At 43.8% G+C, this 137052-nt stretch overlaps 1 protein-coding gene across 1 annotated transcript; it reads left to right on the plus strand.

Moving 5' to 3' along the window:
• The first annotated feature begins 10609 nt into the window (after positions 1-10609).
• Positions 10610-117103, plus strand: FXYD6 (FXYD domain containing ion transport regulator 6). Its single transcript, XM_033918692.1, has 12 exons — positions 10610-10843; positions 53032-53085; positions 54677-54724; positions 57510-57584; positions 61663-61702; positions 66411-66460; positions 72203-72229; positions 82650-82801; positions 103136-103166; positions 112452-112490; positions 112762-112836; positions 117063-117103. Exons 2-12 carry the CDS (start codon positions 53037-53039, stop codon positions 117101-117103), a joined length of 627 nt encoding a protein of 208 aa, XP_033774583.1. The 5' UTR covers positions 10610-10843; positions 53032-53036.
• Positions 117104-137052: the final 19949 nt, after the last annotated feature.

A 137052-nucleotide genomic window follows, 5' to 3' on the forward strand; every position in this document is an offset into this window, starting at 1 on the left:
AAGGCATGTCATGCATGCTTGTTGAAAGCCAACATTGCATCTCCACTCCCTTCCCTTCATCCAGTAGCTCTGGCATGTCTATGATTGACACACCATTTACGGCGTTGCTTTTCCCGGCACAAGCACACATTTATGCCTCTTTCATGGTGCATTCTGCGCATGTGCCCATCACTATCACTAGCGACTCGTCTCATGTCAATTTAAAAAACCTTCGCTATTCTCCACAACATTTGCATGCATGTTTTTTTTGAGAATGACTCAACTTTTTGAAATCGCTACAATAATGGTTGTGACAGCGGCCCATCGGTTTTTACTGCAAAGTTTTGAGAATCTAGCCCGAAGTGAAAATAAAAGCAGACAAAGCTGGTTTTTTTTTTTTTTTAAAACAGCAGGCCCACGAATACATGAACACAGTGGCGTGAATGGGGAATATTGGTCACAATAGATGCAGCCAGAGATATGTGAAATCATACATTGGGAACTTGGGAATAATGAGAACGGACTGTACATCATTTTAGGCTGTACCTCTGATTCTATAATTTTAGCACTTAAATGTAGACACCATTTGCAGTTTAAGATTGTAGAATTCCAGCACTTATATTCCTATACATAACATTCAAATGTGTGCATGTTAATATTCTGTAATTGGGGGGGGGGGGAGGGAGAGAAGGAATTTATAGGCCTACATAAGTAAACCACAAAGTACAGTGGAGCTGGAATAAGTTAAGAGATATTAAAATACATCAAAGTTACAAATAACACATGGCATTTTTCAGTGTAAAGAAATTTGTAGAACAGAGATCAAAATGCATCTCAATGGGTCAATGGGTCAAGATTTGGGAGTTACATAATACAGTAATATTGTTACAAGAAAAAAAAATGCAGTGAATGAATGGAACATAGTAACAATCCATCCTGTGTGCTCAATAAGGCAGCCAGAGCCACACCACAATGTTACAATCTGACAACATTTTACTTGCTATCATGCTTAAGGGGTCTTAAGAACATAAGAATTGTCGCTGCTGGGTCAGACCAGTGGTCCATCGTGCCCAGCAGTCCGCTCACGCGGCGGCCCTCTGGTCAAAGACCAGCGCCCTAACTGAGACTAGCCCTATCAGTGTACGTCCTTGTTCAGCAGGAACTTGTCTAGCTTTGTCTTGAATCCCTGGAGGGTGTTTTCCCCTATGACAGACTCCGGAAGAGCATTCCAGTTTTCCACCACTCTCTGGGTGAAGAAGAACTTCCTTACGTTTGTACGGAATCTATCCCCTTTCAACTTTAGAGAGTGCCCTCTCGTTCTCCCTACTTTGGAGAGGGTGAACAACCTGTCTTTATCTACTTTGTCTTGAATCCCTGGAGGGTGTTTTCCCCTATAACAGCCTCCAGAAAAGCGTTCCAGATTACTACCACTCTCTGGCTGAAGAGGAACTTCCTTATGTTCGTACTGAATCTATCCCCTTTCAACTTTAGAGAGTGCCCTCTCATTCTCCCTACCTTGGAGAGGGTTAACAACCTGTCCTTATCTACTAAGTCTATCCCCTTCAGTACCTTGAATGTTTCGATCATGTAATATAAAATGCGCATACTTGTTCTTCATCTGTCTTTGCTGCTTTTGGGTCAAAGATAACTTTACAGGAAAGGTGGTGGAGTCAAAAACGAATTCCAGAATGCAGAAAAGTCTGGAGTAAGCATAGAGGTGAGCTCAAGCTGTGGGGAAGAGAAGATCAAACAGTATGTATGATAATACAAAAAAAGAAAGAAAATGGACAGAGAAGATGGACTTTGTGGCCTTTATCTGTTATTGCAGTTTACATTTCTACAAAGTGCAAATTAAAATGTGAATAATGTATTAAATTACCAACACACAATGGAAGCCCTGAGACGATGATTTGCCACTCAAAGGCAAAATTCCATTACGGTCATCCATAACCATATGATTTATTCTTATTGGCGCCAACAGCCAATAAGAATAAATCATAAAGAAAAACAGACTGAAAACTGAAACTAAAAACCTACTTGGCAATCAAAGTACAGTAATATCCTTCTCTGTCATAGGCTAATGCTTACATCTGTTCAGAGCTCTCCCCAAAGACAATCAGAGACAGCCATATTTTATAACAGAAACATTTTGTTGTGGGGAATGCGCTGCAATTTCCTCTGGACAATAACCTCCAGATACCTGGAGAGCATTTTGCTACAGAACATCAAGCAAATTGAACAATAAGTGATGAGGAGAGAGACCATCCTTAGGAAAATAACTTTCCAAATGTGAACTGTAATCTAGTCTACAACACCTCAAAAGTAAGTCTAATGAGGGTTCCAAGTTTTCCAGACAGGTTGAACCAATCCTCCACTGCATCTCTAGATCAATGTTTCCGAATCGGTGTACCACAACACACCGATATGCTTCAGACCTAATTGGGCCACTACCTCCTGGTGCTCAAGTCCAAACCAGCACATAAGCTCAGTTCTCAGTAGCTTGGAGCAACTAATAGTGACTTAAATATGCAGGAGCTCCTTTCTGATTCTATAAATGGTGCCTAACTCCTAGGCGGAAACAAAAAAACTTGTGGAGAGTCGATGTCCAAGATGAAGGCTTTATTTAAACAAATAAATAAGCCACATAAAAATGTCTAGAGCCTGAACCACTGGAAACATATGGACCTAACACGGTCCGTGTTTCGACACTATTGTCTTCCTCAGGGGTCCCTGTAGGACCTATGAGCAGGCTTGTGCATTAAGTACTAAAAGCAAAATGATCAACTTCTGTGCTGAGATGTACTCGAAGGCGGGAATGACTACAAAGAACATAAGAAATGCCTCTGCTGGGTCAGACCTGAGGTCCATCATGCCCAGCAGTCCGCTCACGCGGCGGCCCAACAGGTCTAGGACCTGTGCAGTAATCCTCTATCTATACCCCTCTATCCCCTTTTCCAGCAGGAAATTGTCCAATCCTTTCTTGAACCCCAGTACCGTACTTTGCCCTATTACGCCCTCTGGAAGCGCATTCCAGGTGTCCACCACACGTTGGGTAAAGAAGAACTTCCTAGCATTCGTTTTGAATCTGTCCCCTTTCAACTTTTCCAGATGCCCTCTTGTTCTTTTATTTTTTGAAAGTTTGAAGAATCTGTCCCTCTCCACTCTCTCTATGCCCTTCATGATCTTGTAGGTCTCTATCATATCTCCTCTGAGTCTCCTCTTCTCCAGGGAAAGGAGTCCCAGTTTCTCCAATCTCTCAGCGTATGAAAGGTTTTCCATCCCTTTTATTAGACGTGCCGCTCTCCTCTGAACCCTCTCAAGTAACGCCATATCCTTCTTAAGGTACGGCGACCAATATTGGACGCAATGTGGACGCACCATCGCCCGATACAACGGCAGAATAACTTCTTTCGTTCTGGTAGTAATACCCTTCTTGATTATACCTAGCAGAAGTTGGTCTAGGTATTAATAGGTAGCATGTAGAAGTGATCAGGTAGCCATGCCCAGCTTGGAGCAGTACATACATAACACAGCATCCTCCATAACACTAGGCACCTAGCGGATGATTAACAATTGTACTCAATGGTACCTAGGAATGAGGTGTATCAACAAAGCAAGAGAGTTGACGCTGATTTCTCCACAAAAGGAAAACCAACAGAAACAACAAACTTGTGGAGAGTTGATGTCCAAGATGAAGGTTTTATTTAAACAAATAAATAATCCACATAAAAACGTCTAGGGCCAGGTACTCAAGCATTTTTCTCTATCTGTCCCGGCAGGCTCACAATCTATCTAACGTACCTGGGGCAATGGAGGATTATGTGACTTGCCCAGGAGCAGCACGGACTTGAACACACAACCTCAGAGTGGTGAGGCTATAGCTCTAACCACTAAGCCGCTCCTTCCTTCCTGTGTATTATCCTCGGCCTAATTGGTACGATGAGTCCTCAAACCAGTGCTTCTTCTGTCAGTTTTCTTCTGCAGTCAGAATCATGTATGACCCTGTTTCTGGAAGTGTTAAAAGGCATCTATGATTGGCAACTGGGTTTGATGGACCTTTGGTCTGTCTCAGTTTGGCAAATCCCTGCGGAGTTCCACAAGGATCACCTCTCTCACCTACACTCTTCAACCTCTTTATCTCCTCCCTAGGAGCCACCTTAGATAACCTAAATGTCACATCCTTTAGCTACGCAGACGACATCACCATACTCCTCCCCTTCGACCCTTCAGAGCCCACCACCACCGCAAAGCTGGAAACAACCCTAGATACAGTAGAAAAATGGATGATGGATCATAAACTAAAACTAAACTCAGAAAAAACAAAATTCCTCCTGCTCGAAAAAGCCAAATCTCCTACCATCACAGAACTGATAATCAAAAATACCAAATACCCAATACAACCCGAACTAAAACTACTAGGAGTCACCATAGACAGATGTTGCACAATGCAGTCCCAAATCAACAAGACGACCCAGAAAGCTTTCCTAACCATGAGAAACCTACGCAAAATCAGAAAATTCTTCAACCAAACACAATTCAGACTAGTCGTACAATCCCTAGTCTTAGGTCTGCTGGACTATTGCAACTCCCTTTATCTTCCTTGTCCAGCCATTATGATAAAGCAACTCCAGACCATACAAAACACCGCCCTCAGACTGATCTACTCACTTAGAAAATATGATCACATAACAACCGCCTTCTTAGACTCCCACTGGCTACCCATACAAGCACGAATTCAATTCAAATTCCTCTGCCTATTATTCAAAGCAATACAAGGCTCTTCCCCATCCTACCTAAACAACCGCTTAAACCAGATCACCACCACAAGACAAAGAAGAACCCCAAATCCTTTTGCCTTCCCTCCACTCAAAGGCACACAACGCAAGAAAATGTTTGACAACCTTCTGGCAACACAAGCAGCAAAACTCAACCACTCCATCTCCAACCTGCTGACAACATCGGACGACTTCAAAACATTCCGTAAAGAAATCAAAACCCTGCTTTTTAAAAAATTCATCCAAAAACCTTAAACCACTTCACCTACCTCCAGCTAAGTTCACCTACCTCCAGATAATTCACCTACCTCGACAGAACTCATCTACCATCAGTCATTCCTCCCCCAAGCATCACACCTAATCACCCTTCAAGTAAACAGACCATAAAAAGATTGTAATCTTGCCTACTCTAACTGTGTTCCATTTGCTAATATCACACTGCTAAGCACTGTTAGTTCTCTATCCAACCCATAAGTTCCCCAAGAAAAAAAAAAAAAGAAATTTGTATCCTCACTGGAAAATGTCCAGTAAAATCCTCTGTAATGTGATCATCACTGGAAATGTCCAGTCAAATCTTTTGTAATCCGCCTTGAACTGCAAGGTATAGGCGGAATAGAAATCCGTAATGTAATGTAATGTAATGTAATGCACCTATTATGATGTGGGGCCCAATGGCCTTATTTGCCTAAGGTTAATTCAGCCATGCTTGAAAAGATTGAGAAATGCTGCTCTAGAAAAGCAGGCCTGTTTTAGATCATCTTATCTCTTGATCCTCTCTTGATAAAATCAAGCCATGAATAAAGATGTACAATTACTAACTCTTCAAAAGAAAGAACTAATTACAAATGATGTATACCAAAGTTCACACATTAAATTGGTTATTATGTGTACTGTGTAAGCCTCAAGGGAAAAGCAGTGCATAGGGATAATTAAATATTTAAAAGAACAAAATTCAGAGAAGGGAAAAACTCAGAACAGTAGAACTACATTTCCATTCATGCTGGAGCTGAGAGCAGCTTATGGAGAATTATGGAGCTGATCAGCAACCCAGCAGCCTGCAAAATGCATCATCCATCAGCACAGGGTTTCTGGTGGGCTCTGTTTTTCAGCACAGGCTAGTCCAGACCTGGTTTTTAGAAACCTGCAATTACAGCTCTTATGCAACTGCTTGACCTCCTAGTGGTAGTACCATGAGATTATAACTAGGGGTTCCTGGCAACATTTTGAACTCCATGGCAGAGCTAGCACCCCCCCACTGACAGCATTGTAGGTGGAGGACCCCTTCTCATCTTAGAGCGTCGAAACATGGTCAAATTTCTTTGCATTCATAATGAGTTTGATAGAGGCATTTTGGATGATTTGTAAACGTCTTAATTCTTTTTTGGGCAATTCCCTTAAATAGGACATTACAGTAGTCGATTTTTGAAATTACCAGAGAGTGTATCGGAATGTTAATTGTGATTTAGGCTCCAAAACTTTTAAAACAGAATGGATTTGGCGTAATCTGAAAAAGACGTCAGAGCGAGCACCGATGCCGACGCGGACAGTAAGTTGGTGGCTGCTCATGCCAAAGTTAAAAAGGTATGGGGAAGGGGCGTGCAGATGGCAGGAGGACGGGGAAGAGGGTGGGGGAGAGGCGCCACTGCCCTGGCCGCCGCTAACCATCGCTACGCCATTGGTCTCATGCATATTCATTAGGGATATTTTAAAATCCTTACTGGCTGGGGAGTCCCAAGAACCACTGGTGTAGAGTGTGTGGGAGTAAAGCAGGGGTGTCATAATCCCTCCTCGAGGGCCTCAATCCAGTTGGGTTTTCAGGATTTTCCCCTATGAATATGATGAGATTTATTTGCATGCACTGCTTTCATTGTATGCTAATAGATCTCATGCATATTCATTGGGGAAATCCTGAAAAGCCGACTGAATTGCGGCCCTCAAGAAAGGACTTTGACACCCCTGGAGTGAAGGGATTAGAGGTGGTGAAGTAGGAGTGAGAGGATCAGAAGGGTGTGTTTGAGAGAAGAGATCAGTATCAAATGCAGGGTTCTGAGAATGGATCTTTCCATCTCTTCTCCTCATTCTGGATCCCCTTCTATCTGCTTACAGTCCTCCCTTCTTCTGTTTGTTGATTCCCCTTCTTCTCCCCTTTCTCTCGGTCTTGATTCCCTCTCCTTTATTCCAGATTTCCCCTTTCCATCTCCTATCTCTCCACGCTCCACCTCCAAATCCCTATCTTCTCCCATCCCCCGATTCACTAAACTACCTGTATTTTCTCTGTCACTCCACTCTTCCAATCACTGATCATTATAATCCCTTCCCCCACAAAATGAATTCAATTAACTGGATACACAAGAAATATCAGAAAATGAGTTTATTTTTAAAAAGCAAAATACGCATCCATGTTATTTAACATGCGAATGTATGCATCGTGACACATAATTGCCACACAATTTCAGAAACACTGCTACAGAAACTTTTAACTCTTTCTACAGTCTACCTGTCTCACCATTAATGATTATGGGGAACAGTGCAAAACAAAGGATTCTAGGAGTGTTCTGCAATCACAAGACCCTTTATTATTACAATTTCCAAGTCAGCTGCAAAGAAATACTTCTAAACAGAAGCATGAATGAAGCTAATTATCAAATCCAGTTGCAACATCATTTTGGAAAACGAAGGAGGAATGATTTTTATTCTATTTGCTGCCATAAATTCTGTTTGAAGAAAGTGCTTGTGGTGAGAGTGGACTAGTGGACATTTTAATTTAGAAATAGCCCTACCTAAGGTATGAGATTTCCACCTCCTTTCTGCCAATGTCTCCAAATATAACTCTGCTCAGATCATTTGTGCTCACAGTACTTTGAAGCCCCAACTGAAAATAATACATACACTGCAATCTGGCTTTTTCCAGCTAGCACTTATTGCGTGTGTGTGTTTTTGCCATTAAAGTCCTTTGCGAAAGATGTTTATGCAAATCTGGGATCTGGGATATTTGCAAGCCTTACATCCTAAAGGCCGTAGTGCCGTCTTAATATGGGTGTCCTAATTGGACTCTCATTTAGTAGGACTAAGTTTGTAATGGTATGTCCTGATGAGGTGGGGTAGAGAGTACCACTGGGAGGGGAGGGAAAGGAGGGGGGCTTGGGAAGTGGAGGTAGAGGGTATTGAAAAGTTTGAACACATAGTCATGTATAGATTAAGTGGGGTTGGGTGGGGAGGGGGGTTGAAACTCATTCTCTAGGTTCATAAGAGTCAAGGGCCTGGGGGGGGGAGGCTTCTCTCCCTTGCTCACCAAATGTAGTGTAGAAGGGGAGAGAGTTAGTTTGCTGTTATGTTTTATTTGCAAATGTCTATTATATTATTGTATTCGATGCTTCATTATTGTAGTATGCACCTTGGGGTGCCCTTGTGTTGTATGTGATGTTGTTTGCATCAATAAAAATTGTTTGAACCTAAAGTCCTTTTAGTTTGGAGACCTGGCCCTATCTGCTCTTCTTGGTTGTTTTGGTATTTGTGCAGAAACTGAGTACCGTGTTTCCCTGAAAATAACACAGTCATATTAATTTGGGGTCCAAAAAATGAATTAGGGCTTATTTTTTGTGGATGTATTATTTTTTTTTCATGTACAACAATCATCTCTCCTTTCTACTCCTCTACCCCAATTCTTCCTCTTTCCTTCCCCCCCTCTCACTCATCCCCCTGTGCAGCAGAATCCCACCGACCCTCCCACCGTGAGACTGACATACTGTACCTCCAAGGCCTCCAAAAACAGTAGTGGCGGCAGAGCTCTGAACGGGCTGTTTCGCGGCCTTCCCTCTGCCGCATCACTGATGATGTCATCAGTGATGCAGCAGAGGGAAGGCCCCGGTGGGGAAGGCCACGAAGCAGCCCGTTCAGAGCGCTGTCGCCGCCGCTGCTGCTTTAAGAGGCCTCGGAACAGAGATATGTCAGGCCTCACCGGGGGTGAGGGTTGCTAAATCGACGAGTCCAATTTTTGGGGTGAATTAGGCAGCACTAGTGTCTGGGATGGAGTCATGGAGTGTCGGGGACATAGGGGGGGGCTTCAGGGGTCACTCTTAACTAGGGCTTATTTTGGGGGTAGGGCTTATTTTCAGGGAAACACAGTAGTAGTAGACTACTCTTCTCTATGTGATAATGTGTGTGTGTGTTCATCCGTTTTCTAATGTTGGTGTCTGATGTCCTATCCATACAAAATTTTCAGGACACAACGCTTGGGAGTGTGACTCTTATTTACGCATCTGTGCAGACTATAAACATGTGCATATGCACCTCGCAGAAAAGAAGCTTCTTCAGTTCAAGCTTCTAGAGTGGAGGAATAGCCTTAACCTAATGATTAGAGCAGCAGGCTAAGACACAGGGAAGTCTGGTTTAAATTCTACTGTGGCTCCTGGGACACTCCACTGTACAAATGTATACCGTAAGCCCTGAATCTAACTTGCCTTGTGTTAAAGCTGGAAAAGGCATGATCTAAATCAGGGGTGTCCAACCTTTTGGCTTCCCTGGGCCGCATTGGCCGAAAAAAAATGTTTCTGGGGCCGCGCAAACGCTGCAGCAAGACAGAGGAAGGAGCCGGCAAGACGGCAAACACCCGGCGGCAGCAGAGGAAAACACTGCATCACCCTCGACCAGGGCCACACAAAATACTTCACAGGGCCACAGGTTGGACACCCCTGATCTAAATCCACCCCTTTCTTTTTTTTTTTTTTTTAAAATCATTGCACTTGAGTGGATCCTGAATGCAAAAGTTTTGGGATGTGTTGGCTGGCAACTCTCCCACTAAAAGTTCTGTCTAAAATATCCTGACCATTTGCTGGGACGTATGCCAGGAATTCTCTGAATAACCCGCCTTGAAACGCTGTCACCAAGGTCAGTTTTATTTAGCTACCGTTTTCAGTTTCTTCTTGGGAACTTTTCATCACAACTAGTAAAATGTTATTAAAGACTAGTTAGTTAAATGGGACTGTGTTTTATTTTTTTTCCAAAAAGTTACTAAAATACTCCTTCTTCACTGTAACTCATCACCACAGCAATCATATCCAAAACTGCAAGTTGAAAAAAAAGCCAGACCATAAGTGTAGATCTGCAATTATCAGCTTCATTATGTCTTTCTGAGAAAACAGATTTATTTTGATGCTATTTTCAAGTACTATACAAGGCCTTTGTATTTTTTTTTTTTTTCAAAACATTTATATTGGCAGGTGTAAAGAAAAAAAAGCAATGTAGGCCATTTTGTACATATGGCCCCCCAAGGGAAATAATCTTACTGCCAATTTGTATTTTCTGGAAAAGAAAAACAAACAGTAAATCTATAAATTTATTTTTTTTTAATGATTTTTAAAAATTAGCTAGAGACGAACCTCCAAAAGAAGAAGGCTGGAATAACATTGCTATGCCAGGATTGTGATAACCTATGCCAATTTTATCTGTTATTATATGGCAATGTTATAACCAAGCCCATTTCTTGTAGCATAGGTAAATAGATTGTCCCCTTAAGACCCTGTTGCCTACACAGAAGAAACCTGGGCGAGCAGTGACCTGCCATCCTTTCCAATGATCACCATTCCACCCAGCCCCCATACGGGGCTGGGTGGAATGAATGGGCTACATTGTGTGACATGGAGATTAATTCTTTATTTTCCATTCTGGAAAATTCCCGATATTTTGCTGGCTGGTCTTCTTTGCATCTTTCCTCCCCTTCAGCCCATGCAGTAACCCCCCCCCCCCAAAACCCGCGCTGTTATTTGGCTCTCTCTAGCTAGCCCCCCTTTCCCCTCCTCCTTTGCTTAAAATCACTCCCCTTTGCAATATTCCTGTTGATACACAGAGTCTCCCTCTTATCTCACATACACACAAGACAGGGCAGACGACACACTCAGGGACCGTGTGTCTGAGAGCTGACACCACCACACAGCATCTTGGCTCCAAGAGCTAACGAGATCGTTAAGTATTTGTGGTTCGGCACGGCAAGTTAGGCAAAAAAAGAAAAAAAATTAGAAGAAGGATAAAATCGAGGTGGTCTTCCAGGATCTTCAGGGAATTACCGGATTTTCTGTTTACCAGGCTGAGAGGTAAGACTGAAGCGATCTTCCTAAAATTTTAGAAGGAAAAGTTTTCCTGTTTGGGTATCCATGTTTTAAAGATTTACAAGTGAGTCGTCGGATTTGATGAAAGATGAAAACAATGTAAACGGGGGGAGGGGGGAGGAGGAGGCAGCAAAGCCAAGCCCGAAATTCACAACTGTTGCTTGGAAAATGTGTGTGTGTGTGTGGGGGGGGGGGAGGCGGTCGGCCAGCAGCTGCTATTTGTGTCTCTAGCGGGCAGACCTCTAGAGTATCCTGAGCCGGGTTTGTGACCCGTCGGGGCGCAGAAGTGCCACCACACCCCAGGCCGCCTGACATGAGACGATCCAGTCCCGGTTCTGATTGAATGTTTGCAGTTTTGAGCTTCCCGCCGAGTTTCCTGAGACGATCAGAACTACTGATCCATGCATTCACTAGGGCCACGCCGAGACCGGGTCAGTCGCTCGGCCGGCCTGGGGGGTAACAAATTGAGAGGTGGGAGGGGAGGGGAACGCTTCCCTTCCAGTTGATTCGTGGGCCTGCGCTCAAGTGGTTTCCTGGCTGCAACTATTACAACTCAGCTCGTCCCCACTGTCCAACATTAGTTAGCGGGGAACGGCGCCCTGGGCAGGGCGCCTTCATCTTTGTACAGCCCGACCACGCCCGCGCTGCCGGCGGCGACGCCCGCTCAGCGCGGGAAGGGCGCGCTGCTCCTCGTGCACGGGCGCTCGGAGGGCAGACGGCGCACGCTGCACGCCTGGCTGAGCCGGCCGTACGCGCGCGCGCCCCACCCCTCTTCTCGTATCTGTCTCGGCGGTCGGGGGAGGGAGGGGGGGGGTTTGCTCCCGGGTCACGTGCCCTTTGGTTGCTATGGGAACTTCCTCTGGACGTTGCCATAGATACAGGCTCTCCTAAAGGGTTGGCAAGGAGTGTGTAGCCTCAAACCTAGAGAGCCCTGGTCTAGGGCCTGAAGCCCATTCGAGATGCTATTGGAAAATAGGGCTGGGCTAGAAAAATCAGATGCACCGAAGAAGGGCATCAGAACCTGGCTTTTTAGGGGAAGGGCTTGAGCATCAGAGCTGAGCCCCTGACAGAAGGGTCTTCTGTGGGTAAGACCCTGAGTCAGGCTGCAGAAACCCAGCTGAAAAGTGTAGTTTGTGAATTCCACCCCTACAGCCATAGCAAGTTGACTGTTATTAAGCTAGTTTTCCAGTAAAATCTTAGAAATCAGGTTTCCTGTGCACTTAAAGGATGCAAGTAGTAATCAGAAAAAACAGATGAAATGAAGAGCTTCTGGCCTTTTCACTAACACTGTATTAGAGCCAGTGAGCAAAAGATAGGATATCCTTTTGGAGATGGCAGATTTTCATCTCGAAGCTCCCTTTTTTCCACCTTCAAAGGGATAAAACCATCAGATGAAAGGACAGAACCGAGTGGAATAACTCTCCTAAATAAACTTATGGTGAGCTGCTTCAGTTTAGGATTGAAAGCAGGAAAATGCCATGTGCTGGGTGAATGTCGATTTGAATGAGTGGCAGACCATGGTTCTCCAGCACTCAAGGGCCAATGTTTACATATCCACTTACCAAACAGTTACTACATTACAAGGCCCATGCTTTTTTTTTTAACCTTCCAACTCATGCTGGCACTCGGGGAACCCCCCCCCCCCCCATTACACTACTGGAGTGACATTAGTCTAACAATGAAATGACTGTAGGGATACTGAAAGAGGAGCAGATTTATCATAGTTTAGCTGAAAGCTTAAGACATTCTTTAGATAGAAATTTGATATATCGTTATAGTTTGCTTGGGGATGGGCCAGTGAATGTAATATTTATAATACTTTTTGTTTGTTTGTTTTATGGCTTGAATTTCAGTGTGAATGAAAGGCTATTTTAAATCACTATGGACTTTCTACAGTTATGCAGTGTAAAAATGTAAATAGCTTGGGGAGATGAACATTGTAAGGCCATTGAGAGGATAAGAAACATAGACTCACAGAATAAATTTTGTTACCTTCATTGTGTTAATTCTATACTGATTGGAATTCACATTGGGTTTTAGTTGACTCAAATGGTCACGCTTACATTTTAGTCACGGGGCTGGCCACTACGTGTATTCTATAAACTGCACATAATTTTAGGCATGGCTTATAGAATAACACTAAGCACTTTTTTTTTTCCTATACCACTTTTCCCACCACCATATATACTGTATATAGAATCTGCCCCCGTGTGTGATATTGTGTGCACAGCATTATAGAATTGATTTAAGGAGACATCACTACTTGACTTTAAGACAATGTAACATCCTTATCAATGGGCATGCACTATTCTGTCTTGCTCCCATCACCAAATTTGCTTCTGTATTCTGAATCATCTGAAGCCTCCAACATTGCTGGCATCATCTAAGCCAGTGGTTTTCAATCCAGTCCTCAGAAACCACCTGGCAATCAGGTTTTCAGGATATCTGCAATGAATATGCATGAGATGTATTAGCATTCACTTGTCCTCCACTGCATGCAAATTTCTCTCATACATATTCATTGTGGGTATCCTGATAACCTGACTGGCCAAGTGAGGATGAAAACCACAGGTCTAAACTACTCAGTATTGGACTCTGTACTACAGTCTGCAAATTCCCTTTCTTCCACAAATGAACAAATCTGCCTTATCATTTTTAGTTTAAAAATGGCATTCTTCATCATGTTCAAGACCTAGGCCAGACCAATTTCCCATTTTTGAATAATGATTCTTAGGGATCTAATTGATCCCATTCATGGGATATCTAAAGCCCCAGCCCTCAGTGATATTGGGAAAATTGTACTTTTTTATGTTATCCATATCCAAGCATAAGTCTTCTCCAAAATGAATACTAAACCACTGCTATCTGACCAACATTTTTCACCTTCAAAAAGTAAATTCTACGGCTGATTGAAATGTAATGAGGCTGCCTCTGCTTTTCGTCCCAGGAAGTAGACATGGCAGCGCTGTGCTGGTTCTTGTGAAGCTCATACATCAACGTTTTTGAAGCTGCAGTTGGACTACCGTAGTCTTCATTACTGGGTCATAGTGAGAGGAAGAACTTTGTACAAGTCATAATGGCAGATGAGAAAGACGTGTCTGTGAGAGTATGCCGGAGGTTTGAGATTGAATTTTGTGTTAAACCTGGAACGAGTGCTGATGAAAATTTAGGGCAAGCATACAGTGGTGAAACACACACTTCTGGCGTACTCTTACAGACACGTCTTCCTCATCTGCCATGACGAAATGTACGAAGCTCTTCCTCTCGCTATGACCCAACAATGAAGACTACGGCAGTTCAACTGCACGTTCAGAAACGTCGATGTATGAGCAAAAACATAAAACCAGAGGACATAATTTGAGGTTGAGGGGTGGTAGATTCAAAGGCAATGTTAGGAAATTCTACTTTACGGAAAGGGTGGTGGATGCCTGGAATGCGCTCCCGAGAGAGGTGGTGGAGAGTAAAACTGTGACTGAGTTCAAAGAAGCGTGGGATGAACACAGAGGATCTAGAATCAGAAAATAATATTAAAAATTTAACTAAGGCCAGTACTGGGCAGACTTGCACAGTCTGTGTCTGCATATGGCCGTTTGGTGGAGGATGGGCTGGGGAGGGCTTCAATGGCTGGGAGAGTGTAGATGGGCTGGAGTAGGTTTTAACTGAGATTTTGGCAGTAGGAACCCAAGCACAGTACTGGGTAGAACTTTGGATTCTTGCCCGGAAATAGCTTAGAAGAAAATTTAAAAAATTTAAATTGAATCAGGATTGGGCAGACTGGATGGACCATTCGGGTCTTTATCTGCCGTCATCTACTATTACTTCCTGGAAAGAAAAACAGAGGCAGTCTCAATACTTTTCAATCAGCCCTCGTATATATGGTATCAGAAAAACTGACCTAGTTTAGGCTCTGCTATGCCCCCTAGCACTGAGAAATGTTTGATTGTAAGTTGAAATTTGATGTAGTAATACTAACGTCAGATCATGAAATGTAACTATTATGGGCTCCTTTTACTAAGCTGCGCTAGCGGTTTTAGCGTGCGCTAGACGCTAACGCCTCCCTTGAGCTGGCATTAATTTCCCCACGTAGCGCGGGGGTTAGCACACGCTAAAAACGCTACCGCAGCTTAGTAAAAGGAGCCTTATGTGTTGTTTTATATTTGAGATACTAAACTAAACTAAACCTTAGGTTTGTATACCGCGCCATCTCCACAAGCGTAGAGCTCGGCACAGTTTACAGGATTAGATTGAAAAGGAGCTACAATGAAGGGTTATAGGAAAGGAGCTAGGAAGATAAAGAGGGACAGGGAACCAAAAAGCGGGAAGTGTTAGATTTTCAGGTGTTTGCGGAAGGATTGGAGGGAACTTAAAACTCTGAGCAGGGATGTGAGGTTGTTCCAGAGGTCTGTGGTTCTAAAGGGGAGGGATGTTCCTAGTTTTCCTACGCGGGATATACCTTTTGTAGAGGGGAATGATAGTTTCAGTTTTTGGGAGGATCTAGTGGAATTAGGGTTAGAGGAATTCCAGAAGAGTGGGATAACGGGAGAGAGGATGCCATGTAGGATCTTGAAGGCTAAACAGGTACATTTAAAGAGGACTCTGGAGTGAACTGGGAGCCAGTGAAGTTTGGACAGGAGTGGGGAGACGTGGTCGAACTTGCCTTTTGCGAAAATAAGCTTGGCCGCGGCGTTCTGGATTAGCTGAAGTCTATGGAATTTTTTTTAAGTTAGGCTTAAATAGATGGAGTTGCAATAATCCAGTCTAGATACCTTGTCTGTGTTGATATTATAAGAACATAAGAAGTTGCCTCCACTGGGTCAGACCGAGGTCCATCTCGCCCAGCGGTCCACTCCCGCGGCGGCCCATCAGGTCTGCGACCTGTGAAGTGGTTTCTGACCACTTCTATAACCTACCTCAAGTTCTATCTGTATCCTTCTATCCCTTTATCCTCCAGGAACCTATCCAAACCCTTCTTGAACCCCTGTACAGAGTTCTGGCCTATCACTTCCTCCGGAAGCGCGTTCCATGTGTCCACCACCCTCTGCGTAAAAAAGAATTTTCTAGCATTTGTTCTAAACCTGTCCCCTTTCAATTTCTCCGAGTGCTTGTGGCTCCCCACAGTTTGAAGAATCTGTCCTTATTCACTCTCTCTATGCCCTTAAGGATTTTGAAGGTTTCTATCATGTCCCCTCTAAGTCTCCTCTTCTCCAGGGAGAACAGCCCCAGCATTTTTAACCTGTCAGCGTATGGAAAATTTTCCATACCTTTTATCAGCTTAGTCGCCCTCCTCTGCACTCCCTCGAGTACCGCCATGTCCTTCTTGAGGTACGGCGACCAGTATTGAACACAGTACTCCAGGTGCGGGCGCACCATTGCGCGATACAGCGGCATGATGACTTCCTTCGTCCGGGTTGTGATACCCTTTTTGATGATGCCCAGCATTCTGTTTGCTTTCTTTGAGGCTGTTGCACATTGCGCCGATGGTTTCAGTGATGAGTCTACCATCACCCCCAGGTCCCTTTCCAGGTTACTCACCCCTAGCAGTGTTCCCCCCATTTTGTAGTTGAACATCGGGTTCTTTTTCCCTACATGCATGACCTTGCATTTCTCTACGTTAAAACTCATTTGCCACTTTTTTGCCCAGTCTTCCAGTCTCGTTAGGTCCCTTTGTAGGTCTTCACAGTCTTCCGTGTTTCTAACCCTGCTGCAGAGTTTGGTGTCATCAGCAAATTTGATAACCTCACATTTTGTTCCCGTCTCCAGATCGTTAATAAATATATTGAACAGTAGAGGTCCCAGTACCGACCCCTGCGGAACTCCGCTCGTGACCCATTGCCAATCTGAGTATTGGCCCTTGACTCCAACCCTCTGTTTCCTGCCTGCTAGCCAGTGTTTGATCCATCGGTAGATATCCCCTTGCACCCCGTGGTTCCACAGTTTTTAGCCGTTCGTGAGGTACCTTGTCGAAGGCTTTTTGGAAGTCGAGGTAAATGATGTCTATGGATTCACCCTTATCCATCTGACTGTTTATTCCCTCAAAGAAGTACAGCAAGTTCGTGAGGCATGACCTTCCCTTGCAGAAGCCATGCTGGCTTGCCTTCAGTTGTCCATTGTTTTCTTTGTGTTCGCAGATTGTGTCCTTTACCATTGCTTCCATCATCTTTCCAGGAACCGAGGTCAAGCTCACAGGCCTGTAGTTTCCCAGGTCACCCCTTGATCCCTTCTTAAAGATGGGCGTGACATTTGCTATTTTCCAGTCCTCTGGGATCTCCCCAGTTTTTAGGGAGAGGTTACATATTTGGCGAAGTGTCTCTGCTATTTCGTTTCTCAGTTCTTTTAGTACCCTTGGGTGGATGCCGTCCGGGCCTGGTGATTTGTCGCTCTTTAGTCTGTCTATCTGTCTGAGGACATCCTCTTTGCTTACCTCTAGTTGTACCAGCCTTTCGTCGTGTTCTCCGTTTATAATCACCTCGGGTTCTGGGATATTGGATGTGTCCTCTCTGGTGAAGACCGACGAGAAGAATTTGTTTAACCTTTCAGCTATCTCTTTTTCCTCCTTTATCGCTCCTTTCCTGTCTCCGTCGTCCAGTGGCCCCACTTCCTCTCTGGCTGGTTGTTTCCCTTTCACATACCTGAAGAAGGGTTTGAAGTTTCTTGCTTCTCCTGCCAGTCTTTCCTCATATTCTCTCTTTGCCTTCCTGACCTCTCTATGACATTCTTTCTGGTGTCTTTTGTGCTCTTCCTGGTTTTCCTTTGTTGGATCCTTTTTCCATTTCTTGAAGGATGATTTCTTGTCGCTTATCGCCTTTTTAACCGCAGCTGTTATCCATGCTGGGTTTCTAGTTCGATTTTTCTTGCACCCTTTCCTAAACCTTGGGACGCACAGGTCTTGTGCCTCGAGCACTATGCCTTTAAGCAGTGTCCAGGCTTCCTTTACGGTCTTCACCTTCCCTGAGTTGCTGCTGAGCTTTTTTCCTACCATTTTCCTCAAGTCCTTGTAGTTTCCCTTTCTGAAGTTGAGTGCTGTCGTTGTGGTTCTTTTCACCTTTGATGTTCCCATGTTTAATTTGTACTGGATCATGCTGTGATCACTGTTCCCTAATGGTGCTAGTACCACCACTTCCTTTGCGGGTCCCTCTAGCCCGTTGAGGATTATGTCTAGAGTGGCATCCCCTCGCGTTGGTTCTGTGACCAGCTGCTCTATGAAACAGTCCCTTATCGCCTCTAGGAATTTAGTTTCTCTCTTGCAATTTGAGTGCCCAATGTCCCAGTCTATTCCCGGATAGTTGAAATCCCCCATAACCACCACCCTTCCACTTTTGCACACCTGCCTCAGTTCGGCCTCTAGTTCCAGGTCGTTTGCTTCTGACTGTCCTGGTGGGCGATAGTACAATCCCAATTTGATGTCAGCTCCTTCCCCTCCTGTCAGCTTAACCCATAGTGACTCCAGACTGTCTGCCCTTATTGTTGTTTCTGTTCTGGATGAAGGAATGGAGTCCTTTATATACAGTGCTATTCCTCCCCCCTTCTTGTGTGCCCTGTCCTTCCTGTAGAGTTTGTACCCTGGAAGGGCCACATCCCATTTGTTGTCCTCTGTCCACCATGTCTCTGTGATTCCTATTATGTCTATGTCCTTATTTCCGGCTATAACTTCTAGCTCCCCCATTTTAGTCCTTAGGCTCCTAGCATTTGTATATAGGGAATTTAAGTCCCAGTTCGTTACCTTTTCTTTTGGATCTACTCTTGATTTGTTGCTCCTGCTGGTCTCCTCACATGTTGCCTCCTGTGGTGTGTCTATCCCGTCCTCTGCCCGCTTTTTTGTTCTTTGATAGCCCTCTGGATCCTGCTGTTTCCTCCTTGTCTTGCTCTTTAGTTCTAGTTGCCTCTCGGGTCCCTGTGCTGCATCTTTGGGTTTATGTCCATAAAGTGTCCATTTTGTCTCTAGTCCACTATCGCCATTTCCTGTTTCAGTATCCTTGCTTGATACTGTGGTCCGATGTGTCGAGGTCAGATCGACTATCGGCTTTCCCCTTGTTATCAGTTTAAAGTCATGTCTATGCAGGTCTGGATGTTACGTGCCAGCATCCTCGTCCCAGCCGTGCTCAAATGCAGTCCGTCTCTCCTGTAGAGCTTGTTTTTCCCCAGGAAGGTTGACCAGTTCCATACAAAGAGGAAACCCTCCTCGTCACACCATCGCCTCAGCCATCCATTTGTTGCTTGCACTCGGTCTGCCTCTTCGCATCTGCTCTTGGTACTGGCAGGATCTCTGAAAAGGCTATCTTCCCTGTCCTCAGCTTCAGCTTCCTTCCCAGGATCTTAAACTGCTCAGTCAGTGTAGTCATGTTGAAATTCCTTCTGCTGACGTCATTTGTTCAGACACTGCTGTGTCCTCTGTCTCAGCTCCCTCCATGATACTCTCGATTCTGTCGGAGATGTCCTTTGTCCTCGCCCCTGGGAGACATGTCACTAGGCGATCGGCTCTGCCTCCTGCTATGTGACTGTCCACCTCTCTCAGGATTGAATCTCCCACCACGATAGCAGATTTTCCTCTCCTCAGCTTCCTCCTGGGTCTCAGGTCTGTGTCGATGATTGGGTCCTCCAATCCTTCCCTCTCATGGTTGGTTCCTCCGCAAGGTTCCTCTCCCTCGGCTCCTGGTGGGTCCTGGTGGCTCCTGGCGGGTACCTGTCCTCCATCCGTTTGTTCCCTTCTGAAGAGCGGGTGATCCTGTGTTTCTACCATCTTGCAGGCCTCCTCGATGAATCTTTCGAGCTCTCTGACCTGTTCGTGGATGTGGTTTTCTCTGATGGTGTCCTCAGCTGGTTCAAATTCCCTTGGTTCCTCTATGGAGTGGAGTCCCTCTAGCTCCTGTACTTTGATCTGCAGTCTCCCGACCTCCTTTTTTAGGCTAGCCAGTTCCTGACATCGACTGCATATGTAGGCCTGCCTCCCGGAAGGGAGGTAGTCATACATGTGACAATCAATACAGTATACTGGAAAGCTTCGCTGTCCTTCTGCTGCCTCCATTTTTCCTTCCCTGTGATTTGAAGTTGATGCGCAGGAGTGTGCCCGATGTGTCTCTAGGTGGAGAAGTAAAGAGAGAAAAAATAATGAGTATAGAAGAAAGGGTATATATATATATCTATATCTATATATATCTTCTATATATATAAAATCGGAGGTATGTATGTGTGTATGTATGTATGTGTGTGTGTATGTGCCACGATCACGCAAAAACGGCTTGACCGATTTGAACGAAACTTGGTATGCAGATCTCTCACTACCTGGGATGATATGTTCTGGGGGTCTCGCGGCCCACCTGCACACATGGGCGGAGCTACAAACATAATATCAGATTTCATCCATTCATGTCAATGGAAAAAAATGTAAAAAGCTGCCATTCTCACAGTAATTCAAAACCGGCTTGACCGATTTGAACGAAACTTGGTATGCAGATCCCTCACTACCTGGGCTGATATGTTCTGGGGGTCTCGCGGCCCACCTGCACACGTGGGCGGAGCTACAAACAGAAAATCAGATTTCACCCATTCATGTCAAAGGAAAAAATGTAAAAAGCTGCCATTCTCACAGTAATTCAAAAACGGCTTGACCGATTTGAATGAAACTTGGTATGCTGATCCCTCACTACCTGGGGTGATATGTTCTGGGGGTCTCGCGGCCCACCTGCACACGTGGGCGGAACTACAAACAGAAAATCAGATTTCACCCATTCATGTCAATGGAAATAATGTAAAAAGCTGCCATTCTCACTGTAATTCAAAAACGGCTTGACCGATTTGAACGAAACTTTGTATGCAGATCCCTCACTACCTGGGCTGATATGTTCTGGGGGTTTCGCGGCCCACCTGCACACATGGGCGGAGCTACAAACAGAAAATCAGATTTCACCCATTCATGTCAATGGAAAAAATGTAAAAAGCTGCCATTCTCACAGTAATTCAAAAACGGCTTGACCGATTTGAACGAAACTTGGTATGCAGATCCCTCACTACCTGGGGTGATATGTTCTGGGGGTCTCGCGGCCCACCTGCACACGTGGGCGGAGCTACAAACAGAAAATCAGATTTCACCCATTCATGTCAATGGAAAAAATGTAAAAAGCTGCCATTCTCACAGTAATTCAAAAACGGCTTGACCGATTTGAACGAAACTTGGTATGCTGATCCCTCACTACCTGGGCTGATATGTTCTGGGGGTCTCTCGGCCCACAACTCTATGTTGCTTGCTCAAGGTTGGGTTCACCCAACAATTTATATGTTCTTGCTCCTGGAGGTGAAACTAAAAATGTTGTTTATAATCACGTTTTGCGTTAGTTGTATTGTATTCATTTTGTCAAATATTTCACATTATAATTTGAATATTGTACTTTTTATTAAGCTGTAAAAAAATAATTTCATTCACCACTATAAAGTATCTTTATTTGAATCCATTTACAGTGTTATTGCTATAATTAAATACCCGTGCAACGCCGGGGCATCAGCTAGTATATATAGTCCATAGGCTATAAGATTGAAGAACACTGATCTAGATCATTATAGTGTTATTTATAATTATTTGGTTATCTAATTTCTTCTCTTAATTGTATTTTTAAAATTTTATAAACCGCATAGAACATTACGGCCCTGTGGCAGTATATAAATTGATTATTATTATGAATCCATATCTCAACCTTTTGTACAATCTGGAGTCTTTATAGGGAAGATGCTGGTAGACCTGCATAGATAATATTGCAGTAATCCAGTTTGGCGTACGCTACAGAATAAAGGAGAATTGCATATGATTTGTTGTCCAGGTAGGGGTGATACAAATGAATAAGTCAGAGAACCAAAAGCAGGACTTAGTGACTCTATGAATATGAAAATCAAACGTTAAGTTTGAATCTGTAGTCACTCAAGGTATTTAAAAGAATTGATCACATCACGTAAGAACCAAGAAGAGTGAGGGCCCCTTAACTTAAATCACTCTTCAATCCAATCATTGGTCCATTTATGTAAATTAACAAACAATCCTTTACTTCAATCTTCTTCAGTTTTTACATATTGCAAATCTTATCATACAATAAAACATGCAATTGTGTATATATGAATAAAACAATCCTTATCTTAAAAATATTCATCAGGCAGATTTCATACTTGTTAACCGCATCAGCCAGCACCAGAAGTTCATAAGCTCAGTCCTTGCTGGGGTACCTTTCAAAATTTTCTGTGTTTTGAGTCTAAGCTCTGCTTCAGGGATTCCAGTTTTCCAACTTATTCAGCAAATATTTTGCTCTTGTGAGCACTTTTTCCATAGGACATTGCATCTGAAAAATAACATGGTGTAAGCACATTTATATTGCTCACAAAGCTATACTAGCCTATCATTTTCAGATATTCAAATCAATGTGATCCAATCAAAATCCTAGAGAATGACACGGTGACAAAATTCATCACCGTTCCCGCCCCCGCGGATAACCACAGGAAATAATCCCATGTCATTGTCTAGTGTCTATTTCAACCTCAGTCCTTCTACATCAGCATTCTTCAAAGCAAAGCTTGCGGGTCAGGGTTGTGGCCATTCATACTCTGATTCTTCCCTCTCTCCTTAAAGAATAACATGAAAATGGTTTCCCGCGGTTATCCGCGGGGAATGGAACGGTGATGAATTTTGTCACCGTGCCATTCTCATTTAACCCACCAGGTGCTTTAGTTTGAACTGTATAAATCTCATGATGTTCTTAAAATGTAGGGCTCCGTTTACTAAGGTGCACTAGCGTTTTTAGCGCATGCACAAAATTACCACGCACTAAACCGCACGGTAAGCTTCTAGAATAACGCCAGCTCAATGCTGGCGTTAAGGTCTAGCGCGCACGGCAATTTAGCGTGTGCTATTCCGCGCGTTAAGGCCCTAACGCACCTTTGTAAAAGGAGCCCTTAGTTGTGAATCCCAGTAGGGATACCAGAGTCTATAATTCTCCAACAAAAAAACCTTCTATGTTATGAGCCAGTATTGCTGGAGAAACAAGTTTCTTGGGAGATTATAAAATACATATGCTGATAATTTGAGCTGAAAGAGTGAAGTTAAACAAACCCTGAGAAGCGTGGTAATGTCAGCATTGACCTTCAGGGAACGTTTGAAGAATTCAGTCGACAGCTAAGTTTTGTGTTGTGTGTGTACACTAGTGGGATGTGAGCTATGAAAGGTGTTATACGAGTGGAGTTTTTTATGCTTATGATATTATTAAGTCAAAACATGCGCAGGGAAAAGGTATAAATATACCACTAATATCAATATAGGGAGTGAAAAATATGATAGTATTAAGGCAGCTTGTCACAAATGTTAGTGAAATGTGCTGCATGGTGTTTTTGAGGCTTTTTCTCCACTGTTGAAAGTACCACATACTGCTCAGTGTTCTCCCACCCATAATATTTTGTTGGAAATCAGTGTTCTCTGGTACACACTTATGTACAGTACAGTAAAACCTTGGATTGCAAGTAACGTGTTTTGCAAGACAAGCAAACCATTTTATTAAATTTTAACTTGATATACAAGCAATGTCTTGCAATACAAGTACATACAGTATACACACATCACAACTGAGCCGATGGTTCTTCTCTCTCTGACTCTGTAAGAGTGCAGTGACTGTTCTAAACAAGCAAAGTCTTGCAATACGAGTACATACAGTACAGTATAGGCGTCACATCATCACAACTGAGCCGATGGTTCATCTCTCTCTGACGCTGCAAGAGTGTAGTGACTGTTCTAAACAAGCAAAGTCTTGCAATACGAGTATATACAGTACAGTATAGGCGTCACATCATCACAACTGAGCCGATGGTTCTTCTCTCTCTTATGCTGCAAGAGTGTAGTGACTGTTCTAAACAAGCAAAGTCTTGCAATACGAGTACATACAGTATACACGCGTCATATCATCACAACTGAGCCGATGGTTCTTCTCTCTCTGACACTGTGGGAGTGTAGGGACTGTTCTAAATGAGCGAGGTCTTGCAATACAAGTACGTACAGTGTTTTGTATTAAAGTTTTTGGGTTGTGGAACGAATCGTCTGAATTTCCATTATTTTCTATGGGGAAATTTGCTTTGATATATGAGTGCTTTGGATTACAAGCATGCCTCTGGAACGAATTATGCTTGCAAACCAAGGTTTTACTGTATTTGAAAAAAATAAGAAGTCCTTTTGTAGACATAGACACATGGACTGTTTTAAGCTAATGTTTTATTGTTCATAGAGTTAGAAGGAATTTTAATAAAGAACACCCAGTATTAAGCACTGGATGATCCATACTAAGCTAGTATTCTGCAAAGGACAGATTCTATATATGACGCACAAAACTTTGCAAGCAAATTTGGGCATGTGCTTGATTTGCATGCACAATTAAATTGAGTAATGAACCAATTAGCATCTGCAATTGGGTGCTAATATTCGACTATCAGTGCTAATTTAGGCAAACATCTTGCTGGGTGCTGTTCTATAATGATGTGTATGTAAATTCTTGTGCACAGATCTGAAAAGGGGCATATATTGTTTAAAGTTTAATAAAGGCTTATAAACCGCCCTTCGACTGGACCATCAAGGTGGTTTACCCTGAGGTTGTGGGTTCAAACTCCATGCGGCTCCTTGTGACTAGGCAAGTCAATCCTCACTGCCCCAGATACATTAGATAGACTGTGATTCCACCAGGACAGATCAGGAAAATGCTTGAGTGCCTGATTTGTTACCCATTTTGAGCTCCTTTGGGAGGATGGGCTAAAAAAAGAAAATCAAATAAATAAATAATAAATGACAGGAAAGGAAAGGAAAAAAAGAAGAGAAACCACATATTACAGATACTGTAACAGACTTGTATCACACATTACAAATGCTGTAACTAACATGCATCACACTACTGGCTATTAAGAATCTCCAGAAAAGACCTGCTGGAATAAGTATGACTTGAGGAGCACCCTAAATTTCATATATGACAGCTCGGAATGGGCTTCCAGTGGTAGTTAGTTCCATGTTGTTCGAACAGTTGCGAACAACATTGAAGAACTGATTCTGTATAGGACGTCCAGTCTCAGCAGTCGCCTAAGCGGCTTTTGAGAATCGCACATGGGCGTCCTATTGAGCAAGGGACATTGACGCCTTCTTGAATCTCATGGTGGAAAAAATAATAAAAAATGCAAAATTTCACTAATGTAAAGTTACCAGTAATTTTATTGGTTTTTTTTCTCCAATCATGGCACACCAAAAGAATACAGCATAATTGCATTAGCCGTTACATTAGTGGGAGATCGTTATAGTTGCCAAATGCTGGCCTTCTGATAACGAGCTCCATTAAGATCTCACGACACTCTCATTATATACCTTTGGCTCATTATGACATCATCAGTTTCTCAACCAATAAAAATCAACAAAGGAGGTGTTTAAAAGTTAGACAAAGTTTCAGAAAAGTACATTTGTTTACTTATATTCATTTCTAAATATAAACCATCATTTTCACAAAAGTATATTAAGAACATTATTTGTTAAAAAGATGCTGAAAAGTTCTCAGCCTTAGAGGAAAGGAGAAAGTGCAGGAGAAGGCAATCAAAGAAAAGGAGGGGCTGTCTCCCCCTGAGCTAACAGCTTCACACAGAAGCCTTCCTATGTTAGAGCAGGAGTCTTTGACTTAATTACTTCCAGATGTTATTTTAGGATTTCTTTAGGTTGCAAAGATATATCATGTTTTTTCAAAACCCATTATTTTGTTCAATACAGTCACACAATCACATACTTCAGCCATATTTGCTTGGCCAAGCATTCCATACATTCATAACTTGATTCACTCATAACTCTTATTTCATAAATGTTATATCTCAGTTTAGGATACTTCTTCTAGCCAGCCTAAGGCACATGTGGTATCAATTAACACCACGATACTGAGAACAAAGACTTGGAAAACAAAATGGATTCCAAAGACTGAGAAGATATAGAAAAGACAGAGAACCAAGATGGATTCCATGTATCCTCTGGTTTCCTTCATGATCTGGCCCAACAGCAAAGTACATAAAAAATATTATTATACTTTCCCTTATATTAATCTTTAGTGTGTTTTTCTGGCCTTGGCTTCATTTATATTCAGATTTTTATTCACCTTTTTTTGTACGCTTCTATTGGGCGTGGCCTTAACTAACACATATGCTTGTATCTAACTAGAATCACCCAGAATCATACGAAAAACAGGCACTTTTGTAGAAAAACTCAACAAAAATACTGCACTATCATGTTCTGATATCCATTCCATTACCGTCCCATAAACATCACCCCCTACTGGCCACGAGCCACTACTCCTCACTATACAGAATCGCCTAACTCCGCCTAACCACCCCGATTCTTTAACCAGCATCCATGTCACAGGCACCATTTAGAGAATCGTGTTGCCACTGAGCTGATCACGGCAAGGGAATCTCCCTACCACGATCAGCTGAGTGGCAGGAAACCCCTGAACCCCACCACAAGTTGGCCGGTAGAGGGATGTTCCTCCCGCCGCCACCCCTGAAACCCTTCCCACCCACTATCTGCGGCAGGAGGGAGGCCCAATCCCTCCTGCTGGCACCACCCCAAACACAGAACCCCCAACACCTCACCCCCCCAAAACCCATCCGGACCCCCCACACCTTTATAAGCAAGGCCTGCCAGAGAGATGTATCCCATGGGAGTGGCCTCAGGTATCTGGCCAATTGGAGTCTTAGGCCACTCGCAGTGCATCCCAAAATGCACTGAGAAGGAGACCTAAGACACCGGTTGGCCCAGGTGCCTAAAGCCCATCTTATGGGAGGGGCCTTAGGTGCCTGAACCAGTCAGGGCCTTAGGCCCTTCCCCAGTTCATCCCAGGATGCACTGGGAAGGGGAAGGCCTGCCGTCTGAAGAGGTGGGCCTGCTGGCCAGGAATAAGCATCCCTCCAGCCAGCCTTGCTTATAAAGGTCCTGGGGGAGGGGGTGCTTTGGGGGGTCAGGGTTTCAATGGGAGGGGAGGTCATGTGTTCAGGGGGTGCTGGCAGGAGAGAGTGGGCATCCCATCTGCCGGGGATTGTTTTGGGGTTTACGGCAGGAGGGAGTGGGCATCCCTCCTGCCATGTACAGTGTGTATGGGGGATTGGTGGGGGGGGGGTGTGGCAGGAGGGAGTGGGAATCCCTTCTGCCGGTCAGCTTGCGATGGGGTTCAGGGGTTCCCTGCCACAGCCGCTCAGCTGATTACAGCAGGGAGATTTCCTTGCCACGATCAGTTTAGCGGCCGCATCTATTTGAAATGTAGACCAGTTCACTATACAATGTAAATAATGTCATCGAGCTCCTGTTTATGTACTTCTCTTTTGTATCATTTTTCATAGAAAAAGTCGCTGTATGGGCTACCTCTCCCAATGGCTGGCATAAAAGCTGGTGCTGAACTAATGGCAGTTAGACACATAACACTGCACCTAAATTCTTGGAACACCCCCCTGACCTGCTCATGCCCCTCTCATGGCCATGACCCCTTTGGAGTTACACACTGTGAGATTTAGGTACATATGTTATGGAAGAGGGCATAGGGCAGATCTGCTCGTAGCTCCTAATTACTGCCAATTAAGTGCTTGTTTACACCAATTATTAATTGTCAATCGCCTAATTAGTTTATGTGTGGGTCTGTGATCCTTGCCCAGATTTGGGCAACCACACAGAATCTGGCAGTTATTGTGTAATGTTGTGAACTGTGTTTTCTTGTGAGAAAAAAATGGCATAAAAATATCATATGTACATCCTAAATAAGTCTAAAGCGTTTAACCATCCAGAGTAGAACATGGCTACTCTCTTTAAGTTTGCAGAGTGCTGCTGCCATATTTATATCCTGGCATGACTTGCCCTCTTCTTTGGAATGTGCATTTGTTCTATGCAGAGCCCTGCTGGTCTCTTTCTACCATTGACACAGGCTACCTCTCTGCCTCTCCTAATCAGAGGGCAGACTGGATGGGCTTTTTAAAAGGCTACAGCCACCGCCTTATCACACTGTTTAGATGCCTTTAGATCCTCAGATACAATCTAGATTTTCAAAAAGCCTTTGACAAAGGTCCTCATGAGAAAATTAAAGGCAGATAAAATTATCTACCTTCATGTTTCTAACTATATGTCAGGGCACCAGTGAATCTTGACATTTTGACTTCTAACATTAAGCTTACACACCATAATCAACTGTAGCAGGGCCATTTATTATTATCTGTCACAAGAAGCAAAGCTTTTACAAGTGGGGTAGACTCAGGAGCAACATAAGAAAATATTTCTTCACTGCAAGGGTAGTAGATGCAAATCAACAGCCTTGTAATGACAGGGTCAAGAAAAGTATCCAAAAAGGCCTGGGTCCACAAAATTGCAGCAGGATTGAATTTGGGTGGACTAGATTAATTTTATGGTCCTTATCTGCAATCATATAATCTGTTACTGGGCTTTGTAGTCTTGCTTTCCTTAAGGAACAGTTCCCAAAGAGCTCCATTCCTCAGATAAGCTACAGCGTTAGCCATCACATGGTGCCCATGCTACTGAGAATGTTTGGTAGCTCACTTCTAACCAGGACATCAACCAGGATATCAACCAGGAAATGTATCCAATAAGGAATGCAGTTGGTGTTTGATAGCATCCCATACCGCAGGTTATTGAGCAAGATGGATTCGATGGGACTGGGTGAAACATTAACCGCATGGGTTAGGGACTGGCTTAGAGGTAGACTTCAGAGGGTAGTGGTAAACGGTACCTTCTCCGATACGACGGAGGTGATCAGAGGAGTGCCGCAGGGCTCGGTCTTGGGCCCGATCCTATTTAACATCTTCGTAAGAGACTTGGCTGAGGGGCTTCGAGGTAAAATTACATTATTCGCCGATGACGCCAAACTATGCAACATGGTAGGCAACCGCACAACAGATGAAAGCACAGTGCCCAACAAAAGCTCAATGGCCGACAGTATGACGCAGGACCTACTCCTGCTGGAGCATTGGTCAAAGACTTGGCAACTAAGTTTCAATGCCAAAAAATGCAAGGTCATGCACCTTGGTGGCAAAAATCCATGCAGGACTTACACCCTAAATGGTGAGATCCTAGCAAGGACTGTAGCAGAACGTGACTTGGGGGTGATCATTAGCAAAGACATGAAGACTGCCAATCAAGTGGAGAAAGCTTCATCCAGGGCTAGACAAATCATGGGCTGTATCTGTAGAAGTTTCGTCAGCCGTAAGCCCGAGGTCATAATGCCGTTGTACAGATCCATGGTGAGACCCCATCTGGAATACTGTATACAATTCTGGAGGCCGCATTATCAAAAAGATGTGCGGAGAGTTGAGTCAGTTCAGCGAATGGCCACCAGGATGGCCTCAGGACTCAAGGATCTCCCGTTTTGAGGAACGACTGGGTAAATTGCAGCTGTACTCACTTGAGGAACGCAGAGAGAGGGGAGACATGATCGAGATGTTCAAATATGTCACAGGCCGTATCGAGATGGAAGAGGATCTCTTTTTCCTTAAAGGACCCACGGCAACAGGAGGGCATCCGTTGAAAATCAGGGGTGGGAAATTTCATGGCGACACCAGAAAATATTTCTTCACCGAAAGGGTGGTTGATCGCTGGAATAATCTTCCACAACAGGTAAATGAGGCAAACAGCGTGCCAGATTTTAAGAAAAGATGGGATTGGCAAGTGGGATCTCTTCATGGAGGTAGTTAGGGGGTGGGCCATTAGTGTGGGCAGACTAGATGGGCCATGGCCCTTTTCTGCCGTCATGTTCTATGTTTCTATGGAATTGTGGTTCTAGCATAGTTCTTTCCTAACAAGAGGGAATTGCATGTTTTGTTTCTTTCTCAATATTGACTCTGTCATCTCTTTCCCCTCATGGGGTAGCTTAGCGTTGTCATGTTTTTGGAAACTATTTATAGTGTCGGTATTTTAGAGTAGCAGCTGAGCTGCTGGAAATGTTCTGGAGTCCGTCTGTCGAGCATTCTGGGATTTCCTTGCAAAGCATGAACATGAGTTAAGGGCAGTTTCTTAAGGGGAAGGACTGTGTGTTCTCTTCTGAAAAGTAACCAACTTTCTTATGAAAAAGGAAATAAGGCAGATACAGTAGGTTGCTAGATTTAACATAAAAAGAAAATTCAGAATATGGTCTGTTAAAAAGATGGTAAAAGGAAGAAAGATGTTTATAAGAAAATAAATGGGGGAAGGGAATAGGACTTGTGTACTGCCTTTTTGTGGTTATACATTCAATGTGGTTAACATATATACAGGCACTTATTTTGTACCTGGGACAAAGAAGGATTAAGTGACTTGCCCGGGGTCACAAGGAGCAGTGCTGGGATCATTCCCACAACCTCAGGGTGCTAAGGCAGCAACTCTACCACTAGGCCACTCCTCACCTCAAATCTTGCAAGAATTTGTTAAATTTGATAAACTTTTGGGTCAGGGATCAAAGTCATTTACCTGGATAAATGGCTTCGCTGACGCTGGCTATGGATATTCATTGGCAGTATCTGGAAAATGCCAGGGTAGTGCATGGGCAAAGCAAGGGCAGATATTTATGCTGCTATCCAGATAACAATCCATGTGCAATTAGGCCAGAAGAAATGCCATCTTCACTTTCTCATTTGCTTTCTGGATAATGGCTTGAAAAGCAGCAGCAGCCATGACCTCTCTACCTGGATATCCAGTGCTGCTTAGTATCTCTAGATAGTGGCCATGAATATCCATGTTTTATATGCCTGCCATAGCTGGCATTTAAAGACCAAAGCTGACTGTGCCCTGTATTGTCTACGATGACACCCAGATCCTTTTCTTGGGCGCTGACCCTGAAGGTGGACCCTAGCATCCGGCAACTGTGATTCAGGTTATTCTTCCCAATGTGCATCACTTTGCATCTGTCCGCATTAAAATTCATCTGCCACTTGGACGCCCAGTCTTCCAATTTTCTAAAGCCTGCCTGCAATTTTTCACAATCTGCATGTGTTTTAACAACTTTGAACAGTTTAGTGTCATCTGCAAATTCGTCATTCCAATTTCCAGATAATTTATAAATAAGTTAAATAGCACTGGTCCCAATACAGATCCCTGTAGCACTCCGCTGTTTTCTCTCCTCCATTGAGAAAAAGGACCATTTAGCCCTACCTTCTGTTTTCTATCTGATAAAATTATCTCCCTAAAATTATGTCGTCTCAAAAGGTTCCTTGAGAAAACCTTCTCCTTCCAGGCAGCTAAACTAAACTCATGGCTAGACCAAATTGTACTCGACGCCCCCACCTACCTTGACTTCAGAAAAAACCTCAAAACTCACTTATTCCATGGACAGAACCCTCACACTTCTTCATCTCCCATCAATACAGGTGAACCACCTCCTTCTCTCTTATCGTACCCTCCAAACCTATTAACTTTAATGACCGGTATATTCCTGAAAATAAAATATTACCTTCCTATTGTACATTCTTGTATATTCCTGTATATTCCTTGTACATTCTTGTATATTCCATCAAGTCCGGAGATCCGCACATGCGGAGGCCCTGCCAGGAGTACCCTGGCATAGTTTTGGTTCCTATATCACTCTATGCCACTCTTAAGGAGATGTGCATCCTAGAACAGTGAATTCCTCAATTACTTCCTCTGGGAGAGCATTCCAGGTGTCCACCACTCGCTGCGTGAAGTAGAACAATAAGCAACAGTTCTAAGAGGGACTGTGACTGCCCTGCCCTAAACACTGTCATGCACAAGTCTTTCTTCAATCAGGTACAGATTCTTGCAGCACTCCATTATTTACCCTCTTCCATGAGAAAAATGGCCATTTAATCCTACCCCCCTGTTTTCTCTCTGATAACCAATTCCTAATTTATAACTGAACATTTCCTTCTAACCCATGACTTTCTGAAAATCTAGATTGTGTGAGTATTTTTTATCATTGTACTTTATTAATTGAATTTTCATGGTTTTATATGTTAGTGTTTAATAAATTATCTCCAGAACATCTGTATCCACAGTTTTTGGTTTTGTTTTCATCTCAGGAAATAAAGGCATCTAAACAGTGTGATAAGGCGGTGGCTGTAGCTAGAAGGATGCTAGGCTGTATAGAAAGGAATAATCTGCAAAAGAAGGGAGGTATTGATGCCCCTGTATAGATCGTTGGTGATGCCGCACATGGAGTATTCTTCAACCATTGGTTCGTGGACTGGTGCCGGTCCGCAGAAATTTTCTGCCGGTCCACAGGGCCGGCACATCCATCGGGCCCAAGACAGCGTACTTCAGCTGCCGGTCCACCGTGCGATCAATGCGGCATCTTCAGGCGGCTCCCTGAGTGCTGCAGTGCACAAATCCATGGGAAAAGGCTCCTATACGCGGCCTGCGCCTGAACCGGAAGTCTTTTCTCTGACGTCGCAATGTCAGAGGGAAGGCTTCCAGATGAGGCGCTGGATGCGCGAGAGGAGCCGCTGCCCACAGCTTTGTGCAATGCAGCACTCAGGGAGCTGGCCTGAAGACGCTGCGTTGATCACACAGTGGACCGGCCCAAAGATAACACCGGAGGGCAAGCCAGAAGGCAAGGCACATGGAGGGAGAGAGACAACAACGGTAGGGGTAATAATTTTATTTTTTTATTTAGTGATTGATTTGTCTGTTTTTTTATTTAGTGATTGATTTGTCTGTTCAGGAAGAAATGCATTTGCTTCTTTTCCTCTGGGGTTGTACTGCTTGCAGAGTCTTGCATCCTAGGGTATGTTTGTAAATATTAGTACTTTTAGTTTTTGGTCCTGCATTTGCATGGGGTTATCTGTTTTCTGGTAGGAATGAATGTTAAAAAGCATAAAGTGTGCTTTGTGTATTTTAATTTTGTGGTTAACCATTATGTGTTGTTAATACAATTATATGTGTGTATATATGAAAAATGAATGGAAAAAATGGTGTTACAATTAGTACTATTATGGGGCATGGTCTGGGGCGGAGATAGAGTGGAGACTGGGATGACTTAGCCCAGCGTTCTTCAACTGCCGGTCCATGGACCAGTACCGGTCCACAAAATAATTATTTTATTTCCGCCATCCATAGGTGTCAAAAGGTTGAATAATACTGCTCTACATTAAAGTTTTCTAATTGACCTTCATTCTACTCATGTTTAGGCCTTGGCTACTATATACCGCATATATTCGAATATAAACCAATCTGAATATAAACTGAGGTAACCTTTCCCCCCCAAAAAAAAGAGGAATAAAGGTTGACTTGAATAATAAACCGGGGGGGGGGGGGGGGCACTGGTTTAATATTCAAGTGCAGTGCCCTGCCCTGCAAGGCTCTGCACCCAGTCCCTCTCCCTGTTAGACTCTGCACCCTGTTTTCCCTCCCTTCCAATGCCTTACAGGCCTCCACTGGGCCTACCATAAGTCCCGGTAGTCCAGCAGTGGGCCAGGACAGGAGGGATCGTCTCCTGCCCCAGCCAACTTTAACAACACTAGGTGGACATGGAGATATAGAGGCAAAGAAGAAGCAGACAGACAAGAGAGGAGCAGATAGCAGATGAGAGGGTAAAATAATTAGTGACGGAATGTTCTGTCAGAGAATAGAGAGCAGAATATAGAGGCAAGTAGTCTAGAACACAGTTCTTCAACCGCCGGTCCGCGGACCGGTGCCGGTCCGCAAAAAAATCTTGCCGGTCCGCGAAGGATTCAGGACCCCGCCGCAGCAAAAGGTGCCGGCGTCAGTTGACGTGCAACTTCCTGTTGCTGTCGCTCCTGCCTGCCACCACGGACTCCTGCCGCGTATGTCTCCGCACCCCCAGAAAAGCAGCGGCAGGTCTGTGTGCTTTTAACTTCGGCACACAGCTACCCCTAGGCAGTATTTTAGTGCGGTTTCATGAGGCAGCCTCGGGGCCTTTGGTAGGCCGGCCCACATCGCATCATCGAAGCGGGCCGGCCTACCAAAGGCCCCAAGGCTGCCTCATGAAACCGCGCTAAATTACTGCTTAGGGGCAGCAGTGTGCCGAAGTTAAAAGCACACAGAGCTGCTGCTAGCCTACATAGAGGGAACATTTGCTGGAGAGGGAAGGAGGGAAGGGAGTAGAAGTGCTCCTGGACAAGGGAGGGGAAAGGTCTACTGCTGACAGGGGAGAAGGGAAAGGGAAGGGACGAGAGTTACTGTTGGTTAATAGGAGGAGGAAAGGGAGAAGGGGTACTCCTGGACAAGGGAGGGGAAGGGGCTACTTCTGACAGGGGAGAAGGGAAAGGGAAGGGACAAGAATTAATGTTGGATAAGGGGAGGAAGAAAGGGAGAAGGTACTGCTGGACAGGGGAGGAGGAACATTGGAAGGAAACAGCTGGCAGGGAGATTAGAGGAGGGGAAGGAGTCAGGATGGAATGGAGAGATCAGATGAGGGAAAGGGGAGAGACAGAGGAATGACAAGGTAGAGAGAGATTGATGCTGGGAAGGGGGGTCAGATGAAAAATAAGGAAAGAGGGACAAAGATGCTAGATCTGGTGTAAGAGAGAGGGGCATAGAAAGAACGCAGATACCATATGGGAGGGGGAGGGGTGAGGGCAGACAGTGGATGGAAGAGGCAGATGCTGGATTGAAGAGACAGAGGGCAGACGCTGGATGGAAGAGAGTGAAAAGACGATGAAAGCAGAAACCAGAGACGACAAAAGGTAGAAAAAAATAATTTTATTTCTATCTTGTGATTAGAATATATCAGATTTAAAATATGTATCCTGCTAGAGCTGATGTTAGACATAACTGGGGAGTGCAAAGCCCAGGCAGTGCGTCTTTAGCTTCCAGCTGGCTTAGGGCTCTCTCTGACCAGGAGGCAGTTGCCCTAGTTGCACTCCCCCTAACACTATTCCTGCCATGTGTGACTGCGGTATTCTGTTAGCATGATATTTGTGTAGCATTCTGTAATAATTTGGCTTATTCAGTTTTCTTGATAGTAGAGGGGATATATGTGAAGGGGAGGGGAGACGGGGGTTTTGTTGATCCTTGCCCTATATTATTTATATTTATAAAATGATAATTGTACAGAATATTGTTTCTTTTTATACTTTAATAAAATATGTTCAATATAAAATCATAACTATTTGAGGCTTGTGCGGATGGGATCAGATAGTTAACGGGACCGAGCTCGCGGGGACAGGGCGGCAATGGGGTTTTTAAAAATTTCAGTCTTATTAGTTTGCCGGTCCACAAAATAATTATTTTATTTCCGCCGGACCATAGGTGTAAAAAGGTTGAAGAACACTGGTCTAGAATGTTCCTCTATCAGAACATAGAGGGCAGAGCATAGAAGCGTGTGGTGTAGAATGTTCCTCTGTAAGAACATAGCAGAACATAGAGGCAAGTAGTCTAGAATATTCCTATGACAGAATGTAGAGGGCACATTTTTGGTGGCTGTGCTACGCATGCAACATTTTGATAACACAGTAAGTAAAATCTAGAAGATTAAATGATATGAATGTTTGTGCAAGGAAGGAAAGGATTTACATGTATGTATGGTGACACTGCTCTGTCATATCAAGGTTTGGAAAAAAGATTTAGATCCCTTTTTATGAAGCTGTGTAGACTTTTTATCTCCAGTCGCAGTGGTATTAGCTCTGACACTCATAGGCATCGCAGATAAAAAAGCCTAACGTTGCTTCATAAAAGGGCATATTTGGCAGTTTTCAGACCGCCACAAGCTGGTTATTTGGGTTTCACAGTTAAGACCTACATCCCCTCAAGGACAAATAATCCAGCTGTAATTAACAATTAAATAGTTAATCAATAGCAGCAAAATAAAGTTGATAAACAAGGTCACCCAGTCAATGAATAGTTAACCAGAGTTTAGGAATGTCAGGCCATGAAAAGATTAATTGATTTAAAAACTATACAGTGGAATGATTTTCTAGACAAGACTCATAAACAGCTTGCTCAGTCAACTCAACAAAGCAGGCTCTGTTCTTTGGCATTTATTTTGGTAATGTATAACCTGCTAATCCACAGATCGTGCCCTTAGTGGCTTACGTAAAAAAAGAACAGATAAGAGTTTAATTACATTGAAGAAAACATAAACAAAAGCAATGTGAAACATTTCTGTGAATGATGAAAAATTTTTATCTGTCTCATCTCTCGTTAAAGTTAGAGGTTTTGTGGGTGCCTTTATGATTTCTCACAGAGACTTCCAGGGACCAATAGTTAGCTAGCACGCTGGCAGAGGTTTTGCTGTGTGCTTCCAGCGTTAAACCTGGATATTCAGTGGCGGGCCATTTCCGGTGACCAGCATTGAATATCCAGGTTTTTTAAACCACTAAAATGTTAAACGGCTATGCCGATATCAGCACCAACCAGTTAACATTTTGGCGATTAAAGAGAGGACAACTATTTTGTGGTCCTATATGACCATTAAACTTATCCAGTTAGACGCTGAATATCGGCACCTAACCAGATAAGTCACGTGATGTAGTCAGTTTTGAGCTAGGCACTAACTGGCAATATTCAGTGGAGATAACTGGCCACACAATAATCCCTAAAATGACCACAAAGCTAGAGAATGACACGGGGGAAAAATTTGTCCCCGTCTCTACCCCATCCCTGCGAGCTCAGCCCCATCCCTGCAAACTCTGTCCTCGTCCCGTCCCCGCAAGCTCGGTCCCCATCCCCGCAAACCATCCGATCTTCAGCTGGCAGGACTTTGTTTATAAATGTTTATCAGCACAACTAATATACTACTTTATCCTAAAGAAAAAAAAAAAAAAAAGAAAAGAAATATAATTTTTTTTTCTACCTTTGTTGTCTGGTTTCTGCTTTCTCTTCCTTCCATCCACTGTCTGCCTTCTCTCTGCCTCTTCCATATGGTATCCATGCACACAGCACCCCTTCACCACCATGCCCTTCCCTCCCCACCCCCACAGAACAGACAAAGCCTCCATGCACATAGCACCCCTTCACCACCATGCCCTCCCCCCCTCACAGAACAGACAAAGCCTCCATGAACACAGCACCACTTCACCACCATGCCCTCTAGCAGGACAAACAAACTCTCATACAAGACCGACATGTGAAGACTTGCAACATAGCCATGCTAACCATTAGGAGGAAAAGCAAGAGGAAGCGCCCTCGCTATGAAAACAGACCCACGCCTCCCCCAGTTCCTGTTTGTGCTCCAATTTGTATTTGCTTTTACCTCCCAGCCCCGGCTCCTTCGTTTTCCCGTTCTCCGGAGAGCCTCGCGCCATTCCCCGGAGAGCCTCGCGCTGCCCGCTGGCGTTATTTCAAGTATATAGCCCAGCCCCTTTGGACGCTGCCTATTGGCAGGCTCGGCAGGACCCTCAGCTGATTGGTCAAAAGCTCACAGATGTTCTGCTTCTGGGGGCAGGAGATGCCAAACACATAGGCGGGTGGAGGGACTGTGTGGTTTATTTCAGCCAATCTGCACAGCTGGCTCACTGCAGTGTGGAGAGGAATGAGTTGTTGAAATGCTTGGGCAGTGCTTGGGAGGCAAGAAAAATGAAATTTGCCAGCAAAGATGAAGGAAAGGGAGGGAGATGCCCGGATGACGGCGGTCGGTCGGTCGGGGGCTGCTGGACCGCTTGATCCTTCACTTGACTGCAGAGACAAGGTCATTCTCTGCTCCACGGGGCAGACCACATTTTTTCTTTCCCGTTTCGGCGGGTTACCCATGGCTAGCCGCAGGTAACAGGCACCATTTCATAAGTTACTTATAGTTGAAGCAAATATATTTATATTTCAAAATTGGGATTGAAGAAAGTGCAGTAATTAAATATAGATCCAGTGACGAGTAGACATGTAAATCACTAGGCAAATGAAAAAATTTTGAGCCTCGTGTGATATCGCTGAGGATCTGGGTGACAAAGGTTGTATGAATGGGTCATTAAGGTTTGTGCTTAAATTAGCGCTTACAAAATTACAGCCTAACTAGAGAATGACACGGGGACAAATTTGTCCCCGTCCCCACAGGAATTTAATTTCCCTGTCCCGTCCCCTGCCCCATTCCTGTAAGCTTTGCCTTAACTGCACTAACCTCAGACACTTATGATTTTAAAGCATTTGAGGCTTGTGCAGATGAGGACAGAGCTTAGGCATTGGTGGAATGAGGCACTATGACATCACAATCTGAGCTCTAGAATGTTGCTACTTATGATTTTAAAGCGTTTGAGGCTTGTGCAGATGAGGGCAAAGCTTGGGCATTGGTGGAATGAGGCATTATGACATCACAATCTGAGCTCTAGAATGTTGCTACTTATGATTTTAAAGCATTTGAGACTTGTGCAGATGAGGACAGAGCTTGCAGGAATGGGGTAGGGACAGGAAAAGAACTCATGGGGATGGGATCGGAAAATGAGTTCCCATGAGGACGGGGAAAAATTTGTCCCTGTGTCATTCTCTAATCCTAATAGTTGTTTGCTACAGAGATTCCCATGGATTAATTAAGCCACTCAGTCGTGGAATTGTTTATAGTAACGGGCTGTTTTGCTGCAGGGACTGGTCTACAGTTTCATCTTTGGATTTTGTATTATAGTTATTATTATTATCATGGTTTGGCATAGCCTGCCAGATGCTCTAAGCTGGATTTGGCACTCTAAATATTGAGTCCTTCTTGAGAACCTAGGATTTCAGAAGTATTGGCATAGGACATGGGCAGTTCCAAGTAGTACAGCCTTCTGTAATTGACATGGAGAGCCATTTTCGAAAAGGACGTCTAAGTTCAACTTGGACTTTTCCCACTAGACGTCCAAAGTCAGCAGTGGAGAAATGGCCATTTTTGAAAGGCGAACCACTAGACATCCCCCAATTTTTTATTTTTATTTTTTTAAAATCCTCTATTTGGATGTCTTGGCCGCTGGGACATCCAGGTTGCCAAGACATTCAACTTTGTTCCACATTTTCAACCAAAAATTTGTCCAAGTTGCAAACATCCAGAATAAGTCCATTTAGACGTGGAAGGGTCCAGCATTGTAATAACCTGCCCCACAGATATGCCAACACAGCAGTGGGGCACCTTAGAGGGCACTGCTGTGAACTTCACATAAAGGATGCCAGATGCACATCTCACCAGAACTCCTTTATAATTTAGGGCGAGCCTTCCAAAATTCCTCCAAAACCCACTATACCCACTTGTCTATCATCCCAATAGCCCTTATAGTTGCAGGTGGCACCTAGAGTAAAGTTTTGGTGGCCTTACACTTTCTACCATAAATATAGTGGCTAGAGTGGTTTACGGGCCTGGGTCCTCCTCTCTATGGTTCACTAGTCCACCCACTTAGCTACTTAAGACACTGTGTGATGCCATACTAGGCTTTCCCTTACCAGATTATTCTGTTCTAGCGACCAGTGTGTACTGTTTCATTCATATCTTTGTGGGGTGGGAGGGGGGTCAGTGGCCATTGAGGGAGTGTGTGTGGGTCATTAGTTAATTCCTACAGGAGTCTTATGTTCAGTTTGTGGTTCTTTTTGGTACTTAGATGCTTCTAAAACAGGTCAAGCCCAAAATGTCTAAGTTCTGCCATTTTCTTTGGAAATCAACTTGATGTGTTGAAGGTTCCTCTTAACCGGAGAAGTCTATGTCTAGCTCCAGACGAAGAAAACTGAGATCCTCTGAAACAGAGCCCTGTTGAGCTTTTCACTTGACTGACCTGGACAATATTGTAGCAGGAATAAACTGTCTGTCTGCAATTGTGAGATAAGTACTCTTTGCTCCCTCAGAAGTTGGACATTGATTTATTGATTCGTCATCTATAGAGGACATTTTTGAAGTTGAATTTACCATTTGGAATTAGTAGCATTTTGCACATAATACACTGGAGAGTTCTATATCAATGTATGTTTTTGTGTTTTTGCACATTTTTCACAAAACTCACAGTGAGTCCAGGGATGTTACTCTGTGAATAACCCTGTTGGGTTACACTCTTTCAGCTCTATATTACAGGCTGGTCCTGATTATAAGAACATAAGAAGTTGCCTCCACTGAGGCAGACCAGAGGTCCATCTCGCCCAGCGGTCCGCTCCCGCGGCGGCCCATCAGGCCTATTGCCTGAGCAGTGGTCCCTGACTATTTCTATAACCTACCTCTACTACTATCCCTATAACCTACCTCTTCTCCTATCTGTACCCCTCAATCCCTTTGTCCTCTAGGAACCTATCCAAACCTTCTTTGAAGCCCTGTAACGTGCTCCTGCCTCCGGAAGCGCATTCCATGTATCCACCACCCTCTGGGTGAAAAAGAACTTCCTAGCATTTGTTCTAAACCTGTCCCCTTTCAATTTCTCCGAGTGCCCCCTTGTACTTGTGGTTCCCCATAATTTGAAAAATCTGTCCCTGTCTACTTTTTCTATGCCCTTCAGGATCTTGAAGGTTTCTATCATGTCTCCTCTAAGTCTCCGCTTCTCCAGGGAGAACAGCCCCAACTTTTTTAGTCTTGTCAGTATATGAGAGATTTTCCATACCCTTTATCAGCTTAGTTGCTCTTTTCTGGACTCCCTCAAGTACTGCCATGTCCTTCTTGAGGTACGGCGACCAGTTGAGTAAACTGAGGACTCATTATCACAATTTCTAATGTATAAGTCAACACAACTATTTAATGCGGTTTATATTTTGGATTGTGATCTCCCAGTGTATGAGCGTCGGGAGCAGCGCAGGCCATTCAGTGCGGCTCACCGCGCTACAAACTGCTAGCGCAGTTTGAGACAAGAGGCCCTTTGTCCCTCCAGAGTCTGAGGTACACTGGCAGGGCATTCCACAAATGTTGACCTGCCACTGAAATTGCTGACCTCTGTGCCTCTCCTATAGTGTGTCTCTCCAAGTGCCTCAATTGACCGTTGCATTACAGATTGAGATCTCTCATTACATTCCTATGAGGTCTACGGTGCATGTACCTACATAAGGTTACCAGATGTTCGTATTTTCCCGGACATGTCCTCCTTTTGAGGACGTGTCTGGGGGAGTCCAAAAGGCTTTTCAAAACCCAGCACAGGAGACCAGAATTGAACGCAATACGCCAGATGAGGTCACACCATGGAGCGATACAAGGGCATTATAACGTTCTTAGAGCTCCTTTTATTAAGCTGCATTAGGGCTTTAATGCACGGAAGAGCGTGCGCTACAGTGCCGTGCATGCTAGATGCTAGTGCTAGCATTGAGCTGGCGTTAGTTCTAGCTGCGTAGCGAGGGGTTAGCGTGCGCTAAAAACGCTAGCGCACCTTAGTAAAAAGAGCCCTTAGTCTTGTTGACCATCCCTTTTTAAATAATTCCTAGCATCCTGTTTGCTTTTTTGGAATACAATCGATACCAGGCGCTTAACTAACTAAATCCTGAAACCACCTGGTTTAATTTTTCTGAGTCATGTCCTTCTTGTCTTATCTCAAGGCCTCTTTTTTTTTTTTGTCTGTCTTTACTAGAATGTACGCTTTGAGGTGTAAGGACTGTGCCAGATGCATTTGCTGCTTACATCTGGATGCGTTATATAGATGATGAATAATAGCAATAATTAGTGTCTGAATGGATGAATACAGAGAGATATCCCGGGCAGGCATGCAGAGGTAGCGTTGCCTCATTATAAGTCACGTGTGAGATCCCATCTTGATTACTGTTCAGTTCTGGAAGCTGTGCCCTTGAAGAGACCTTGAAACGATGCAGGCTTAATCACGTCAACCCATCCTATATATTCACCACGGATTAGGCATTTCCAAATGGAGCATTCAGAATATAACTACAGAAAGACCGGTCCCTCCCAGAGGGGGCTCAGAGATTTCCGCAGTTCTATTCTGAAGGCTGACCTTGGCAATGCCTTTTCTGTGATGAATATGTAGGATGTGTTTGTATATTATTGGATGTCTTAGTGCTTGCTGCTCTGCATGTTTCTGGTTTGAGCTTTTGCATAAATTTTAGAAACCTTAGATGACATTTATTTATTATATATGTATTCATTTCTATTCTGCCTTTATTCAGGGTGGATTATATGAGTAATCAGCATATATGTAAAAGCAGGGATCTTGGAAAAGTGTTTCAGGTTTAAATAGCTTCAGGGAATCAATCGTAGCAAGCTGTCTCATTAGGATGTGACTTGCAGTGGCTTAAAAAGGAAAGAGGAAACCGAGGGAGTCCTGGGGAATAAGTGTTACAGACAGTAAGAAGGGCAGATAGGATGTAACAAGTAGAAACAATCATTTGAAATTTCAGAGGGATAAAAAGAGAGAGAGAGAGAAAAACCCAAACCAATAGATAGAGAGGTGGGGTGCAATAGTTACTGCATAATTCTATATATACTTCCCCCTCCGCATTCGCGGGGTTTAGGGGCAGAACCGGCCCGTGAATATTAAAAAAAACCCACGAATAATATTCAGGCAGGTTCTGCCCCTAACCCCCGCTTCCCCTGGCTATTTTAAGTTCTGAAAGCCCCTCCAGCCTTAACTGGTGGTCTAGCAGGTTTTCAGGCAAGAGCGATCTTCCCACGCTCCTGCCCTGTGCAGATCGCTCACAGGAAATGGCTGCCTTGAGCTTCCATAGTCTCTCGAGCCATTTCCTGTGAGCGATTTGCACGGGGCAGGAGCATGGGAAAATTGCTCCGGCCCCGAAAACCTGCTAGACCACCAGCTAAGGCTTAAGGGGGCGGGGGGGGGGGGGGCTTAAAATAGCCTGAAAAATGAAAATGCTTTTGTATTGTAAAACCGTGAATAAGCGAATCCGTAGATACGGAATTTGCGAATATGGAGGGGGAAATGTACTTCATTTCTAAATTTCTTTGTGTAGAATTCTCCCATCATAAGATCTGACATCCACCTATGCCCACCTTTTCCATCGTCAGGCTCCACCTTTTTCCAGTTCTCACTCTTGTCTCCTTTGCAGTACACTTCTCCAATCTATTTGCGCGCTGAAACCTCCTTAGAAAAATTTAAAAGTAATCTAAAAAGCTATCTTTATAAAAATGCTTATGAATCTTAGATCAGACAATCCTTTTGATTCTCCTATTTACTTTTAGATCAGGTCTCACCTTAACAATTACTCTTACACTAAGTCTTCATAAAAATTGTTCTTCCCCAATTGTTATTCTATTTTAATTGTTTATTTTAAATCAAATGTAATTTAACCTCTAATTCTTTACGTATCTTTAATGTAACTATGGATAAAATTGTATGTACTGTATATGGTTTTAAACTGTTTTATTTGTCCCCCCCAAATTATTATTGTTATACGCATTGAAAATACTTGATATTGCGTTTAAATCAAAATTTCAATAAACTTGAAACTTGAATTAACAGACCCGCGAATACAGAAAAACCGCGAATAACTTTTTCATATGTTATTCACTGTTTTCTATTAAAAACCATTGTAAATATGGTGAAACCGCGAATAACTTGGCATGAGACCTGGCCTGTTCCTGAAGGAGAGACAAAACATGGTGAAGAAAGTCCTGGGAATCAGCGATTTTTTCTGTAAATGCTTGGAATTGGGAATTTCTCTATGCAAGCTGATGTAATTTTGGGGGCGGGGGGGGGGGGGGGAGGAGCCAGCAAGCTAAAAACTGTGAATAATTGAAACCACAAATACAGAGGGAGACATGTACTATTCTCAACCCTCAGCTTTCCCTCGCTTCCCAGTTCTTTTACCCTCTAACTCCCTGCAAATCCCCCTCCCCCTCTCAGGTCCATACCACCACCTCTCTTTCTTTTACCATCTCCCGCTGTCACATTCTCACACATTCTTATTTCTTTTGCCCCGCCCCACCCCCTCCACCACATATACCTCCCCCCAAATCTTTTTTCAAACAACTTATTGTAAAAAAAAACTTATCTTGTTTGTTGTGCTCTCAAAGTTCTCTCCTTGTGTTCATATTTAAAATTCTCTGACGGGCCTTGTTTCACCCAGATTTTCAGGCTTCATCAGGGTTGACCAAACAAGTATACATCGGGACAGTTAACGTGCCACTTTCAGTATTGACTTATGATTGAGGTTCCTCCTGTCACAGTAGGTGCAAACCCAACTCAACTGAAGGTACTACCTCATGCTGCATAAACCGCTCCTCTGCATCCTCCTCAGTGATTTTTCCAGCAGCAAACATCCATTTCCAGCCTCTTCTGCATCACTTCCTGTAGCTAATGGACAGAAAACATAAAACATTGCCTGTAGCAGCGACTTCTAAGGTCCCTTTTCCTCATTCAAATAAGAACATAAGAATTACCATACTGGGAAAGACCGAAGGTCCATCAACCCCCAGTATCCTGTTTCCAACAATGGCCAACCCAGGTGCCAAGTACCAGGCAGAAACCCAAAGAGTAGCAACATTCCAAAGCTGAGATTGTGATGTCATAATGCTTTATTCCACCAGTGCCTAAGAGACAAACGCATCAGTGATGTCACAGTACAGTAGTTGGTTATTCTATACTTGACTCACATAAGAACATAAGAATTTCCATACTGGGACAGACCAAAGGTCCATCAAGCCCAGTATCCTGTTTCCAACAGTGGCCAACCCAGGTCCCAAGTACCTAGCTAGATCCCAAGTAGTAAAACAGATTTTATGCTGCTTATCCTAGGAATAAGCAGTGGATTTCCCCAAGCCATCTCAATAAGAGTCTATGAACTTCTCTTTTAGGAAATTATCCAAACCCTTTTAAAACCCCGCCAAGCTAACTAATTTCACCATATTCTCCGGCAACGTATTCCAGAGTTTAATTGCACGTTGTGTAACTGGACTTCACCAAATTGTCAGCTTGAGGATCCTTACCAGCCATAACATAGGTGTGAGAATTTTGGGTAGGCCTGAGCATAAAGTGGGTGAGTCCAGACGCACCCAGGCTACACCACTGGTATAGATGGCAAATTATGGGCACATTCTATGCTGCACAGTTGCATAAAATTCTCCCAGGAGTTACAGTTCTAACAGCACTGATGTAATCTGTATGGACCAACCAGGGGTGGGCTAACTATGGTCCTTGAGGGGCACAACCCAGTCGGGTTTCAAGATCCCCACAATGAATATGCATGAAATCTATTTGCATACAATGGAAGTACATACCAATTTATCTCATGCATATTTAGGGTTACCGTATTTTTCTCTGGGAAACCCCGGACACATGACCCCACCCAGTTCTGCCTCCAGCCTCACCCCATTCTGCCCCACAGCCCCGCCCCCCACAAAGCCTCCTCTCTTCCGGACGCGCTTCAGCTGCATATGGGGGCCTGGAGACATCATCCGCGGATGCTCAGAGGCCTTCCAGACATGGCTGGAGCTAGTTGGGGCTTTACAAAATCCAGACAAATGCTGGGTTTTGGAAAGTCCTTCTAGGAGCCCGGACAGTCCTCTAAATAGAGAACATGTCCGGGTTTTACCAGACGTCTGGTAACCCTGTATATATTCATTGTGGAACTCTTAAAAACCTAACTAGTTGTGGCCCTTGAGGATCCTGATTGCCCACCTCTAGGAAGCTGTATGCTTTCAGACAACAGCATCAACAGTTTTGGTGTTTATGTGGATTATTATAAAGTGGTGTTAAAAGATGTGGAATAGAACTTTGGATTTGCAAGCACCAAAGAGTAAGACAACAATGTCTGAAAGCAGAGACTGTGTCTGAATTCAAGAGGGCCTGGGATAGGCACGTGGGATCTCTCAGAGAGAGAAAGAGATAATGATTACTGTGGAGGGGCAGCTCTATGACCTCACAATGCTATAGGAAGAGGAGATGCAAATGTTAAGAGCCTTAGCCAATAGGGAGAGGAGGAGATAGTGGATCCTGCGGATGGGAAGACTAGATGTGCCATTTGGTCTTTATCTGCCGTCATGTTTCTGTGTGACACGGAATTTCGACGTGCTTGAAGCATATATGGAGGGCAATGTTAGAAACAGGATTAGAGGCTGAGTGAAAGACACAAGGGAGCAGGAGATTGTGGATTCGGCTCGCACCTTTTTTTTTTTTTTCCCCAGTTTTAGCTAAAGGTGAATTATATTCAGGTGTAGTAGGTGTTTTCTTGTCTCTGGAGTCTGTTTGTACCTGAGGTAATGGAGGGCTAAGTCACTTACCCATGATCACAAGGAGCCACAGTGGGTTTTGAATGTTGACTTCCCTGGTTCTCAGCCCACTGTTCTAACCGGTAGGCTACTCCTCTATACAGTCTAAATATTGCTGTAAGCATGGGGATTCATCTATTCATCTACCCAATGGGGTTAGGAGCAAGACAGGAGAAACTGAGACTGGTCAAACAGGTCTGTGTCTGTTATCATTTTCTTGTATGATAACAAAAATCTGGATGACTCCCTGAGTCATCTAATGGTGACAGACCTGTAGGGGAGGACTTTGCATGTATTGCTCAGTGATGACATCTGGTGGTATAATCTGAGATAGTTCCCATTGCTGGAAAAACAGAGATAGCATTATTTAACACTGGAAGAGAAATCTCTGTACCTTTTGTAACACCCCCCCCCCCCTCACACACACAAATCACCATCATCTTATCCACTCCCTTATAAGGCACCTGTGTATAACTGTCTAACAAAATTACTGGAATTATATTTTTAAATTAAATGGCCCTAAAGTTCAATCCAGATTAACAATACTCTCCTAAAAGAAAGAAATTTAAAAAAACACACACGCGTGGTGGCCAATCAGAGAGCAGATACAAATTCTTCCCTGACTCCAAAGTCTGAATTTGAATTGTTTAGTGATTTCAGTTCCAAAAGTGAAACAGAGTGTAAAGTGCAATATGAAATTGTATCAATTTGGGGGTTAAATTATTATGATATATTTGCAATATGTGGTTACATATTAATAATGTGTTTCCTGTCAGCACAAATAGTGGTGTCTGAGATTCTTCTAGGATTAGAAGCCTGGGAAGGAGTCCCTTACTTTTCAGAGCCAATGAATCTGTGTATCTGTGACTGAGGGAGCTGCCAGCAGTTATACATCGCATACTGTTTCTGGTTGTCATGTTTCCTGTTTGCAGATAATGAAATATATTTTCATAGTTCACTGAGATGACGGAATGGCAAGAAGCAGCAAGAACATACAGTTAGTCCTAGTGAAAATATGCACACAATCACCTCTCCTGGACAATCTTTATTTACAGAGAATATGCAAACACACACACACACACAAGGTGGTAGACTCAAGAGCAATGTAAGGAAATTCTTCTTTACGGAGAGGGTGGTGGATGCTTGGAATGCGCTCCTGAGAGAGGTGGTGGAGATGAAAACGGTGACAGAGTTCAAAAAAGCGTGGGATGAACACAGAGGATCTAGAATCAGAAAATAATAGTAAATAGTGAAGAAATAAGGCCAGTACTGGGAAAACTTGCACAGTCTGTGTCTGTATATGGCCGTTTGGTGGAGGATGGGCTGAGGAGGGTTTCAATGGCGGGGAGGGTGTAGAATATGGACTGGAGTGAGTTTTGATGGAGACTTCAGTAGTTGGAACCTAAGAACAGTACCGGGCAGAGCTTTGGATTCTTGCCCAGAAATAGAAGAAAAAAAAAAACAACAACAGCAAATTTTTAGATTGAATCAGGTTGGGCAGACTAGATGGACCATTCGGGTCTTTATCTGCCGTCATCTACTATGTTACTATGTAACTTGAGTGGCTGACATTGCAAAGGGACACCGAACCTGGACTCAATGCTGCATCAATATTTTCTCAAAACTGTACCTCTTTAACATTTTCATTTGCTCTCAAGTTCAGAGGTCAACACGGCCAAAAAACTGTCCTTCCTGGACCCAATCAGGCATCATCTCAATGCAATTTATTGCCAAGTACTTTTGGACTTTTATCACTGATGATTTTGGTGAGCAACTTACTCATGTGGCATTCAGGAAGTATGCAGGAAAGAGGGAGTGAGAGGTAATGAAAGGAGAATGGAAAGGACTACAGAAAGTATGGTACAGGGAAAATGAGAGCAAGACAGGAAGGAGAGGGAGAGAAAGAGAAAAAAAGGTAAACAATAGCAGACAAAGACTGGTATGTCACATTATCAATTCATGATTGAATAAACAATCCAATAATATTACTAAAAACTTTTAGAGATGCTCTGTTCTTTGCACACTGACACGGAGATAGAAAGTCCAGAGTTAAGGTGGCAGAACTTCAAATGGTCATTAAACAGTTGCAAAATCAGATCACATACCTGTGTTCCAGTGCATGCTGAGCCTTCTCCCTCCAAGCTGCAGCTTCCATCTCAGAGTCCTTATGTCAGCTAGAGTTTTCTTTCTCCTTAGTCACTGCATCAGAGAATGACTTTGCATCCTTAAGTCACCTTCAGTGCATCGCACTACTTCCTGATTGAAGGGATTCTGAGTCTTGCTCTTCCCTGTCTCCTCCTCCTGCTGAATTTCAGCCCATGTGGCAGGAAAAGTTCCCCTTAAGCAGGAGCTGAGAACTGCAGAATGGTGCATTAAAAGCACAAGTACTGGCTGTGTGGGCAGGGTATGAAGGGCAGGCTGAGGTTACAACCTCAGAAGTCACCTCAGGCCACTGGGGCTGCCTGTCCTATTCCACAAGAAATAAGCAAATGCATAGTACAGAATAGGCTGAACCTGCTTCAGTTTGGCTGGTGCCAGTTTGCTGCAGAATCCAGGGAGCCTTGATGGGGCTACACACTCCTGCCTGCTCCACTGACCCACATCTAAACCAGTTGACAGACTGACAGCGGTGTGCTCATATGTGTTTTCATATGTTTTTCTAAATAGCAGCTTTTCTGTGAGTAGTAGGCGGGCACTGTCATGTACTGTACTTCTGTGCACTTCAGCAGTGGAGAGAAAGATGGAGTCCACCTTTCATTTTTTTAATTCCTTAAGAAAACTGGAATTGATTGAGATTTTCCAAACCACAATAATTTTGTTTTCTATTTGTTAGTGTCGGTCCAGTTATCCACTATTGTGATGTTAGCACTTCACATGTAAAAGAGTTTCATCAAAAGTGCTTTGTTCTGACAAAGAATAAAATGTCATCAGCCTACGATAAAGAAAAAATATTTTGATCGGCCAACTATTTTCCCAAAGAGCTCAAGTAAAAATTCCTAGGAGCGTCGGAGCTGTTACCGCCTCAGCCAATACTAAAAACCGCCCTATGGTTTTGTAAAAAGGAGGGGGAGGAGGGTAAGTCTTGACAATACCAAATTTCTCCCCCTTTTACAAAGACCCGCTAGCTGCTTGCACTGTGGTAACTGCCTTGAAGCCCATAGAAAATTAAAGGGCTTCAGGGTAGAGAATGACACAGTGACTGTTACCCGCGGCTAGCTATATTAGCTCAAGGCAGATTACAGAGAGGTAAAAAGAAAAAATTGGACTATAGTCCCTAGAATACACATAGGGGTTCTTTCATTAGGGTGGGCTAACTGATGTAGTGCAAATTAGCAAGCACTTCAGTTTGATCTTTCTGCAGCGTTTGATGTAGTCCATCATGGTATTCTTCTTCAGTTGCTGTCAGACATTGGTCTCCACCAGGCAGTTTTGGACTGGTTCCCTAAATTTCTTCTGTACCGTTCTTATTCAGTGAACTTTGAAGGTAATACTTCTAACTCCTGGCAGCCTCCCTGTGGGGTTCCTCAGGATTCAACAAACTACTCAAAATATACCTCAAATGGGACAACCCAGGGTCTTTTGAGACACTGCAAGGCCACGCTCACACCCCACCCCACTCTAAAAAATTCCAAATAAATTCAACAACCAAGACACACATGAAAAGTGGAGAAAAAGCCTCAGTTAAGCTTCATCTGGCAAAAAAACTCCACTTATTTGTCTTAGGTATAGCAAAATAGCTGTGGTGAAAAAATGAGGCACAGTAGCAGCCACCCCCCAAAACACCCTGCAAAAGTTTGCACACCAAAAGAATCAACAAATCGATGTGTGGAAAAATTCTTGCAAAGCAGAAACAGTCATAAGCATTGCAACTTGAGCTAGGAAGGTAGAAAAAAACAACTTAGCTACAACTGAAGTCCCAATTGCGTCCAATCATGCTTGTTCACAAGCCTGCACCCTTGCACGGACTTCTGGGCCAGTCTGCCCACCCGACGGGGAAATCTCTGTTTCGCTCTTGCTGCGTCAGGGATGTAAACTTCCAACCTCCAAGGCAACACCAACCTCCAAGCAAGACCACTTCACATCCTCAACATTCTATGGTATAATGGCGGTTTATTTTAGAGATCAATTCAAATGTGCTTGTGTTGTTTTTAAAATCCTATACGGTATCTTTACTCCTCTCCTTCCTTTATCTTGGAACGTTTACAGATTTTCTTTTGCAAGAGGTAATCAACAATCTAAATTATCTCTTCCTTCCAAGAAAGGGATAAAAGGAGTCAAGATTTTTACTCAATCTCTGATTTTTAAGCTTTCTCAACTTTGTAATGATCTTCTACTCCTTTTAAGGAGTTTCGGTTCACTTCAACTTTTTCATAAATCTCTAAAAACCATTTTATTTGCTAAACACTTTGAAAATTAATCTTCCTAAACTTAGTCTTATTCTTTATGGTTTTTATTTGTTAAGTTAACTATTGTAAACCGAGTCGAGCTTTCTTAGACTGATGTCTCGGTATATAAAGCCAAGCCCTTAGATTAGATTAGATTAGATAGGATTAGACTAAATGCTAAAATGTTCATAGGATATAATGGATGTGCACCTTAATAAAAAGACCCTATAATATTTTACTAAAGTAAAGAAAGAAAAAATTAAAAATCCAGCACCAATAAAGATCTTGAAAGATACTGCTCATATAATGTAATGTAATGTAATGTAATTTATTTCTTATATACCGCTACATCCGTTAGGTTCTAAGCGGTTTGAAGAAAATATACATTAAGATTATAAATGAGAAGTAAGAAGGTACTTAAAAAATTCCCTTACTGTCCCGAAGGCTCACAATCTAACTAAAGTACCTGGAAATTAATAAAGAAGAGAAAATAAAGATGGTTGAAAAAAGAAAAATTCTATGTGAACTTATAGGATGGAAATTAAACTGACAGTGAAGAACTGTATGAAAAATACATATGGAATGCAGTTAGAGAGGGTAGGTTACAATCTATTGATGGTATTTGTTTAATTGGAAGGTGTTAAGGTGGGTAATTTGGGGGACGGTTATCTGAAGGTAGGTGAATCTTCTGGAGGTAAAAGAGGAGGGGTTAAGATATTTGGATGAATTTTTTGAAAAGCAGGGTTTTGATTTCTTTTCTGAATGTTTTGAAGTTGTCTGATATTGTCATAAGATTGGAGATGGAATGGTTGAATTTTGCTGCTTGTGTTGCCAGAAGGTTGTCAAACATTTTCTTGCGTTGTGTGCCTTTGAGTGGGGGGGAAGGCGAAAGGGTTCGAGGTTCTTCTGTGTCTTATAAGTACTCGTAAATTTTATGACAATTGAGGGACCATTTTAGTTTTATGTGGTCCCGTTCCAGTAAGCCGCGTCTCAAAGTAATGTAGCTGCTCTAGGAGTCCTTGAATTGTAGGCTGCAAAGACAATAGGAAAAAAATACATTAAAGCAGCAGAAAAATGTCATGAATAGTCCACAGAAGAATATTCCTTGCTGATACTGAATGGTAGTTTTTTTTTGTTTTAGATTTTATTAATCACCCACCTGGACTTGGAGGTTGAGATGTATGGTGTCTGCATCTATGAGACAAACATGATTTTTCTTGTTACATAGAGCATTTTGGACCCCTGTTCGATTACAGAAATTAGATCGTTCCAAGTCTAATAGATGCTGGCACTGTCATCTCAAAGTTGGGACATTGGATCATCTATTGTACTATTGTCCCTTGATACTTAAATTTTGGAGATCCATCTGGGATCAAGTGAACAAAATATTGGAAAATCCAGTGGCATTGACGTATGATACCATCCTATTTGGTACATGAATGAGGGCTCGGAATAACAAACTTTTCTTTATAATGACAGGGGTTGCCATACAACTTATTTTGAGGAACTGGAAAAATTGGGATTTGTTACATTATACTTTTTGGTGGGAATCTCTGTTACACTTTTAAAATGGAACGTATGATGGCCATACAACAGGGACATTATATGACGTTTATGAATGTTTGGGAGCCATTGACAAAATTCTGTAAGGAGTAATTGTTGATTTTCCCCTTTGGTAATACACATCCAGGGTGAGTGGGGAGATACTTTTAATTTGAATGCAATTGTTGGATATGTAGAAAGGGGGGGGATGATATATGTATTTGTCATAAAATATTATTTGATAGAATTTAAGTGCTGCTGGAGTGCTGGAACTCGTTCTAAGCTGGGTCGGTTTCTAAGGATGCAAGGGGGGCGGGGGCGGATTTGGGGCGGTGGGAGGGAGGGAGGTCTGTTTTCTTGCTGTTCTGTTTAAAAATTGAAAATTGTGGACTTTCATGAGAGAGCTTTGTTTGATTGCTTGTTCTCTTGCCTAGCTGTATTGCCTATCTGCTTATTGTTTCTATAGTGTTATTCCCTTTTGGCTTGGTTGCTGATTGTATCTCTTGTGATTGGTTCCTACAATAAAAATATATTCAAAAAAAAAAAAAAAGTGTAAAATGAATATGTTGCACTTATTTTTTGGCTTTAAAATGAATAAAGATATATATATATTTTAAATCATCCGCCTTTTCTAAATCTGAGCACAGGGCAGAGATAGATGCAATGAGGTACACAAATTGTGGTAATGGTGGGATTGGAACTCTGATCATGTTTGATAGGTCTGTGCCTCAAAGTAGAGAGTTACACGGGGACAGAAATCCCACCCATCCCCGCCCGTCTCCACCAGGATCCTCTCCGTCCCCACCCATCCCCGCCCGTCCCCATAAAAAGCAGCAATTACTTCTGACAGGATCATCAATTCCACAGTTTCTTTTGCTGTTTTCCTTGTGGAATCTCTTTGGTGGAACCCTTTTTTTGTTTTCTGTTCAGGTAATTAACTTATAAACCCCCTCTTTTACTAAGGCTGACGTGTCCATTATATTATATGGACGAACCCTGCTTCCAAAGCCTTCCATCCCCGTGGGAGTCCCGTTGGCTAGAGGGGGGTTCCCGTGGGAGTCCCATGGGCCAGAGGGGGGTCCCCGTGGGTTAGGGGGGATTCCCGTGATCCCCATTCCCATGCAGACCTCTACCTCAAAGCTCACATGACCAATATGAGGTGCATACGGTTAAACTCTGCACATTGATGACAGCCAGCCAGGAGCCTGTAATTACTGTCCTGGTTTCTCCTATTTTTCAGGTGCCATGGAGACGGTGATACTTTTCCTCTGCTCCTTATTGGTTCCTGTGCTGGGTATGTATGGAATGATGCATTCTGTGATGTCATGGCGACCGTAGATGCTATGCCCGTTCTAGCATAACTCTCCCCAGCTGAAGCGTATGATTAATTGCTGAAAATCTCAAATGACCTAATTACCACTGGTGCTCAGGAAACGCAGAAAACTGACAACATTGGAATAGGGACAAGAACTGCCTCTGCTTCTGGTGTTTTTATGGTGCAGGTGCAGTATAAGATGCTCTCAAATCATGATGGAGGAATTATCTCTGTACTTTAGTAACAGTCCCAGCCCTGGCCATCCTGATGAGTGAGCGAGAGAGGCAGAGCCAAAAACAGAACCTAGGTTTCTTGTAGCTGAACTCTGAGCCCCAGCCAAGCTGGTAAGGAAGAGTCAAGGTCAGAGTTCTGCTTCCTTCCCACAGCAACACTCTCAGCCCGAAGAGCAGAAGACAGAGCCATAAACAGAACTAAGGTATTCGGATTGCACAGAACACTAACTTCGAGGACCAGATCTTAAGATTTAAAAAAAAAAAAAAATTGGGGGCCCGATATGCAGACAATTCTGAGTCCCTAAATTTACACTTCTAAACTAGGTTCCTACATTTCCACCAATTTTAGGAGCATAACTTTTCAGATGAAAACTCATTTTAATTTAGGCGCTTAAAAGTTACAATCACAAATGTAAGACCGCCAATTAATTTGCCTAGATTTATCAGCCTAATCCAGGGGTAGGGAACTCCGGTCCTCGAGAGCCGTATTCCAGTCGGGTTTTCAGGATTTCCCCAATGAATATCTATTTGCATGCACTGCTTTCAATGCATATTCACTGGGGAAATCCAGAAAACCCGACTGGAATATGGCTCTCGAGGACTGGAGTTCCCTACCCCTGGCCTAATCTATGAGTTTAGGGCTGAATATCAGCGTTGCACTCTTTCCTTTCCCCGCCCTAAATCTGCCCCTGTTCTAAAGAGTTTGAACAGTGGGCTTTTTAGTTTCGATCTGGTACCTCAGGACCTACCTCTTTCCTGTTGAAGAAGAGTGATTCTTAAGGAATGAGAGCACTCTACCCACATTGGGGTCCTTTTACTAAGGCGCGCTAGCCGTTTTAGCGCTCAAAATTATGACATAATGGACGCATTAGCGTTTAGCGCACGCTAAAACGGCTAGCGCACCTTAGTAAAAGGACCCCATTATTAGCTATAAAAGATACAGATTTACTGCGTCTGATCTATAATTTAGGACAGGGGTGTCCAACCTGCAGCCCGAGGGCCGCATGTGGCCCCGTGAAGGATTTTGTGTGGCCCCGGTCGAGGGCGATGCAGTGTTTTCCTCTGCTGCCCCCTGGTGTTTAGTGTCTTGCCGGCTCCCTCCGCTGTCTTGCTGCAGCGTTTGCGCATTTGTGCGGCCCCAGAAACATTTTTTGGGCCAATGCGGCCCAGGGAAGCCAAAAGGTTGGACGCCCCTGATTTAGGAGGTTTACCTGGGTTTTCATCCTTGTTGACCAAAAAAGCACCAAATAAGATGACATTTTAAATATGTCGTGGTGAATAAAATGATTTCTAGTGCCGTATCTCTATATAATGTGCTCTAATAATCTTTCTTTCAGCTGCAGCGACCGATGAAGAAAACAAGGAACTTAACCCCTTTTATTATGGTGAGCACGGAAGAATCATTTTTATTTGCTTTTGTTCTCAGAGATCCTAGATCAGGGGTGGGCAACGAGGGCCGCAATCCGGTCAGGTTTTCAGAATTTCCCCCAATGAATATGCATGAGATCTATTTGCATGCACTGCCTCCCATTGTATGCAAATGGATCTCATGCATATTCATTGGGGAACTCCTAAAAACCCGACTGGATTGCGGCCCTCTTTGCCCACCCCTCGTCGCGCATTATCCTATGAATTCTACAAATGATGCTTTGAGTTGCACAGAGAAATTTGGGTGCCTAACTTTAGGCACAAGGTTTTGCCCCACGTTTCCATTGGTGCCTAAAGTTAGTTGTGGCTCCTGGGCATAAGTACTGTTCTATAAGCCATGCCTACCTTTAGGTGCCATGTATACAGTAGCACTTAGGCAGGTTTGTTTCAGTGCCGATTAGGCCAATTAGACGCAATTCAGTCCTATATGTGTGGACATATATGTATGGAATGATGCATTCTGTGATGTCATGGCGACCGTAGATGCTATGCCAGTTCTAGCATAACTCTTCCCAGCTGAAGCGTATGATTAATTGCTGAAAATCTCAAATGACCTAATTACCACTGGTGCTCAGGAAATGGACAGAGGCGTAGCAAGGGGGGTGGGTGGGAGCAGACCGCCCCGGGCACCATCTTAGTGGGGGCACCAGTACCTCTCTGCACCCCCATGCCACGCTCATGCCCTCCCTTCCCTGCCCCCCTCTGTACCTCTTTAACATCTTCGCCAGCGCGAGCAGCTACTCTAGTCTGCTGCCTCTGAAATCACTTCCAGGATGCAGGGCCAGGACGTGACATCAGAGGGAGAGCCAATGCTAGCGTGAGCAGCAGGTCGGAGAAGCTACTCATGCTGGCGAAGATTTAAAGAGGTATGGGGTGGGAAGGGAGGGCGCAAGTGTGACATGGGGGCACGGAAGAAGCAGGGGGTGGAGAGGAGGGTGCTGGAGGGGGGAGGGTAGCGCAGAAGGATTGGGAGGGGGGTGGAGAGGAGGTGTGGGGTGTAAGCCGCCCAGGTGTTCATCGATGGTCGGCATATCAAAACTCAATAAACTTGAAACTTGGGAGTGCCACCGCTATGCCAGTGTGTGTGGATGGATAGATTAGATGGTGGATAAATGTATATTTACTTTATTTACAGTTCTTATGCATTGCTCAGAGATTAATAATTATAGTCTGAAGGGACTTTCACGCTTAAAATTCCTCTCACCCTACCACTATCCACCCACCTCAAAGTCTGCTTTTCTTATATAGTTTTCCTAGGGCACATAACTAGTGTTCTTCAATTCAATTAGGTGGTAATCAAGGTAATTTTGAAATATTTTATTGTAATATATATGTTCTGTATCAAAAACCTATTATTCAATGTAATAACTGTGGTGTCCTAAAGCAAACAATCTGGGCGCTTAAATGCCGATCTCTGCAATGAAAAAGGAGGTATTTTATAGAGGAATTAGCTGCAATTGGAAGAGCCTCTCCCACCATATGATATCCAAAAATTCTGCCCCACTCCCACAAAGGCAAAAGAACTCTGGAATGGATGGATTGCAGTAGGTCTGGTAGGGTATTGACTTCTCCAAACGATTCTTGAACAAAATATCGTAACTGAAATCTAAAGTTGTTTCAGAGATGAAGGGAGACATTCTGTGCACACAAAATCCTCAAAGTACTGTCAAAAGATCTCAAAATAAAATACTTGTACTGTTGAGATGCCCTATTATTAAAGGCATTATTTTAAGGACATATTTTGAGGGACTCAAAAAGGTTAAATGCCTCCCAGAATTTCCAGCTAGCAGGAATACAGATCAAATTGTAAGTTTGATTGGAGAACAATGTTAAGAATTCGTAAACTGATGGTATATTCCATCTGGGGACAAATGATCTAGCTAGAAAGAACATCTGTGTGGTACAGAGTTTCATCATTTGTGGGAGGAGCTTAAGCACGTCATAAACTAAAGGCACAGCATGTTCAGATATATTATCTATTCATGGAAAGGCTATGACGTCTAGCCAATTTCAACAGATGTTCTTTCTAGCTAGATCATTTGTCCCCAGATGGAATATACCATCAGTTTACGAATTCTTAACATTGTTCTCCAATCAAACTTACAATTTGATCTGTATTCCTGCTAGCTGGAAATTCTGGGAGGCATTTAACCTTTTTGAGTCCCTCAAAATATGTCCCTAAAATAATGCCTTTAATATAGAGAAGGTTTTAGATATTCTGTGTGATGGCTGAGGCAGTATATGGAGGCAGGAAAAAGGATGCTAATTGAGAAATGCAAATAATATGCTGGCAGCTGTTTAAACTACTAGAAGACAAGTGTGGTGGATGGAGCAAATGGATTTTGGGCATCTTTCTCAACAAACATAGGAAGACAATGAAGAAAATAAAAGAAATCCATGCCAATAATTTACTCTTCACTAGCAGATTGGAGGAGGAGACTAGATGTGTTACTCTATAAAGTATAAGCAAGTCAACAAACAATATTTTCAATGAAGTTCCAGATCTGCATGTTCTAATGGTGGAGGCAGACCTAGATATTGTTACTGTCACAGAGATGTAGTTCAGTGAATCTCATGCTTCTTTAATTATTTGTTACGTTGAAGCTCAATACTTTTCATTATTTCTGGTGAGCCAAATAGTAACGTGTATATATGTGTGTACTATAAGAATTGTTGAAGCAAAGAGAAGTATGAAGTTAATGTGAGAATAAAGCAGTTTGTTTGTGTTTTTTTAAACTACAGATTACGAGAGTTTGAGGATTGGTGGCCTGGTGTTTGCTGTAGTCTTGTTCATGCTGGGAATTCTTCTAATTCTGAGTAAGTGGTGCAAATGCGGTTACAGTATCTAAACCAAAACTCACAACTGTGCAGACCCAGAACATAAGAATAGCCTTACTGGGTCAGACCAATGGTCCATCATGCCCAGTAGCCTGTTCTCACAGTGGCCAATGCAGGTATCTAGTACCTGGCCCAAACCTAAGGAGTAGCAATATTCCATGCTACTGATAACAGGGCAAGCAGTGGCTTCCCCCATGTCTTTCTCAATAACAGACTATGGACTTTTCCTCCAGGAACTTGTCCAAACCTCTCTTAAAACCAGCTATGCTATCCACTCTCTGAGTGAAAAAAAATTTCCTCCTATTGGTTTTAAAAGTATTTCCGTGTAACTTCATCGCGTGTCCCCTAGTCTTTGTAATTTTTTACAGAGTGAAAAATCGATCCACTTGTACCCGTTCTACTCCACTCAGGATTTTGTAGACTTCAATCATATCTCCCCTCAGCCATCTCTTTTCCAAGCTGAAGAGCCCTAACCTTTTTAGTCTTTCCTCATATGAGAGGAGTTCCATCCCCTTTACCATCTCGGTCGCTCTTCTTTGAACCTTTACTAGTGCCACTATATCTTTCTTGAAATAAGGAGACCAGAATTGAATGCAATACTCCAGATGAAGTCTCACCAAGGAGTGATACAGGAGCATTATAACATTCTTAGTCTTATTAACCATCCCATGTGTGATGTTCTGTGAATTGTCCATAAACCTATGGCCTGATGCACTAAGGATCATTTCTCATCCTTTGTACATGGGAAAAGACGTGGATGAATCTGAGCCTAAGGGGGCTTAGTATCTAGTGATCAGTCTCAAGGTGCCCAGATTCAAGTTTCTGGAATAACCTACACTCTGTGAACCTTGAACAAGGACTGTTGCTATACTGGTTGAACTGGACATTAATTAGGTTGGGGGAGGGGGTGTGTGAAGGAACAGGGCAGCTGAAAATGTGGGCCTGTGGTGCTCTTCCACCAGCAGAGTCTGGCTGTGATTTAGTCTGAAGCCCAAGAAGCAGGAAAAAAAACTGACAAACAAAAAGAAGGAATTTACTCCATATTAAATATACAAGAACCGTTAAATCTCAAAATTATTGTTATAGGACAACAGGGTCTTACACAACCCCTCTCGGAGGCCAACGCTCACCTACTTAATATCCTTCTGTTTCTGACCATCAAAAATATCTTGCATTGCTGGAAGAATCTATCCAAGGTAGAGTTCATGGCATGGTGGAACGCAGTATGCATTACCATCAAATTTGAAAGTTGTAATAGCAGAAAAACATCATTCCACCAGCACATTTCTTAAAATCTGGAGCCCAGTTCAAGCTTATTGTGCCTGAGACCGTTGACAAATAGTATTTCAGATTATACTGATCATCTGCTCTTAACCTAATTGAATATTAATATGTGATGCTTGATGGAAGCTCTCTTATAGAAGAGGTGGTGGAGACAGAGACTGTGTCTGAATTTGAAAGGGCCTGAGATAGGCACGTGGGATCTCTCGGAGAAAGAAAGAGATAAAGTTTACTGTGGATGGACAGCTCTATGACCTCACAATGCAGGTGCACAGAGCCTTAGCCTATAGGAAGAGGAGATGCAAATGTTAAGAACATTAGCCAATAGGGAGAGGAGGAGATAATGATTACTGCAGATGGGCAGACTAGATGGGCCATTTGGCCTTTATCTGCCATCATATGTCTATGTTTCTATATATTTGTATGCTTGAATGTAAGACATCTCCGATAATGTGTGTGCTGGCCTGTTATATAAATTTTATATATTTATATATACAAGGGTCATTTCATAAATAATGCACACTATTTTTGTTTTTAAATTTAGGTTTTTTTTTTTTTTTTTTCAAGTATTTCTTTACAATCCTTCAATATAGTCTCCCTGCTTTGCAATGAACGAGCCCCAATGTCCGGGAAGCTTCATTATTCCATCCAAGACACCGTTTTTGTTCATTTGCCAAATGGCTCAGGTAACGGCGGAAGAAAGCTCTTCCAGAGATACAAAACGATGTACACGCATAGGTAGTTTCATCTTTGGAAAAAGGTCGAAGTCTGGTGGACTCATGTCTGGACTGTAGGGAGTATGAGGTAACACCTCCCAGCCGTATTCGTGTAGTTTTTCAATGACGACATTCCCTATGTGTGGGCGAGCGTTGTCGTGAAGAATGAGTGGCCCAGCCAAGAGCAACTGAGGTCGGATTTGAGCATTTTTCTGCGCATGTTTTGCAAAAAATCACAATGATGCACTGCTGTGACACTTCCACATGGAACTTTATCTATTCAAGAGCATCAGCTACGAGTTTCACACATCGTTGATCAATTTGTTGATTTTGGCCTTCCTGGTCTTGCATCATCACCTAAGCTCACACGACCACTCCGAAAACGAGTTGCCCACCAAGAATCTGTACTAAGTTCCACTGTTTAACTCACCACAAACTTCACGAAATGCACTGTGGATTTCTGTCGGTTTTTTGCCACGTAGAGTTTCAATCTTAATGTACGACCTCTGATCATCAACAGACACAGTACCCGATACACCTGCAGCCTCCATTTCCCACACTTGTCACAGTCACACTGTGTATACTACAGAGCTCCTAAGCACACGTCCTGCTGCTTCAAGTTAGAGAGTTGCAAGGGGACAGAAATCCCACCCATCCCCGCCCGTTCCCGCCAGGATCCTCTCCGTCCCCACTCGTCCCCGTCAGGATCCTCTCCGTCCCCACCTGTCCCCGTAAGGATCCTCTCCGTTCCCACCCATCCCCGCAAGGAATTATCTCCATCCCCGCCCGTCCCCATAAAAAGCAGCAATTACTTCTGACAGGATCATCAATTCCACAGTTTCTTTTGTGTTTGCGCTGCTGTTTTCCTTGTGGAATCTCTTTGGTGGAACCCTTTTTATGTTTTCTGTTCAGGTAATTAACTTATAAACCCCCTCTTTTACTAAGGCTGACGTGTCCATTATATTATATGGATGAACCCTGCTTCCAAAGCCTTCCATCCCCGTGGGAGTCCCGTGGGCTAGAGAGGGATCCCCGTGGGAGTCCCGTGGGCTAGAGGGGGATTCCTGCGGGATTCCCGCGATCACCGTTCCCGTGCAGACCTCTACTTCAAGCACTGAAGTGAAAGAAGGTTTACTGCAATTGCATCATCCACTACCCAATGTTGCCAACCTGTGCATTATTTATGAAATGACCCTCATGTGTATGCATGATTTGTACAATTAGTTTGTTTCATGTTGTATTTCACGTTTGTATACTTTTTTTTATTTATCCTATGAAATTAATAAAAACATTTGAACTTAAAAAAGAAGGAATGGCTTTATCTGCACTCAGGCCCAGATTCTCGAACCAGCACTGATTTTCTAGGCACTGGTAGGCACCCATACATCCATTAAAAATGCCATCCAAATGGTGTTTTTAACTGAGATTTGAGGCGCATATCTGTGCCAGAGTCACACCTACATTGGCACTTCAGGCATTGCCCACGCCTACTTAGATGTTTGGCAGCCTAAAGTTTAGGCTGCCAAACATCTAAGTAGGCATGGGCAAGGCCTGAAGTGGCATTAGGAGGCCTAAAGCCTGGAAATGTAGGCCTGGAACACCCTGGCCTTACATGTCCAGCACCCATTTTTCGTAATGGCTCGATTCTGAAACCGGCGAAGATGCATGATTTTAAGGCAGATGCCGGTATCGGCATCCATTCAAGAATCCGGGCCTTGAGTCTGTGATTCCTATTACGGTGTGTAGTTTATGGTTTATGGGCTGGCAGCAATTGGGGTCAGTTGTCCACATTGCCTACACCTAAATCCGGGCCTGGTGAGGAGCTCAAACAGGACCAGCATTAGACAAACTGGGAACCATGCCAGAGACTATATCCAGCTAGTGCTTGGCACCTGAAGCTCTGCCTCAATGACATCACACAGCTTTGCCCAGCAAGGCCCTGGTGGCACTAGGACTCCAGGCAATTGTGTTGCATTCTCCCCCTACAACTAGCCCTGATCCCAAATGTCCAGTGTCAGTCTTACACCCTTCTATTCTTTTTTATTATTATTATTATTCAGGCAGGAGATGCAGATGTGGTAACTTCAACCAAAAAGCCAGGTAAGTGCACAGAAGAAGCTGAGGGTAAGCAAGTAATAAGCCCCCATCCTCCTCCTCCCCTAACCTCTCTGAGGTAAAAGGACAAAGCATCAGTACAAAAACCTCCCCTTTGAGAGTCTAGGACAAGCCAGTGAAATTTTTAACTACAGAGATTCACTGACTGCGTTCTAGATATTAGCTTACAACAGAATACAAAGATTTCTGTAAACATATAACTTTTTTTTAAAAAAAATTTTAAACAGCACTCAGGCTCGCATTTCTAACTATCCTGGATAATTTCTAACAATTGAATTAAAATTCTACAGATTTGCACAATTCACTGACTTTTCAAAGCACAACAATCCACCTAGAAAACAAGCCTTCCTGGAGCCCCCTTGGACTGCCAAGCTTCACCCCATCCCCTTAGGTAGGACAAGGATAGGCAATTCTGGTCCTCAAGAGCAGGAGCCAGGTCAGGTTTTCAGGATATCCATAATAAATATGCATGAGATAGATTTGCATCTCAAGGTGGCAGTGCATGCAAATCCATCTCGTACATATTCATGGTGGACATCCTGAAAACCTGACCTGGCTCTGGCTCTCGAGGACCAGAATTGCCTATCCCTGCCCTCGAATATCTCTGCTTCCATCGGATACTATTTGGAATTCACAAATCTCCCCTCCCCCTGCTTACCTCAGCTATCATGAAACATATGAATTGTCCTTACTTTCCATGAACCTATCTAACCTTTTTACTCTTCTCCCTTCCCCTCATAGTCATTTGGTTTCCCATTGTATTTGCTTCAATCTGTGCTTCCAGTTATCTCCCATAGATACTGCCTGCTTTTCCTAAAATGCTGCTGTTCTCTATCTCTCAGCCACATAGCCTATCTGTGAAAGCCTTTGTGTTCCCTTAGAAATCTTTCCTAAACACCCTTTCCAATATGAACTCAGGTTCCCTCCTCCCAAACTCTCTCTTTGGATAGGCCATAAAATATACAGAAAAGTTCTCTCCTCGAGGTGCCCCTTCCAACAAAGGGCCTAAGGCCATAAGTATGTAGAACTTATTCTTGCTGGTGTCATGTACTCTCGGTAGGCATGTGTTTTCCTTTCTAAGCATGCACACCTACACCTAACCGAATTCTGGAATGCTTTACCGCTTGCATTAAGAAGTTTAGGCTCTTTTGCTTTATTCTGGAAAGTTCTGAAAACTTTTTTGTTTGCTAAACATTTTTGAAATTAACTATTTCAGTCTACTTTTCCTTGTCAAGTTTATGTATTATGTATTACATTATTGTTAACCGAGCTCCTCTTGGTTGATGACTCGGTCTTCAAAGCTAAGTTTTAGTTTACACCTTACATGCATCTGGAAATATTCTTCCCCAGTTGTTTTCTGACCAGTGCTCTGCTAGATCCTTTTTCCATTCTATCGTAAAGGTAAATTAACTGGTCAATATTCTCAGGCAGCAGTCAGTATGTTTTTCAGTGCTGATGGTTGCTGGCTAAGCTAGACCTGGATATTCAATACTGGGCCATGTCTGGATTCTAGCATTGAATATCCAAGTCTGGCTACTCTACTACTGGACTCCCAAACCTATGCGACTGATAGTCCTTAGGGACCCGCAAAAATACATCTGTCAATTTCCTCCCTTCCCTGCCAATTTTGATTCCCTTCCTGATCCCCACTGTGATCAGTTCATCTCCCAAACCCCTCCATGATCAGCCTGCTCAACCAATGTGCCTCAAGTAAAAGGTAAACGATAAGACAAGGGCTTTAGGGCTGGGGATTCACCCAACCCTATGAAGGCCCTGGCTATGCTTATGTTTATTTCTACTCTCTATACTGCCTTGTTCTGCAAATCAGGTCAAGGTGGTTTACATAGCAATAAAATAAAGTACAGTGCTGTTCTGAATTTGATTGGTTGAGCAGCTTTTGCCTGCTGCCTGCTCAACCAATCAAATTCAGAGCTGTGCCCATAGGGCATTGGGTGAATCCCCTGAAGGTCCTGACATCACAGCACTGCTACCCTATAGGTATGCGGTTCTAGCCTATATCAATGGCTGGCTGACAGTGCAATTTAAACTGGTAGGAGCCTCTCCTGCCTGCTTAATTCGCTGTGTATATTGACCCAATAGTGAACTCCCTCTCTCTTATAAACCCATACAATTTTGTACTTGTTTTTTTCATCATAGTCAATGAACACCTTAAGCTCTCAATGGCTGCCAGACCCTCTGTTTCTGCAAGACTCAATCCATTTTTCTTCATAAAATGTTGCACCTGAATCAAAGGCAGAAAATCCCCATCTGGCAAGTAATATTCTTCCTGCATTTCTACAAAGGACAAACACTCTCCTGTATTCATAAACTAGCTAAACTAAGTTAACCCTTTCCATCTCTCAAATTATCCCGCTTTTCTTACTTGCCTTTTTTCACTTCCTTCCATACTGCTAACCAATAATTTGTGAAGGTATTTTCTAGCACGCGATGCCAGTGGTCTATATTAATTTTTAAGCTGGGGCCACTTTGGATTCTAATGAGCTGAAGGAGAGCTGGCAAATGTCTTCCCATGCAGAGCCACAACACTGCTGACCAGTGTGTGTCAACGACATCCATCCCCACCAGCCCACCTTCAAACTTCATTGAGGGTATCCTCAAGGTTGTGAGCATTTCCAAATGCATTCTCTTTTGTCTATTAAGAAATGCCTTGTCCTTCAAGCTTGCAACTTTCCTCCCATCCTCTTTCCCCTTTCTGTCTTGAGCCTGGGTAACGAGACAGAGCAGCAGGAAAAAAAGCAAAAACCCAGAGGTCTCCGTGCGGCTGCCATTGGCCCCAGGCCTTGCATTGAAGAACCCTCCTTTGACAGTGTAATTACCATACTTAACTGATTCTCTTCTCACAGTGACTTTAAATTCTGTTTTATGGTCTGTTCTCACAGTGATATTAAATTCTGCATTACGCTAACTGTGGTCCCTGATATTTGCATATAATTTTCTGCAAGGATAACACACTTTTGTCTTTGATCTGGAAATAATTCCCAAATGCTAGTAACAGATCTGTTAAGTTATTTCTGTAAAACAGTATCACTTATTATTCATTTCAACCTTGATTCTACGGACTCTGGGCATATAACTATCTTGAAGGGGGGGATTATTTGTGGGTAGAACCCATTGCTGCCCACACTGGTACTTTGCTGGTCCCTGTAAAAAAAAAAACCCAAACAAAAGGCAACTCCAGAGAGTGTAGTATTGCAGTCTGATTGAGCGATCTCTTGAGTGTGAGCGCCACCTAGTGATCCATCTGATCTCACTCTTGCAAGTTTTACGTTCTCTTTTGCTATGTGTGCCCTGGTCAGTGCAGATCAGTTGTTCAACCCAGTCCTTGAGGCACACTCAATGAGAATATCCACAATGAATATATATATGAGAGCGATCTGCATGCACTGTTTTCATTATATACTTATCTATCTCTTGCATGACATACATTTGGAAAATCCTGATGACCTGACTGACTAGGTGGTTGCTGAAGACTGGGTTGGGCCTCTCTGGTGTAGACAAATGCCTGCTTTTCCAAGGGCAAGCTTAAGCATTATGCAAACTAGGGAGGCAGTTTCTGAAGGGAGGCAGAGAGCAGCTACTTTCTGGATAAAACAGGTTCTGTCAGCCACACAAATTCAAAGAACTATTAACATATTCTTTTACTCACAGAGAGGATGGGCAATTTTCAAATGGAGTTTTGACTAGATATCACATGATATATGAGCACTCATTTGATTTTTAATCTTCCATGTTTGCTAGATGATTTAAGACGTGAAGCTTTGAATGATGTGATTGTCTTTTTTTTTTTTTTTTGATAAATCACAGTTCAACTGTTTTAAATAAGTGGAGCATTCACCTTGCTGGCCTGCGATTTAGTAAAAGGAGCCCTATATGATTTCAGCCTCAAAGTGAATGTGCTGTAGTTGTGAAATTTTCTACTGAGGCCTTTTTTTGTCCACTTGTTTGTGTTTTTCTTGAGTTTTCTTTGTAATTTAGTAATATTATTATAGCTTTAAGGAGAACTTTAATTGGTTGGTCTAAGCAGTTAAGTTTTTGGACTTTCACAATTCTCAAATAGTCCATTTAGCTGGATAAATTACTTTTGTTTGTTTATTCATTTATATCCCGCCCTTACCCAGGGCGGGTTACAAACTAACATACAAATCATAACATTATATCACAAACTACAAACATCATCAGCAATAAATACGCCCACAGTTCAGTGCAAAAAATACAAACCATAAAAATACATAGGCATCTTCTCCTTTTCCTTAATAACAAAAATGATTTTGAAAATCATTCACATTATGTAAATATATACAAAACAAAGTATTGTGCCAGTTTTGTACAGGATTGTTCTGGGAAAGGCAATGTTGGGCTAATCATGATTAATGAGTTTAATTATAAAAATCTTGGGTGGGGAGGGTCTAGGACTTCACAGTTATTTGGGGGGAGGGTCAAAGCTGAAGGCTTACCTAGGACACCTTGCCTTGCATGGGCTTTGTCTGCACCGGGAGCCCTATTTCAGTGCTGTGTCTTGTGTACTCTTATCCTTCCTGTCTTTTTTCCTTCTACACCTTGACCATGTCTGAATTCTGTGTCTGTGTCTGCCCTGCCTGTCACTCTTCCTACTCAGCGACGTTTCTTGTAGCGTCTGTTGACTGACGAGTGGTATCTGTCTCTCCTTTTTCAGAGCACCTGGAGATGAAGAAGCTCAGGCTGAAAACCTGATCAGCTCCAAAGGTGAAAAAAGTTTCTTTTTTTCCACACACTTTAGTCAGGTGGCCTCAGAATCTCTAGTATAGCTGAAATATTTGTTCTTTGTAATAAAGTTTCTTGTCCCTGGGCCTAGTGAAATGCATACAGGACTGTCTCAAGGGATAACTTTTGCACTTACAATCTGGTATCTCTCTCCCTCTCTCTGAAGTCTAACCCCTTCCCCTGTTGGTGATAATATCAAGGTCTGTCATCTCTCCCTCTTTCTTCCCTTCCCCCGGCCTGAAGTCCTTGCCCCCCCACACACCTTCCAATGCCTAGAAGGCTCTGGCAGTGGTAGCTATTCACACATCCTGTCCATGCTCAGCCCAGCTCCTTTCCTCAGCAGTGTGCCACCTGGCCAGAAACAGGGAGTTGTATCAGAAGGGACAGGATGCAGCCCAGGAAAGGTTCTGTGCTAGGTGCAGGCAACATGTGCAAATTGCTGCCGCTGCTGGCTTTCTCAAGGAGTTTGAAGGTAGGCAGAAGAGGGGGGAGAGCAGTTAAGAGAGGGGAATGCTGGACCATGTATAGGGGAGAGGTGGGATTACCAGATATCCAGGAAAACCCGGACATGTCCTCTTTTTAGAGGACTGTCCAGGGTCCCAGACGGACTTTCCAAAACCTGGCAGTTTGTCCAGGTTTTGGAAAGCCCCAACGAGCTCCGACCACATCTAGAGGGCCTCTGAGCATACATGGATGATGTCACACACAGCTACACATGCTCCAGGCCCTCCAGACACGGGCGGAGCATGTTGGGGAAGAAGAGAATAGGTTTGTAGGGGCGGAGCTGGAGGCCGTAATGGGAGGAGCCGGGATGGAGGCCGTCGGAGCTGGGTGGGGCCATGTGACCGGATTTTTGAGGCCTGAAAAATGGTAACCTTAGGGAGAGGGAATAGAGAGGAGAGATACTGGACTTGGATTTTGATGCCCTTTATCACCAGCACCCTGAGCCAGTCCATAGACTGAACCAGCCCTGAGTGTATATAGAACAACCTCCTTTAGTACCCTTGTGAATTACACATTTGGGAGACAAATTCTAATCTGAATTTCTGAATCACACTTATCCAATATAGGTTCAAGGCGGTTTACAAGTTAAGAGGCCCAAAGATAGTATGGATAGTGTTAGTTACATAAGAAAAAATAAATAATAAATTTACAAAAAAAAAAAAAAAAAAAGGAAGATAATGTTATTAGAGCCAAGCGGTGGGCTTGCCCTACGAAACCCACATTTATTAAGTGGAGAAAAAACCTCAATTGCATTTAATTGTATATCATAGGCAAAAAACTCCACATTTGAAAATGTAACTTTCAATAAAGGCTATAAACCCATCACTGTTGGTTTTCCCCATGTACAGAGGTGGGTTTGTAGCCCGTATTGAAAGTTCCATTTTCAAATGTGGAGTTTTTGGCCTGGAATATATAATTAAATGGCTAGAATCCGGTTGGATTGCTGTCTCATTTTGAATGCAGTTGAGGCCTTTTCTCCACTTATTATTAAATGTGGGTTTCGTAGGGCAATTCCAACCACTTGGCTAATAACATTATCTTCATTTTTTTTGATAAGTGTTAGTTACATCTCATCGATAAGAGAAGGTAATTCCTTGCGAGTAGATAGGGCAAAAGGGGGAAGGGTTTACATTTTCACAGAAGATGGCAATTCTAGAACCTAAGCATAACCTTTCATGCTCCTCGTATAAATATTTAGTCCCACTATTGGAGAGCTTATCCGCAAATGGGAGCTGATGGGATATCACCCATATGTGACTGATTCATCCTGATTGTCCTGGGAGAACCATAAAATAGAGGCAAGATGTGTAACAAGTAAAACAAGCAAATAAAGCACCTTCAATTATGAAATGTAAACATCTTACATGGCCATGATTATTATCAAGTGCCATGAGTAGTCAGCCAGCCAACGGCAACTTCATCAGCTCTATGAAGTGCTGCCAAACCACCATGCAGCCAGGTCAACAGGCAGGAGTCAATGACATGAGACACTGTCTGTTCTTCTCCAGCATCTCGCAGGTCTCTATTCGCCATTCCCCATTTCTTGAGACAGGCTCTGCAGTGACCCTGTCCTGTACGGAAGTGGTTGAGGAGGGATTGTTGGTGATGGGGGAGATTAAATCCTGGCTATCAGAGGCAATAGCGTTCCTGTCACCTCCCTGCTAAACTTTGGCTAAAAGGAACAAACTAATGTTGCTGCTTGCAGAGTGAATCCTCAGAACAGAGCAGAAAGGAAAGCAAATGGGACTTGATATACTGCCTTTCTGTGGTTACAATCAAAGCAGTTTACATATAAGTACTTACTGTTGTACCTGGGGCAATGGAGAGTTAAGTGACTTGCCCAGAGTCACAAGGAGCTGCAGTGGGAATCAAACCCCCATCCCCCAGGATCTTAGGCCACTGCGCTAACCATTAGGCTATTCCCCATCCTTGTGCTGAAAAGGCTGCCATGTTTCCTATATACTGCATTCTACCAAAAATGTAAAGAAACACACCACTTATAGAGATGCTACAACCACCTAAAATTTTTTTAAATTGTTTTTTACTTATTTATCATTTTTTAGCAAAAATTTCTTTCAGAAAAACTTATACTGTATTCACTCAGGAAAAAGCCTCAGAGTAGGAGCCCACGCTTAGTCTTATCATAGACTTATCTTTCCGCGTGGTTTTTTCGCTCCGTAGTTCCAGTCATTGGCTAAAAAACCTGAGACTCAATTTTTACTACTAGATAATTCAAAACGTTTTTATCATAAATATCTTTACAGATTTTATATATAGCTGTGGATGCAACACTTCATTAGTTTGAAAAAATTAGCAACCAAGCACTTATCTCAGCGTTCGTTTTATGTGCTGTCATGCTGTCAAATAATTGCCGCTGCCTGCCAACGTTTCGCGGATATACCATTTAGTCCACTGCTTCAGGGCTAAAGGCAGAAGCATTCAAGCATTGTTCTCGGTGTTCTCAGCTGCAAAGGATTTTTCAAATGATAAGACTAAGCGTGGGCTCCTACTCTGAGGCTTTTTCCTGAGTGAATACAGTATAATAAGTTTTTCTGAAAGAAATTTTTGCTAAAAAATGATAAATAAGTAAAAAACAATTTAAAAAAATTTTAGGTGGTTGTAGCATCTCTATAAGTGGTGTGTTTCTTTACATTTTTGGTAGAATACTCTTTAGAGCCACTTTGGGTGACAGTCTCTGAGTTATTTATCCTATATACTGCATGACAGGTGTTGACTGAAAGATAAAAATAATTGCAATCATGTTATTAGTTGGTTTTACATACAATATATTGAAAGCATTTTTCCAACCTGAATTAAAAACAAAAGTCATGAGAGCTGGGTGGCACGAGATGGCCAACAGCACTCTTTGAGGGTTCAAGACTTTCTCCTCTACGAGGGGACACTGAAAAGTTCTCAGCCCAACCAAGAAGAGAATGAGGTGGAGCCATACTTTTCTTGACACTTTTCGTTTCATTACATATCATTGAAACGAAAAGTGTTAAGAAAAGTATGGAATAACTTGTAAGTTTCATGGCTCCACATCACTCTCTTCTTGGTTGGACTGAAAACTTTTCAGCGGCCCCTCATATTGTGATGTCATAATGCCTCATTCCACCAATGCCTAAGAGACAACCTCATCGGTGATGTCACAGTGGTTTGGTTACCCTATACTTGTGCCCATTTGTTAGATGCATTTGCCTCATTGAAACGAAAAGTGTCAAGAAAAGTGTGGCTCTACATCATTCTCTTCTTGGTTGGGTTGAGAACTTTTCAGAGGCCCCTCGTCATTATTTCCTTACTGATCATTGATGGGAAAAAATGAAAGGAAACAGCTAAGGGTCTTTTTCAGCCTCACTGACTCAACCTTTCATGAGATAGACATCTCCAGCATGGACAGATCTCCCAAGTCCATCTTAATGGTTTACAGATTTTTCGTTTAAGAACTTGTCCAAACCTTTTTAAAACCCTCTTTTGCTAATGGCATTTATCCATTTCTTGGGCAATGAATCCCAGAACTTAGTTAAAAGTTGAGTGAATAAATATTTTCTTCAACTTTTTTTAAATGTCACTTCTGGAACCCTTTTTAAAAATTTGTGTTATGTTGTCCACCCTTTAGGTAAATACAACAGCAAAGGTGACCTGGGGGTGCTCAGTTGCTCTATCGTATATTGAGACTCGACACGATTGTGTTTTGGTTAACCCTTTCAGGACCATAAGGATCGTAGGCCAATTTTTGTGGTTTTGACGACATTTTTATGGTAAAAAGGGCTTGCAGATGCCAAAAAATTGATTTTTTTTGTGAAATATCATTATTTTTTTTTAAAAAAAATCAAACTTCTGGCTTATGGACAGTGTGGCAAGTGAATCTTCTCGTCAATCTGGCAACGACGCTAATGAATGAATGTCGGAACCAGTTTGTTTACATAAAGGCAGTATCATATGGAATCCGTACATATCAAATTTAGAACTGTAGACTATCCCAATCAAAATTGATAGGATGTTAAAGTTATGGGACAAATATGTCCCTTGGTCCTGAAAGGGTTAAATGGCCTGCTTCAGGAGTCTGAATATTAGTTGAAAAGATATTGAAGAATCTCAAGAAGTCAATGGCTGTAGAAATTATGGCGCACATTTCTTTTGAATACACCAGTATGCACCGACAAAACTATTTAACCTACACCGAGGTTTTTCAACCAGTGCGTTTTAGTCATTGGCTTATCCCCTGAAGAAGGCATCTAAGGATCCCGAAACTGGGACCCTAGTTGGGACCTCACTCTTCAGCTCTTTTATTCTGATACTGAGACTTTTTATAATAAACAGTTCCATTGGTTGAAGTCTTGGACATCTCGCTTGCCTTCTTTTGTGAAACAAATAGTTATGCAGTCCCAGTTCGATATTTAGCCAGCTAGGCCTTCATAAACTACAGCAGTCTGTCCGCTCACACGTAGTCCTGGCTCAGTATTGGGGAGAAGATGTATGTAATGATGTTTTATGACAATTTATGCAGATATTTTGGAATGCCCTTGATTGATTTGAAAGTGAATTAGGTATCTCAGATATTTAAGTTTGATTTTGATATGTCTATTGACAGAATATTGTGAACATTGCACTGCAACTGCACTATAGGGACATTGATGAATTGTTACTGGTATGCAGTTATTGTTTTTATTTAATTATTTATGGAATTTCAAATTATTTCTAATTTATGTTGAATTTCTAATTTATGTTTTTTGCATATATGAAAATTAATAATTACAAGTTTCAAGTTTATTTAAAATTTCTTATAAACATAGAAACATAGAGTATGATGGCAGAAGAGGGCCGGTGGCCCAACAAGTCTGCCCACTCAAGACTCCGCCCTCCCTGGATTACCCATCTTTTATGCATAACCCTGTAGCACCCCCACCTGTTTGTCCCATCGATTTTTGAAGTCGAGCACGCTACTAGCTTCGACCACCTGGCGTGGAAGTTTATTCCATCGATCAATCACCCGCTCGGTGAAGAAGTACTTCCTGGTGTCACCATGAAATCTTCCCCCCTAATCAAACCTTCTAGGTGGTGTACAAAAATGTTAATACAATCTACTGACTAAAATACAGTTTAAAAAGCACACAACAACAATAATAACATGTAAACTACTTTGGTTTTACTTTAGGAAGGTGATATACTCAATGTCTGTGGAATTATTATTCAATCCCATATTTCTCACTGTCTTTGCAGCACGAGGAGCACAGAAAGCAGAGAACTAAAGTACAGCTATAAGGTGAGTGGTTTCAGGCTAGGTACATGTCTGCTAGGCCTGGAAAAGGTTTTACATAGTAAATGAGGACAGAGAAAGACCAGCATGATCCATCAAATCTGTCCAGGAAGGTCATTGGGGTTGTACCTATGACAGAACAGGTTTATTTGTAGAAATAAAGCCAAATCAAAACCTCTACGACTAAGCGAAAATCCAAACACAAGAGTCATGGGGCAGAGATGTCACCAACCAAGATATTGTGTGGTTTGTCGATCTTTATTGGATCATTAGTCAATCTGGACTCTGGACTCAACAGGGCCAGTGTTTTGGCAGCACGTTCCTTTTTCAAAAGTTGATATCTTGTTGGAACCCTCAATATGTCTCGGTTAACACATATGTAGAAGTCAAATATAATGAGCAATTGTGTAAGAACATAAATCCAAAGATCTGCGAGAAAATCCTCCAAAACTGCCTGATGTTGAAAGAGGATCAGCCTGCAAGCAAGCTTTGAGGGCCTTCTCCTTAGCATCTGCCCTGGAATCCATCATGTCTAGCACCGGCCTTGATTAACCTTGGCAGTTAAGTGCTGAATATAAGCACTTCGGGCCTGATTCTGTATAGGACGCCCAGTCTCAGCAGCTTAAAGCACCTACGTAGGCACAATTCTGGCACCTTTTATATAGGCGCTGGTAAGCGCTTCAACCTCATCATTTTTTGCCGCTTCTAATGGCGTTCTTCAATTAACAGGCACCGGTAGAATTTACCCCTTAACCGCCTAAGTGGCGATTTTGTTCTGGACCACCAACAAAATAGCAGTTTTTCACTTTAGCGGCTATTTAAGTGCCACAGAATATCATCAGATAGCCCCACACACGTCCCGGCCAGTTAAATCACTTTGAGTATTGACCTATCCAGTCTGCCCATCCATGCCACCTAGTATCCCTTCTTCTCCCTTAGAGATCCAATGTACTTGTCCTAAGTTTTCTTGAATTCAGATAGAGTTTTCATCCCCACCACCTTCACAAGGCCATTCCATGAAGTCAAGACCCTTTCCATGAAGAGCTGTTCCACAGCTGAGATGTTCCCTATCTTTGAAGTGTTCAGAGAGACAGTGTTTAATTGAGAGTGGCACTGGTTGTTAATGAGAGGGAAGCTATTAAACTGATTATCCTATACATGCGAATTTGTAACAAGGACCACCAAATATCTCAGTAGAAATGATTCGACCAAATTACTATGACGTGCTCAGAATCTTAACGGTAGAGAGAATACAACCGGGGACCGGGGATGGTGTTCTCTCTACCATTAAGGTTCAGAGCACTTTATAGTAATTTGGTTGAATCATTTCCACTGAGATATTTGGTGGTCCTTTCTTGTTATAAATTCATTTGGATTCACCTTCAGTATAACACAAAGTTCCCAATTAGTTATATTTGGGTGTCCTATACATGTGCCATTAACAGATTGAGTACTGTGAGAGCCATTATAGTAGATGCTCCAATAGGTGCCCCTGAAACTGACCTGCTTGTGTCCCTCTGGCTTCCACAGATGCGGAGACCTGATGACAGACCCTTGGACCACAAATGCAACCGACAACTAGAAAGAGAGAATTTCTGAGGGTGACGTGTCCTTGTGGGGAGCAGGAGAGCAGAGGTCTCCTATGCAACGAGCCCACACTCAGTACCATATCTGTCAGAATTCCTTCATGTCTGTGTATGCTGTATAATGACCATAGTTCTAGGAATAGTTGTTGATGATGGTGTTGTGTTAGTAACCGTTGTTCTCTTTCTTTTCCTGATACCGGTGAAGCCATACACAGCTGTGTCAGACCAACAGGAGTTAGTTTCCTAGGGGAGGAAGGAGAGATGCATGCTGACCCAATAGGAGGTTAGTAGAACAGAGAGCCATTTATAGGAGAGAACACCCTCCTCTTCCTCCTTGCTCCAAATATACTTTGAGCTGGTAGCAGTTCAGGAAGGAATCTTAGAATAACAGCATCCAGGGATTGTGTAAAGACTGAAGGTGTAATGTTATGTCACTTTTTATGTCGTCTGGGTTGACCTTATATCTTTCTGTCTTAAGCTGAGCAGCTCGTTATGTTCATCACTATACTCCAGTTCTGTTGCATGCTGGGATTTGCAGGCCTGTATTTGGGGGGAGGTAGAGAAAATTAAACCTACAAGACCTCGCATGCAAAGGGACACACAAAGCCTGTCCCCGATGACCTGGAAGCACATCCATCAACCTTTCAGTTTCCAGAAAAATCAGTTCTGGAGCTAGTGGCTGGGTGAAGAAGTTTGTTTTGTCCTGCGCTGCTTGTCTGGAGATTGCCAAGACTCAGCAATAACCTTTCCCTGCTGGCCACGGTTCCAGCATCCTTGTGCTGGCACTGCCTCAATCTCTGAGGGCCCCAAAACCAAGGCCACTCTCTGACGATAACACTGTGTCTTTTCTTTTAACTTTGTGTAAAACTTTGACGAAACAAACTATCTACCTGCTAAATTTCTCACTGTGCAGAATCACCCCCTTATTCTATGCTGAAGGTTGTAAGGTTTTGGGGGATCTCTCTTAGTATTAAGATACAGAGAGAGAAAAGTCAACAAATAACCCTCAAATGTTGATCCACAGCTAACCGAAATGAAGTTACAATGTCTTTGTTAACCCTTATTTCTGTGTATCTAAGTGCCCTGACATGGCAACCTCACCGCATGAGGTGTTGAGAGAAGATGGTTCAGCAGTTACATCTTCAGTTGATGTCTAGTGATGTGACTTGGAACTGGCTGAAAGAAGGGGGAGGGGCTCACTGGACTATACCATTCTGCATCAGCTCCATAACTACCAGGAACATTCTCTCCAGTGCTGGTGTTTGAGCTTGTGTGCCAATGAATTGTGGGATTTCTACACCAGCTTCTTCCATTTGAAACAATCACTTACAGAGCCCAAATGCATCAGTGAAGACATATCAGAGGATTAGGACTTCTTAATAAGGCAAATCAGTTTTCTCTTTCCCTGTGTCTCCTATAGCTTTTATATCACATTCACTCCAGGGATCAAAACATATTCTAAATATTTTTTTTGAACTTGAGCGGCACAACTTAGAGCTCAATAAACTAGGACTAATTTTATTTATTTATTCAATTTTATATACTGTTCTCCCAAGAGAGCTCAGAATGGCTTACATGAATTTATTCAGGTACTCAAAGCATTTTTTTCCTGTCTGTTCTGGTGGGCTCACAATGTAAGGCAATGGGGGTGGGATTAAGTGACTTGCCCAGGGTCACAAGGAGCAGCATGGATTTGAGCCTGCAACCTCAGGGTGCTGAGGCTATGGCTTTAACCACTGCGCCACACTCTTCCCCCCCCCCCCCAACCCCTAGAGATGAACACATAAAGCTCAGTGGAGTGAGAACTTATTGAGCCGAGTGGTGGCGGTGTAGTCCTAAAAGATATTTTGAATATGTTTTGATCCCTGAAGTGAATGTGAAATAGAGGATTAGGATTGATTTTAGGCTTCCACTTCTTGTCCCTCTGCTCTTCCATTGTGCAAAGCTGGGCTAACTAACTCCGGACCATCTCCTTCTGACCCGAACCAGTGTTTAATTTCCACATTAATGCATTCTGGGAACTGCCTGGCTTCTTGTGCCTTCTCAGTTGTATGTGTCTGCTTGCTCTGTATCTGATGTCCTTTGCGGTTTTCTGGCCACACAGTCCTTGAACTGCATTTATTTTCATGTAGCATTCTGGGGATTGTACTCCTAGGTATGTTAACTCAGCATGTCCTGGAGTAGAGGTTTCTAAAATAAAAATCATGTAGAAATTCAGAAGGTCAGCTAAGGGAGTGGGCAAAAGAGGGAATCATCGCTGGGTGTTTGGGCACCGGAAACGCAGAATGTTTCACACATAATAACTTAAAAATAGTGTGGTCTAAGGCAGGGGTGGGCGACTCCAGTCCTCGAGGGCCGGAATCCAGTCGGGGTTTCAGGATTTCCCCAATGAATATGCACGAGATCTATTTGCTTTCACTGCATATTCATTGGGGGATGACTTAGTGCAGATGTAGGTGGGGCTGGGCAAAATAGTGGGTGGGGCTGGGGACAAGCCCTAGATTTCCCACTTAGTGGATTGGCCCCCCCTTAGTAGCTCTGTAAGGGCTGTTTCTTCTGCAATTAGTTATACCTTGTTTGTACCTTGGTTCCATGGCAAGTTATATGCAAATTTTGGCGGAAAACTGAGACCCTCTGTGGTAGTGGTTTCACATCTGTGGTTTCACATAGGATTAGTCCACACTCAAGTGAACAAATACTGCTTGTTTTCCTGAAATGATTATTCTAGTAGTGCTGAGATGGATTGTGTGAAGCTAGAGAACCCCTCGGATACTGGCTTCAGGGAAAAGCAACTGTAGAGCTTTCGCACACTGGGTGACTGGCAAAGATCGTTACTATATTCAGAGCTTCAGGAAGTCTTGGAATGCTGAAAGGAAGATTAACTTTTGCAAGTTGCCCTCAAGTGAAGCCACCCAGCACTGTTAGTTTTAGGAAACTTTATTGGCACGACCATTTATACAAGGAGTGCTGCCAAAGTAACATTGTAAAGGGGTAAAAAAATAAAAAGAGAAAATAAATATAGAATACTAAAATGGCAGTAGTTGCATCTATTTAGTCTTTGTGCATTCTATAGGCAGCTCTTTTTGGGGTCCTATTCCTTAGCTGCTTTAAAAATAGGCCCTAGTAGGCCCTTACATGGTTCTTTTCCACAAGCTACCATGGTCATAAAAATGTTTTTCCCCCATACTTTTTGCATTCACAGCTATGCAACGTTGCCATTAGCATGTGGCTATGTTTAAAAATTACCATATGAGCACTTTGCACCAGCCATTATGTAGGCAGTAAGGTCTTGATTCTATATATGTCACCAGTGGCGTAGTGAGGGAAGGGGCAGTGGCGCTCCCCTGTGCCCTCCTCTCCTCTCCCACACCTTCCCTGCCCTCCATTCGCTCCCTCCCCCTCCCCAGTATTTTATTAAATCTTCACCAGCACAAGCATTTTGTTTGGCCTGCTGCTCGCATCAGAGTTGAGTTTTCCTCTGATGTCACTTCCTGACCCTGACCTGGAAGTGATTTCAGAGGGGAGCCAGGCCAGTGCGAGCAGCAGGCCTGAGAAGTTGCTCGCGCTGGCAAAGATCTAAAGAAGTACGGGGTGGGGGAAGGGATGGCGCGAATGTGGCATGGGGGAGGGGTAGAGAGGTGCTGGTGCCCCCACCAAGACGCCGCTTGGGGTGGTCTGCCCCCTCCCCCTCTTATTACACCACTGTATGTCACCTAAAAAATTGGCACTGACTAGGGCAATTTTGGGAAACATAAGCACCCATTACAGAATCATGCTTAGTGCAACTTGAACGTGCTTAGGCACTCTAATATTTAGGAGCACCCTATTTATGTCAGGGGTTTCTTGGCCTAAATACCTGCACCTAAGTTAGACGCCCAGTGGCTCCTAACTTGTAAATAGGCACTTAACTCAACCCCCCCATGTTATTCAAAAAATATATCAAGAAATCCTAACACTTCTCCATGACTATCCCCACTCTTGTAAATTTCCCATCAAAGTCTCAACCATGTAAACAGCCCCCTAATTTGTAATTTTCCTGGAAATGTCCAGTTATCTTCTTTTGTAATCCGCTTAGAACTGCAAGGTATTGGCGGAATAGAAGTCATTAATGTAATGTAATGTAATGATCTGCCCACTTTTAACTATGTGCTTTGTACTTGATGCCTAACTTTCAATTAACTCCATTTAGTGCCAATTAAGAGGTATTAAGTGCCAGTTATCAGTGCTGATTTATCTTATTAATCAATTAAGTTAGGCATCTACATTAGCTAGCTCAGGGGTAGGCAATTCTGGTCCTTGAGAGCCGGAGCCAGGTCAGGTTTTCAGGATATCCACAATGAATATGTATGAGATGGATTTGAATGCACTGCCTCCTTGAGATGCAAATCTATCTCATGCATATTTATTGTGGATATCCTGAAAACCTGACCTGGCTCCGGCTCTCGAGGACCGGAATTGCCTACCCCTGGGCTAGGCACACCGATGTAGGTGGCTAACTTTAGGCACAATTTATAGAATTGGGGGGGAAGGGTTCCTGCGGCATCCATGTGTGTTTAGCATAGGGTCATGTAGATGCACTAGCTGGTTAGTGCAAGAATGCTCAACCCTGATATTCCCTCTCAAAAAAATAAATTAGAAAAATTATTTAGCGTGCACAGATTTGCAAGTTACCGCAGAAGGCCTGAGCTGTTCTATGGTACTCTTTGTTTTTGCTGTGTAGGCAAAAGCATGCAGTAGCCACAGTCCCCTGAGCTGGGGCAGAGCTGCCAAGTTACCCATTCCCGAAGAGAGACTTGTTGGACAGTTCTGGATTTCTGCCAACTTCATCCTAGTGCGTTAAGGGACCTGTAGCACTGATTGCAATAGACAGAATTATGGACTACACTGTAATTGGGATATAAGTACAATATTAGGACTGGACTAAGAGTCTCCTCCTTGGAATGGGTAATTTAGCAGCTCTGCTATAGGGCCAGACATCGCCTTTCCTACTAGATTTTGATTAGAGTAAGTCCCGTTCGCCGCTGTACAATTCTAGCCACCGCAGAGTGTGGAACCTGTGGGATCCTGTACTATACAGAGAGATTTCCTGTTGCAGCCCAGACTCAGGAGACAGACAACCCTTATCACGATCACAAGTTTTACATAGGGTCACCATATGGCTCCAGAAAAAGGAGGAGAGATTGAGACATCCTGGCAATGGAAGTAAAACCCAGATGTCTCAATCTGTCCTTCTTTTTCTGGAGTCATATGGGAACCCCAGTTTTACCACAAAAGTCACTCCAGGTCAACCCATGAAACACTGTGCATGGGCATGAATCAAAAGGAGCTTTTGCTTGGGAGCAGAATGGTGACAAATGACCCCTGGAAACAAAAAAGGAGTTTTTGTTCAAGCAACAAAACATTTTTATAAGTGTGCCAAGTGGGTGCTAGTGGAGAAACACGTGGCATTACCGAATGGGAAAAAATTGCCTCTGATCAAGGAAGGGAGCACTGGAGCTGAATAAAACCTCTCTTTCAAAACATAGGCCAGGATGAGCCCGCTTGGCCGTGTGCCTCTGTGTTACCGTCCATGATAGCCATAGTCTTGTTTTTAAATTGCCAATCAAAAAGGCATCCAAATCCCATATCGTGTCTCGGAATCTCTCCGAGCAGAGAGGCCTCACTATTTGTGATGTATGTTCCATCAACTGAGATGAAAAACTAGCAAAACATTAGTCCCTGTAGAAAAACAGAGAACGCTTGAATGTTTTAGGACCATAACTATCTACGTGAGAAAACAAATTCCCTGTGCTTTCATTTCCAGTATGTGAACCATTCTTCCGTGATCCAAAACTGTGAACCTTTTGTGCTGTGATCCAAAATGTACAAAAAAGAAAGAAATGAAATAAAATGTACTTTCTATGCCAGACGTTCATCTTGCCCATTTTGTTATATCTGTTGTCAGCCGTGCCTAGGCTGTAGACCTGTGTATGTACGATTGCCTATGAAAATGGATAACTGTGTTTGTGGAAAGCGAAAGCCCAGAGATTCTTTTCCATTCTTCTGTCTGGAGAGGTTTTTCTTTGAAAAGAGTAGCTGTAGCATGCTATGATTTGGAGGAGGGTCTTCACAGAAAACATTCTTTCTTAGCCTGGCATTGGGCAGGACAGTGATGATGGACTGACAGAACAAACGCAACAAGAAAGTTGACCATGATCTCTCCACAAAAGGAAACGCAACCAAAAGCAAAAAACTTGTGAAGAGTTGATGCCCAAGATGAAGGCTTTATTAGAGCAAATAAATAATCCACATAAAAATGTCTAGGGCCTGAGCCACTGGAAACATATGGACCCAACACGGTCCGTGTTTCGACACTATTGTCTTCCTCAGGGGTCCCTATAGGTTCTATAAGCTGGCTTGTGGATTAAATAGAAAAACAACGATAACTTCGGCGCTGATGAGATGAGGAAGACAATAGTGTCGAAATACGGACCGTGTTGGGTTCATATGTTTCCAGTGGCTCAGGCCCTAGACATTTCTATGTGGATTATTTATTTGCTCTAATAAAGCCTTCATCTTGGACATCAACTCTCCACAAGTTTTTTTTGCTTCTGACAGAACAAACACCATGACACCAGTCTACAGTGTAGTCTTGTGAGCGGTGCTGCTTGTTTGCAGTCTCTTAACTACTTGGATTTTATGTTTTTATATGTAAGACAGCCAAGGACCCTATAAGACCCCAGAGGAAGGCTGAAACACAGCCCGTGTTGGGTCATTTGTATTTTATACTTTATTTGATTTCTATCCTATGGGTCACTTGTGACTGCATACACCCTTTGTGGATTGTTTTTAAATTATTTGGACACTTATTAAACTACGAACTGGTACATCCCGATCTTCTGTTCCACAATCTTTTGGTTGTTTTGCTGCTTCGTTTCCTTTGTGGAACCCTTTGGTGCTATTTGGATAGTGTTGTCTTGTCTTCTGACTGAACAAACTCCATGTCTCTCTCTGGGCTACAGCTGGTACTGTGTAGAGCTTACTGATACTACTTTTGTATTTTCTGTAACTCATTGCTCTCGTATAAGTGCTGCTGGCAAAGCCACTGCACGGAGCCGGCCAGAGCCAGCAGAAAACTTGGCCAACCACTGTTTTAATTGCAGAAGCTTCCTAGTGACCCTGTTCTCCTTGTTTTGTGGCTGGAGTTAACCAGTACATACTGCTGGGGCTGTATAAGAACAGTTATCAGGAGGGCTTGTGTACAACAACCTTTCCGGTTTCCCACCTATCTCGAGCTCCTGGATTCTGTTTACTCAGTGATTTTTTTTGCCATTACGGCTTATGGTTTATTTTATTTAATAAACTGCCTATAAAAAATATACTCTAAGTCAGTGATTCTTAACCTTTTGTGAATCACGGACCCCTTTAAAAATCTAATGAAAGCCATGGACCCCCTTCCCCAGAAATATCCACATAAACGCAACTTTGCAATGAATATAATGTACTTTGTTTATCGAGGTTTGATGTGCAGGGGCGGCCAAAAAAGCAAACAAGATGCTAGGAATTATTAAAAAAAAGGGATGGTTAACAAGACTAAGAATGTTATAATGCCCCTGTATTGCTCCATGATGCGACCTCATTTGGAGTATTGCGTTCAATTCTGGTCTCCTTATTTCAAGAAAGATATAGTGGCGCTAGAAAAGGTTCAAAGAAAAGTGACCAAGATGGTAAAGGGGGATGGAACTCCTTTCATATGAGGAAAGACTAAAACGGTTAGGGCTCTTCAGCTTGGAAAAGAGACGGCTGAGGGGAGATAGGATTGGAGTCTACAAAATCCTGAGTGGAGTAGAACGGGTAGAAGTGGATCGATTTTTCACTCCGTAAAAAATTACAAAGACTAGGGCACACTCGATGAAGTTACAAGGAAAATATTTTTAAAACCAATAGGAGGAATTTTTTTTTCACTCTGGGAACAGTTAAGCTCTGGAACGCATTGCCAGAGGTTGTGGTAAGAGCGGATAGCGTAGCTGGTTTTAAGAAAGGTTTGGAAAAGTTCCTGGAAGAAAAGTCCATATTCTGTTATTGAGAAAGACATGGGGGAAGCCACTGCTTGCCCTGTATCGGTAGCATGGAATATTGCTATTCTTTGGGTTTGGGCCAGGTACTAGTGACCTGGATTGGCCACCGTGAGAACAGGCTACTGGGCTTGATGGACCATTGGTCTGACCCAGTAAGACTATTCTTATGTTTCATACATATATGACATACACAAAACATTATTAAACTTTAAAGTGAATAATAAAAAAAAAACCCACTTTTTTTTTTTTTGCAAAATGTAATGGCCACTCATTATGATTATGAAATACAATCCTGTGCAAATTAAAACAAATCTACTCCTACTAAGGTTTTCTACTACCATTACTACTACTACATCTACTCTCTCGTGATCTGTGAGAAAAATCAACAATACCGGGTGAATATAGTGAATATAAATGTTAATTTTTATCTGACCCTTGCAGACCCCTTGAAACCAATCCATGGACACCATAGGTGTGTTGTGTGTGATTGCTCTGGAAATGTGTGAGCTTTACTTTCAATTATGGAGTTCTTTTCAACTACTGAATTATAATGTTATTGTTGTATATTGCTTAGGTTTGGCTGTTCATGAAATTGTTAATAAAGATAAAGATGATATACAAGGGTTCTTTAATTCTGATCCTCTTGACCTCCAATGACCAACCTCCTCTTGATGGAACACATCTACCCCTTGGCATATGTTTCTTTCACAGCAGGATTTTTCAGAGCTCCTGGTTCCCAAGACTTTTATGCTTCACTGCTTCCATAGTCTTGAAAGCTTCTAAGGAAGTCAGCCCGCAGGACACAGATTTGCTACGTCACATGAACTCCTATAAGATCTCTTCACAGAGTCCCACCAGACAATCTCAGAGAGACTGCAGAGCTGGTAGCCAGAGAAGAGAAGCAGGGTCCCAGCTGGGGGTAAGTCTTCCAGGTATGAGGCAAATTGTAAGCAGTTCTGAACCTTCCCAGGCTCCCAGACATGGATAAGTCTTCCAGGTTTGAGGTAGACTATAAGTAGCTTTGAACATTTCTCAGGATAAGGAGCCATCAATAATAATAATAATAACTTTATTCTTCTATACCGCCATCACCAGTAGTTCTAGGCGGTTTACACAGAAGAGAAACTGGACAGTCAGGGAAGTACAATCACACAAATAAATACGCTAGTTATAGTCATAAAAACTTCTGAGTTAGGTAAAGAATTTGTCAAACAAAGTAGTCTTCACTAATTTTCGAAAAGAACAATAAGACAAAGCTTGATGCATACATTCATCTAACCAAGATTGCATTTTGCCTGCTTGAAACGCTAGTGTCCTGTCTAAAAATGTCTTATATCGGCAAGCTCTTACCTTAGGATAGGTAAATAAATGAACTCTTCTGGTTTCCCTTAAAGGCCTGTATAATTCAAAGTGGGAAAAGATAAATTGGAGACAATCTCGATATCAATTTAAAACAAATACAGGCAAATTTGAATAATACTCTTGCTTCTACAGGTAACAAATGCAATAATCGATGATCATTCTTTTTGAAACCAAAGATCGATCAGACAGCTGTATTTTGGATTATCCTCAATCTTCTTAAGATTTTCTAATAGATGATATTACAATAATCCAAGATGGACAAAATTAATGACTGTCCTAGTTAGGCACTTACTGCCTGAACAAGAGCTCCCACTTGGGCTATAAGACAGAGTAAATGTTCTGTGATGGGCATGTCTGCTATTTTCCATGTCTATTTTGAGGGGCATTACTTCATTTCTCTCTTTAAAGCAGTGTAGAGTTGCAGTTTAAAAGGCATAGCCAGGCTATTACCACACACTTGCAGTCACAGAGCACAGAATTCACATTACATGGAAACAGGCAGGCTGCTCAGGATATATCAGATATTACGAAGTGCCAGAAGCATTCAGGGCTGAGGCTGAGTAGGCCTAAATTGTTAGCATAAGACCATCTACAGTAGTGTCTCAAACTTTTCCAACACAAGTCTCCAATACTTCACCCAACCTCCACAATATCCAACATCCCTCTCCACAAAATTACAAGTTGTTCCACATGCTCTCATATATTTCAAATCTGGCAAAATGTGGCCTCAGCTCCACCTCCTCCACCCTTAGTAATGTTCAATAGAGGTAGGGATACTGGTGTTTTTATTCCTCATTGGCCCACATTCTTTTATTGCAGTTATTTAGGTAAGCTTTTTTTTAACTTTTTTATCCACCATAATCTTTTTAGAAGTTCCCTTGCGATTATTCTATTTAAACATCTAATATAATAAAACGCTAGCCGTGCATGCGCACTCCCATCTGCGTGTTCCGTTTTCCGTGCGCTGTAGGGCACTGCAGGTAGGAGTGCGCACGAAGCTCTCTCTCTCCCCCCCCCCCCCCGAGGCGGATGTTGGCCTCGGCGGTTGCAGGCCATGGCGGCTGCTGGCTGCAGTGGCTGAGCCCGGACAGCACTTAAAAATAAAACAGGCAAGTTTTTAAAGTCCTGAAAAACCATTGGCCGTGAAGTATGCAGGCGGCATACTTCATGGCCGATGGCTTTTCAAACTCCCCCCCTGCACTGCCGCCGCTGTACCTTTTAAAACCCTCCACCCCCCTCCCAGCTTTGTGGTTAAGGCCTGGCTTCTTTGGGCAGCAGCAGCATTTAAAATTTGCTGCTGTTGCCAGCTTCAGGCCTTCCTCTCTGGCGGGTCCTGCCTACTTCATGTTTTCATGAAGACAGGACCCACCAGAGAGGAAAACCTGAAGCCGGCAACAGCAATTAATTATAAATGCTGCTGCTGCTTCTGCCCGATGAAGTTGAAGGAGGAAAGGGAGCAGAGGGGGAGAGAATGGTAGGGCATGGAGGTAAGGAGGAAGGTATGGGGGGGGAGGAAAATGCTGCACAGGGAAGTGGGGTGGGAGGGAAATGCTGCAGCACAGGGAAATGGAGGGGCAGAAAAAGGAAGGGAAGCGTACTGCTGGGCAGGGGAAGCAGGAAAAAGGGGTTGATGGACAGGGGAAGAGGTGCTGATGGACGGGGGGGGCAGAAAAATGAAGGGAAGCCTACTGCTGGACAGGGGAAGCAGGAAGGAGGTGATGATGGACAGGGAGGAGGTAAAACAAAGGGAGAAGGGCTGCTGCTGGATAAGGTGAGCAGTGATGGGGTGGAGGTAAAAAGAAGGGAGAATGGACAGGGGGAGCAGGCAAGGGGTGGTGGTGGACAGCCAAGGAAAAAAAAAAAAGAAAGACAGAAATACAGAAAGGAGAGAGAAAAAAATAAAGACAGACACACACACACATATTCTAGCACCCGTTAATGTAACAGGCTATAAGACTAGTATTCAAATAAATTGTATACTTAGCTTAGTATGCTACTGGGTTACATGATCCGACATGTTTCGCAACAATTAGCTTTATCAAGGATCCCCCAGAGCCATTATGTCCACCATCTTACTCAGAGTTTTTTCCAAGCCATGGCACACAACTCTTGGCCGCGACTGGAAGGTCTCCACACATGCGCCGGCATCGATGTGATGACATCATCTGCATGTGTGATGTCAGCACGTCGACGTCCATACATGTGCAGAGGCCCTCCAGACGGGACCCTGAGCTTGTTAACCCTGAAATTACTATGCCGGTGGGGATGGGCAGAGAGCAGGAGAGGCGCCAGCTGAATCACCTACACAATGTGCATCTCGCGGGACACCCGCAATCTCACAGCGGCACACAGCTTGTGATACACTGATCTACAGATAAGATACTCTACCACTACTAGTAATTGTTTCTTTAGCGCTACTAGACATACGCAGCACTATACATGAAAACATAGAAGAGACAGTCTCTACTCTAAAGAGTTTACAATATAGTCAAGACAGACACACTGGACAAGAAATTGCATCAATACACTGTGCTCAGGTGGGGGAATTACAGAGGAAATGATAAGAGATATTGCTGGTAGAAGGTGGGTTGTCTCTATGTGTATACTGTATCTTTTTGAATATCCACATAAAGATATATGGATAACTTATTGGTATATATAAGAACTGCCGCTGCTGGGTCAGACCAGTGGTCCATCATACCCAACAGTCCACTCACGCGGCGGCCCTCTGGTCTAAGACCAGCGCTATAACCAAGACTAGCCCTATCAGTGTATGTCCTTGTTCAGCAGGAACTTGTCTAACTTTGTCTTGAATCCCTGGAGGGTGTTTTCCCCTGTGACAGACTCTGGAAGATTCTTCCAGTTTTCTACCATTTTCTGGGTGAAGAAGAACTTCCTTATGTTCGTACTGAATCTATCCCCTTTCAACTTTAGAGAGTGCCCTCTCGTTCTCCCTACTTTGGAAAGGGTGAACAACCTGTCTTTATCTACTTTGTCTTGAATCCCTGGAGGGTGTTTTCCCCTGTGACAGACTCTGGAAGATTCTTCCAGTTTTCTACCATTTTCTGGGTGAAAAAAACTTCCTTATGTTCGTACTGAATCTATCCCCTTTCAACTTTAGAGAGTGCCCTCTCGTTCTCCCTACTTTGGAAAGGGTGAACAACCTGTCTTTATCTACTTTGTCTTGAATCCCTGGAGGGTGTTTTCCCCTGTGACAGACTCTGGAAGATTCTTCCAGTTTTCTACCATTTTCTGGGTGAAAAAAACTTCCTTATGTTCGTACTGAATCTATCCCCTTTCAACTTTAGAGAGTGCCCTCTCGTTCTCCCTACTTTGGAGAGGGTGAACAACCTGTCTTTATCTACTTTGTCTTGAATCCCTGGAGGGTGTTTTCCCCTGTGACAGACTCTGGAAGATTCTTCCAGTTTTCTACCATTTTCTGGGTGAAAAAAACTTCCTTATGTTCGTACTGAATCTGTCCCCTTTCAACTTTAGAGAGTGCCCTCTCGTTCTCCCTACTTTGGAGAGGGTGAACAACCTGTCTTTATCTACTTTGTCTTGAATCCCTGGAGGGTGTTTTCCCCTATAACAGCCTCTGGAAGAGCGTTCCAGATTTCTACCACTCTCTGGCTGAAGAGGAACTTCCTTATGTTCGTACTGAATCTATCCCCTTTCAACTTTAGAGAGTGCCCTCTCGTTCTCCCTACCTTGGAGAGGGTGAACAACCTGTCCTTATCTACCAAGTCTATTCCCTGTGAATATTCATACACATTATGGGGCTTCTGGCCATTTCAATCAGTTGACTGTTGCTAACGGGGCATATTCAGTGGCACTTAATCAGCATCAACTAAAATTGCACTTAGCATGTTTCTACAAGATGTGCGTACCTTTGATGTGCCTAGCGCCTGTGTGTGTCGCAAAACTTAGGTGCCCCCATTTAGGCCAGCTAAAACCAGAATTAAATGCCTGCGTCTAAGCTGTGTATGGATCAGGCGTATTCTATAACATAATGTTTTGGCATGCCTGTGAGCCGCCCACAATCAGCCCTGGCCACGCCCCCTTTGTAAATTTATGCACTGCAATTAGCACATACTTTTTATAGAATCGTGCTTTCTGAGTGGTATGTGTAACTTTTAATTAGTACCAATTAGCTTCAGTTGTGAGGTTTTAATTGCCAACTATCAGTGCTGATCAGGCCAGTTAATCGATTAAGTTGTACTTACAAATCAGCTGTGTGCACTGATTTAAACGCACAACCTTAGCCGCCATATGCAAAATTTGGAGGTTAAGTGCCTAAGCTGAAACTGGCTATTTCGTGGGCAGCCTTGGGGTGGAGTCATTTTGTATGTGATTAAGTGCTGATATTCAGCATTTCGCCACTTAAGGTAACTGAATAAATCATGACCCGTCAAATGCGCGCTGGACAAATGTGCGATGACAATTGAGCACCGACATTTGCGTGCATGACAAGTGCAAGCACGGAAGGTCCGCCCCAATAAGACACTATTTTGTCTTTTTGAGGGCTCCGAAGTAACCCTCTTTTTTGGAGGGGGAGGGGAGGGGGTGGGTGCCCCCCCCCTCACTACACTTAACAGATTCACTTCCTATCGAGTGTTAGGGTTAGGTTTACAGCAGTGGTCTCAAACGTGCGGCCCGGGGGGCCACATGCGGCCCGCCAGGTACTATTTTGAGGCCCTCGGTATGTTTATCATAAGCACAAAAGTAAAATAAAATAGTTTCTTGATCATCTGTCTCTTTAGCTATAAATTACAATATTATTATTTAGACTTAGCCAAAAGGAAAGATTTATAAACTATAAAGTTTTTTACCTCATGCAAAATTGTCATTTCTTTAATAAGACATTAACTATTTTTTTCTGCGGCCCTTCAAGTACCTACAAATCCAAAATGTGGCCCTACAAAGGGTTTGAGTTTGAGACCACTGGTTTACAGCATGTATGGGAACCCTTTTACTGGATATCTGGAAGGCCCTGATTTGCTGTGACTCCTCAGGCGCCTCAAGCCCCTCCCAAGGGACGGGACCTGAGGAGTCTCAGCAAATCAGGGCCTTCCAGTTATCCTTTATGGGCCGCAATTGTCCTGCGCTCACTTGTTAATTGTCGGCGTGCATTTATTGGAGCGTAATTTTCCTGTGTGGATTAAATAGGACTGCATAAAACACAGTCCTATCTATATGTGGTTTAATAATTTGTAACTACTTGCCGTGATATTTAGTGCTGGTGCCTGGACATGACCCAGCAGTGAATATCCAGGAATAAAGTTGGTGGTGGCAAAATTATTGCTGACCACCATTATAATAGCAGATAAGTACTAAAAGGCTCATCTAGTCTGCCCAGTTTCATTCCTGGTGTAGTGCCCATGACTCCAATTGATCTGTGGGATTCTGTTCATTTTAACTAAAGCTTCTCTGTGATTATTGCCTATTTTTTTTTTTTTTTTTTAATTTCATTAGTGTTTTTATTTATCCTCCAACATCTCCAATGCAAGCTCATTCCAAGCACCCATCATCCTTTCTGTGAAGGAGTATTTTCAAATGTTTCTCTTCGGTCAATTTCCGTGGAGCCAGATATCATGACTTCTTGTTCTAGAAGTTTCTTTTCTCAGAAAAAGAATTGCTTTAGGTGCATTATAAGAAATTGAAATGTCTCATCATATACCCATGTCTCTCCTCTGCTTTATATATATTTAAGTCCATAAGGGGTGAAGTTAACAACATGGGCTACCATTAAGACGGTTTATTTGACCATTAACTCGTGCTATTTTAGCACAGGTCCAATTTTATGAAATGAGACCTAGTTACTAATAATCGGAGTTAACAGTAGCCCTTGTGGATAACTTCCCCCCCTCCCCCCAAGTCTCCTACCATATGCTTTTGAAATAGACCTTACACCAAAATGGTTTCTTTTCTCAGTATAGCCCCTACATTTTCTCTATCCTTTCAGAAGTAAGGTCTCCAGGGTGGAATACTATATTTGCTCTTGTGAAAATTATGCACAAAATTGTGAAATTTTGCACACGATGTGAAAGTGCCTACACATCTATTTGTCAAAATAACAGCGCAGTCACTGACTTTGGAGTCATAGTGAATCGAAATTGTACTACAGAAGAAAAGTTATTTCACAAAGCTGCAGAATTTTTTTTTTAGGGTTTGAGTGGAATTCCCCCAGGAGTACTAGAATAATGCACTGTAGCCTGAGGTTCTAGCTCCCAAATGCAGGTGCTGCTGGATTCTGGATGCTTGCAGTAAAAGAGGGGGTATCTGGTTGTTACCATAACTGGCAGAAATTTTGAGAAGCCAATGCTACTGACAGGGCCATCTCACCGGACTGTGGCACCCTGACCCAACATTTACATTGGCACTCCCCCCCCCCAACATCCTGCAATCTGATATCTCTTCTTCCCCCTCCCCACCTGTGATACAGTATCTCCCCTCTCAAGTCCCCCCCTCCCCCGCCCCTTTGCTGGATCAGGTGAGGCACTGGCTCAGGGCACTGATGATAAAGGGTACCAAAAACCCAGTTCAGTATCTATCCCATCTAGAAATTTGAAGGTACACTGGACTCGATCAGGGCGTCACCTGATCCATAAGTTCATAGGTTGAACTGGCCTTGCTGCATCTTGGAGCTCCAAATTAAATTCCAGAAAACTCAGACACTCACTAATCCCCACTTCCTAACCATATTTTCCCCTATAATGTAATGTAATGTAATGTAATTTATTTCTTATATACCGCTATATCCTTTAGGTTCTAAGCGGTTTGAAGAAAATATACATTGCTGTATTACTTTGTACGGGGATCCAACAGGACAGCCTCAGGAGTTGATGGGGCATCATTGGCAAGGCCTCAGTACTGGGTAACAGAGGGGTCGATATCCAATGGTAGATAACCTGCTGGAAGGTCACTGACTGGGCTCCGCAGGATATTTAATGGCACATAATAACCGGATCGTGAAGCTGAACTTTCTGTCTGATTGCTGCAGGACTCTTCACTTAGGTGCCTAGGGAGGACTGACGGAGGAGTCAGGGCAGAGTTGGGAGTTTCCTGGGCACCACCAATTTTCAGCAGCTCTCTGGTTAATTTAGGGCAGCAAAGATGCTGCGTTGCCGCCATCCAAATATTGCCTGAGTTCTTACGGAGAGTTAGGAACAGAAATTCTGTCTTGGTTCTCGGGTTTACCTAGGCTTATACTCTTTGTACTGCTTTGAGCATCAAGATGTTTTTGGAGGTACACTGCTTGTGCTGCGAGGAGGGGAACAGGGCTGTTACAGTGTGTGCAATTTCCTGGTACACAAAACAGCCCGTTGGAAAGCAAGAAGAAGATGTACGCGTTCATTCACCTTTATGTACAGCCTTTTTGAAGTAATTTACCCGATAATACAATATTAACAGTTTTTGTGGCATGTCTATCCACTTGCAAGAAAAACCAGTCACAAATGAAGATAAAATCATTTCAACTTTATACAAGAAAATACACAAATAAAACAATCCATGAATAATTAAAATGAATAATTTGGAAATATAAATACTGCAAAAAGCCAATAGCAACTGAACTAAATAGCACAGAGCACCAAAGAGTTAATCCTCAAACGCCTGCTTAAAAGGTCATGCTGCTTTAACTGATTTAAGTTCAAGTTCAAGTTCAAGTTCACTTTATTTTTGATGGATCGCCTATTTAAGACATTCTAAGCGATGTACACTTAAAAACAAGTTATAAAAGAACATTCATTCATATTAGTAAAAAACATTAAAAAACAAAAAACCAATAAAACACATATTTGTTAAATAATTAAATTAAATAATACATTAAAAACAAACATGAAAAACAAACATGAAAAGGGAGGAAAGGGGGGAAAAGTTACATATTTTCTATTGGTGAAAAAAAACATATATTTAGGAAAAAACATAAAACAGGGGAGTAAAAAAAAAAAAAGAAAATTATTCATTAATTAAAAGCCTGGCTGTTAAGGGATGTTAGAAAAAAAAAAAAAAAAAAGGCGGAAAAGTTATTCATTAAAAGCGTCATTAAATAAAAAAGTTTTTAAGAGTTTTTTAAAAGAGATAATATCTCTCTCCTTTCTAATAAAAAGAGGCAAAGTGTTCCAGAGTTGGGGAGCTAAAACAGAGAACATATCGTTTCTCCTTGTTCCCACAATTTTGAGTGAAGGGACCAAAAGTAACTCTTGTTGAGATGAGCGAAGTGTTCGATTAGAATGATAGGGGATAATCATTCTAGAAATGAATTGTGGGGAGTTATATATTAGAACCTTAAAGACTAAAAATGCTATTTTAAAAGTTATGCGATGATTAATAGGTAACCAGTGTGATTTATTAAGAAGGGGTGTTACATGGTCATATTTTTTTGCTTTATGTATAAGTTTTATGGCCATATTTTGGATTATTTGGAGTCTTTTCTTTTCTTTTTGAGAAATATTGTATAGCAAAGAGTTACAATAATCTATTTTGGAAATGATCATGGAGTGAACAAGGATATTAACAGATTTTGGTTCTAAGAAGGATGAAATGGATCTTATCAGACGTAATTTATAAAAACAGGATTTAACCGTTTGACTTATGTGATCATGAAACGATAAGTTTGTATCAATTATAACTCCTAATATTTTTATGGATGAGACAGATTCAATTGGATTGTTTTCAAGCAAAAAAGGAGAAATTAGTATGATGTCTTTTTTCCATGTAAATAACATTGTTTGTGTTTTTTGTATATTTAAAGAGAGTTTATTATTGCAGAGCCAGTTTTTTATTATATCCAATTTGGAGTTGATGGCTATAATTTCCTCATATTTTCCGGGGTCAAGTGGGTGGAGAAGTTGGATATCATCAGCGTAGGAAAAAGTTGTAAAGCCTAGTGATTGACATAAGGTAAGAAAGGGTGAAAGAAAAATATTGAATAATAGGGGAGATAGAATAGAACCCTGAGGTATACCAAAAAGCGAGGTGTAAGGGGTAGAGTGATCTTCTTTGATTATGACAGTAGAGGATCGGTTGGAAAGAAAAGATTGAAACCATTGTAATACTTGTCCTCCAATACCGAAAGATTCCAAACGATTGAGTAGGAGAGCATGATCTATAGTATCAAAGGCTGCTGAAAGATCCAAAGAAAAAAGAGCGACCGATCTGTGGTGGTCTAAATAATAATGAATGTTGGATACCAAGCCTAACATTGAATACTCTGTGTTATGGTATTTCCGGAAACCGGTTTGATTAGGATGTAGTACGTTTGATGACTCAATGAAGTCAGTTAATTGTTCGAAAACCAGTTTTTCAGTTACTTTTGCTAGGAAAGGTAAATTTGAAATTGGGCGATAATTGGCTACGTCATTACGGTCAGCATTGTATTTTTTCAAAATTGGAGTGACGATTGCTTTTTTCCAATTAAGAGGGACGGTGGATGTAATAAAACTCTGTTTAATAAGCGACTGTATATAGGGACCAAAGCAAGAAATAAATTTTTTCAAATAAAAAGGAGGGATTAGTTCTGAACGAGAATTTTTTAATTTAATTCTTTGAAGGACGGCTTCTATTTCTTTTAAAGTTGGAATTTTAAAATTTAGACATTTGGATGTAGGTAGCGTAAGGTCAGTGTTGTTATCCTAGAATCCTATATAATAAAAGGCTAACTCGCACATGCGCAGTCCTATTTTCGTGTTCCGTGCGCTGTAGGTCTGTGGCCGAAGGAGTGCGCATGCGCGCGAATACGTCACCACCCGATCGCCTCCACAAGCCGGACCGCAGCCAGACGACGTTATCCGTTTCTCCTGTCGCCGCCGCCGATCTCCGTTTCTCCTTTGCCGCCCACCCCCTTCTCTTCCCGCGGGTCCGAATGGCGATTCAAGCAGCGTGTACATCAGTCTCCACACGCTGCTTCGGGCCCTTCTACTGCCCTGATTTGCTCTGCCGCGTCTCTGATGATGTCATCAGGGACGTGCCAGAGTAAATCAGGGCAGAAGGGCCCGAAGCAGCGTGTGGAGACTGATAAAAGCGCTGCTGGAATCACCACCTTTGTAGTCCGGCCCGCGGGAAGGGGAAGGGGAAGGGACAGGGGCGGGTAGAGGAAACGCTAATGCTGCTGCACAGGGAACTGGTGGGGGGGGAGGGAAATGGAGGGGAAGGGAATGCTGCTTTGGACGGACAGACAGACAGAGAGAGGAAGGGAAACACAAAGAAAATAAGAAATACACAGGGGCAGGTGCTCAGGGAACTGGTGTGGGGGGAGGGAAATGGAGGGGGATGGAATGCTGCTTTGGACAGACAGAGAGAGGAAGGGAAACACAAAGAAAATAAGAAAGACACAGGGGCAGGTGCACAGGGAACTGGTGTGGGGGGAGGGGGATGGAATGCTGCTTTGGACAGACAGACAGAGGGAGGAAGGGAGACAGAAAGGAAAGAAGAAAGACACAGGGTCAGGGAGATACACAGAAAGACAGACAGGCAAAGGGGGCCAGGGACAGAGACAGACAGAAAGGACAGCGGGAGCTGCGTCAGGAGGGGTGCGGGATGCGGCAGTGGGAACTTTTCCAATGGGTGCAACTGGGCAGCTGTCGGGAACCTCTGATCAGGGGCAGAGCAAGGTAAGAGTATCATAGGGATAAGAAGGAGGGAGGATAAAAAAGGAAGGGATGCCTACTGCTGGACAGGGGGAGAAGGAAAGAGATGCTGATGGACAGGGGAGGTGAAGAAAAAATAACGGAGGACTAATGTTGGACAGGGGGAGAAGGAAAGAGGTGCTGCTGGACAGGGGGGAGGTAAAACAAAGGGAGAAGGGCTGCTGCTGCATAAGGAGAGCAGTGAAGGGGTGGTGGTGGACACAGTGGAGGTAAAAGGAAGGGAAAATGGACAGGGGGAGCAGGCAAGGGGTGGTGATGGACAGCCAAGGAAAAAGAAAGGCAGAAAGAAAGAAAGCGGCTAAGGAGAGAGAGAAAAAAAAAGACAGACACACACACATATGTTCTAGCACCCGTTAATCTAACGGGCTTAAAGACTAGTGTTCTATAATTGTTCAACTGCCTTATTTCAGCAGAGGGGACCTGCGGCTCAGGGAAATGTCTGATGGGCAATTCCTAGTTCTGAGTGAGTACAGCTGAGGGGATTTTCAACAAATGCCCTGTGGAAAGGCTGCAATCCTTGCACACCCATATTTAATTAAACAGTCTTGGAAATACTGATTTAATGCTTAGGACAGTTTAAAATTGTGGATGGACTTCCAACAAGAAACAATATATATCAGGGGTCTCCAAAGTCCCTCCTCGAGGGCCGAATCCAATCAGGTTTTCGGGATTTCCCCAATGAATATGCATGAGATCTATGTGCATGTACTGCTTTCAATGCATATTCATTGGGGAAATCCCGAAAACCTGACTGGATTCGGCCCTCGGGGAGGGACTTTGGAGACCCCTGATATATATACTCCATCTAGTTCCAGTAAGACCCCTAGCAGCGGCATTCTGAATGGGTTGCAATGTAGACATGAACTTCCATGGAAGTCCAGTGTATATTACAGTAGTCTATTCTGAAAATGACTAATGAAGAGACTGGCTTGGTAAACCAGGCTAATTAAAAAGTGGCCACTGTGTTAATATGTCTTTCCATGGTTAATTTTCATGAATGAATTATCACCAGGTTCTGGATCTTAGCTTAGCAATTGAGCAGAGGAAATTATAATATCCAAACATGGGTTGTAGCCCAATCCTGACCCACATTATTTATGCCTTCAGGTTGTACCAGAGCTAGCGGAGACTCCAGGAAACTAACAAGTATCAGATTTAAATAAATTGGGAGAAAAGCAGTATTTTATATCTCATTCAACCAACTATCAAGCTGTGAGATGTCATTTTAAATATCTGGGTTTAAAAGGGGTTTGGACAAATGACTAGAGGAGAAGTCCATAAACAGTTGTCAACCAAGTAGACCTTGGAGTGCTACTGCTTATCCTTGGGAGGGACCTGCAAGAAATATTTCTTGCAATAGGCCGGAAACATCTTGGTGACCTGGGTTGGTTGTTGTCAGAGATGGTGCTGGCCTTGATGCATCTTTTGCCCGACTCAGTACTACATATCTTACCTTCTTTAAGATCTTAATTCTATGGACAGTTGATCCTGTGCCTGGTGTTGGGCTTTGTAATCCCAGAGCATAAGACTGCTGCCATCTTTTACAGGAATAACTTCAGTATTTTCATATTTGATCCCTCTCCCACTCTTCCCCTGTTTTTTTTTTTTTTTTACTTCTCCCTCCTGGTACACATTGGCTAGTTATTCATTAGAAGAACGTGAAGTACTTAATACCTTACTAGCTATTCATTAACCTCCTGCAGGGGGCAGAGGCTTTCAGATATGCAGGTAATTTATCTCTATGCAGATTTACTGTGGGTAGAAATTACCCTCATGGTGGCTGCTTTTAATAAATGTTGTCTTTATATGAATGATACAAAGATACCTAGAGCCTACTTTTTATAAAGACATTGGTGGAAAGGTGATCTTTTTATATAGTATATGTGCCTCAGAACTTCGTACACAACATGCACACAAAAGTAAGTGTGATCTTACTACGGTATATGCAATATATACACTTTTACCCCCACACATGCATTCTATAGATTGTTATTTGTGCACATTTGTACCACTGGAGGCTTTCATGCTTCCGATAAGTTTAAAACGGTTCTCTTTTCTGCACTCAATCCAGTTGTTGTTGTTTTTTGCAACATCTGTTGTTTCCTTTTTTGCTTCTTTGTAGATTTTTATGCTTTTATAATAAAGGGGTCCTTTTACTAAGGCGCAATAAACGCTAATGTCCATTATATTCTATGGACACGCGCTAAAACGGCTAGCGAGCCTTAGTAAAAGGACCCCCAAGACTGCCAAGGTATGTGGCTTTAAAATACCACGTCTAGTTTTTCATAATGTCATAGGACCATAGAGGGGCATAATCCAAAGATACATCTAAGTCCGTTTTGGGCCTAAGTCACTAGTCGCCCAAAGTCAGACATGGGAAAAGGTCCATTTTCAAAAAATACGTCCAACATTTTTTTTTTTTTTTCAAAAAAATCATCTAACTACGTCCAGCCGTCTGATCGTCCAGACCACTAAGTCGTCTATCTCTGTACCCCATTTTTGTTTAAAAATTCATCCAAGTCAAAAACGCCTAGATAAAGGCCTTTTGGACGTGGGCGGGGTCAGCAAAGTGATGGACTGGACACCCAAACATTGTACCAGAGTAGTGGGGTATCTTACAGTGCACTGCTGTGAACTTCACAAGAAGGGTGCCACATACACATCTTACCACAACAACCTTATAGGTCATGGTGAGCTCTCCAGAACCGACTAGACCCACCTGTCTACCATCCCAATAGCCCTTATGGCTGCAGGTGCCATTTATATAGCAGTACATAAGGGTTGTTTTTTTTTTTTGGGGGGGGTACACATGTTTCACCATGCATGCAGTGGTTAGAGTGGCTTATGGGCCTGAGTCATCCTCTCCATGGTTCACTAGCCCACCCCCCAGACCCCTTAAGCCACCTCTGTGCAGCTCTACTAGGCTTTCCTATGCCAGGCTGCCAGGTGCTGATGTTCTGGAGGCAGATATGTAAAGTTGTTATTTCGATTTTTATGGCAGTGAGGGGGGAGAGGGGGGGGTTCAGTGATCACTGGGGGAGTGTGTAGGGGTCTGTACTTTGTCCCTACAGTGGTTATCTGGTCACTTTGGATACCTTCTTGTGACTTAGACCTGGTTTTAGATGGCTTAAGTCACAACGTCCAAGTTCCGTCTAGGCAGTGGTGTAAAACTTTCGGTTTTACATGCAGTACGACTAAGGGCTCCTTTTATTAAGGTGCGCTAGCGTTTTTAGCGCACGCTAACCCCGCGCTACACAGCTAGAACTAGCGCCAGCTCCATGCTGGCATTAGCGGTCCAGCGCATGCGGCATTGTAGCGCGCGCTATTCTGCGCGTTAAAGCCCTAACGCAGCTTAGTAAAAGGAGCCCTAAGTCTAGGATGGCCCAGGTCCTGCCCAAATCCCACCCTCACCACTCCTCCTACAACGCCTCTTTTAGCGGTGTCAGGTCAAAAGCGCGCCGGGACAAAGGCGCGCGCAGACAATTGAGCGCAGCGCGGAGGTGCGCGCCGCAGATAATTACAGTTTTTACGGCTCCGACCGGGGGGGGCATGGGGGGAACCCCCCACTTTACTTAATAGAGATTGCGCCGCGTTGTGGGGGGTGTGGGGGGGTTGTAACCCCCACATTTTACTGAAAACTTCACTTTTTCCCTGTTTTTAGGGAAAAAGTAAAGTTTACAGTAAAATGTGGAGGGTTACAACCCCCCAAACCCCCCACAACGCCGGCGCAATATCTATTAAGTAAACTGGGGGGGGCTCTCCAACAAAACCCCTCGTCGGAGCCCCTAAAAACTGTAATTTTCTTCGGCGCGTGCCTCCGTCTTGCGCTCAGTTGTCGGCGCGCGCCTTTGTCTTTCGCCGAGTTGTCTATGAACCCTTTTAGCTCTGGGCATACTCCAGCACTGTGAAGGCCTAAGTCAGTTTTAGATACATCTAAAACCTGGTTCGATTATCGGCACTTGGATGACTTGCCTCACTGATCGTCTAAGTGCCGATTTAGGACGGTTTTTAGACGCATTTCCGTTTCGATTATGAGCCCCTTATTATTTAGTTCACCCCTCTCTTCACTAGTTTATTTTTTGTTTCATTTGTTTCACTGGCCACTGCATTGATGGATCATTTTCACAGAGGATTTTTCACAATGTTGACATCATGTTTCACCTCTTTTACCCCCCTCTCCCCCCTCATTTTACAAAGCTGTGTTAGGCTTTTTTTATCAACTGCTATGGCGGTAAAAGCTCCAACGTTCTGAGCTTTTACCACCACAGTCGGCGATAAAAAAAAAGCCAAAAGTGGCTTCGTAAAAGGGGGGGGAGGGGGGGAGGAGGGTAGAGTTTCCATTACCACACCTTTTCGTGGATTAATTATCACCATTTGTCTTTTCACCATTTCATCTCACCTCACACAGTAATTCATCATTCACACCTTCATTTTTATTACATGTTGGGAGTGGGATGTCCGTCCCGTACCCTTTGTATACTTGCTTCTCGTTTCAACTTCTTTCTGATTAGGTTCTTCTTCGTCCTTTCTTCCTTTTCACTCCTTTCTTTGTCTCCTCTCCTCTTCAGGTTTATTTCTGGTTCTCCCGAACCCCCTGGTTCTCCCCCACGGCCCTCTTTGAGATATTTTGTATGTTAATCTTTTGGGTTTCTGGATGGTTCTGTTGAACCTCTCTGTTCACTTGCTCATTGCTGTTTTTGTTTCTTACCTGTTTCAACTTTTGTTATTGAAAACTCAATAAAAATATTTGAAATCCATTTTTATTACATGCGCACCACACTTATTCATGGTTAATTTTAAATAAATAAATATATATATTTTCATGATCTATTCTCTTTCCATCTTTTAGGATCCTATAAGACCCCTGAGAAAGGCATTTTAATTTTTGCTGAAAAATGGCCCGTGTTAGGTCATTTGTATTTTATACATTATTTGGGTTTTATCTTGTGGGTCACTTGTGACTGTATATACCCTTCATGGATTTTTTTTTTTTTTTTTTTTAGTTATTTGGATGCTTATTAAATTACAACCTGTTACCTCTGATCTTCTGTTCCACAATCTTTTTGTTGTTTTGCTGTAATAATGTGCACCCAAATTCCATAGCGCACAACCCAAAAGGACCTGATGGGCCACCGCGGGTGCGGACTGCTGGGCGCGATGGACCTCTGGTCTGACCCAGCGGAGGCAAATTCTTATGTTCTTATGGGTGTGATCACAGGAAGTGCATGGGTGGGTCAGGCGCATTTCTATAATTTGCATGCAGTGCTATAGAACACAGGGGGATGTGCAGCCAAACTGGGCGCTGGGAATTATACCTGGTTTCAGCAGATGTAAGTCCTGGTACTCAATACCCATTCTATAATGGATACTCATCTTTCTTATAGAATAGCATTGAACGCCAATTTTGTTTTATGTCGTTTACTGACTCTGTCTAGCCCGGGGGTCGGCAACCCGCGGCTCCAGAGCCGCATGCGGCTCTTTTCCACCTTTGCTGCGGCTCCGGTAGTGTGTCACGCAGGCATGCAGCTTACAAGTCCGGCGTCGCGGCGGGAAATAGCCATGCTGAGTGAGCTCAGCACGTACACAGCCGCCGGACCAATCAGCAAGCAAGGCTTTCATCTGTGTAGTGCTGAGCTCACTGCTCAGCATGGCTATTTCCCGCCGCGACGCTGGACTTGTAAGGTGCACCCCTGATAAAGAAATCATCCTGGCCGGGGTCGGTGTCATGCTCCGGAGATCTACAGCCTTCCTATCTCCCTCTCCCTTCTACCTGCTTCCGGCCACATCCCCTGCTCCGCGGCTCTCTTCGGCAACTCAGCAGCAGCGATGGACACAAGCTTCTGACGTCGGGGCCTACCCTCTGCGAGTCCCGCTTGTTTCAACTTCCTTTTTCCACAAAGGCGGGACTCGTAGAGGGAAGGCCTCGATGTCGGCAGCTTGTCTTGATCACTGCTGCTGACGAGTTGCTGAAGAGAGCCGCGGAGCAGGGGGGTTTTGCCAGGTGCAGGTAGAAGGGAGAGGGCCAGATGCAGGACTCTTGGGTGAGGGAGCAGAAGAGAGAGAGAAAGAGAGAGGGGAGGGAAACAAAAGGAAATATTTCATACTGGGCTGGGCCGAAGTGGAGGGAGGGTGGAAAGATTCTGGCTACAGGGTGCATTAACAAAGGAAAAGGGGGGGAAAGCTGAAAATGGAGATAGTGACACAAAGAAGAGAAAGAGTAAGCAGGACCTACTGAATAAGGATAGAGATACAGAGGGGACATGAAGAGGAGGTGAAATAGAGACATAGAAGTAATGCTGAAAAAGTGTGTGGGGGGGAGATAAAGACATTGAAAGGGCAAATGGTGAACATGGGGTAAAGACAAGGACAGAGACAAATGAAGATTCTGATAAAGTGGTGAGATAGGGATATAGGTGAGATGGACACAAAGAAGAATGCTGGAAAATAAGTGGAATGGTAATTCTGACAGACACAGAAGGGAAATGCTGGATCAAGGAGAGATGGGGCTCAGGCTGGATGGAATGAGGAGAAATGCCTTGTTGGCCCGGAACTTCCTCTCCTACGTCAGAATTGAAATCAGGGAGCGGAATGCTGGTCAGCGCGATGCTTCTGCAGGGAAGGCTTGGGATGGCAGTGGCTTGGGGGCTATTCCCCGATGGCGGTGGCAGCAAACCGAGTGGCTTGGGGGACGGCACGGAGACAGAAAGAAGGGGGAACAGGGAGACAGAAAGAAAAAGTTGGGGGAGAGAATGAGGTCTGGAGGAGAGGAAACATACAGGAGGCTGAAAGAAAGGAAGAAAGATTGGATGCACAGTCAGAAGAAGAAAGTGCAACCAGAGACTCATGAAATCACCAAATAGCAAAGGTAGGAAAAATGATTTTATTTTCAATTTAGTGATCCTGTATATAGCATTAAGATAAGAAACAATATATGCAGTGTTAGATTTGTTTTATAATGGTTTTGCGGCTCCAAGTTTTTTTTTCTTTTCGAAAACGGGTCCAAGTGGCTCTTTATGTCTTAAAGGTTGCAGACCCCTGGTCTAGCCCAAATTGGCTTATAAGTGTATAAATGACTACAAACACCACCCTCGTGATGTGCTCACACTGCGACCACGATCACGATATTCCAGGATTCATAACAACATCAACTATTATAAATAACTTGAATGTACAAAAATTTCTATAAATCCAAGCTAAAAATGAATCACAAAATCATGTATGAACCTGGTGCGGATTGCTGAAGGCAGTGGTGTAGTTTGGGGAAGAGGTGGACGGTCCCAGGCACTGTCTTGGTGGGGGCAGATGTAACAATCCAAACTGTCTGCCTCTAGCCAGCTTTGCCGAGGTCTTTCCTGTGAGGCATCCTGCCAGCGTCCCATAGTACCTTTGGAGGACCAGTGGAGGGAAGGGACTATACAGAGATGTTGGCCTGGGCGGAGAGGAGCAGAAGGAAGATAGAGAAAGATCTGGAGCAAAGGGGAGGGCGAAGAGATGCACCCGAGGTGGTAAAACAGAGGGATGAGAGAGAAAAAGACCTCAGAAAAAAGGGAAGGGAGAAAAGAGGAGGAGAGAAGCTGGACAGGAGAGATCAGAGGGAAGAGAGAGACTGGATTGGAGGAGATAGAGGGAAAGGTACTCCAGTACCTAACAAAGGGAGGAAGAGACAGAGATTCTAGATCAATTGGGAGGAGGGGGTGTTTGGAGGAGATGCAGAAGGAAAGAGGGAGAAGTTGAACACAGGAAGGAACAGGGGCACATAGAAGACATGCTGGGCTTTGAGGGAGCATAGGGAGAGGGACACAGAGAGGTGATGCTAGACCCATGAGGAGGGATAGTGACACAAAGGGGGATGCTGAATATGGAGGAAGGATAGGGACAGAGACAAAGGAGGGAAACACTACATAAGTTTTATTTATAGGTTCAAATATGCTTGCTTTTTGTGGGGTTTGAATATTGGAACTATGAAGGAATTCCTTCTCTTTCCCCTCTCCTCCGTCCTCACTAGCTTGAATTGATGTTATATAGGGCGGGGGACCATCTTAATTTTTCTGCCCGGGGTACTAGCAATGCCACTGAATGCCGGTGTGGTAACAGTTACCCCCAGCGCATATTTTTTTCTAGGAAAAACATATCGGTACTCAAATACCAGACCATTTTTCAGGAGTGGGGTGATCACTTAGTGGGGTGATCACTCCACAGTATCCAGGCCACCTGCAACCAGCCACAGAATCTATGCTCTTTTATGAATACTTGGGTCAATTTTATCAAGCAATGGAAAAGGTGCTGGTACCCCTGAGTATCCCCTCAATAAAAAGCCCTGGTTACCACGCTCATTCACTAAAAGCACATGCTCATTTCCACGTTACCTGCTTCGTGCGCCCTGACATTTTGATGTTGTGAGTATCATTTTGAACAACAAATGATGATGAACAGTTCTTATTATTGTCCATGCTTACCCTATAATTATATATTATAGTTGGTTATCATCATTATTTAGCAATTTTCCCCTTTTTATTTTATCTATTTAATATTTATTTTAAAAACTTATACTCCGTTTACACCTAAGCAGATTACAAAAAACATACAAACAAATGCAGCAAATAACAAAACAAAATGCTCAAATCAATACACCGCCAAATCTTGGAGTCCATTTACAAAGGCGCGCTAACTGATTTAGTGCATGTTAAGGTGCCCATTATATTCTGTGGGCTCCTTAGCATTTAGCGCTTGCTAAATCGGTTAGCATACCTTTGTAAAAGGACTCCATAATTTTGGGGGCTAACAAGCAAACAAACCATGCTATCTCTGAATTTGCCAGTCTAGCAAAAAGCTCTAAAAATATCTATCTATTTATCTATCTTACTTTAGCAATAGTTATCTCAATCTGAATCCTCATATATTCTGTTCTCAGTGGCCCTCCCTTCCTCCCCGCATACTCCCCCCTGCACCACTGCTCGCTCCACCTTCCCTTGCAGACCCTCAGGTTAATCTCTGATCCATTTTGACTAGATCGCCCGAATGAGTTTGCTATTCACACTTCTAAAGGGGCAGAAAGAGTTTGATCCAAATAAAAAGGGGCAGCTCCTGCCTGCTTCCAAAAATCTCCATCCAAACTCCTGCTTCCCATGTGACCAAGGGAAATATTACCCTAGGCCCGTTAATGTTTAATGCAGTTTGTCTCCAATTAATTGGCTGTCACACCAGTCTTTCAGCCTCAAATCTGTACCTCTGCTGGAGACTGAACGCTACAGAAACTCTCAGGAACAATGGGTGATGGTAAGGTGCCTGATATAGCTTTTAAAACAGAATGAAAGCAATTCAGAAAAGAACCTTTTCTGTCTGTCCTTATCTTATTGCCTGTACATTTTTACTCTTATTTATTTAATTTATTGCACTCTCCATCTTCTTTCATTTTTATCCCTCTAGTCTTTCTTCTCTTTTCCCTTCTTTTTCTAACTTTCTTCATCTACTTTGTGCTGCTTTTTTTTTTTTTTTATCATATCTTTGTCGCATTCATTCTTTTTCCCTCACTTTCTCCTCTCTGGATCTCTTCATCTTTCCTGTGTTAAGGAACGCTTTACTGCTGTTGGCTTTTTTGGCGAACTTGATACACACAGGCATCCCGTCGAGATTCTTCAATTTTTTTTGTGGCATTTTTTAGACCCCCTATTTTACCATGGACCCCTGACGAAGGTTTGTCCGAAACACGGACTGTGTTGGGTCCCTTTATTGGTAAAAGGGTTTTATATATTGTGTTCTTGTCATATTAAAATTTGCCTGCATCTTGTACACAGTCTGCAGTTTTGTTTTGCTTGCTCCTGGCTGATTTTTTCTGCAGATCTTTTTTGGATCCCCTTTTTTTGTTGTTGTGTAACTCTTAAATCTATCTATCTATCTATACAAAGGTCTGTTCAAAAAGATCCAGGACTGATTTTATAAAAAATTTATTAAACAATCTTACAACTTATTCCATTGGGTCCCCTTCAAAGTACTCCCCTTCCCTACCTATACACTTTTCCCAACATCGTTTCCACTTCTGGAAACGGTCCTTAAAAGCATCTTCAGGAATTGTCAAAAGTTGCTGCGTCAAATTTTGCTTTATGTCTTCAACGGTGTCGAATCGCTTTCCTTTCAGTGTGGATTTATGTTTAGGAAACAAGAAGAAGTCAGCAGGGGCCAAGTGAGGAGAGTAAGGTAGCTAGAGAAGAACTGTCATCATGTTTTGTGCAAAATTTGGGAATTTTGATGCATTCAAAACACCTTCCATGACTCATGACCTGTTCCCCATAAGCCACTTTCATCATTTCAGAAGTTTCTGTAACGCTTTTACCCAATTTGAAACAGAACTTCACGCTGTAGCGCTGCTCATTGAGGTCACATATGATCGCTGATAGCTGATCTCGAAAACACACTTTTACAAAAACTTCTGTAGCTCAGAGACAAAAACAGATGCCAATAAATGGAAAAAAAAAGGAGGTTACTAGTGAGGTTTCAAGATATTCAACGCCACCTAGAGTTTTCTAAAAGAACTTCCCATTGGTGTGCAATTCAAACCGTCCTGGAACCTTTTGAACAGACCTCAAATATATATGTTGAATTGTATCCATTTATTTATTGGGGGGGGGGGGGGAGGGTAAAGTTGTGTCCTGAAGAATTAGAGCTAAAACAGCAACTCCCATCAGAAATAAGCAGCGATACTGAGAGGCTGATGCTTTTGCATCGATCTTCCGTGCATAGACCCCTAGAGAACCTGCTCTTATAGGCTGCTGAAAGCTGTATCCTCTCTAGACTCTCTGCCCTTTGGACTCGGTATAGGAGAGAGAAGGAGATTCGTACTGGGGGAGTGGGGGATGGGGGTGTGGTGGGAGGAGCAGGTTTCTGAACCATAAACACAGATCTCTCCTGTTGCCTGCTTTGATTCAGCACATTATACAGATGTGACATGCGTGGATCCTGTGGGAGTAATACACAGATAAGTAAGACACAGACTGAACAGATGATAGATTAGAAATGAATCGAGTTCTTCTAAGAAAGATAGAAGCTACCGGGCTGAGGGCATCAAGAAAAGCATACGCAGGGTGAGACCAATGGTCCATCTTGTCCAGTATCCTGTTTCTAACAGTGGCCACCAGTCCAGGTCATAAATACTTGGCAATGCAAAATAGTAGCATGATACCATGCTATTGATCCCAGGGCAAGCGGTGGCTTCTGCCATGTCTATCTCAATTTAAATTTGCTATAAGATTCAGGGATAATGAATTACAGACCTGAGGTCAGAAATAGGCTATGATATCAAATCATTCAACTGACCCAGATTGGTAACAAAATTCATCTTTATTATGAAAGTTTTTTGAGACTGAATCAAGCAATATTCTATGGAGTTAGTGATCAAAGTTTTTATAAAACAACAATGACTGGAAGGTGAACTCTTCACCCAAGGGAGGTTTTCAAGCCTTCCTTACAGAGTTCCACATCTCTGAGTATTTTTATAAACTTTATTTTGATCACTCTCCATGAATTTTGTTACCAATCTGGCTCAGTTGAATGATTTGATATGTCTATCTCAATAGCAGACTATGCACTTTTCCTCCAGGAGCTTATTCAAACTCTTTTTTAAACACAGATACGTTAACCGCTGTTACCACATCCTGTGGCAATGAGTTCCAGAGCTTAACTGTTTGTTGAGTATTTAATGAGTGTCCTCTAGCTGTACACTTTGAAAGATTTTTTAAAAATCAATTCACTCTTACCCATTCTACACACAAAACATAGAATATCATTTCTGCAAATTGGCACTTAACAAAATAAGATAACACTCGTTTAAGCTACAATGGCAAAATAATGCTCAGAATTTAGGAAATGGGTTGGTTGGGCTGAGAACCTTTCAGCATCTCCTCATACCTCTATCATATCTTCTCTGAGCCATCTTTTCCAAGCTGAAGAGCCCTAACTTCTTTAGCCTTTCCTCATATGAAAGAAGTTCCCTCCCCTCGAATTTTGGTCGCTCTTATTTGAACCTTTTCTCATTCTGCTATATCTTTTTCTACAAGTTTATTAGGATTTTATATACCGCCTATCAAGGTTATCTAAGCGGTTTTACAGTCAGGTGCTCAAGCATTTTCCCTGTCTGTCCCGGTGGGCTCACAATCTATCTAACGTACCTGGGGCTATGGAGGATTAAGTGACTTGCCCAGGGTCACAAGGAGCAGTGTGGGATTTGAATCCACAGCCCCAGGGTGCTGAGGCTGTAGCTTCAACCACCACGCCACACACTCCTCCTCCTCTTTTCGAGATGTGACCAGAATTGCACGTATTACTCAAGGTGAGATTGCACCATGAAGTGATACAGAAGCACTACAGTATTCTTGGTTTTATCTACAATCCCTTTTTGTAATAATTCCTAGCATCCTGTTTGCTTTCTTGGCCACTGCTGCACACTGGGCAGATTTCAGCATATTGCCTATGACGATACCTAGATTTTTCTCTTGGGTGGTGGCTCCTAAGGTAGACCCCATAGCATCAAGTAACTATGATCTGAATTACACTTCTCAATGTGCATCACTTTGCATTTGTCCACATTAAATTTCATCTGCCGTTTGGATGTCCAGCCTTCCAATTTCCTAAGATCTTCCTGCAATTGTTCACAGTCACAGATTCCTTGGAGATTGTGTTTTCCACCTCTTAGGGCAATAGTTCACTATCCCCCTCCTTTGGTGGTAAGAACTCAGATGCTCATAGAAATTCTATGAGCATCAGAGTTCTTACTGCTGAGGCCGGCGCTGAAAACGCTAGTGCAGCTTTGCAAAGGCGGGGGCATATTTCCCTCTCGGTCTCATATATTATGAGCTTTCACCCTTACTCAGAGTGCATCTGTAATGACAACCCCTCTTCCCAAATTCTTGCATCATCTTGGCAATCTGCATTAATGTGCTATAACTCCAACTAGTCACCAAACCCTGCACCAACGGACAAAAGAAAGCAAGGAAATTTGGTAAACATCTTCCATTGCCCTTTAACCTTTTAAGCATCATCCACCTCCACATATTCTCTTCCAGACCCCTCATCCCATGATCTACTCTCATGCCCTTTAATTCTTCAGATTCTCCATTATGATGGAAACTCCTCATACTTAGCTGTCATAGGTACCCACAAAATTTGAGTGTATGTTGATGTACATAAGAACTTAAGAATAGCCTTACTGGGTCAGACCAATGGTCCATCAAGCCCAGGAGCCCGTTCTCATGGTGGCCAATCCAGGTCCCTAGTACCTGGCCAAAACCCAAAGAGTAGCAACATTCCAGCATCTCAAAGAATAGCAAGATTCTGGAACCCCAACGAGAGCAACATTCCAGAGCTGAGATTGTGATGTCATAATGCCTAATTTCACAGTGCCTCAGAGCCAACTTCATCAGTGATGTTAAAATGGCTTAATTGTCCTTTACTTGGCTCATGTAAGAACATGCCATACTGAGTCAGATCAATGGTCCATTAAGCCCAATAACCCGTTCTCACGGTGGCCAATCCAGGTCACTAGTACCTGGCCAAAACCCAAGGAGTAGTAACATTCCAGCATCTCAAAGAATAGCTAGATTCTGGAACCCCAATGAGAGCAACATTCCAGAGCTGAGATTGTGATGTCATAATGCCTCATTCCACAGTGCCTCAGAGCCAACCTCCTCAGTGATGTTACAATGGCTTAATTGTCCTATACTTGGCTCACATAAGAACATAAGAATAGCCTTACTGGGTCAGACCAATGGTCCATCAAGCCCAGCAGCCCATTCTCACGGTGACCAATCCAGGTCACTGATAATTTTTGACAGAGTGAAAAATCGATCCACTTGTACCTGTTCTACTCCACTCAGGATTTTGTAGCCTCTCACTGAGCATATTTATTTATTTATTTATTCATTCATTCAATTTTCTATACTGTTCTCCCAGGGGAGCTCAGAATGGATTACATGAATTTATTCAGGTACTCAAGTGTTTTCCCTGTCTGTCCTGGTGGGCTTGCAATCTATCTGGTGTATGTGGGGCAATGGGGGGGGGGGGTATTGGGTGACTTGCCCAAGGTTGTAGGGAGCAGTGTGGGTTTGAGCCCACAGCCTCAGGGGGCTGGGACTGGGACTTTGGCCACTGTCTCCACACTCTCTCCCCCCTTGAAGATGATTATGCTCCAGTGTGACCTGATTGCTTAGAAGTGGCACTGGTTACTCTCATACAGGAGGCCAGGGTTCAATTCCCAATATCAGCTTTATGTTCCATCTCTAGCAGTATTCAAATCCAAGCTAAAAGCCTTTTTTTAAAAGCTGCTTTCAGCTCTTAACTCCCACTGTATCCTTCTACCAGAAACTCCCCAACCCTGAGATGTCCTGTGCCAGTCTGTCCAAATTAGATTGTAAGCTCTTCTGAGCAGAGACCATCTATTGAATGTTAAATGTACAGCACTGAGTCCGCCTTTCAGCTATAGAAATGATAAACAGTATTTATTTTTAAAAAATTTCTATACTGTTTAAAACTAAACGATTTACAGAATTACATACATAATTTAAAACAAAATCATCACAACATGGACATACAAATAATCCTCAAAAATCATATCTACAAACTAAAACCATGTCGCTTTTCCAAAAGTACAATCAAGGTCTGGCAAGTCAGTTCAGTGGAACAGTAACCTAATGGTTAGAGTAGTGGGCTAAGAACCAGCAAAGTCTGGTTCAGAACCCAGATACTATTCTAATCTTGGACCCTCACTTGCCTTGGGTGCAAACAGAGGGGTAAATGTTCAGCAGGATTTGGCTGGCTTAATTCCTGCTAGCTAGCAATACTAGTGAATATCAGCCCAGACTGCTATGGCATTTTCTGGTTAGCGCTGAGGTAGAGCTGGGACTTACCCAGTTAGCAGTGATTTTCAGCCTGCGTATTGGGTAAGCACCTATATAAAAACAGGGCAGCAAAAAGGCTCTCTTAACATTATCATGGCCCCAATCTGAATATCGTCCAACATCCATCTAACGTTCAGTAGCTGCCTACGACCGGGGTTATCATATGGCTCCAGATAAAGGAGGATGGATTGAGACATCAGGTTTTACTTCCGTTGAAAGCAATGGAGGCAAAACCCGTTTCTCAATCTATCCTCCGCTATTGGGAGCCATATGGTAACCCTACCTATGAACTGAGTATTTAATATCCAGCATTGAATATCCAGAACAGATTCAGTCCATAGCAGTCAACATCCTTAAATTGCTGACTGCTTTGGACTGAGATTGGATTACAAGTCCTCCGGCAATAGGGAAAAAACGAAACCCAAAACCAACCAAGGCAGAATTACTAAACGAATACTTCTGCTCAGTCTTCATCTGTGAAGCGCCGGGAGCTGGACCACAGCTTCAGATGGGAGACAGCCAGAAGGACCTGTTTCAAGATTTCGAGTTTACACCCAGTAGCGTCTACTACGAACTGTCAAGACTCAAAGTAGATAAAGCCATGGGACCAGACAACCTACATCCCAGAGTGCTAAGAGAATTAAGCAAAGTCCTGGCAGAACCATTATCTGTTCTTTTCAATCTCTCCCTAAGCACAGGAAGAGTCCCCTTGGACTGGAAAACCGCCAACGTTATCCCACTCCACAAAAAGGGCTGCAGGACAGAGACGGCAAACTACAGACCAGTGAGTCTCACATCTATAGTGTGCAAGCTCATGGAAACACTGATCAAATGACATCTTGACACAATCCTAGACGAGGAAAACCTACGTGATCCTCACCAGCATGGATTCACCCAGGGCAGATCCTGCCAATCTAACCTGATTAGTTTTTTTGACTGGGTTACTAGGCAGCTAGATGCCGGAGAGTCACTGGATGTGGTGTATTTGGACTTCAGCAAAGCTTTTGATAGCGTCCCACACCGAAGGTTATTGAACAAACTGAAATCAATAGGATTAGGGAACACTCTAACTACATGGGTTGAAGATTAGCTGAGTGGTAGACTTCATAGGGTGGTGGTAAACGGTACCCCATCCAAAACGTCAGGTGTGATCAGTGGAGTGCTGCAGGGCTTGGTCTTGGGCCCGATTCTATTCAACTTATTCATAAGAGATATGAGCCAAGGACTTAGAGGAAAGGTATCAATGTTCGCCGACGATGCTAAACTTTGCAACATAGTAGGTAAAAGCATTTTGCCTGATAATATGACACAGGATCTACTACTGCTTGAACGGTGGTCGGCAACATGGCAACTAGGCTTCAATGCTAAAAAGTGTAAGGTTATGCACCTGGGTAAGAGAAACCCGCACAGAACTTACATACTAAATGGTGAGACCTTGGCCAGGACCACGACGGAACGTGATCTAGGGGTGATCATTAGTGATGACATGAAGGTTGCAAATCAAGTGGAGAAAGCTTCCTCCAGGGCAAGGCAAATGATGGGTTGTATCCGTAGAGGTTTTGTCAGCAGGAGACCTGAAGTTATGATGCCGTTGTACAGGTCCATGGTAAGGCCTCACTTGGAGTATTGCGTTCAATTCTGGAGACCACACTACCGGAAGGATGTGCTGAGAATCGAGTCGGTTCAACGAATGGCCACTAAGATGGTCTTGGGGCTCAAGGATCTCACGTATGAAGAAAGATTGAATAAACTGAGGCTGTACTCACTTGAGGAATGAAGAGAGAGGGGTGATATGATTGAAACGTTTAAGTACATCACGGGCAGTATCGAGTCGGAAGAAGATATCTTCTACCTCATGGGACCCTCGACCACCAGGGGGCATCCGCTGAAAATCAGGGGAGGGAAGTTCCATAGCGACTCCAGAAAATACTTCTTCACTGAAAGAGTGGTGGATCATTGGAACAAACTCCCACTGCAGGTGATTGAGGCCAACAGCGTGTCGGATTTTAAGAGAAAATGGGATATTCACATGGGATCCCTAAGGGAGTGAAACCAGGGGGCGGGTATTTGGAATGGGCAGACTTGGTGGGCTATAGCCCTTTTCTGCCGTCTTTTTCTATGTTTCTATGTTTCTAACCTATGGTACCTGAATGCAATAAAAATTCAGTCTTGAATGCAATAAAAATTCAGTCTTTAACAAATAAAATCTTATACTTATCTTGGCTGAAGTTTTAAAAGGAGTGTAAACCATTAACTCCACAGAGGATGCAAAGAAGTAATAGAGCCTTTCTTAACGATTGTTGAGCCCCAAATCTTCAAGGCACATTTGCTCTCAATGAGATGTTTCCAATCTTCTTTTAACAGGAGTTCTCAAGCTAACACCAAGACTGATAATGTTTCTCCAAAACTGGCTGCGTCAGGGCTTTCGTAACATCTGTAACTCAAAAAGGAAAATTAAAGCCGCAGTTCACAATTAAACATTAAGTTCCGGATTCTATAAATGGTGTCCTGATTGTAGGTGTCCTACCGTTGTCTAACCAGCCAATCGGTACGCATGTTTTTAGAAAAAAAGTTCCCGAGGCAGGTCGCCTACTTTGGAGGCACCTCTGGGAACTTAGGGAGGCACGCAAGCTAGGCATGTGCATGATTTGGTTCAGAAATAGCCTTAGGCGGACCTAGGCAGCCGTACGCGTCTCCCAAGGTCAGCGGGAGACACGTATAAGGTAGGCCAGCAAAATGCTGGCCTACATTGTAAGTAGATGTGGCCGATGAGCTTATTAAGGCAAGGGATCTACCTGCCACGATAAGTTTAGCAGCCGTGTCTGCTGCTGCTCATCTCCCAACCCCCCCAAATGAAAGCAGCAGGAGGGATGCCCAATCCCTCCTGTCCGGAACACCCCCCCCCCCCATAGATTGCACTGACCCCCCACCCCACCTGAACCCCCCCCCCAATCCCCCCAGACTCCCCTCTTAGGGTTTAGGGAGCCCCCAGGCTTGAGGGGCTGTGAAATTTCCCACCCACTCCATGTGGTCACTAGGCTACTGGTTACCCCATAGGCTACACACAGAGTAAGTTTTAAACATTTCTCTGGATTAATATATAGAGGGATTTCAGACAGTCAAGAAGGTCGGACTCAACAGATTTCTGGCCTTCTTTCAACCCAATCAACTCTGTATCAATCTCGGTACCTTAGTTTCCTGCACGTTTTTCTAAGCAGATGCCAGCAGTTCATTCACTGACATTTGCTCGTGTTGCCGTACCTTGGGGACAGCAATGGAAGAGGGAGAAGAGAGATTGGAACTGGAGTAGTAAATGAAAACACCGTTTGGAAAAAGATCATAGGCCAGATTTAAACGCCATGTCTTCCTTTTGTATCTGTAGGAAATGTCATTCTTAATGTGACTTCCAATGTAGATCAGGACAAGCCGTCACCGACAGTGTGATTCAAATCCATGCCCGAGGCATGTTCAAGTGTCAACTGGAGCCCATTCCCCTGCATTCCTGATTCAGACACCAGGGTCAGGAGAGAGACACAGACTTCCATCCACTTTATAGAAAGTCTGCTCAGGGTCACGGTATTATCCCATATGACTATGGGCGGGGGGATGGCGGGAAGGAGACGCTCTGGGAGTATCACGTTGTATCACACTTTACCATCTTTTTTGCCTTGTGCAGAAAACCAGGATGATGAAACCAACACCAGATTCTTCTATGGTAAGTCCACAGTCCTGTTGATGAAATGTCAAGGCGCGTGGGACCAGATTGAAGGCGATAAAAGATTGCAAAAAAAGTCCGCAAGCCCACCTCTGTACAGCTATGAATCTGTGCTCCTTTTGTACCAGCATCTAACTTCCTGAAACTTCCAGAAGGGAGGAAAAATTGTGAAGAAAAACAATTGGGCATGGAAAATTGTGTTGTTCATTTTCTAAAATCAGTTTGGGGCTTTTCTCCTGGTGCCTGTCACTGGCTCTTGTTTCTTTCCCAGATTACGAGGTGATACGACGTGGAGGTCTGATATTTGCCGCATTTGCTTTTGTGATTGGACTTCTCGTCATTTTTAGTGAGTCTGATTTCAGATTGGAAGGAAATGTAGTATCTGCATGAATGTGTGTGTATCTGTCTGTCCATCTGTCTGAGAGAGGGGGGGGGGGCGATGCAGAAAGGTTTTGTGGTCACCCTACGTCACACACTATGAACAAATAACTGCCATGTTACAATTGTGATAGTAACCTGCAGCTCTTTGATAAATGTCATCTTTTCTGTCTGTGCCTGAGTGGTGATTAGTTCAGACATTGACATGAAGGGTGGCACTGAAGAAAAAGAAACAAACTGCCTGCACCCCAACCCAGCTTTCTGCGAGGCTTTCTAGTTACCTCATTCTCTTCTTCTCCCCAACACAATGCAACCCCCACATTCCCCCACAGTGAAAAATAAATTATCTGTTGGTCTAGTGGACCTTCCACCCATTTAATCAGGTCCCACCTCCATTCCCAATAGTTACATATACACAAAGTCACTGGTGGTCTAGTGTCCCCTCCTCTATGGCCAGATCCCCTGTCCTCAATTTTTATAGAGAAAAATCCCTGGTGTCTAGTGATACTCAACGACAGAGACAGTCCACTCTGCACAAATCCCAGGGAATCCAAAGAAGGAGCACAGCGAGCCAGGTCTTCAAACGAATAACAGTTTAATGGCAATCAATATAGCACAAACAGAATATCATCTAAGCATACATTGGATGCAACACGGGCCATGTTTCGGCTAATGAGCTTGCATCAAGAATCCAGAATGTTAGTCAATGCTTCTGAGATTAGTCAATGCCATTAAATTGGTATTCATTTGAAGATCTGGATCGCTCTGCTCCTTCTTTGGATTCCCTGGGTCTAGTGATACCCCAACTCCTCCTCAAGCCCCTGTCATGAGACCCCCAGACCTGTACCTCAAAAGAGGCAGAAGCAATGCCCTCTCGCTCCTATCTCTGGCACAACCACTAGACACCAAGGATTTTTTCTTTTAAAAATTGGGGACTGAAGATCGGGTCAAGGATGGAGCTAGGGCTCTAGTCTAGACCACCAGGCACTGGTGTAGATGTTGGAGTTGGGGGCAGGGGCCAGATTGGATGGGTAAGTGGGGGCCACTTGAACACCAGGCACTTTTGTGTAGATGTTGGATTTGGGGGCAGGGGCCAGATTGGATGGGTAGATGGGGGGGCCACTAGATCACCAGATAAATTATTTTTTACTGTTGGGGGACAGGGGGAGGGTTGGGTCAGGGAAAGGAAGGGAGAGAGGTCACTAGACTCAGGGCAGAGTGGTTGAGCTGGAATGTGAGAGGAGGTACTGCTAGACACCTATTCCTCTCAACCAGCCCTTCTTTGCTGCCCTGGACTTGAAGCAAAATTTCCCACGCACAATGTGTGGGGAAACTTTTTTCCCCCCAACATGGCTATGGGATAGCTAATGAATGCATTAACATGACTTTAAATGCATGGCAATGAGCTCTGTGGTAAGGGTTTTCCATGCAAGTTAACATCCACCCTGAAAGCCTTCCTGCATTGCTATTCCACACTGAAACTGTCTTATATCCAGGATGTTAATTGCATGGAAATTGAACAGTAGGAGTTGCTGGGGAGCAGAAACAAGGTGCGTTGGCAGAGATATCAAGTTTATTAAACTTTTGATTAATTGTTTATCAAGATTTCTAGGCGATGTACAATAAAATAAGGAGGAATACATGTAATCTTTAAAAGATGTACAATATCTAATCTAATCTAATCCATTTGTGTGTTGTGCATATCTACGCAGGCTCAAGGTGACTTACCGAGAGAAGATAGAAAAAAGAGAAGGGCAGATACTTGGGGGGGGGGGGAAGAGAAGACTTAGGGCTCCTTTTACGAATGTGCGCTAGCGTTTTTAGAGCACGCACAAAATTACCGCACGCTAAACTGCGCGGTATGCTTTTAAAATAACGCAAGCTCAATGCTGGCGTTAAGGTCTAGCATGCGCGGCAATTTAGCGCACGCTATTCCGCGCGTTAAGGCCCTAACGCACCTTTGTAAAAGGAGCCCTTAAAGGACGGTGGCTGACTCGAATGGAGAATTTTGTGGAGATTCAGGTATCAGAGAGAAGAGTTTTCAGTTTCTTCCGCAATAAGGTGTAGCTAGTTTCTATCCTGATTGTTTCTGAGAGGTCGATCCAAGTTTTTAGTTGTTTTTTAAATCTTTATTAATTTTCAAAACTAATACAAAGTGCCAGGAATTATACAGACATTAATAATCAACGTAAGCACTTAAATTCCATCAATAACAATGCAGAAGAAAAATATCCCTCCCCTCCCATCCAACAATTTAATCAAGAAATAAACCAAAAAGATTCTCCCCTCCCCCCCCCCACACCCAATCTATCGATCCAAGTTTTTACGCCCAGGAAGGTTCACATAGAATGAAAAATGTGTCTATATTGGAGATTTTTTTTGTAGTTGGGAGATTTTGTTGTATTCTGTTAAGGATTCTACTAGACAATGACAGACATACTAAGAACAATGTGGATAAGGGGGTGAACTACAATAAGTATAGAAGAAAAAAAAGAAACATATTAGGTTTATGTTCAAATCTATTTTATTAAGCAAGTACAACAGCAATAAAAAAACAGTGTATACAATTTCACCCAAGAACCGCGGAGGACTGGACTCTGATGTCCTCCACGATCAAAGCAACACCCCCCCCCCCCACAGAACCCCCCCTCCCCGCCCTCCCCACCCACCCAAAGAAACATACAGCTCACAAGCAGGGAACAACCATGACAAATAGATGCACTAAATCAAAGGCGGAGTCTGTTCAGGATTCAGCTACGACTCTCATGGGACAAAATGTTCAAGTATGGAGTCCAAGTGTTAACAAAGTCTCTGCTCCGGCGACGAGAAGAACAGGCCAAACAGGCCTCCCAGCCCATAAGTTCGTGAAGTCGATTCCTCCAATGCCAAAAAGGAAGGGGGTTCCGGAGAGATCCAGCAACATAAAATACATTTCTTCCCTAAAATAAAACATTTACTAAGAAATAATTTTTCAGAAGTAGTGTACATGGACAGGAAAGAAAACTGGGTAAACAACATTGAAAGCAAGGTTTATTATTATTATTTTTTTAATATTTATTTATCATTTTCATAAACATGAACAAATCAAGTATACACTTGTACAGAAAGGCGGAGCTAGTTAAAGAAACATAAAATTTTTCAATTGACATTAACCACAATCAGGACAAAATAATCTCAAACTCCACCTCAAGTCCTCAAATCTTGGATCCAAGAAGTAGAGCAGCGAGCCTACTAAAGTAAAACATAGAAATATAAAGAAAGGAAAACAGGGATTCAATCAACTGAAGAAAGTGACCAAATTAACCAATGAGCACTCGTGTTGTTATCCCAGCTTTCAGGTGTGCAGCTGACAGGAAGGCTGTCAATTGTGTAGGATCAAAGAAAATATATTTTTTGCTTTTGATATAATATCACACATTTACATGGGTGTCATTAAAAGAAGGAAGCTCCAAGGGCAATAACTCCCGGCTTCAAAATCAAAAATTCACATCGACGCTTCTGAGTATCTCGTGCCAGATCCGGGAACATTTGTATTCTAAATCCCAAGAATTCTTTTAACTTATTTTTGAAGTACAGTCCCAGCAACCAGTTTTTATCTAGCGCCAAAGCAACAGTGAGAAGTAAAGTTGCAGGTGACGAGAAACATATAAGGGTTAAACAAAAGTTGGGGGGAAGTTATTAGAGGGCCATAGCAGCAAGCCAGAGCTTAGGACGCGAGAGGGGCTGGTTATCGTTACAATTCAAAAGCATCTCTGTACAAGGACTCTTAGTAATGGACCAGCGAGGACAGATGGAGAGAAGAGGTGAAGTGTATTGGCAGGGCTCTGTGGGACTATCCTGGAATAGTAGCGGGTACTGCAGGACAGGAGGGATTGCGACTTTGGGTGGGGGGGGTAGCTATCAGTGATAAGATCTGCAGAAGCAGCTACTCCTGTGTCCTCCCTCCTGCCTCGCCACGCCATCATCACTTAGGGCTCCTTTTACAAAGGAGCGCTAGCGTTTTTAGTGCGCGCTAACCCCCCGCGCTACACGGAAAATACTAACGCAAGCTCTATGGAGGCGTTAGCGGGTAGCGCGCGCTAAAACCGCTAGCGCACCTTGGTAAAAGGAGCCCTTAATAACACGGAGAGACCTGAAAAGCTAGCACAGAAGTCACATAAAAACAGACGTTTCCTCTGTCTCGTTGGTTTTCAGGTGGGAAATTTCGCTGTGGCAGAAAGAAGCAGAGGAGGTGAGTGTCTGGAGTGTGATGTCATCGAGAACAGTGTTCTCTCCCGCCAGGTTTTCTCATAAAATTTGATCTTTTTCCCATTTCTTTCTCAGACCAACCAGTGATGACCTCTAAGCACAGGTGAGTCTGAAGACATTGACAGGTGTGGAGGGAGTGGGGTAGAGGACTGAAGGGAAAACAAAGGGTGGTGGGGGGGGGGGGGGGTTGAGAGAGGAAGCTTGCAGAAATGCTTAATGACAAGAATATAATTAATTTTGCAATTTTGACTGCATTCACATGGCAGTGTTAAAAGCACAGCAGATCTGATAGGGTCTTGTCACGTTGCATAGCTAACTGTCTCTGCACGATATTTACTGTAAATAAGTCAGTCAGATTAACTGCGAAAGCAGCAGCATTAACGGTAGAAATTGTCCTTTAAGAGGTTTTGCCCCAAGTGCAGGGAGGGGGATATCCCCTGCTAAGCAGGACAGCCAGTAAATATAATTTGGCATAGCCTGTGGAACTGGGCCACAGGCGGATTAAAACCCCCAATTTGTACAGCTCTTGGGGGAGGGAATTGCAATGCCCAGGTGGGGATGTTCACAGTTCCCCCAGTTCTTTTTAAAAGACTTGCCAGACACAGAGCCTTTTGTAATATACTTAGAAGGAAGTAGAGGTGTGCCAGCATTGCAGTGGTCCCAACACCAAAACTGAGGTAAATATTGAAAAATATCATAACCGGGGAAAACTAATTTAAAAAGCAACCCCATAAGTATCTCCAACTAGACATACTCTCTTATATATTATGAATGAGACTGTGTATTGTGCTCATATAAGGAGACCAGAGTGGATCTTCCTGTGATCCCGTCCAATGTGCATCTTCACCATTATAATCCCAGCACAGCACAGAAATATTTTGTGACTTATAATCTTCATACCATAAAAAATTGCTGGATATCTTAGAGAGAAGATAGAATGGAATGGGAGATGCTGAACATCTTTGAGGTGGGAGGGGGGGGAGGAATGAGAGATGCTGAACACCTTGGGGAAGAGAGGTGCTGGACCCCTAGGCGAGGGAGTATGAGAGAAGCAGAGAGATGCTGGACAGTTTGGAGAGGGAAGAAAGCAGAGAAATGCTAGACCAGGGGTCTCAAAGTCCCTCCATGAGGGCCGCAATCCAGTTGGGTTTTCAGGATTTCCCCAATGAATATGCATTGAAAGCAGTGCATGCACATGGATCTCATGCATATTCATTGGTGAAATCCTGAAAACCTGACTGGATTGCGGCCCTCAAGGAGGGACTTTGAGACCCCTGTGCTAGACAGTGGGGGAAGGGCACATAGCTGACGATGCCTCTAGAGCAGGGTTAGGCAATTCCGGTCCTCGAGAGCCACAGGCAGATCAGGTTTTCAGGATATCCACAAGGAATATATATGAGATGGATTTGCATGCACTGCCTCCCTGAGATGCAAATGTATCTCACGCATATTTATTGTGAATATCCTGAAAACCTGGCCTGTCTGTGGCTCTCGAGGACCGGAATTGCCTACCCCTGCTCTAGAGTGTCATATATCCTTGGTCTGCTTTGGTGCTGGCAAAACATTGGTTGAGCCTTGACTCCAATGGTCCAGCCCTTTCCACTGTTTATGAAGTGACTTCCAAAGGTCACACAAAGGATCCCTGGTAGATCCAACGTGCAACAAGAAAGTCAGTGGCAAAACGGATTAGAATCTAATTGGGTTTGACTGAGGCCCAGTCAAGGCTTGCCAGAAGGTTCTATGGCATTAAGGGCCTGCTGAACCACACATGGGGTGGGTATGCAAGCCACTGTGCCACTCAGCAATGTTATCATTAACAAGTCTTTTCTTTTTTCCTCTTCCTTCCCAGAAGTAGAAGTTCCGGCAGATGTCATGTCTTGAACATAGTGAGGGACAGCATTTCACCCCAGTTGCGGAGCTCTCTTACAGCGCTGTGATAGCTTTTGGAACTGGCTGACTCTAGGGCAGCCTTTCTGCACTAGAAGATGTCTTCCTGGTTTCTGGCTTTCTTATTGCTGCTTGTGATCAGAACAAGATGAAACTGGCAACTGCTTATTATAAACCACTTTGCTGCATTAGCCTTATTAAAATCCTAAATCCTTGCTCCCTTAACTGTGCTGTGCTCTTTCTAAGTAGGGTTGCCATATGGTTCGAGCAAAAGGAGCTAAACTAATATTTAGACATAAACAGTGAGTCCATTTGAATATAATAAACTTGTGTACTTTTCCTTTATGTTCTTAGACTATTCACAGGAGAGATATTTATAATACTTTCATACCCCCAAAGATTTAAATAAAGTGATGTGAAGTGCTCAGCCCACCACCCAAAGCGCTTATATGTTCAAAAGCAAAGAAACTTGCCAAAGGGACCATCATAGCACATTCAAGGTCACAACCAAAACCACTTGACTAATATTTTTACTTCCTTTGAGCTAGCTTATATCAAGAAATCATAAACATGAAACTGAGTTACCATCAAATGAGAAGACCACAAAGATAATTGATATTAAGCTAGCTTAAAGGGTGCAAAAATGTCAGTCAAGTGGTTTAGGCGAGTTGAGACCGTGAATGTACTATGATGGTCCCTTTGGCAACCTTTTCTTTTCAACATATAAGCACTTTGGGTGGTGGGCTGAGCACTTCACATTAGAGAATGACACGGTGACAAAATTCATCACCGTTCCCGTCCCCACGGATAACCGTGGGAAACCATCTTCATGTCATTCTTTAAGGAGAGAGGGAAGACTCAGAGTATGAATGGCCACAACCACTGACCCGCAAGCTTTGCTTTGAAGAATGCTGGTGTAGAAGGACCGAGGTTGAAACAGACACTAAAGAATGACAGTCTCTGGTATCCAGAGCAGATATTGTGATGTCATAATGCCTCATTCCACCAATACCTAAGAACCAATCACATCATTATCCTTGGCTCACATAAGAATCAGAGCATGAATGGCCACAACCACTGGCCTGCAAGCTTTGCTTTGAAGAATGCTGGTGTAGAAGGACTGAGGTTGAAATAGACACTAGAAAATGACATGGGATTATTTCCCGCAGTTATCCGCGGGGACGGGAACGGTGATGAATTTTGTCACCGTGTCATTCTCTACTTCACATCACTTTATTGACATATTTTTGGGGTATGAAAGTATTATAAATATCTCTCCTGTGAATAGTTTAAGAACATCCAGAAAAAGGAGGACAGATTGAGACATCTGGGTTTTACTTCCGTGCTTTCAAAGGAAGTAAAACCCAGATGTCTCAATCTGTCCTCCTTACTTCCATGAGACAATAGGGGGCTATGGGAGTTCTGGAGAGGAATAAGAAGAAGATGAGAAATGAAATGGAGACTAAGGACTTGAAGGTGAGATAAGGAGAGGAAGAGATAGTGGATGCTACAGAAAGGCAGACTGGATGGGCTATTTCAGGGGTCTCAAAGTCCCTCCTTGAGGGTCGCAATCCAGTCGGGTTTTCAGGATTTCCCCGATGAATATGCATGAGATCTATGTGCATGCACTGCTTTCAATGCATATTCATCGGGGAAATCCTGAAAACCCGACTGGATTGTGGCCCTCAAGGAGGGACTTTGAGATCCCTGGGCTATTTGGTCTTTATCTGCCGTCTTGTTTCTATGTAAAACCCAGATGTCTCAATTTGTACTTTTTCTGACGCTATATGGCAGGGGTGTCCAATGTCGGTCCTCGAGGGCCGCAATCCAGTCGGGTTTTCAGGATTTCCCCAATGAATATGCATTGAAAGCAGTGCATGCAAATAGATCTCATGCATATTCATTGGGGAAATCCTGAAAACTCGACTGGACTGTGGCCCTCGAGGACCGACATTGGACAACCCTGCTATATGGTAACCCTATAACTGCGGTTCCCAGCCCTGTCCTGAAGGACCATCAGGCCAATCGGGTTTTCAGGATAGCCCTAGTGAATATGCATGGAGCAGATTTGCATGCCTGTCACTTCCATTATATGCAAATCTCTCTCATGCATATTCATTAGGGCTAGCCTGAAAATCCGATTGGCCTGGTGGCCCTCCAGGACAGGGTTTGGGAACCACTGGTTTAGAGCATCAATGCTAACAAAGCAATTAAAAGAGAGATTACAAGGGTAGATAATGATCACCCTCTCCCTTTCCCTCCTTTGTCCCACCACAGGCTCTGCCCAACTTCTGAGTCTCTCTTGTGCTTTGCAGTCTTTGAGAATCCTCTGTGCTTGTCCAAAGTCTTTTGATTGAAGAGGCCACTTCCCTCAGAGGCTATACTGCTACTGATGAGCCACGGAGATTATCTTTGAGCTTCAGTGTATTGTTTTTAGCACAAGAGATGCAATTTCTCAGCTGTTCTTACTTCCATGGGGATCTTTTCTTGAAGGTCTCCCCGCTGCACATAGACCTTATAATAAAGAACCTGATGGGTGCCAGCTGCTCGCCCTGTCTGGTGGTATTTGCGCTCTGAGGGATGCTTCAAATGTAATTAGCTTAAAAAATAAATACAATTTTGTAGAATTTATCCATAGAGTCCTTCAGTATGATCAATCACTGAAAGGTTTATGGGGCTCTTAAGTAAATATAAAGTCCTCCATATGTAGCAGGAAAAATCTTTGGACTGAAAGTAGAATGATAAAAATAACTCTTTCATCTAAGATAACATTATGTTCTGTTTCATTATATACTATATAAAAATCTGTCTTTGCCGAGTCTGGTAGGATGGGTTTCTTGGTTGTACTTCCCCATATGATCACCAGAGGGTGCTTGTATTATATACAGTACTGTACAGGCCACTTCTCTCTGGAGCTAACGCCAACTGGAGACTTTATCAGTAACTCTGTAATATAGAATAGTTCAAGGTAGATAAAACCCAGTTGGTCTGTTTAGTCTGCCCAGTTATTGCAGAACACATGGCCAGCCACAAATGTTTGTAGAATATCACTCCTTACTTCCAATAAAAAAACTAGTCAAAAATGTATTAAGTTGGTCCAACGAAAAAAAAGATATTTTTTAATTATATTTTTGTTTATTAACCACCAAATTCTATAATCATCTAAGCAACTATCAAAACTAACAAGGCTGTTTTACCGGGAACAAACCTCCCCAATGGGAAGGGGTAAAACACGGACCTCGATGTACCCTTCTGCTCTGCCTTTCTTGGAGAAGGGGTAAAACGTGGGCCTCAGTCTCTGACAGACCTCTATGAGATTTTAGCGCTGACGTACCCTAATGCTTTTCCCTCCCTATGCTGAGAGAGATCCATCAGCGCTAAAATCTCATAGAGGTCTGTCAGAGACAGAAGCTACAAGTGGCACGGACACGGACCTCAGATTTTTAAGGACGTGCGGTTTTAGATCCGTGAGGTCCGTGAGGTCCGTGTTTTACCCCTTCCCCCTCCCAACTTACAAGCAGTCATATATAGGTCTATGGTTTTCTAAGTACTGTAGAGCTTCCATTATCTTGCACCCCCCCATGTCCAGCAGCTCAGAGACTGGTGGAAGACTCCCAGGTCTAAGCTTCACTCCGTCTTAGTTGATGCCCACTGCAATGGATCCCAGGCTTTCTCTCCTGAAGGACAACAGAGTTAGAGTGCTCACTCTCATTTCTTTAGGCTGACCACAGACTGTCTCCTCAGTGACTCGCAGGAGAAGTGGATAGTGTGGGGAATCTGAACAGGACATGTGTACTAAGGCCTAGATTCACTAAAGCTCACTGATCTGGGCGATCCGTGGCCGAGTCTTGGCGGCGACCGATTCACTACAGCGTCCTCATGCAAATGAAGTGATCAGACGCATGCCCCTACCGACCCCACGGATCGCTGCAGAGTGATCCAGACGCATGCGCAGACCATCCTCTTTGCCTGTAGTTGTGATCCGTGCATGCGCCTGCTCTCCGTGCAAGCTAGTGGTCAAAACGAAAGGGGGGGAAGGGTGGCTGCACTTGCTGGCCCCACGAGAATCATTGGCACAGAACACGCTTTGCAGGGGAAAAGAACAGAACACGCCATAATAGTGCAGCCCCGCTTTAAACCATGGGTTAAAACCCGCGGGCTTGCAGAGAGGCAGGGCGGCAGAGCACAGGGCGCTTTTTGCACAAGAGAGATGTTTTATTTTGATGGTTTTACATTTTGATACTGGGATTTCAGGGCGGCAAAGAGCAGGACAGTTGGCTGGTCCTCAGAAGTCGCTAAATTTTGGACCGGCAAGCCCAATCGGTGGGAAAGGTCACTTGGACACACAAAGTCAGAGGCGTGAAGAAAGTACAAGAAATTTATTACGGTATACCGGACTGTAGTGCAGTTAATAGCCTGCCTACTAGAGTGTCAGAAACAGGAAATACACGGACTTTTATGCCCTTTTTGCAAACTAATATATGCAAAAACTACAATTTTCATTTGTTACTTCTATAACTTTTCTACAATTATTATTGGTCCTAAGCTCACACTAGCAGGTCACTTATCTAACTCTTACAGTTCTAAATGTTAAATGTACAGAAGGGCAGGGTACATCATGGCTCAAACTCTTATCTATTTAGCTTACAATGTGGTAAGGCAGGGACATACATTTTAGGCAGATGAAGTCAATAGATTGTACACTTTCTTCAGCTATGTAGGCCAGAGCAATATTTTAAACAGCAGTTAACCATTTCATGACCCTACAGGTGTTCCATCTTCTGTTTAGTGAATCACTGCCTTCCTACTTATGCATGCCATTTCCTCTCATTTGCATGTGCGGATCGTATCAGGCAGAAGGTTAATGAATCGGGGCAGGGTCAGAAAAGGCTCGCATACTGGTCGGCACACGATCGGTGAGCTTAGTGAATCTAGCCCTAAAAGTGCAGAGCGTACTGTGCATTACAGCAGACATTATGAAGGCGCTCCCCATGAAGCCAGACTAAAGCACGTCTGGGCTCCCTGCATAGTAGCCAGGGTCCATGTCTGAGCACCAGATGCTATCAATAATAGCCCTGCTTCTCTCAGCAGTGCAGGTAAAGTCACAGAACAAAGGATGCAGAAGGATTAGAAACTTCCTGCTGTGCCAAGCTCCCCCCTTCCCCCCAGCACCACCCCATACTTATCTGGGCAGCTGCTGAGGTAAAAGGTTAAACCAGAGCACATGAAACTCACTAAGCTTCTCAGGCTAAGCCAGGCTAGAGGATGCAGCTAGATTTGAATTGTTACTCACGTTTCTTTTTATTAAAGGTATGAGGCAGAAGCCATCAATCATTTATTGCTGAAATGATTCCCAAAGCCATCGCTTCCCAACATCCTCTAGTTAATATAAAAGAGACATTTCAGACACATGGGCCATCTTAAGCTCACTTCACAAAACTCAGCCCTTTTTACAGTTACCTTGTTCTTTGCCTTGGCCTATCCTTGAAGTCCCTTCTTAGAGTTTGAGTTTGAAGCAAGAGCCAATAACAGAACTACCAACGGACCCAGTTCCTGTAGGCACAAGGCAGTCCTGTCCTGATGTTCAGGGGACATGCTCAGTACAGTTTATCAGGTCAAAGTTCAGCTGCCACAATCAGAGCATTGCTTATAAACACCAGCCACATAGGCTGACTAAAACACATTCAGTGTGGCGTTCAGAATGAAGCGTGCAGCGTGGAGAGTGTCGGCACTATCTAGATAGCAACAATTTTCAAACCACTATCTAGACAGCTAACCAGGTAAAATGAGAAAAAGAGATTAGGTTCTTACCCTGATAATATATTTTCCACTAGATACGGATGGTATGCTGGAATCCGTTGCAAGGGAATGTGGTGAAATCAGTTAGCTTAGCGGGGTTTAAAAAAAGGTTTGGATAATTTCCAAAAAAAGAAGTCCATAGGCCATTATTGAGATGGCTTGGGGGAAATCCACTGCTTATTCCTAGGATAAGCAGCATAGAATCTGTTAACCATTTCATGACCCTACATTTCTACATCTAGCTAGGTGCTTGGGAACTGAATTGGCCACTGTTGGAAACAGGATGCTGCGCTTGATGGACCTTCAGTCTGTCGCAGTGTGCCAATTCTTATGTTCTTAAGTTAGATGCCTAGATTGGCTATGCATGCCTATCTAGTCACTTAACTTGAGGCGTTATTTATAGAATCTAAGCTTCAGTTCATGTAAATTCTCCAAGACGCCCCTTCATGAGCAAAACTTCCAAAGTTAGGAGCATAAATCCTTTGACTATTAGGCCCAGAGATGGTCTTGGGGAGCAGAGAGAATTTCTTTAAAATGTGCACTGAACAGAAGAGAAACCCAGGAGCAGGCTGTTGAGAAAAGCTAAGAAGTTCGATCACGTAACACCCCTTCTTCAGAAAGCGCACTGGCTTCCAGTTGCTCATCGGGTAACATATAAACTATGTCTGCTCACATTTAAATCCTTCTTTTTAAAACTCCGGCTTTCATTTACAAGTTACTAATTCCATACACTTCCAATAGAACATTAAGATCCGCTGAACAGCATTTGCGGACGATTCCTTCCCTTAGAATTATTAATACTAGACGACAATTGATCTTTTCAATCACGGCCCCCCCCAAACTTGGAATTCTCTCCTTAGCCACTTAAGGGAAGAACCCAAAATAGAAAAATTCAAGGGTAAACTAAAGAGCTTTCTCTTTAAAGATGCCTTTGTAAATTAGTCATTTAGTCTTCTAACTAATTTTATTTTTTCTCTATAATTTTATTGAAGTAATTTTTATCTTCCCTCTCCTTATGTATCTCCCTTATTTGTTTCTATAACTTTTAAACAAATTGCAACTCTTATCCATCTCCTCCCTTATGTTCCTAGTTTCGTTAAATTTGTCAATAGTCTCGTTAGTCTTAGTTTCGCTATTTACTGTATTATTCCCCTTATTTTGTAATTTTATTATTATCCCAGGACAAGCAGGCAGCATATTCTTAACACATGGGTGACGTCACCGACGGAGCCCTCGGTACGGACCTTTTTTAACTAGAAGTTTCTAGTTGGCCGCACCGCGCGTGCGCGAGTGCCTTCCCGCCCGACGGAGGAGTGCGTGGTCCCCAGTTTCTTCGTTTCCGCGGAGCGAAGAAGACGCGTGTATTTTTTCAACGACCGTTGAATCACTTTTCTGCCTTCCCGCTCGCGCTTTTTTCCTGAATTTTTCCTTCCTTACCTTCGGGTTTAATTTTCTTTAATTTTGCAAAAAAAAAAAAAAAAAAATACTTTGATTTTTCCCTTTCTTTCGTTTTTGCCCCGGCGGGGCCTGTTGCCATTATACAGGCCTCGGACTTCGATTTTGCGGAGGCTATCTTCCCCTTCATGCCCCCGCAGGTCGGTTTTAAGAAGTGCCAGCGGTGTGCACGCCCGATCTCCATAACTGACCCACACAATTGGTGTTTGCAGTGTCTGGGTCCGGAGCATCGGGCGGACTCCTGCACCCGCTGTGCCACTCTGCAAAAACGAACTCTTAAAAACCGAAGAATCCAACAAACCCTTCTCTTCGGCACCGAGTCGGCGATGGACTCCTCATCTTCAACGGCGGTACCTCCAAAATCGGCACCGTCATCCTCGACGCCGACCGACCCCGCATCGGCGTCGCAGGCGCCAGGTAAGCCGGCTAAGAAGCCTTCCTCTTCCCTCGAGCGCCCTCCAGCTACGGTGGCGACACCGTCCCTACCGGCATCGCACCGGTCCCGCAAACGCTCCGCCCCGATCTCGGTGAGTGCCTCGTCATCGGCCTCCTCATCGCCGGGGCGTGGAGCGGCATCAAAGGAACCGAAGAAAAAGAAAGCGGTTCCGATGCCACCCCTGGATGACCGTATCTCGGCCATCCTACAAGCTCAGCTCAAGGAGCAGTTGAAGAAACAACTTGAACAACTGTTACCCTCTATCTTGGCACCGCTCCTTCCGGTACCAGACCGGCCCGAGCCCCGCACCGAGCCCCCGGTGTCCACTCCTACAGTACCGGTGGACACCTCTATGCCGATCCTTTCGGCCCAGCAACTTCATGACGATCCGGTGGTTCATTCCCAGGCCACATTGGATCCTTCTCGGCACCAGGCGGCACGGCATGCTTCTCGGGACCGAGATCGACGCCGATCGTCCTCCCCTGGTGCCGTTTCCGTCCGCTCTGGTAAGTCTTTGTCCAAGACTCGCCACACCGCGCCCTCCACCCCGGTGTCTCGACATGCACCAGAGATCAGGGACCCTGATTTATGGGAGGAGACTCCTCTCGGTACCGAGGAGGATCCCTCCTCATCTGATGAGGAACCATCGGCACCCGATGCCACATCTAAACCAGAACAGTCCTCATTTTCTAAGTTTCTAAGGGAAATGTCTGCAGCCCTGTCCCTTCCCTTAGAATCTGACTCAAAGAAGTCTCAAGCCTTCCTGGAGGCTTTAGATTTCGAACAGCCTCCTAAAGAGTTTCTCAAGCTCCCCGTTCATGACATCCTACGGGAGACCTTTTACAAAAACTTAGAGAACCCCCTTACGGTACCGGGGGCTCCACGTAAGCTGGACAACCTTTATCGAGTCATCCCTGTTCCGGGGTTCGACAAATCTCAATTGCCCCATGAGTCCCTTCTGGTGGAATCCACTTTAAAGAAGACTCAGGGCTCCAGTGTCTATGCCTCTACCCCTCCTGGCAGAGAAGGTAAGACCATGGACAAATTTGGCAAGAGGCTTTACCAGAATGCCATGCTTGCCAACAGGGCAAACAATTATTCCTTCCATTTTTCTTTCTACCTAAAACTCTTGGTCCAACAACTGTCTGCCCTCCAGAAGTATCTTCCTGAGCGCAAGGTCCCGCTGTTCCAACAACACATCTCTGGCCTTCTCCAAATGCGCAAATATATGGTCCGCTCTATTTACGACTCCTTCGAGCTCACCACTCGGGCCTCTGCCATGGCCGTACCCATGCGTCGCCTAGCCTGGCTCAGAGTTTCCGACCTGGACATCAACCACCAGGATCGTTTGGCCAACGCCCCCTGTCTCGGGGATGAACTCTTTGGAGAGTCACTGGATTCCACCACCCAGAAACTCTCGGCCCATGAAACCAGGTGGGACACCCTGATCAAGCCGAAGAAGAAGGCTCCGCCTGCCCGACCCTATCGGCCTCAATCATCTTACCAGCGGAGGTTCTCAGCCAGGCCACTCAATCCGCCTCCCCAACAATCTCGGCGACCTCGCCAACAGCAGCACCACGCCCAGGCTCGATCTCAGGCCACTCAATCCTCTAAGCCACCTCAGCCTGCTAAGCAGTCTCAGCCCTTTTGACTCTTCTCTCCAGGGCATAGCCAGTCATCCACCCTCGCTGCCTCTTCCACAGCCTATCGGGGGTCGTCTCACCATTTTCTCCAGCCGTTGGGAAGTCATCACGTCGGACCAGTGGGTCCTCAACATCATCCGCCACGGCTACTCTCTCAACTTCCTGACTCGTCCACCGGACAACCTTCCCGTAGAGTCTGCTTCACACTCATCTCAAACCCCCCTCCTACTGAGGGAGGTTCAATCCCTCCTCCTTCTCAATGCCATCGAAGAAGTACCTCCAGATCAAAGGGGTCAGGGATTCTACTCCCGCTACTTCCTGGTTCCCAAAAAGACGGGAGACCTCCGTCCCATTCTCGATCTCAGGGACCTCAACAAATGTCTGGTCAAGGAAAAGTTCAGAATGCTCTCCCTTGCCACGCTTTACCCTCTTCTTTCTCAACACGACTGGCTATGTTCCCTGGACCTCAAAGAGGCCTACACTCACCCCCAGAGTCTTCACCAAGTGCCTTATAGTGGTGGCGGCCTTCCTCAGGTCTCACAACCTCCAGGTGTTCCCCTACTTGGACGATTGGTTGGTGAAAGCACCTACGTCTCAACTTGTGCTACAGGCTACTCATCACACCATCTCTCTCCTCCACCTCCTGGGGTTCGAGATCAACTACCCCAAGTCGCATCTGCTTCCCACCCAGCGACTTCAATTCATTGGAGCAGTTCTGGACACCACGCTGATGAGGGCCTTTCTTCCCTCCGATCGCCACCGGACCCTGCTCCATCTCTGCCGTCAGGTACTCATGCATCCCTCCATTCCTGCCCGACAGATGATGGTCCTCCTGGGTCACATGGCCTCGACGGTGCACGTCCTTCCTCTGGCACGTCTCCACCTTCGTACACCTCAGTGGACTCTCGCCAACCAATGGTCACAGACGACAGATCTTCTTTCTCATCCCATCTCTGTGACATCATCTCTTCAGCAATCTCTCCAATGGTGGTTGAACTCCTCAAATCTTTCCAGGGGTCTACTTTTTCATCTACCCCCTCACTCTATGATCATCACCACGGATGCGTCCCCCTATGCGTGGGGAGCTCACCTAGGAGATCTACGCACCCAGGGACTTTGGACCCCACAGGAGCGTCGTCATCACATAAATTTCCTGGAACTCAGAGCCATGTTCTACGCCCTCAAGGCTTTCCAACATCTTCTCTGCCCTCAAGTCCTCCTCCTGTGCACAGACAATCAAGTCGCCATGTACTACATAAACAAGCAAGGCGGCACCGGATCTCGCCCCCTTTGTTTGGAGGCTCTGCGCATCTGGACCTGGGCCACGGACCGCAATCTCTTTCTCAGGGCGGTCTATATCCAGGGCGAACAGAACTCTCTGGCCGACAACCTCAGCCGCATCCTTCAACCTCACGAGTGGACGTTGGACCCTCCGACTCTGCTCTCCATCTTTGCTCGATGGGGTACTCCGCAGGTGGACCTCTTTGCAGCACCTCACAACCATCAGCTGCCCCAATTCTGTTCCAGACTCTTCTCTCCTCACCGTCTGGCTCCGGATGCATTCCTGCTCGACTGGAGGGATCGGTTCCTGTATGCCTTCCCTCCACTTCCTCTGATGTTGCGGACCTTGTCCAAACTCCGCAAGGACAACGCCACCATGATTCTTATCGCACCTCGGTGGCCTCGCCAACACTGGTTCTCACTCCTGCTCCAACTCAGCTCCAGGGAACCCATTCTCCTTCCTGTGTTTCCTACTCTACTTACGCAGCAACATCAGTCTCTACTGCATCCCAATCTGTCTTCGCTCCACCTGACAGCTTGGTTTCTCTCGGGCTGACTTCTCCAGAGAACCTATCTCAGCCGGTCCGCCTCATCTTGGATGCCTCCAGGAAGCCGGCCACCCTTCAATGTTACCATCAGAAATGGACCAGATTCTCCTCGTGGTGTCTCCGGCATCATCAGGAACCCACCTCCTTAGCGGTGGAAACTGTATTGGAATATTTGCTCTCGCTGTCCAATGCTGGCCTCAAAACTACCTCCATCAGAGTCCACCTCAGTGCCATCACTGCGTTTCATGAGCCTATTCTCGGAAAACCCCTCACGGCTCATCCTCTGGTTTCCAGATTTATGAGAGGCCTCTTCAATATCAAACCACCTCTCAAGCCTCCTCCTGTCGTCTGGGACCTGAATGTGGTACTCTCAGCTCTCATGAAACCTCCGTTCGAGCCTCTTGCCACAACTTCACTTAGACTCCTTACCTGGAAGGTGCTTTTCCTGATTGCCATCACCTCTGCCAGGAGGGTTAGCGAACTGCACGCACTGGTTGCCGACCCACCGTTCACTGTTTTTCACCATGACAAGGTTGTTCTGCGTACCCACCCTAAATTCCTCCCCAAGGTGGTCTCGGCTTTTCACCTCAACCAGTCCATTGTGTTGCCCGTCTTCTTTCCTAAGCCTCACTCGCATCCTGGGGAACAGGCGTTGCACACGCTGGATTGTAAGCGTGCCCTTGCTTACTACCTTGATCGTACCAGAGCTCACCGAACATCACCTCAGCTATTTTTATCTTTCGATCCCAACCGTTTGGGTCGTCCTGTCTCCAAACGGACACTTTCAAATTGGCTTGCTGCCTGTATTGCATTCTGCTATGCTCGGGCCGGTCTCTCACTGGAAGGAACTGTCACGGCCCACAGAATCCGAGCTATGGCTGCTTCTGTAGCTTTCCTCCGTTCCACGCCCATCGAGGAAATCTGCAAGGCGCCCACTTGGTCCTCAGTTCACACGTTCACTACTCACTACTGTCTGGATGCGTTCTCCAGACGGGATGGACACTTCGGCCAATCTGTGTTACAAAATTTATTTTCCTAATGGCCAACCATCCCACCTCCCTCTTTGTTAGCTTGGAGGTCACCCATGTGTTAAGAATATGCTGCCTGCTTGTCCTGGGATAAAGCACAGTTACTTACCGTAACAGGTGTTATCCAGGGACAGCAGGCAGATATTCTTACGTCCCACCCACCTCCCCGGGTTGGCTTCTTAGCTGGCTTATACTAACTGGGGACCACGCACTCCTCCGTCGGGCGGGAAGGCACTCGCGCACGCGCGGTGCGGCCAACTAGAAACTTCTAGTTAAAAAAGGTCCGTACCGAGGGCTCCGTCGGTGACGTCACCCATGTGTTAAGAATATCTGCCTGCTGTCCCTGGATAACACCTGTTACGGTAAGTAACTGTGCTTTATGTACATCGCTTAGAATTTAGATTAAGCGATTCATCAAATTATTATTAAACTTGAAACTTGAAAGAACCTAATCTGGATCAGGGCCTCACTGGATGTCAAGACAGTGCTGAGAGAGCTTCAGAGACACTAAATACAAGAGAGTCCCAGTCCTAGAGAGCTTCCCCTGTGAGGCTCAGCGCTGCTCACCTGATACTTCATGTACCTACACCAGCTGGCTTTTCCAGGGATGGCGTGCCTATCTGATGGAGCTCATGTGCCTCTTGCTTGCACACCGCATTAATCACACTCTGGCGGCATGGTGAGAACAGCTGTCCTAATTATGCAGAAATAAATAAATGATTACAGCCTTTGCAGCCTCTGACAAGGAGTCCTCCTGCGCTGGCAGTGCTGGAAACTAGAAATCCTATCTCTTGTCTGGGAGTGGGGGGGGAGGGGCGTACTGTACATTCATGAGATTCTGGACATTCTTAGAGCGTTTGTGCACTGCGCATTGGGCGCACTCTTTTCAGAGAAAGTGAGAGCACAGTCCTGGTGCATTATTTATGGATTTACTTATTTATATTTATCATCCTCCTTTGGGGCCCTTTTACTAAAATGCATTAGAAAATGGGTTCAACGTGGATAAGTGTAAAGTGATGCATGTCAGTAACAAAAATCTCATGAGTACAGGATGTTCGGGGCGGTATTTGGAGAGACCTCCCAGGAAAGGGACTTGGGAGTTCTGATCGACAAGGCAATGAAGCCATCTATGCAATGTGTGTCGGCGGCAAAAAGGGTGAAAATGCTAAGAATGATAAAGAAGGGGATCACGAACAGATCGGAGATGGTTATCATGCCACTGTACCGGGCCATGGTGCGCCCTCACCTGGAGTACTGTGTACATGGTCAACGTACATGAAGAAGGACACGGTACTACTCGAGAGGTTCCAGAGAAGAGCGACTAAGATGGTTAAGGGGTTGGAGGAGCTGCCATAGAGCGAAAGATTAGAGAAACTAGGCCTCTTCTCCCTCGAACAGAGGATACTGAGAGGGGACATGATCGAAATATTCAAGGTACTGAAGGGGATAGACTTAATAGATAAGGACAGGTTGTTCACCCTCTCCAAGGTAGAGAGAACGAGAGGGCACTCTCTAAAGTTGAAAGGGGATAGATTCCGTACAAACGTAAGGAAGTTCTTCTTCACCCAGAGAGTGGTAAAAATCTGGAACGCTCTTCCGGAGGCTGTTATAGGGGAAAACACCCTTCAAGGATTCAAGACAAAGTTAGACAAGTTCCTACTGAACAAGGACATACGCTGGTAGGGCTAGTCTCAGTTAGGGCACTGGTCTTTGACCAAAAGGGCCGCCGTGTGAGCGAACTGCTAGGCATGATGGACTATTGCTCTGACCCAGCAGCGGCACTTCTTATGTTCTAATCTGGGACTTCCCCACACCCTAAGTATGTTTCCAATGCAGCCTTAATTAAGGCATTTTTCAACTATTGGGTTTTTTCAGATCAGGTGCTAATGTTTGCATTAGTGTGCATTACCTGAAAAGAAGTTAATACGCAAGCCCTTACCGCCTCCTATTTAGAAGGAACATGGGCCCGATTCTATATAAGGCACCTAAGTCATAGGCACCTAGGAATGTGGTGCTTAGCACGTGTCAACTAAGTTAGATGCAGTTAAAAAAATTGTGCCTGGTGGTGCTTAAAATGGACTTAGGTGAACCCTATTTATGACAGGGTTTTCTTGGCCTAACTCTGGAATTCGTTGCCAGAGAATGTGGTGAAATAAGTTAGCATAGCAGGGTTTAAAAAAGGCTTGACTAATTTCCTAAAAGAGAAGTCCATAAGCCATTATTGAGATGGCTTGGGGAAAATCCACTGCTTATTCCTAGGATAAGCAGCATAAAATATGTTTTACTACTTGGGATATAGCTAGGGACTTGGGACCTGGGTTGGCCACTGTTGGAAGCAGGATACTGGGCTTGATGGACCTTTGGTTTGTTACAGTTCATCAATTCTTATGTTCTTATATAAGCTAACTATAGGACAATCAAGCCATTGTGACATCACTGATGAGGTTGGCTCTTAGGCATTGGTGGAATGAGGCATTATGACATCACAATCTTAGCTTTGGAATGTTGCTACTCCCTGGGTTTCTGCCAGGTACTTGGAACCAGGGTTGGCCACTGTTGGAAAAAGGATACTGGGCTTGATGAACCCTTGGTCTGTCCCAGTACGGCATTTCTTATGTTCTTATACTGGTGCCTAAGTCCACTTTTGGCACCTACACATAAAACTTGCCCATTATCTGCTCCTAATTTCACCTACTTTCTGGTAGGCACCTTGGACTAGACACCTACCTGAAAGCAGTCGGCACCTACCACCCAATTAATTTTAATTTAAGCCAATTGTGAGGAGCACCTCCCCCCCCCCCACGGTGTACCTCTTGAAATGTTCGCCATCATGAGCAGCATCTTCCACCTGCTGCCTGCACCAGCCTCGGCCCTCTTCTGACGTCACGCTCTGGTCCTGCGACCAGGAAGTGATTTCAGAAGGGAGCCGAGGTGCGAGCAGCTAGTGGAAGATGCTGTTTGTACCGGTGAACATTTCCAGAGGTATGTGGGGAGCGGAGAGGAAGAGAGGCACCGGTGCCCCCCCAAGAAGACGGCACCTGAGGCAGTCTGCCCCCCCTTACTATGCAACTGGTTTACATGTAGATCTGGGATCCATGTCCAAATTTGGGTACCTGTAAAAGTGCGAGCAAGGGTTGAGTGTGGGCTTTTGCAAACATAGCCAGATGCATTGATAGTAGCAATAACTCAATAATCCTGGGTCCTGTTACTTCACAGGGCTGGGTATACCAAGAACAGTCTCTTTGTTCATAAGTGAAAGTTCTAAGATGGGCCTGTGGCTGACAGGACCCATGACACGGTCCGTAGCTTATGACAGCCATACCCCAAACACAGAAATGCAAAAGTCTTTCTTCAGTCAGGTAACCCAGCCTGGCCCCAGCAAAACCTCAGAACAAGGATCACAAGTATTCAGCATAAGAAGTTGACTTACCTCAGTCAAGCAGAATATCTAGCTATTGTAGTCAAGGCGTATACACTTCTCCCTCTGTATTTGCGGTTTCAGCAATCGCAGTTTTGATTATTCATGGTTTTTAGTTTGCTGGCTCCCCCCCAAAATTACATCAGCTTGCATAGAGAAATCGCTGATTCCAAGCGTTTACAGAGAAAAATTGCTGATTCCCAGAACTTTGTTCACTGTGTTTTGCCTCTCCTTCAGGAACAGGCCAGGTCTCCTACCATGTTATTCGCGGTTTCACCATAGTCACGATGGTTTTTAATAGAAAACAGCGAATAACATATGAAAAAGTTATTCATGGTTTTTCTGTATTCACGGGTCTGTTAATCCCCTATCACAGCGAATATGGAGGGAGAAGTGTTCTGGGATGACGTCTTCCTTCTCCCAGGGCTTCCTTAACCCAGCTCTATCCCTGCCTCTTATATTTCCTGCCAACTGCTTCCCAGACTCCTCCCTTTCAATGTCACTTTCTACTAGGGAGGAACTACATAAGTTAAGCTGGCTCTAGCAATGTAAGGGAATATCCAGCAGGGGGAGTGGTAACATTCTATAATCTCCCTCACAGTGCCTTATACAGAATCCAGGAGTAAGCACGCATTAGGACTTAATGCCCTTTAGTAAAAAGGCCCCATTAAGAAGAGATACACCCAAAGGTGGTTTATAACTTGACACGGTCAACTTACTGCAAAAAATTGTTCTCACCCACCATCTCCTCTTATTGGCCATGGTGAAGTTGGTAGAACAGGGGGCACTAGTGAGTGAGCTGCACATGGCACAGCTATAGTTTGGTACAGTCATGAGCACAGAAATACTAAAATGTCAAATGCCATTGTAACACATTATTAGAACAATGAAGTCAACTTGGAACTGGGAAATTAAATGTCACTAATCACAATAATATGATATTGTCTGCAGCACACATTAAAATCCACAGTACATCATTCAAATAATGGAAGAACTATACAATGCTAACCACAGTTCAAATGAAACATCTTAATTGGCAGCAGAGGTGACATATGCAGTTGGGACATAGAGACAGAAAAACTGAGGAAGACAGTGCCATTAAGATAAACAGAAATAGGCAGCAAAACGGAGGGTAAATGAAACGCACAGTTCAATAAAGTCTGTACAACACGCTCAGAAGGCGTGTGCATGCAGTGGCATAAGGGGGTGGGGGGTGCAGACCCCTCTGGGCACCGTCTTTGTGGGGGTGGCGGCACCTCTCCTCTTTCCCGCATACCACTTGAAATGTTCACCAGTACGAGCAGCATCTTCCACTTCCTGCTCATACCAATCTTGGCTCCCTTCTGATGTCACTTCCTGGTCACGGAACCAGCATATGATGTCAGAAGGGAGCCGAGGCTGGCGCAAGCAAGAGGTGTGGTGAACATTTCAAGAGGTACATGGGCGGCAGTATTCAAGAGGCGGGGAAGAGTAAGGGACACACAGCGCAGTGATGGTGGGCATCACCACCCTGGGCACCTTCCTCCCTCACTATGCCACTGTGTGCATGTATGTGTGCGTTTGCAGTATTTATTATTAAAGCTTGATATTCTGCCCCTCTCTCCCTCATGCACACATATGCATAGGAGGGGCAGTTCAGTAATTTAGTGCCTATGGCATCTGGCCTAAAGCTGCTTTGATGCATCAGACTTTAGGCATTTCCCCTTATGCCAGGTTAATGCCTGGCATATGTTGGTATACCTAAATGTGCCATGTAATGAGCGTCAATGATAGTATTCTATATGTTGTGTGTATCACTTGGCAACATACCATGCTCTGCCCATGCTCTGCCAATATGTATGCCCCCCTTGCAGTAATGCGCTATAGCTTTGAGATCTGTTTGGCATTCTGCTGGTTTTTCAGTCTTGATTTATTTACGTTTCAATGTATTAAGTGATTTGGGTTACATTGGCATTGAAGTTTTTCATTCATTATTATCTTCTAAGTTAGAGTTTAAACATTTTTTCATTTTCCTTTTAGGTTTTTCTTTTTCTTCCTTCTGAAGAAGTGCCTGTGAAACATGATCGTGTCGAGGAAGTTTTTGGTTTGTCGGATTGTTTGGATTGCTTTTTGGACTTTTTTTGCTGTTTTGAATTTTTATTTTTTTTAATTGGGCATTGTTTTACATAAGAACATAAGAACTGCCATCTCCGGATCAGACCCATGGTCCATCGAGTCCGGCGATCCGCACACGCGGAGGCCCAGTCAGGTATACACCTGATGTAGTTTTAGTCACCCATATCCCTCTATGCCTCTCGTAAGGAGATGTGCATCTAATTTGCCTTTGAATCCTAGCACAGTGGATTCCTTAATAACCTCCTTTGGGAGAGCATTCCAGGCTTCTACCACTCGCTGTGTAAAGCAGAACTTCCTGGCATTTGTCCTGGACTTGTCCCCCCTTA

The sequence above is a fragment of the Geotrypetes seraphini genome, chromosome 13 (assembly GCF_902459505.1).
Source record: "Geotrypetes seraphini chromosome 13, aGeoSer1.1, whole genome shotgun sequence".
NCBI lineage: Eukaryota > Metazoa > Chordata > Amphibia > Gymnophiona > Dermophiidae > Geotrypetes > Geotrypetes seraphini.

Bases quoted from the DNA above. Each gene is read 5' to 3' on its own strand.
- FXYD6 (XM_033918692.1), top strand. From the start codon at position 53,037: ATGGAGACGGTGATACTTTTCCTCTGCTCCTTATTGGTTCCTGTGCTG. The intron at 61,703-66,410 runs GTAAGTGCACAG...CTCCTTTTTCAG, and splicing joins AACTTCAACCAAAAAGCCAG to AGCACCTGGAGATGAAGAAG. The intron at 66,461-72,202 runs GTGAAAAAAGTT...CTGTCTTTGCAG, and splicing joins AAACCTGATCAGCTCCAAAG to CACGAGGAGCACAGAAAGCA.